General features: G+C 37.9%; 2 protein-coding genes and 3 long non-coding RNA genes across 9 annotated transcripts in view; all 5 read right to left on the bottom strand.

The window, feature by feature from the left end:
• Nucleotides 1-31,025: 31,025 nt before the first annotated feature.
• On the bottom strand, nt 31,026-69,882 carry LOC127519138 (uncharacterized). 3 transcript variants are annotated; one of them, XM_051906634.1, is made up of 6 exons: nt 69,732-69,882; nt 63,014-63,325; nt 62,581-62,883; nt 62,070-62,381; nt 61,626-61,907; nt 31,026-31,605 (listed from the first exon to the last, which is right to left on the bottom strand). In XM_051906634.1, the coding sequence occupies exons 1-6, from the start codon at nt 69,775-69,777 to the stop codon at nt 31,454-31,456; spliced, it is 1,407 nt and encodes a 468-aa protein (XP_051762594.1). In that variant the 5' UTR covers nt 69,778-69,882; the 3' UTR covers nt 31,026-31,453. The 3 variants fall into 3 exon arrangements, with proteins under 3 accessions (XP_051762594.1, XP_051762593.1, XP_051762595.1); XM_051906633.1 differs by lacking the exon at nt 31,026-31,605 and adding an exon at nt 60,931-61,536 and having other exon boundaries at nt 69,732-69,881; XM_051906635.1 differs by lacking the exons at nt 31,026-31,605; nt 69,732-69,882 and adding exons at nt 60,931-61,536; nt 68,097-68,536.
• On the bottom strand, nt 54,579-55,963 carry LOC127519144 (uncharacterized). Its single transcript, XR_007931737.1, has 2 exons — nt 55,154-55,963; nt 54,579-55,060 (listed from the first exon to the last, which is right to left on the bottom strand). It is a non-coding gene; the product is annotated as an uncharacterized LOC127519144 (long non-coding RNA).
• A 14,298-nt stretch (nt 69,883-84,180) lies between the features above and the next one.
• Nucleotides 84,181-87,115, bottom strand: LOC127519142 (hepatocyte cell adhesion molecule-like; the record flags this gene model as incomplete). Its single annotated transcript, XM_051906638.1, has 4 exons — nt 84,181-84,448; nt 84,737-84,963; nt 85,063-85,341; nt 86,716-87,115. Coding segments are annotated over 3 exons (897 nt in total), but the record flags the coding sequence as incomplete, so codon positions are not given.
• A 1,807-nt stretch (nt 87,116-88,922) lies between these two features.
• Nucleotides 88,923-90,112, bottom strand: LOC127519143 (uncharacterized). Its single transcript, XR_007931736.1, has 3 exons — nt 90,009-90,112; nt 89,574-89,897; nt 88,923-89,381 (listed from the first exon to the last, which is right to left on the bottom strand). It is a non-coding gene; the product is annotated as an uncharacterized LOC127519143 (long non-coding RNA).
• A 24,042-nt stretch (nt 90,113-114,154) lies between these two features.
• LOC127519304 (uncharacterized) overlaps nt 114,155-119,034 on the bottom strand; it is a 37,062-nt gene continuing 32,182 nt past the window's right edge. For all 3 annotated transcript variants that reach the window (XR_007931775.1, XR_007931773.1, XR_007931774.1), the window contains one exon: nt 114,155-118,189. This is a non-coding gene — a long non-coding RNA (uncharacterized LOC127519304). The remainder of the gene's footprint in view (nt 118,190-119,034) is intronic.

The raw sequence follows: 119,034 nt of genomic DNA, 5'->3' as shown, positions 1-119,034 counted from the left end.
CACTCATCATTTTTGCTTGTGTTGCTACAACAAAATTCATAAGTCAGAGTTAATGGAACATACAGTATCCTGTAAATGTAAATGTTCGTTTAGATAAATTTGAATTTGGTTACCTGAGGTTTAGTCTTGGGAAAAATCGATGAATCTTTTGGTGTTTTCTTCTGGAGAAACTGATGTAAGACTGATGCTGGACTGTCTAGACCAAAAGAGAGCTACTCTTTGAGAAAACAAAAGAAATTAACATTTGAACTCTCTCTTGCAAAACTAGCATCCCCATCCGAGAGGCAATCACACCGAGTCAATCACACCTCAGCATTGCCTTAATCTACATTTCCTTTCCTTCACCCCCTCTTCCCCCATCTCTTCTCTCTACATGCAGAGATGACTTGAAATTCACCCCAAATCTATATGGTATTATACATGTTCGGTATCATTTGAAATGTCTCAGTGCGACTGGTACAAAGGTCTCATTCCCACAGAAGTAAACCAGAAGGTAATAAAGGTTTTAAGATTTTAAAAGGTGTAAACTACTCAGTCTAGGACCCTGATTAATGCAAATTCCCATTGTGATTTCATGTTTCCATTTGAAAGAAGTTTCTGTCTTGGTCTGAGTATTTAAAGAGATGTTGCAGAAGGCTCAGGGTGCGATTCTGTAATCAGATCAGCCCACATTGCTGAGTGTCCTTCCTAGTGTCCTTGTATTTTCCTAATGTCAGGTATGCATCTTTTACTCTGTTTCTGAGCATCTGATGTTTTGTATTGATCATCTTTGAATTGATTATGTAATTGGCATTATACATTTACCTGACTAATAAATTGTTATATTTTACTTTATTCTGACGTACTCTGAAATTACTGACTCTAGTAGATTATAAATCCATAATCCCAATAGTAACGGACTAAAGTACAGTTTAGGTGGAGCAGTGGGGCACACCAGCTGATATTTTAGAGCTCAGACTAACACATTGGCATTAGTTATGTATACTTAGACTGTGTAGGCTAATAATGGTTCAGAACCATTTCCGTTCAGAACAACATAGTGTTGTTGGACCAATCTGAATAGGGTGAGCCTCAACCTCTGATTATTGTAATATTATTCTAACTAAGTGTACGGGGGAAACCACGGCATGATTATATAAAGTTACCATTAGAAAGGTTAGATTGGTCAGCTTGGTTCTATGGTAATGTCATGACCTCTGGTTAGATAGTCTTGCTTTAATTCAGTGTGTTCAGATCTATGGGGACTAAATAACATACTTTTAGAAATAAGCAAGCATGGTGCGGCGTCTAAAAGTATTAGTCATCGCAAGACTGACGAGTTTGTGTATATGAGATCGTATACCTGGCCGGATCGAGACTCAAAGCGTTATGAGAATCCGAATAAACGAGTACAGTAAGAGTAAAGAGTTAAATAGAATAATCAAATGTAGAGCTAAATTATTATACAAATGACCAATAATAAGTTGACATTCTAAACTAAATTCGAGGTCATAATAAAATGGAGTCAGATAAAAGTTTACTTGGAATTAAACTACTTTGCCACACTGAAAAGACCAAACGCGCAAGAAACCTTCCCCGTCCTGTGGGAAACCGCCATTGGTCCGATTGGGCGGGCTTTACACTGAGAAGTGTAGAGACCAGGAAACAACTTTAATATTCTAACTGTGATGGTAACAAGGATTGGAGAAAATACACTGAAAACATTCAAAATTTTAGTGAAGCAACGTCTCCAACGAGACATTAAAGCCTGTGAAGCGCCGAGCGCCTCCTGCTGGATGAACCGTCGAGAGGAGAAACATTCGCAGCGCTTCCACAGTTACTAACATCTACTAACTTACTACATCTGTCAGAACTATTTTTACACTTATAACACTGTTTGTGTGATATTGCCTTCGCATTACATTACAAAAAAGTTGTAAACAATGCTGTGAGTGTTTCTGAGGGAGTGCCGGTTAATTTGACATCTCTCTTCTGACTGCCGTAATCAATCTCTCTATATTTTGTTCCTCTTTTTGAAAGTCGTGGAAACGATATCGTGAGTTTTGTGTTTTGCTGTTTTATCAAATGAAAACATATAAAAAAAATACCTGCTGTATCTCCCGTTCACACTAGAAATTTACCGACGGATATACTTCCGCTTCTGAGAAAACCGGAAATGGGACAACGAACTCAGTGATTTCAGATTATTTCAAACAAGATGTTAATTTTTTTTTTTTTTAAACGTAATATTAATCTATAAAGAAAAAATAGGCAGTACATTAATAAAAATACTAAAGAGTAAACAAATGACAAATTAATATTAAATTTAAAAAAATTAAAAAATGTTTCAGAAGAAAAAGAGTAATGGTCTTAACAATAATGTATATTTACAAATGATGTTTTAATAATGTGAAGCTGTTTCACTCTGCTGAAAATTAAAATAGACATAAAGTGAGTATTCCTCCAGGGGGAATAAAACATGGATGAGGGCAGGCAGATACATATGGACATAAAAAGCATGTTATTACTAAATAATTAAAGCGTTCTTTGATAATCTACAGTATTTATCATTCAGGATCACAGAAAAACTCATTAAAGATCACTTAGAGGAAATATTAATGAGAAAAATCAGATTATATTTGAAACAGTAATAGATTATAAAGGCAGATGCAGTTGTTGTGGTCAGAAACAGAAGCACAGAGAGTTTGATCATTGTTGAGCTGAAACACGAAATGTGAAACAAATGACCAAATGAAAGACTAATTAAACACAACACATGAAAAGAAAGAGCATCAATAATTTCAAAAGTGATATTAAATAAGTAGTTTGTTTTATAAATATTTAAATAATTATTTGTGTAAAAATACTAAGCAGGCAGCACAAATGACACTGTAATTGTGATTCACCAGAGACAGTAACACTGAATCTGTATCTGATCTCTGTGCTTCTGCTAATGGTCACTTCATAAAGTCCAGAATCTGTGATTCTGATGTTTGTGATGGTCAGAGATCCAGTTTGATTGTCCAGCTTCAGTCTGTCTCTGAGTCTCCCATCAAGATCATCATCATATACAGTGATGTGCTGTATCATGAATACAGTTGAGTGTAACAACACCCTTCAGCTGTGGTTTAATCGCAGTGCAACACAGCTAGAGCACCATATTACTTACATGAAGTTATAACTTATATATATAACTATAACTATATACTACTATAGTATTCGTGCAGGGGGCGCTCGATATAATAAATGTAATAAAACATGGAGAGACTCTTGAACCTCAGAGTGAGAAAACTTTATTGATAAAGACAAGCAAATACATATGGACAGCAGTAGTAGTAAAGTGAGATCTGTGTGTTAGAGTTCAAATATAAACAATAAAGCCTTTTGAATTGGATTTTTTAAAATATATCTCTAATAGAGAGAGCGAAAGCTTAAACAATCATCAGTATTTATTATGAAAAAACACTAGAAGAACAAAAAACACACTTGAAGAACCTTTAAAGTTCAGCGTTTTGCTTTAGATTTCAATACTTCCTGAAAAAGATGAACACATAAAGCCACAAATAAGTAAATTTTTACTTATTACTTTAAGTTTACTTTTTAAATCATTGATCTTGCGCTGCAATGACTGACAGCTGCTGTGATTACAAAGGGAAAGAGCGGTGCTCGCTTTCTGTGTCATTCATTCACAAGAAAAGTTATTGTTTTTCATAAGATTTTGTAAGTACTTCATACTTCACATTGACAAAATGTATTTTTAAACCTAGTATGTTTAATATTTAGTCAAAAACGAAATTAGGTGAAAAACGATCAGAGGAAATGGCTGATATATGCGCAAATAAATGCTACTCTGCCGCCACCTGCTGGTTAAAGTGGTAATTATTGTCTTTTTTATTTTCAAATAAGTGTTTTCTATCAAATGTTGAATTTCCTACATTTCGAAATGTTCTGTTTTACAATGGGGACAATCTCAGAAGGATGAACAAATAATGTTTGTGGTTGTTACGTATCCGGCGCTTGCTGGTTCCTGCTACTCCCCACCAGAGGTCGCCGGTTCACCATTTCAGTGCACACACAGTTATACATCACTCTGGACTATTTTCCCATCAGTGGACCCTTTATAAGCTGCACCCAGAAACACACACAGGGCTGAGTATTGTTTAGTCGTATGTTTTCCATGTTAATCCTTGTGCCTAGCCTTGCCTTGTTTTTGACCCTGGACTGTTTATTCCTTGTTTGATGATCGTTTGCTGCCTGCCTTGACCATTGCCTGTGACTTCGATTACTCTTCTGCCTTGCCCTTATGTTTCTGTTTGCTGGTGTTTGACCCATTGTCAGAACAGAACGCACCAAGCTCCGATGACCACGGAGCTTGGCCCATCTTTATTACCAGCATGTACTGTTTTAAAGATTACTAGCCCTGTGCTTTATGCCTCTTCCTGCCCTGTAATTGCCACGCCTGAGCCCTCAGCTAAGATGGCTGCCATTCCTGAACCTAGTCAATTCACAGTTGATCTTCCTGAGTCAATTCACAGTTGATCTTCCTGAACCTAGTCACCGCTGATCTCTGATCAGGCAAGAAGTAGGACCGGTGCCAATATCAGATCAACTTGCCAGCGTGTGTCCGAAAAGTAAGATAATATATGTTTGTTTCCTTTGGTTACTCTTTTAGTGATCGATATAACCCTCTAATCTCATCATAATTGTAATATATTCGTTAGTTAGTTGGACTCGTGCTATTGAGTTGTTCGTGAGAACTGTTTTTGTGTTTTTCGGATGGAAGGGATGTCTTTTTCATTGAAGGAGTAGAGGAGCTTGATAGCACCACCCTGTCTGCCACAGAGGAGATTGAAGCAAGGTGTAGTAGATGGGTGAAAAAAATACAACAACATTGCATGAACAATGTTACTTATCGCTATTATAAAGAGTGCCTTATGAGGTTGTTTGCAACATGTTGGTTTATTTTAGCAGCTCATCAGAGCAGTGTGAAATGTGTAGAGACACTGATGAGCCAGACTACAGTCCACATATTTGTGTTCGGTACGTCTGTCTCTTTTCTGCATGTTCATGACCAGGGCTTAAAAACGAAAAAAAAAAAAAAATTTCAATCGTTTCACTCCGAGCAGAATCGGTATTTTAACGTTTCTGTTCCAGCATTCCTTCTGTATTATAAACGCTCCGAAAACCGGTTTGTTTAGAAAAAATAATGGTTAATAACGTTATTTTTTAAACTTTTTTGTTTGTTTACTTGCATGTAGCCTACATAACAACAACAACAACAACAATAATAATAATAATAATAATAATAATAATAATTAAAGCTGCAAGCAGCATTTACCGGGGTTCAAGCATTTAAGGCCTTTAAGAACATATGCATAAGAAGATATTAAGTTTCATTTAGCAAGCATGTAACCACTTAATTCATAGAATGAACATCTATGCAATGTGCTTAAACACAGAGAAAGAAAAGACTTACACAATGATATTTGATACATACTAAGCATGCTTACACACACACAGACACACATATTTTCTTGTAGATTCAGTATTTAAATACATGATGGGTAACAATGTTTTCTGTAAATCTTAGTATAACACCATTTTCAGGTTTCATTTTACTCATCATGTGGCACAACCGTCAAAACTAATACTCGAAAGGAGCTGATGTGATGGATTTACGATTTTACCAAAAAAGTGATAGTAAATGTTAAAATAGTGATTTTATATAGTCTAAATATGAATTATAGAACATATTAGTGAGTACTTTGACAAAATGACTTTTAAACAGCAGGTGTCAGCAGAGGACCACTTATTGGCTCTCTTTCATTTTAAGTGTTCTGTGTTTCAAGTATATTTTCCATGTTAACTCCATTAATTTAATATGCTTACACACAAATTTTGTTGCATATATGGATATTTGAGATCAATGATTAGGTAAGAAAATGCTTAATCCAGGTTTCCCCTTTAAATATCATCATTTTTAAGTCTAAATGTAATTGTAATGTTATATTATTGCAAAAACATACAAAAAAATGAAGTGGTAAACCTTGACAAAATGTGATTTGTAATGTTATTATAAGGATTTATATAGTTTAAAAGGGATTTTAAATGACAAAACCTTGACAACTTGAAAGCTTGAACTATATTAGGGGTCTTCTACTGCCATCTGGTGACACAAAATGACAGTTTCAGGCAATTTACAGAGGCAAAATATGGTTTTTAAAGGTTTTGTGACAGTTACAGCGCCATCTATTGCCCGACCTCCACCATTTTTTTTTTTTTTTTTTTTGGGTGTCCTCAGAGTGTCCATACATATGTGTGCCAATTTTGGTGAAAATATCTGATTTAGTTTTGAAGTTATAGACACTTATATATATGAAAGTATAAAAAATGACCCATGAAAGACTTTGATTGGATTTTTTTGTCATTTCCTATCAAAATTTTGACATTTGGGCTTAAACATGTGGTAAACCAACTTAGGTTCCGTGTTTCCTACGTTGGTTTCGTTCCGATCGGACTAACGGTTTCGAAGATATTCGCAAAAGTTTTTTAAGCGCTAAATCACAACGTAGCACAAACCATAAGACGAAACCTACCATGTTTGGTATCGCTGGACTCGGCAAGGATTCAGGAGTCTAAAGACGTGACTCCCGTGAAAATAAGTCAACCACATCCAAAGTTATATATATTTTCATCTAAAACCATTAAAAACATATGTTTTTTAAAAGTTTTTTCACAATTATAGCACCACCTATGGTCCGATCTACACAAAAATTGGTGTGCTTCTTTAGAGTCATATGCTGCATGTGCTCACCTATTTTCGTGAAGTTCTGAGTTTTTGTTTAGGTTTTATAGGCTTTTGGGTATATTTAGCCACACCCATTGTCTAAATGACCCAGTTATAGTGACCCAGCTGGTAAAGTTCAACCTTTTTTTTGATAATTATTGATCTAGAGAATCCATAGAATTTCCTACACTGGTTTCGTTCCGATTGGGCGAAAAACCTAGGACTAGTTCGCAAAAGTAGCTTTTTCACATATTCGCAAATAATTAATGAACGATTTGATTGACAGCATTGGTTCTTGAGGCAAAGTTGTTCAGCATGAGGAGATCTATCAAATGATATGCATATTTTGTGGTTTTGTGAAACACCACGTGATTACCGAGGCGTACAACCTGTAGCGCCAACTTGTGGCCGATTTCTTTCAAAATTCTTACAGACCTCTAGGACCATGAGTCGAACATGCCCATCGAGTTTCGTTACGATCGGCCTCCGTTAACCTTGTCTAATAGGTGCTTAAATTTCATTGGCCGATGGCGGCCATGTTTTTTGAGATACGCCAATGTCCTCATAGATTATCATGCCCCCTTGGACCAAGACACTGCATGCCAAATTTCAAGTCAATCGGACTAACGGTTGCGTAGTTAAAGCTGTTTTCATGTTTTTTTTCAAGTTATTGCGCCACCTAGTGTCTAATCGACACTATTTTTTTTTGGGTCATACTTTGTCAACCTCTCCTCGTTTTTTGTACTATCATCTGACAAAGTTTCAAGTCTCTAGGCCTTATGGTTTGGGCTGCACAATCAGTTTTACGGCAGAAGAAAAATAATAATAATAAAAATCAGTACAATAACAATAGGGTTTCAGCACTTTGTGCTTGAACCCCTAATAATAATACATACAGCATTTTATTTATTAAAATACAAAGAGTATTTGCCGTCTTAGCCAATAGGCCTACAATTATCTTTTATAACAAGATTCTGTCCAAATGTAGGCTAAACCTATTAAACGAAAGGAAAAACTATCAGCGGTTTATAATGTATTTTTTCAAGATATTTTAAAACGTTTGCTGCATGGTTAAAAATACCGACGCTATTCCTGAGAGGAAAAAAGATATGTCGCAGGCCTATACGTCGCATTTTATTATTACATTTAGAAATAATGTTGGTAAATCAGTAAATAAAATGTTTACAAATAACCTATAGGCTATATAATATATAATATAATTATAATGTTTGTAAATTATGAACAAAACTGCCCTATTTTATTTTACCACAAAACCTCTAAAGTTAACAGTAGGCCTATACAGGCTAAATAAACGTCAAGCCAAAATGAATTAAAAAAAATTCTCTTTTCTTTTTTAACGCCATTCCAGCTTCTATTGCTATGCAAGGCAAGAAAAAGGTTTATTCATTAGAAATAAAACTAAATAAGATGCTAAACGAATTAATTTAAAGTGAACCGGAAGCCTACCTTTCTCATTCGGCACTGTTTCCATTTTCGAGATGAATGCTAAACTATTATTTTATTATGTAGCCTAAGCTTTGTACTTCACTCGCATTATCGACATCATCCTTCACATTGAGCAGTGTAACGTTTTATATGTTTGGTTTATTGTATTTTATTTTAATTATTTAACAGGCTGCGATATCAAGTAAGCAATGCAAGAATTATGTACGCACGCGTGAGGCGCCAGCGCGACCACTGGAATTGTTTTTCCTTCAGTAAACTGTAGGCTACTCCGTAATTTATGGTCATACAGGTAAAAGCAAGACACAATTCATACATTTACAAAAGACACTTAAATAACGAAAACAAGCAGAATGTCTGTTTCCTTTCCTAGATCTTTGGAGTGCGCCACAATGAACCACTTTCGTCTTGTTAATCTGTAGACCTAATTATATAGTGAAATATCACGTAGCCTATAGGCCTATATTCCCTTTTATTGTATATATGTTATGTTTTATTCTGTTTTCTCCATTCACAGAAGCGCTGCATGTGAGTGATGTGACGTTGTGTGAACTGTGAACTCATGTTCTACGTATCCTGCAATTTTCATTGGTTTCAAAACGCAAAACAAGCTGCATATTGGCCTACTTGACATTCATTTTCACTTAAATGTAGGCCTAATGCTTGACGGTTGATGACATATATCATCGGAAAAACTAATGCCAGGGCATTGCCATTGTGACTTACCTAACCTATGATGACTTGACAGCTGGGTTGAGCGCGTCAGCGTGGGCATTTCACTCACGTTAGATGCGTCAGTGTCACATTTGCATAGGCTGTATTTGAATTAGTGATTGGTTGACTGCCAAATCAAAATATTAAATAGAATGAAAAATAAAGTTATTAACCGGTTACACCCTGATCAGGCTTGCGTTTCCACTGCCAACAGTACCCTTATTGATAGGCGTGGTGTAGCCGGAAAGTAGTGATAGACATCATTCTCGCGCGAAAAAGAAAACGACACGGTAAACAACAATGGATACAGTAGATCTTGTTCTTGCTTCTCGGCTTGAGGCTGTCTGTCACAAGAAGAAGACAAGCTTTGCTTGCTGCACACCAACATTTGGCGTTTCAGAATACCAAGTACGCAAAGTTCAGACGTCCATGCAGCAGTGCGGAGAAGCGGAGGAGAAAACCCGCGTGATTTAAAAACTGTTTTATTGTGTCATGAAATGCAGTTTTAAAAGTTTTTTAGGCGAGAATGTAGTTGTGTAAAGCTCAAATCTGTGGTTTATTTATAAAGATAGCACCTATTTAAAATTTTGATCTGACGTTGTCGGAGTTGTGAGATCCAGGTGACCACCAGGCGCTCAGTGCTAATGTACCCAGCCGAGAACAGCTGTACCTCAGCTAGTCCTTCTGACATTTGATGCTGGCTCAGATGTCTCTGTAGTGGTTAAAAACGAGATATCATTCCTCTTGTGAATAACGGGCAATCTTTGGTCTCATGAATTTATAATTTCTTCCCGGGCATCAGAACATGACACATAGACTAAGAGAGAACATGAGGAGCAAGGGAAGCATGACACAAGCAAGCAACATGAATAAAACTACAAAATTAAAAGACAAGAACCATGACACCCAAAACAAGACATTACAGATCCCCCCCTAAGGGCTGCTCCCGACGCCCAACATTAACCAAAACAAGGCATTAAGTCCAGGAGGGTGGTGGAGCGGAGGCGGTCTTGGGGGAGGGTTGGTGGGCCAGGCCAGTGCAGGGGGACAGGACCTGGACCGCGGGCATGACAATGGCGGGCCTGGGTCAAGGAGTAGAGGCGGACCAGGTCCGTGGAGCATGGGCGGACCTGGGCCGTGGGAGAACCTGGGCCGTGGAGCGTGGGAGGACCTGGGCCGTGGAGCGTGGGAGGACCTGGGCCGTGGAGCGTGGGAGGACCTGGGCCGTGGAGCGTGGGAGGACCTGGGCCGTGGAGCGTGGGAGGACCTGGGCCGTGGAGCGTGGGAGGACCTGGGCCGTGGAGCGTGGGAGGACCTGGGCCATGGAGCGTGGGAGGACCTGGGCCTTGGAGCGTGGGGGACCTGGGCCTTGGAGCGTGGGAGACCTGGGCCTTGGAGCGTGGGCGGACTTGGACTTTGGAGCGTGGGCGGACCTGGGCTGTGGAGCATAGGGTCCCGGTGCACTGGAGGACCTGGGCCGTGGTGCAGAGGTGCAGCTGCAGGAGCTTGGTACCTATAGGCCCCCCCCAAAAAATCTCCAGGGGAAACTTGGGCAGACATGATGTGAGGGGGCTCTGGCATGGCAGCCGTGGCGTGACAAGGCTCTGGCGTGGCAGGTGTGGCAGCCATGGCATGACGAGGCTCAGGTGTGGCGCGTCCCCTCTGGACGCTGGTCAGGGGCTGGAGCCGATGTGTGTGCAGCCCACACACATGAAATGGCTGTGGCCATAATGGTCAGCGCTGCATTATCAGGAGACTCTGGAGTGGCAGCCATCTTGGGGCAAGACTCTGGAGTGGTGGTGCCGTGAAGCTCTGTATTAATAATGTAAATCTGTATGTGGCAAAGCGCTGAAACTGCTCAAATACACATGAAGTTAGTATTCCTGCAGAGGGCGCTTGACATAATAAATGTAATAAAACATGGATAGGCTCTTGAAGCTCAGAGTGAGAAAACTTTATTGATAAAGCCAAGCAAATACATATGGCAAATGAACAGCAGTAGTAAAGTGATATCTGTGTGCCTCTTTATTAATTTGTTTGATGTTTCTGAGGGAAACATAAACAATAAAGCCTTTCAAACTGGATTTTAAAAAAATCTGACACTAAAAAGTGCGAAGAGAGAGCTCGTGTTTTCATGCGTTCGTGTTCAGCCAGTAAAAGAGCTTCAGTATTAGAGACGTCTGATCTGAACAACATTAAAACTACAAGACATGTGCATGTTAAAGGGATAGTTCACCCAAAAATGATTTTTTTTTTTGCTTACCCCCAGGGCATCCAAGATGTAGGTGACTTTGTTTCTTCAGTAGAACACAAATGATGATTTTTAACTCCAATCGTTGCCGTCTGTCAGTCGTATAATGCATTGAAACGGTAAGATCATCTATAAGAGTCAAAAAAAAACATGCACAGACAAATCCAAATTAAATCGTTTCATGTCTTAGGACATCAATGTGTCGTCACGAGCCTCAGGGTTTAATTTAGATTTGTCTGTGCATGTTTTTTTTACTCTCATAGATTTTGTTACCACTGACATGCATTATACGGCTGACAGACCGCAACGGTTGGAGTTAAAAATCTTCATTTGTGTTCTACTGAAGAAACAAAGTCATCTACATCTTGGATGCCCTGGAGGTAAGCAGATAAACATCAAATTTTCATTTTTGGGTGAACTATCCCTTTAAAGTTCTTTAAAGCCCCATTAATATGAAAGATTAGATTGAAAAAAAAGAAGATTGTAAAAAAAAAAAAAAAAAAAGTATCTAAAAAAGTAAGGCAATGTAAAAATTGATGAATCATGGTATTTATCATAACACTCACTTTTGAAACTTTGAGCAGACATGTGAATGTTACTTTTTTCTCTCAAATAATGTTTTACGGTGAAAACGAGTTGATAAATGAACATCAATACCAGCTTATGAATATATGAAGCCATTACAAATAATTGCTTTAATAAATGATAAACAAAAATAGTTATGGAAGAAATTACATTATAATTTAGATTTGTGACAAGAGAATACGTGCTTGATGTTGTTCAGCTCTTCTGGATCTGATGTCATAAACCAGAAGAATGACAGAAGTCACGCCCACCAGAGCAGAGAGGACCAATCGGATCACAGCTTCAGTAGGACCACAACAGTGAACAGAGTCTGAGGAATAAAAAACATGAGATCAGCTTAGTCAATAAACGCTAATATCAAGAATATCTGAATGACAGGAGAAATGATCGCTACTCACCATAGACAGAAACTCTGAAAGCTTTTAATGATCGTTTTGCTCCGATTATCAGAAGCACATAATCTCCAGCATGTTCAGTTGTGATGTCTGTGATGGTCAGAGATCCAGTTTGATTGTCCAGCTTCAGTCTGTCTCTGAATCTCCCATCAAGAACATCATCATATACAGTGATTCTGTCCGCCTGTTTATTGATTTCAGCAATTAAAATGCTTTCATTTCCAAACCTCCACTGAATCAGATCATCATCCTTTATTTCAGTAAGATCAGAGTTTAGAGTGACTGAATCTCCCTCCAGCACTGATATTTCAACTGCATCACTAAACACACACAGAACAAATGGACACAGGGTTTATCACAGATTAATACTGTTAAATAACTGACTGTTTATGAAAGAAAAGTTTGAAACTAAAATTTGAAATTAATAATATAAAACAAAAGAACAACAACAACAAAAAAGCGAAATAGAACAAAAGAATCAAAATAGTGTGTGGATTCAGGGCCTGGTTGCAACAAAGTCCTTAAGTTAAGAAAACCCTTAGTTATAAGGTTAAGGGTAGTCTTACTGAAATATAGGTTGCAAAAAAAAAACAAAAAAACTTAAGGGTCTGTTAAAGGTCATCATTGAGTATTTTCCCTTAATTGCTTAAGTGTTCTATAAGTTCTGATATGGGGTTGCAACAAAGTCCTTAGTGACCATTTCACCCTCAAAAAAAATTAAGGGATCAAAACATGTCTATTAAGTCATCTGCTGAACTCAAATATAATGGATGATTTCATGTTAATCGAGAAGGAGGGGGTACCGAGGCACATTTTATTGATCAAAATAAAGTTAATAAATAATAAGAGTATGATATCATTTGAAACAATGTGTATAAAAAAGTTATTTAAAAATAAAATTAGGGCTTTTCACACTTGAAACAGTTAACCATGGTTCATTCTAAACCCCAGGTTAACAGAATCCTGGGTTATTTTGCTTCACTTGTCTTAATTTACCTGGGGTTGACAATTCTGCGTATTCATACGGTTAAGTTTCACACTGTACATACCTAAACACTGGGTATATTTGCAGTGTCAGTGTCACTGATTGGATGAATGCCAGACATGACGTGTTTACATGAATGTGCATCTCATATTATACTGTATTATTATACTGTATACAGATGTGGACAAAATTGTTGGTACTCTTGATAAATATGATCAAAGATGACTGTAAAAATAAATCTGCATTGTTTATCCTTTTGATCTTTAATTCATAAAATTTGTGAAAATCTAACCCTTTATTGAAGGAAAAAAATTGCAAGTGGGGGGAAAATCACATTATGAAATAAATGTTTTTCTCCAAAACACGTTGGCCACAATTATTGGCACCAATTCTATTTGCAACTGAGTCTTCACCTATAATGCCTGATGAGTTTGGAGAACACCTGACAAGAGATCAGAGACCATTCATGCAGAATCTCTCCAGATCCTTCAGATTCCAGATCCATGTTGGAGCTTCTTCTCTTCAGTTCACTCCACTCATTTTCTATCGGCTTCAGGTCAGGGGACTGGGACGGCCATGGCAGAAGCTTCATTTTGTGCTCAGTGACACATTTTTGTGTTGGTTTTGATGTTTGTTTTGCATCATTGTCCTGATGGAAGATCCAACCACGGCCCATTATTGGATTTCTAGCAGAAGCGGTCAGGTTTTGAATTTTTTTTTTTTTTTTATCTGTTGGTATTTGATAGAATCCATGATGCCATGTATTTGAACAAGATGGTTCCAGGACCTCCAGCAGAAAAATAGGCCCACAACATTAAAGATCCAGCAGTATATTTAACCGTGGGCATGGGGTACTTTTTATCCATGTGTGCACCAAACCCATCTGGTGGGTTTGCTGCCAAAAAGCTCTTTTTTTAGTTTCATCTGACCATAGAAACCCTCCCGAACAACTTGTGGGGATGTAGGTGTTGTTTGATCATTTTTTTAGGCTTTCTGAGACTCAAGACTCAACTAATCTCTACAATTCTCCAGCTGTGATCCTTGGAGAGTCTTTGGCCACTCAAACTTTCCTCCTCACCCCACATCAGAATGATTTAGACACACGTCCTCTACAGGCAGATTTGTAACATCTTTAGTTAATTTGAACTTCTTAATTATTGCCCTGATAGTGGAAATGGGGATTTTCAATGCTTTAGCTATTTTTTTATAGCCATAAATCTATTTTGTGAAGCTCAACAATCTTTTGCTGCACATCAGAACTATATTCTTTGGTTTTACTCATTGTGATGAATGATTAAGGGAATTTGGCCTTTGTGTTTCCTCATGTTTATACTCCTGTGGAACAGGAAGTCATGGCTGGACAATTTCATGTTCATGATCACCCTGGTGTGCTAAAATTTTTTTTAAATATGAATGGGAATATACTTGTAACGAGGCGGGACTCAGGGTAAGATCCATTTGCAAGCTTTTATTAAAGCAGAGTTCGTAATCAAACAGGCAAGGGTCAAACATTGGCAAACAGGTACAGCAGGGACAAGGCAGAATCGTGGTCGTGGAACAGGCAGATATCAATCACAAAACCAGGAAACAATAAACAGTCCAAAGGCAGGCAGCAGAGAATCGTAGACGGGGAAAAGACTAGATCAAAACAGGCAGACAGACAAAATAAATAACACTCAGAATTGATACAGGAGTAAACAAGACCTCGCAAAGTGTGTGTGGATGTGAGTGGCTTAAATAGTCCAGGTAATGAGCTGCAGCTGGGTCTGGTGATTATTGATTGGTGGAGTGAGTGCAGGTGATAGGCAGGGAGGATTGTGGGAAATGAAGTCTGTGAACGACTGGAACTGTGACAATACTACAGAGATATTTTAAAAAATTCTAGGGGTGCCAATAATTGAGGCCAATGTGTTTTAGAGAAAAACATTTATTTCATAATGTGATTTTCCGCCCACTTTCAATTATTTTCCTTCAATGAAAGGTTAGATTTTTGCTAATTTTATGAATTAAAGATCAAAAGGATAAACAATGCAGATTTATTTTTACAGTCATCTTTGATCGTATTTATCAAGAGTACCAACAATTTTGTCCATGTCTGTATATAGCTGCCTTTACTATAACATTTATCCTGAATGGACTTTTCAGACTATAACCCTCTGGAGTCTGAGGCTGTTTTGGGGCCCTGGAGAAGTTTTGACATGCCCTGACATTTGTGCTTCTTTCAGTTGTTCATAAACATATTAATGGAAAAGGTGTCATTACACTGTATTCAGCATGAACTAGTCTACCATAATATGTGAGCAACATGTATGTACATGTTTGTATTTTTGAAGGAATAACGTTTATTACGCCAAAAAACTAATGTTATATATCTGTTCACAAGACTTCTGGGTATTGGAGGTTGTAGACTAGAGTTTTTGCTTCAAAATTATGTAAAAATTATCCTGCCTACTCGTTCATATAAAACAATATATAAATTTAAATTTTGTAAGACACTTTTTGTCAAGAAACACAGTATGTATGGAAGCGTGAATCTTCATGAATAATGCTGTGATTCACACCTGAGAAGACAAAGACCCGCATAATGACCTGCATAATGACCCGCATAATGAGCCCTTTCAGTCAGGTAGGCTATGTGAAAAACCCTCTGTGATCACGCTGATAACAGGATTAATGTCCACTCTTGACAAAAACAAACAAACAAACAAAAAAAACCCCATGATTTTTGTGATCTCATGCATGCGCGTATTATTGCACGTCATGAGAAGAAAATTTTGTATAGGCCTATGTTAACAGTACCAGTCAAAAGATTGAACGCATTACTAATGTTTTTAAAAGAAGTCTTAAGTCTCTAACCAAATAATGGTTTTCTATTTTAATATACTTTAAAATATAATGTATTTCTGTGATGCAAAGCGTCTGAACATTCCTACCTCTATGGCATTTCATGTAGGCTACTACATTTGTTGTCAAACTATACAGATCTAAGACTCAAGCTTCACATTTTGACCTCTGTTTTACTCTTAAAATCTTATATTGACCGTCATTTCTTAATATGCTTAAAAGCATGCACATCTGGAGAAATATTGATGGATTCTCATATGTTTATATCAATTTTCTATACAGAGGAGTAATATTTATTCAATATTTATTGTCATCACTATGAGCGCTGAATACTGTGTTTTCAATTCATACTTGCAGCCGCTCTGTGCACCTTTAGTCCACAAATGTCTCAGTAAAGAACAGGCATACCATGTGACATTCCAGGAACTAACAGAGGCTTCCAGAGATCGCTAACCATGGCTATAACATGCAGATAGACACTTTTGAAGATAATAAATACACGATTGTGACGATGTATACATGTATTGCCTCAGAATTTGCGTCTGAATAGCGCTCGCTCTGTGGGCGTGGCCGCATTAGCGGATAATGAGCTGACTCACGGACGTCTGACATGGCTCTCTTTTCATACAGATTACATAAACAGAGAATTTTTGTTTTCGATTTGACTTTTTTGATTTTGACACAATTTAAAACCTGACATTTCAACATTTTTTTAGACATAAGTCTAATTTTTTTGTGATTAGTATTCACTAAGTTACACTTCATTTTCTGAGAACTATCAGATTGGACTTCGTTCAGAGGGAGACGACAGATCACACATCATGTTAGTTTTCTTACTCTGAGTGTACACAAATAAAAGAAGTTATTTCACAGATTAAAATGGTGTATAACTCTTAATTGTATGTGCAAAATTGACAGAGTATTTTTAGTCTCTTTCACTCTGGTAAGAAAAAGCAAGGTGCTATCGACTCCAAAGTGTTAAAGATAAGAGTGAATGTCTCACAGTAAATTCTCTGTGTCAAATCAACACCGGTCAGTGTTCATATGGGAATCACCAGCATGGTGTTAAAGTAACACTGCAGCAGTGTTAGAGTTAATTGGGTACTTAAGTAGTTAATTGTGTGATAATTGTTTGATTATTGAAGACACCTGATGATAACAAGCAGAATCACTGAAGGAAAGAGAAACACAAAAACAACAACTGACCTCCAGCCACAGCCTTAGACGAAATCAACTGAAAAGACATTAAATGTCTCTTACAAACCAGACTGACTTTATTTCTGTAATTCGTCTACAGTTTTTTTGAAGAATGAACAGGATTAGAATGTTGATGTTTTATTGAAAATATTTGATCATCATTATTGTGATCAGTGTTTCCTTTAGTTGGGCAGTTACTCTTGGTTTTTATGTTAAGTTTGTGGTCTTTGTAATAGTGTTTTCAGAAGCACATAATTACAAAGAAGACCATAAACAAAAGCAGTCATGTGACATGGTTTACACCATCAAGAAGAAAGTTGGTTGTCTAGTTCCATCTGAAAGTGGTTATTCTTTATTAGTAAGCCATTTTCACCAACAGTACTTTCATGCCACAGATCAAGAGAGAGAGAGAGAGATTTAATGTCTTTTCAGTTGATTTCATCTAAGGCTGTGGCTGGAAATCAGTTGTTGTAGTTGTTTCTCTTTCCTTCAGTGATTGTGCTCGTCATCATCAGGTGTCTTCAATAATCGAACAATCATCACTTAATTAACCACTTAAGTATCTAATTAATTCTAACACTTCGTTACTTTTAACACCCTGCAGGTGGTTCCCAAAATGAATACAGACCGGTGTTGATTTAACACAGAGGAATTTACTGTGCTCTTTTTCACTCCAATTGTCATATTTTCTGCTACCATTTGACATTTTTTAAAAAGTGGTGTTAGCCCCTCAGCTAATAAGTGTGAAACGTTCCTTTCCCTGGGGTTAAAAGCGGTGTTTAGAACAATGATAACCCAGGGTTAAGCACAGTGTGAAAAGCCCTATTAAATAGAACATATGAACAGTTTTGATTTCTTATTTGTCATCACTTCCAGTGTGTGCTTGACAGCACATTTCTTGAATTGTTATTTTTGTTATCTGTTATCTTGCATGCTTAAGTTCAAGGTGGCAGTCCAAAACAGTCTAATCACCATACAGGCAGGTTAAAAATACACTTCAAGAATGAACAAAGTGGCGTTGATGAGTTTGAATTTTGGAAAATAGATATTATGCCGTTTTGTGGCATACTTTTTGCTCTAAAAAAAACAAAATAAACTCGTTAATGAAAACAAATGTCTAGGCATCGCGCAGTGCTGGGTGCACTGCGCGATGCCTAGACATTTGTTTTCTTCAACGAGTTTGTCAATGAGTACATTAACAATGATTCAAGACAAATCTAATGTAGCCTTATGTAATGTAAAATTATGTAAGTGACGCTCTGTGGCGCAGCAGCCTTAACGCAGCTTCTGGTGTGCGCCACCGGTACACTTGCACTCAGAAAACAATTTGCTTGGATTCTAGGATGTTTGTGCTTTTCAGGGCACTTTGTGCCTTTGATAATCTCCATAACTAAAATACTGTAGTAAAGCTGTACAACTGCAGTAAAGGTTAAACATGTTTAAAATCAGTGGTCTGTTATGTTCTGTTTAGTGTTCATGGAAAAATACTTAGTATAAACACTTGGGTAAGGGTGACGGTTTAGACGTTTGTTGCAACACTCTTGAAGAAATCCCTTGCTATAGGGATTTTCTCCCCCTAAGGGATACTCTTAAGGGTTTTCATGCAACTGGGCCCTAGTGATTAAATAATAAAACAGTTAAAACTAATATTTAACTCACCATAGACAGCAAGAATGAAAATTATATTCATATATTTGTTCTCTACTTTATAAAATCCATCATGTTCAGTTGTGATGTCTGTGATGGTCAGAGATCCAGTTTGTTTGTCCAGCTTCAGTCTGTCTCTGAATCTCCCATCAAGAACATCATCATATACAGTGATTCTGTTGGCTGTTACATTGATTTCAGCTATTAACGTTTTTTCAATCCAAAACTTCCACTGAATCACATCACCATCCATTATTTCAGTAAGATTAGAGTTTAGAGTGACTGAATCTCCCTCCGTCACTATCACTGACTTCAGTTCTGTAACACCAAACGCACCTGAAGAACAAAATTTTTCACAGATTAAAGCTTTAAAATCACTTGATGTTGGTTTGACGAAGCTTCACCAAAATTAATCATTTAAATGTGAAGTAAAAAAATTCGGAGCAGCGCAAAGACAAATGATAATAAAAAAAAGTCTAAATGTTCTTTGCTCACATGGATGAGGCTTCATTCATTTCAAATTAAAATAATAAGGGGGATGTGTAAGATTCAAACCTATGGGAAGCTCTCAAAGCTGTCATTAGAGGCCAGGTTATAACATACCAATCAGAATTGAAAAAGTGGAGAGGCAAAAGGCTTTCTGAGATAGAGAAAGAGTTGTCAGCTAGAGCAACAGTTTAAACTCACGTCTTCCAGTTCAACTCTGACTAGTATTATGGAATTGAAATATGAATATAATACCCCATTATCTACTCAAATAAGCTAAGCCAGTAGAAATAATGTATATCAGGAATTCTATCAGGAATTGGAGACGTATTGAATATTACTAAATTCCTTTGTTCTCTTAGACTCTCTAAAATCAGTAAGGACACGAGAGAAAGCTTAAATTCAGACATCACACTGGAAGAAGTTCTTACAGCTATCAGAAATTTTCCCAATGGTAAAACGGTTGGCCCAGATGGCTTTTGCATTGAATTTTATAAAGCTTTTTCTGACCAAATTGCCCCCTTGTGTAACGTTATGTGGCCACAGGCAGAAGAAAGCAGGAGAAGCAGGTTTCCAAAATACTCAAAAGGTTTAATAATAACTCAAAAGGTAGGCAATACACATCCAAAACATAAGTGACAGGACAAAGAGTGAACAAACCAAGGAGTACTTATACAACTACTAATGAGGGAACTAATGAAATGATAAACAAGACACACCCGAAATGAGGACACTAATCATTTAAGTAACTATGACAACAAACTAATGGCAGGAAAACTAAACAAAGGAGGACTCGGGGACTGGAGCAGAGTCTGGACTCTGGTCAGGGGCTGAAGCCATCACTGGACTCTGGTCAGGGGCTGAAGCCATCACTGGACTCTGGTCAGGGGCTGAAGCCATCACTGGACTCTGGTCAGGGGCTGAAGCCATCACTGGACTCTGGTCAGGGGCTGAAGTCATCACTGGAGCAGATTCAGGGGCTGGCGAAGACACTGGAGTGGACCAAATGGCTGGAACCATCTCAGGGCTCGAGGACATCCCCTCATACTCCACCAGAATGCCTAAGGGCACAAGTGTGGTGGCCCTAATGGCAGAGGACTCAGGAGTGGCAGCGGCCATCTTGACTAAGGGCTCAGGCATGGCGGCGGCCATCTTGCGACGAGGCTCAGGCATGGCGGCGGCCATCTTGCGACGAGGCTCAGGCATGGCGGCGGCCATCTTGCGACGAGGCTCAGGCATGGCGGCGGCCATCTTGCGACGAGGCTCAGGCATGGCGGGGGCCATCTTGGGACGAGGCTCAGGGATGGGGGCCATCTTGGGACGAGGCTCAGTTTAATCACTGGACTGAAGACTTGGGGATTTGCCAGAGGACAGAAATGGACGGATCCATTGGAGGGGCATGTGGAGGGAACTGGCTTTGGATGAGCTGCTGACGCCATGTGTGTCCTCGATGGGGCTGGATGAGGAAGATATTCTTTTTCTTTAACTTCAACTTCAGAATTAGAACCATTTAAATAGATAATAAGATTAATACACTCGACTAGAGAGAAATAACAAGCAGGTTCGCTATAGCAAATAGTATCCTCATCCAGACCCAAGCAAAAACACACAACGAGAGAGGCGTCAGGCCAGCTCACCCGATGGGAGAGCTCGAGAAACTCCTCCACATACCTCTCCAAAGGACGACCACTCTGCCTCAGTCCCCACAGGCAGTCCTCAGCCAGGATCATATTGTTCAGTTTAGGTCCTGTCATCTGTAACGGTATGTGACCACAGGCAGAAAAAAGCAAGAGAAGCAGGTTTCCAAAAAACTCAAAAGGTTTATACAAGATCTAATGAGGGAACTAATGAGATAATAAACAAGACACACCTGAAACGAGGACACTAATCAAATAAGTAACTATGACAACAAACTAATGGCGGGAAAACTAAACAAAGGAGGACATGTGACAATATAGACCCATTTCCCTTCTTGGTAGTGTTATTAAAGGGGTGGTTCATTCTGATTTCACTTTTTTAGGGTGTAATGTTACTGCTTGAGCATAAACAGTATCTGCAAAGTTACAGCGCTGAAAGTTCAATGCAAATGGAGATATTGTCTTTTAAAGTTATAGTAGTTTAATGCCTACTGGTTTGGACTACAACAAGCTTCTTCCCGGGTTGGTGACATCATAAACCCTGCAATTAACATAAACACTGCCCCCGGGAACACGCAACAAAGTGGGCGAGGCCATGTTGCACACATACAAGTCTTCTGTGTTTGGGCTTCCTAGGGACGCTGGACTTCGGGAACAATGTTTAAAATTTATGTTTAATTCTATTATAATGCTAATTTAGCTGTCTGTGCTGCACGTTTTATGGAAGACAGCTTCCAGAATCTACACGAGTTCAATGCTGGATTTGCACAAAGGCTATTACTGAAAGATGGAGCAGTACGCACTTCAAAAGCAGAAGCTGCTGTTTATGGGCCCCAACCTGTAAGCATGTTTTATTGTTTATAAAGTTATATAGATTCTGGGAGGTAAACAAAGACCAACGTGGTTTGGCTTCGCTAGCCAGTTAGCTAAATTCTATTTCATACTTCTCCAACAAACGCCTACAAACACCAACAAACTTCTATGTAATCACTCCAGTGAACTTCTGTTGGTGTTTGTTGGCATTTCTGTAATCAGTGTACAGCAATGTTTCATTACGGCTTTTATGTTGTGTTTACCCACGTGCTCGTTCATGTTATAAATTAAATGATACCTTTACAAAAATGCTACTACTCAGTCATGTATTCAGCTACAGTAAAGCTTTAATCAGGATAACACCATATATCAAAAGCTAACATAAACAGCAGTAACATTTACAAGTGACAGCATATCGAAACACTTTGACACAAATACAAACAAAAAAATATACCATTAATAAACATTCTTTAAATGCAGTGCTTGCAGGGGTTCTGCATGACCCTCTTCATTACTGCTATCTGGGTCTGATTCAGGCTCAAATTGATATGGCAATATTTGTGCCATTATTTACATTTCCACCGAAGCACACACACTACTATTGCCCGTAATGGTAAGGGGCACGGCGTTTCCGGACAACGTGAATCGTGACAACGTGTTCTGGACAGCGAATCACAATACACTGGGCCAGCTAACCAATCTGAGCCATTACATATTTCTGAGGGAGGGGCTTCATAGAACCAGGAACTTAACAGAGCATTTTTAGGAGAAGAGAAACAGCGTTGTAGAATAAAGCCAAAATATATGAAAAATACAGAGTTTTTTTTTTTTTTCAAACGAAGCATTAGACATGTTAAACTGCACCCCATTAACACAATCAAGCCTAGAAAAAAAAAACAGTGAACCACCCCTTTAAGGTATTTACTAAAATTTTAGCAAATAGGTTAAGTATGTATTAGTTCAATAATACACAAAGATCAAACAGGCTTCATTTCCGGGAGATTTTCTTTTCATAATGTACACAGTCTTATGAACACTGATATGAATACAGAAACAAAGGAAAATATGATCAAATAGCCATTTTAGCCCTGGATGCCCATTAGGCATTCGACAGGGTAGAACAAAAAGTATATATTAAGTACCATAGAAGAATTTGGTCTGGGACTTCGTGCTGTTGTACCTTTGCCCCTCCTTTTCAGTTCTCACAAACAATAATAGATCACCTTCAACGTGGTACCCGCCAGGGCTGCCCATTGAGTCCTTTACTTTTTGCTATCGCTATGGAACCTTTAGCAATAAGTATAAGAAATCATCCACATATATCTCCTGTCATAACGGGGTATGTAGAACATCAGATTTCTTTATATGCGGAACGATGTTCTTCTTTTTCTCTCAGAGCCAGAAAGATTCTTGCCCTTCCTGTTTGATCTTAGAGAGTTTGGTGGATACACAGTATCTGGATACACAGTTAACTGTCATAAGAGTGAATTTATGCAATTGATAATATAGATTCAGGTTTTATTAATAATCTTCCTTTTAAAACTGTAAGTAAATTAAAATATCTTGGTATCACTGTCCCCAGACATTACAAACGTTTCCATGAAACAAATTATAAAGTCATGACAGATAAACTGAAGAAAGATATGGAGACTTTGAGAGTAGCTACTCCCATTAACAATGATTGGTCATGTTAATGCAATCAAAATGCAATCTTTTTATTTTTTTAAAAAACACTTGATACTGTGATTGTGCCGTTTATCTGGGGATATCTAAAGTGCATATTTGTAAAACAAAAGAGGTAGGAGGCCTAGGCCTTCCATGTTTTCAGCATTACTATTGGGCAGCCAATGTAAGGGCATTAATGTATTGGCAGATTGCATGTTTCAAGAAATCGAATGATACCATTCCTGGTTGGCTCACTATTGAGCGGGATATTCAGGAATCCTCCCTTCTCCCTGCTCTACTTTTTGCACAAAACAAATCTGTTGGAATATTTAAGAAATGTAACCCTGTTGATATAAATTCTCTTAAGATTTGGTATCAATTTAGAAAGATCTTTAAACTCCCTCAGACATGCTCTCTTACCCCTATAGCTTGCATAATGCATTTCCTCCCTCACAGTCGGATAGAACCTTTTTATCATGGAAAGAAAAAGGATTTATATATAGACAATGTATTTGCTTCTTTCGCTCAGCTTAGACAAAAGTTTGGGCTACCTTCCTCTCACTTTTTCAAATAATTTTGAGGGGGAATAAACTGATAATCAAATCAACGAGAAATCATAGAAACAAACTCTCAAATTAAAACAAGTGCAAAAAATTCCTTACCTTTAATTCTCTCTAACTAAATTAACCAGTAATTTATTACGTGGTACCAGAATGGAAACAACAGAAGGCATAAAAACACATTTAAAACTTACCAACCAGATGCCACAAACAGAACAAAACAGTGTGGAACATCTTCAACACTTTCAGTCCACAAATATGTAAAGATAAACTCTTCAAAACTGGTTCAGTAATGAAATGACAGATGCGCTGATATGAAGCTGCTGTGTAGTAGCCGTGTGAAAATCCACTTTCATCCAAACTAACATCTTTACGTGTTCTTTTTTTTTTTTTTTGCTCATTAATTCGCCCTCAGAACATTGTCACTTTGAGCTCCAGTAGGCCACAGCATCCTGTAGGTCAATGATGTAATTTTCGACATAAATAAACTGACCCATAACATGGTAAAAATGTCTTAAAGCAACAGTTTCATCTTGTCATGAGATCCTACGGGTGTTTGGCTCTGCTCTCTTCTGTAACTGTCTTCAGGTTGTTCCTTGTTCATTTTTTATCAGATGTCTCAATTTTTTCTTGGACTGATTTCAGAGTTTCTCTAATGGCTTTACAGAGCAGGAACAGATCGCCTGCTATAACTGTGTGTATAAAAGTGTTCTCTGATATTTTCATATGATTAATATTCAACAGCTACGGATTGAGACACTGCTGTTATGCTCTAAATGCTTACTTTGTTCCAAGTGAAATCGCATTAGTCCTTACAGCTATGAGTATTCAATACTCAAATCCACGACAGCTGATAAAGTTTCTGTAAGCTTAGAGGAAGTTTTCAGTCATAATGGTCTGACCCTTACCATCAGATCAGACTGTGGCCTACAGTTCATGTCTGCTCACTTCTGTGAGGCAAATGTCATTCCCGTGGTCTAATGGTTAGCGAGTCTGACTGGTAACCCAAAAGTTGCTGGTTCAATTCCAGCACTGGCAGGAAATGACTGAGGTTCCCTTGAGCAAGACACCCAACCCCCATTCGCTCTCCGGGCACGTCTAATACAACACCCAGGTCTTTAACTGTCGAGGATGGAGTAACAGTACATCTTTCTAAATGCAGATTGTAGTCTGAAAGATTCTGTGTACAGGTTTTTGGCCCAATAAGTAATACTTCAGTCTTATCTGAATTTAATAGAAGAAAATTACTAGTCATCCAATGTTTTACTTCTTTAACACACTCTGTCAGATTGGATAATTTAGAGTTTTCATCTGGTTGTGTTGAAATATATAACTGAGTATCATCGGCATAGCAGTGGAAACTAATTCCATGTCTTCTTATAATATTACTAAGTGGCAGCGTGTATATTGAAAATAGCAGAGGACCTAACACAGATCCTTGCGGCACTCCGTAATGTACTATCGTTGTCTTAGAGTATGGGTTACCATACTTGGCCTTCACATGACAATTTCACTTTCATGTGAAGACAACACCAAAATAGGCAAAGGCAAATGCTGAGGTAATGCATCCATATTAAAACATTTACTAGCCACTCAGGCAGAGTGGCTAGACTGGAAACATGGCATATACAGATCTTTTGACAACAATACTACTGGGAAAAGCCCTGCTGCAATGCTACTCCAACAGGAAAATCAGGGGAAGGTTAAGTTATCTATTGCCCCCCTCGGAGGATCCCCGGCCACCTGGTTGACAGCCACTGCTCCAAATACTTACTTTGCATACGAGTGAACACCACATTATCGAGACAGTCATACAAAAACAAGACTGACTTCAGAGTTATCAGAGGTATTTAGTTACGACATGCATAGCTGATATATAAAATTGGATGACCAATAATTTCCTACTACTAAATTCAGAAAAAACAGAGATTCTAATTATTCGACCAAAAACTTCTTCTCGTAATAACCTAGAATACTGTCTAACACTTGATGGCTGCTCTGTTAAGTCTTCGTCATCAGTTAGGAACCTGGGTGTGCTCTTTGATTCCAATCTCTCATTTGAAAGCCACATTTCTAGCATTTGTAAAACGACATATGCTCTCAATGAAACTTGCAGAACAGTTAGTTCATGTGTTCATGACCTCAAGGCTAGATTACTGTAACGCTTTACTAGGTGGTTGCCCTACTCGCTTAATAAACAAACTCCAGCTGGTCCAAAATGCAGCAGCTAGAGTTCTTACTAGAACCAGGAATTATGACCATATTAGCCCAGTTCTGTCAACACTGCATTGGCTCCCTATTAAACATCGTATAGATTTTAAAATCTTGCTAATCACTTACAAAACACAAAGCTCCCCAGTATCTGAGCGAGCTCTTAACACATTATAGTCCTTCACATCTATTGCGATCTCAGAATTCAGGCCAACTAATAATACCTAATATCAAAATCAATCACAGGCGGTAGATCCTTCTCCTGTTTGGCACCTAAACTCTGGCAAAATCTTCCTAGCATTGTTTGGTAAGCAGACACACTCTGTCAGTTTAAATCTAGACTATAAACTATGGAGTTAATATTGTGCCATAATTAAACAAACAAATCCAGCATTTTGCAAACAAACACGATCTGCTTTCCAAAGGAAAACTCGACTTGCAAGCAAACAGAAAGTGATGTGCAAATACAAAGGTCAGTTTGAGCGAAAACGCAAATAACAAATTATTAGTGAGTAACAAATATATGTATTGAGTTTTACAAATATAAATAAATGAGCCTACATCTTATTTCACAAACAAATACAAACCATACTACAAATGGCATGTAACCTTTGAACAAATACCAAATCTAGTTCATACAAACGCACACCTGTCTGTTACGACTGTAAGACTCTTGCCTTTTTATGAGATCTCTCGGCTTCATTTTCTCATAAATGCAGCTGAGCAACTTCCTCTTCCAAAACAGCAGATGGCGCGTTGCTATGGGTCAATTTACGCTAGTCTCCCGAGAGAAGCCCCAAAACGTGCGTTTATAATAATAGTAATAATAAAAATAAACTTTGTTTTATAGCGCCTTTAAAAGTCGCATCTCAAAGCACTTTACAAGTACATACAAATAAAATACAATGGAATAGAGGAAATAAAAGATAGAAACATACATCAAAACACATTTCAAGACATATATAGTTAAAACAAAATAATCACATATAGAAAATAAGTTTACAAGGAGTTTACAGCTGACATACATGAGTTGTGAACAGGTGAGTTGGGCGTTTCTCAATACCAAGTTCGCAAAGTTCGGTAATTCTACATTATCTGCAAAATGCAACAGCAGCAATCTTGATAACATCACTCGGCTCGCTCTGGCTACTCCGGTTATCTCTGTATGTATAACCGCCAGCAACATGTTATACAAAACATGTTATAAAACACCAATCTGCCTCTTTTCATTTTCATTTAAACATATTAATATTAGCCATACAAATTTGATTCAGGCAACGCTTACATTGATTATCTTCACTGCATGTACAGTACCGGTCAAAAGTTTGTAAACATTAAGGTTTATTTAATGTTTTTAAAGTAGTCTCTTAATCTCACCAAGGCTGTATTTATTTGATCAAAGCCCTGAAGTGTCAGCAGAGATTGAGTCAACTAGATCATCCCCTGTTAAGGCCTCATCGACACGACAGCCAGTAGCACAGATCCCCAACAAACCGTCCCATACCGGCGTGATGAAGACGATCTTCAACCAGATGGAACTGGATTAAATATTTTGACTGTTGCGATCCCAATCGGATTTATGACCTGTAATGCTGCCTGAATCATAATCATGCACTGTTCGCTGTTGGCCAGAGGAGAACTGGCCCCCGACTGAGCCTGGTTTCTCCCAAGGTTTTTTTTTTCTCCATTTTTATCACCTGTCTGTCATCTGATGTCACCTGATGGGTGACATCACTGTTTTCTCCAGTGCTGATATATAGATAAATTAACTAATTGACTGACACCATTTTCTTTAAGAGCTGCTGTGCAGCTAAAAAATATATACCAGTTATCACTGTAAAGCTGCTTTTACACAATCTGCATTGTAAAAAGCGCTATATAAATGTGATAAAGGTGACTCGACTTGACATGTGTGAGTGTTCACAAGAGCATCATGACGCATGCGTTTTTTGTTTATGCTATCTTTGTTGCATGAACACTAGTGATATTACGCTCTGTGCCGAGGCTTCGGAGCGTGTGTCGAGAAATCCCTGAAGCTTTCGGTGAAGCGCATTTCGAGGCTTGTATCGCTTTAGTCCAATGACGTCATTGATGACGTCCGAAGCCTCGCTTCCGCCTGACTGGTTCAGGAAGCGGTTTGAATCTTGGCGCAACATTTTGACAGATATATAAACCCATGGGATCCCCTCAAAATGTGTGGTTTTATAATAATAATATCGCCCCTCCTGCCTATTATGACCAAAGAATTGATTTTCACACATTTGATTTCAAATCAAATTCATTCATTTCAAGCCAATACGTTTATTGCACAGTTATGTTATACAATCATTATATATCACCAGAAAATACACATTTTATTCATATAAATAGATTAGTCTAGTGGAAATTGATTTTTTCTTCACTGTTATTTCTAAGCCTTAACTGGCGCAAAATACAGTGTATCATATCACATCAGGTCATTTGCTTGTTTTACACTCTTTGACCAACAGGTGGTGTTGTGAGCAAATGAAGCCTCGAGAAATTAACCCTTTTGTGAACCACTTGGCTGAAAAGCTTCAATGCTTCATGAGGCTTCATCTCGCCACCACTAGTGAACACGCTTTGGATAATATTATTTTGTAAATAAAGTGGTAAATTATGTTTTTTTTGCGCAAACCAAGCACTCACTTCGCTTCATAAAATTGAGAGTGGTAGTTGCGTTGGATCTCTATGGAAGGACAAAAATCTCTCAGACTTCATCAAAAATATCTTAATTTGTGTTCTGAAGATGAACGAAGGTCTTACAGATGTAGAACGACATGAGGGTGAGTAATTAATGACAGAATTTTCATTTTTTGGGTGAACTAACCCTTTAAATGGACCTGCACTCCCTCCCGTTACGTCACTTCCAGTTTGGCATTTTTCAGACGCGGAAGTAAAATTTTCTCACAAAAATGACTCCAGAAGCCTCAGTAGCATATTTATATTATATAGCATAAGTAAATTATAAAGAAAATCTAGTTCCTACATTATTTTTCTATACATTGACTCACTGGGGGCTCTAACCTGCAGTATGCTCTTTAAAGACTTTGTCATTGCATGTTGGAGGAAATGGAGAACCAATATGTTGTGTTTATTTCACTGTGTCCTCAAAAGTATATTATCACGTGTCCCAAATCAGTATTTTCTCAGTTACAGGAAGTTGTTTGTTTATTATTGTGGATAGAGAAAAAAAAAAAAAAACTCCATGAGCTTAATAATTATGTAAACATTTACAAATAATGTTTAAAATAATGGTTTAATAATGTAAAGCTTAAATGACGCTGCTGAAATGGTTAAATACAGATACATTTAGTATTCCTGCAGGGGGCGCTGGACATAATAAATGTAATAAAACATGGAGAGACTCTTGAAGTTCAGAGTGAAAAAACTTTATTGATAAAGACAAGCAAATACATATGGACAGCAGTAGTGGTAAAAGTGAGTGTCTTATATGAGGCAGAAATATAAACAATAAAGACTTTAAAATTGGATTTTTAAAAATCTGACAGTGAACAATAGAGCACAAGCTCAAATAATCATCAGTATTGTGAAGAAAACAGTAGAAGAGCAAAAACCACACTTGAAGAGCCTTTAAATTTTGGCATTCTGCTTTACATTTCAGTACTTCCTGAAAAAGATCAACTTAAATGAATAAACCTCACAAATATTTATATGCAGAAACAGTTTGTGAGAAACGACATGATCAATGAGATACCTGATGTGTGGATATGTGCTTGATGTTTTTCAGCTCTTCTGGAGCTCAGACAATAAACACTAATATCAAGAATATCTGAGGGACAGGAGAAATGATCTCCACTCACCATAGACAGAAACTCTGAAAGCTTTTAATGATCGTTTTGCTCTCATTATCATTAGCACATAATCTCCAGCATGTTCAGGTGTGGTGTTTGTGATGGTCAGAGATCCAGTTTGATTGTCCAGCTTCAGTCTGTCTCTGAATCTCCCATCAAGAACATCATCATATACAGTGACATTGTCAACCTGTTTATTAATTTCAGCTATTAAAGTGACTCCACGTCCAAACCACCACAAAATCTCATCACCTTCCATTATTCCAGTAAGATCAGAGTTTAGAGTGACTGAATCTCCCTTCTTCACTGATATTGAAAACGTTTAGTCACTATTATGGTGATCATTGTTCCTTTAGTTGGGCAGTTTGACTTGGTTTTTTATGTTTGTGGTCTTTGTAGTGTTTACCAAAACACATAATTTGTTGCTAATGAAGCCAGAAACAAAATCGATCAGGTGATATAGTTGTTGTCGTCATGAAGGTGTGAGTCATGAGTTTACTGTAAAAAATTATACTCATCGAAAAGAAAGGAATGTATCAAGTAAACCAGTGATTGTGTGAAGTATTTTACAAAGATTTAGACAATTTAAGTTAATCTGCGTTTTTTAGTTTTAATGAGGATTTTCTGGTTTTAAAGTAAATTCCAGCAAACATGCACACATGGGGGTGAACAGGGTGAACTATCCCTTTAATGTGCATTATTCAGTAATACATAATGTATATGTGGTTTGCTTCAGAAAATCTTGCAGAGATACAAAAATAATGTAATAACTAAAAAAACATTATTTTAGTGGTAAAGGAAGAATGACCTTAATAATAAAGTAAACATTTAGAAATAATGGTTAAAATAATATAATGTTTTATAGCTAGTGTAGTGATAAAATAGTTAAAATAGGGTTAGTATTCCTGCAGGGGGCGCTCGACATAATAAATGTAATAAAACATGGAGAGACTCTTAACTTCAGAGTGAAAAAACTTTATTGATAAAGGCAAGAAAATACAAATGACAAATGAACAGCAGTAGTAAAGTGAGATCTGTGTGTTTTATCTGAGAGAAATGTGTCGTGTTTAATCAGTAAAAGAGCTTCAGTATTAGAGACGTCTGATCTGAACAAAAACACTACAAGACATGTGAGACTTTAAGTGTGATTGGAAGACATTTTTAAAGTCCCCAATCAAATATGAATGACTAGATTGTTAAAAAAAAACAGTATTTACAATGACAAACACTTTGAGCACTAATGAGTTAATGAGCAAAAATCTGTTTGTTTGTTCTCAAATTACATTCTAGGGTGGAAATTAGCCAGCTAAAATAAACATACAGTAAACACCAGCATATAAAGCCATTACAAATATATTAAGATTAATAAATGACAAAAAATAGTATGAGAAATGACACCATTAGGTTTCTGATGTGTGAATATGTGCTTGATGTTGTTCAGCTCTTCTGGATCTGATGTCATAAACCAGAAGAATGACAGTAGCCACGCCCACCAGAGCAGAGAGGACCAATCGGATCACAGCTTCAGTAGGACCACAACAGTGGACGGAGTCTGAGGAATAAAAACATCAAACTGAGATCAGCTCAGTAATATCAGCGCTAACATCAACTAATATCAGTATGAGTCAGTGTTTATATAATCTATCATCTCAAACTCTGAAATTATTCAACAATTAATAAATATGTACATACTTGGTGAAAACAACCATATTTGACAGACATATCAAATGGTCTCTACTCACCAGAGACAGAAACTCTGAATGCTTTTAATGAGAATCTGCATGAAATCGCCATCAGTACTTTATAATCTCCAGCATGTTTAGTTGTGATGTTTGTGATGGTCAGAGATCCAGTTTGATTATCCAGCTTCAGTCTGTCTCTGAATCTCCCATCAAGAACATCATCATATACAGTGATTCTGTCGACCCATTTTTCGATTTCAGCTATTAAAGTGTTTTCATTTCCAAACCTCCACTGAATCACATCATCATCCTTCATTTCAGTAGGATGATAGTTTAGAGTGACTGAATCTCCCTCCTTCACTGATATTTCATCTGAATCACAAACAGAGAACAAACAGAAACAGAGTTTGTAGCAGAGAGAGATTTTTAAAAAAACGTCTCGGGTTACTGGTGTAACCCTTGTTCCCTGAGTAAGGGAACGAGACGCTACTTCGAATGACGTGATGGGAACCCTCTGCGTGATTGCGTCGTGAAGCACTTCTGTATCCAACCAATGATGAGACGAGACGTCAGAGGCGGGTGACGTCACGGACCAGGAAACTATAAAGCATACCCAGAACAAAGAACGCTAGCTTCTGAATTATGGCTGAAGCAAGACGCTCCCAGGTACGCTGGGGGTACGGCAACGTGACGTAGCGTCTCGTTCCCTTACTCAGGGAACAAGGGTTACACCAGTAACCCGAGACGTTCCCTTTCGTGGGAACTATCGACGCTACGTCGAATGACGTGATGGGAACGCTGTCCCAACTACGCCGTATCACCGAGTGCCTGTCTGTGATCTTGTAGACAGAACCGAGGAACCCGGAGTAGAGCTCATGTCTAGGTTGTAAAACCTGATGAATGTGTGCTGGGACGACCAACCAGCTGCATCACATATATCATTCAATGATACTCCTGACATTAATGCCTTGGAGGCCGCCATACCCCTGGTGGAGTGAGCATGGACATCTAGAGGACATGGCTGTCCGGCCGCTTCATAGGCAAGTGAGATGGCCTCGACCACCCACTTACTCATCCTCTGCTTAGAAGCTGGGCCCCCTTTCTTAGGGGACCCATAACATACGAACAGCTGGTCTGTTTTTCGCCACAGGGCAGCTCTGTGGACATATGTATCTAAGGCCCTGACGGAGCAAAGCAGATTGCGTTTCTCCTGATCCGAATCTACAAAAGGAGGAGGACAAAAAGCCTGGAGCACAATAGGACCCGGGACGTTGGTGGGGACCTTTGGCACGTAGCCAGGTCTAGTGTGTAGGAAAGCCTTAACCATACCAGGCGCAAATTCCAGACACGAAGGAGCAACTGACAGTGCTTGTAAATCTCCTATTCTTTTAAGAGACGAGATTGCCAGAAGAAATATCGTTTTTAGAGTGAGGAATTTCTCTGACACCTCTTCTAGTGGTTCGAAGGGAGCCTCAGCTAACCCCTCTAGCACTATAGCCAAGTCCCAGGCTGGAGTTCTTGTGCGCACTGCAGGCCTCAGCCTCAGCGTGCCACGAAGGAAGCGTATGACAAGAGGGTCTCGACCCACCGAGCAACCCCCTACCGGAGCATGATAAGCCGAGATAGCTGCTACGTAAACCTTCAATGTTGAAGTAGATAATCCTTCCGAGAATTTTTCTTGAAGGAACTGAAGCACAAGGCTAACAGATGACTGGACAGGGTCCGTATTTCGTTGGCTACACCAAGTAGAAAACAACTTCTATTTATATGCATATAGCTTCCTTGTGGAGGGAGCTCTGGAGTGAAGGATGGTCTCCACAGCCTCGGTTGGGAGACCAGCCTCTATGAGCCTTGCCCCCTCAGAGGCCAGGCCCACAGTTTCCATAGTTCTGGGCGGGGATGGAGTATTGTGCCGCCCGCCTGAGACAGGAGATCCTGCCTGAGAGGAAGCTCCAATGGAGAGCCGTCTAACAGGGACATTAGGTCCGCAAACCATATCCTGGTCGGCCAGTACGGAGCCACCAGTATAAGGCTGACCCCTTCCTGGTGTACTTTTTCCAGAACTCGGCCACGTCTGTAGCATAGCGTCCAGCCCCAGAGGTGCTGGGTACGTTAGGGAGTACCACAGTGGACACTGGGTTGACTCTCCCGAAGCAAATAGGTCTACTTCCGCTTGACCGAATCTTTTCCAGATGAGCTCCACCACCTCGGTGTGGAGTCTCCATTCCCCGGGCGTCGGCGCCTGCCTCGACAGGGCGTCCGCTCCCACATTTTGATGCCCTGGAATATACGCTGCTTTCAATGAGAGGAGCTTTCCCTGGGCCCACAGGAGGATCCGACGGGCCAAGTTGCAAAGTCGGCGAGACCGCAGACCCCCCTGATGGTTGATATATGAGACCACCGTCGTGTTGTCCGTGCGGACCAACACGTGATGGTCCCTCAGGTCTGGGAGGAAGTGTTTCAATGCAAGAAAGTACCGCCATCATCTCCAGCCGATTTATGTGCCAGGAGAGCTGATGGTCCTCCCATAAACCCTGAGCCGAGCGACCACTCATGCTCGCCCCCCAGCCCGTGAGGGAAGCATCCGTCGTAAGCATTACACGACGACGAGAAGTCCCCAGCACAGGTCCCTGGGACAGGAACCAAGGCTTTTTCCACATGACCAGAGCACGAAGGCATCGCCGCGTGACTTTGATCGTGCGATAAGGATTTCCCCTCGGAGAAAACCCCTTGGTCCTGAGCCACCACTGTAAGGGTCTCATGTGCAGAAGGCCAAAAGTTACCACGTTGGACGCAGCTGCCATAAGACCCAACAGTCTCTGAAACTGTTTTACAGTGAGTGACTGGCCTAACTTCACCCCTTTCACGGCCCCGAGAATGGAACTCACACGAGCAGGGGATAGATATGACATAAAGATAGGCCGAAGGGAAGAACCTTGTATTGGTAAGCTTCGCCCCCGAAAGCAAACCTGAGGAACTTCCTGTGATGAGGATGGATGGATACATGAAAGTATGCATCTTTCAGGTCTATCGCCACAAACCAGTCCTCGGACCTGATCTGTGGGATAATCTGTTTGAGTGTAAGCATTTTGAACTTTAACTTTCGTACAGATCGATTTAGCACACGTAAATCTATGATCGGACGTAACCCTCCATCCTTCTTTGGAACAATGAAGTAGCGGCTGTAAAACCCTGACAGCTTGCTGGGAGGAGGAACCCTTTCTCTAGCTCCTTTTTGCAAGAGTGTCATAACCTCTTGTTCCATAATCAGAGACTGCTCTGGGGTCACCACTGTTGGAAGAACCCCGTTGAACCCGGGCGGCCGAGAGCCAAACTGTATTTTGTAACCCTGTTCTACAATGAGCAGCACCCATTTCGAAATGTTCGGGAGACGTTTCCATTCTTCCATAAATTCTACTAAGGGAACCAGTCTCTCGAGACTGGCCTCTGATGTTTTTTGAGCACTTGGCTCGTTGGTCTGACACGGCGCACCGGCAGACAAACGAATCAAGTGATGACCGACCCTCCTCGGAGGATCAGGTGGAGGCCGCTGCGCCCTGACGCACACTGGGTGGCAGGGTTGGCAGAACGGCCCCCTGAGGGCGCCGAAGGGGAACAGGTACCAGATTTTTTAATACCCGAACCCCTCCGGGAGGGGCTGCCCTCGTAAGTCCCGGACAGCTGCCGTCAGGACTTCTTTTTTTGAAGCCTTCCGGGAAATAATGACGGTCCTCAGATCCGCCCTACCCCCGGAAGACTTCGCCTGTGCTGGCCGCCCCGGTCCCCAAGCTCTCTGCGGGGGAGCACGGGTGGCCACACTGGCCTTCTGTTGCGCTCTGTGCGCCGAGGAGCCGGCTATCGGCTGAGGCTGCTCCCGCTCAGCAGCCCCAGGGGGATGAATACGGCAGGGAAGGAATCTCTGGAAGGCCGCTGATTGTTTATGTGTCTCCTGGAACCTATCGACGACAGATGACACTGCGTCGCCGAATAGGCCCACAGGAGACAGCGGCGCATCCATGAGGATGTTCTTATCTTTCTCCTTCATGTCTGACAAATTGAGCCATAAGTGCCTCTCTGTGGCCACCAAGGCTGCCATAGAGCGGCCAGTTGATTTGGCCGTCTCCTTGGTGGCCCGGAGAGCTAGATCTGTCGCCCTCCTGAGCTCCTGTATGGACTCAAATGTCGCTTCCCCGCTTTCATCTATTTCCCCCAGCAGATCAGCCTGGTAAGCTTGCAGAATGGACATTGTATGAAGGCAAGCTGCAGCCTGACCTGCTGCCGAATAAGCCTTGCCCACCAAGCCCGATGTTGTCTTTAATGGCTTAGTGGGCAATGTCGGGGTCTTAAGGGACGATGCAGACTCAGGCGAGAGATAGCTCGCGAGCGTCTCTTCGACCCGAGGCATCGCCCCATAGCCATGGTGTTTCAGCCCCACGATGTTACTATATGTGGATGTTTGGGGGGCTGAACACACGATATTGCACAGGTCTATTCCACGACCTCGACACCTCGGTGTGGAGGTCGGGAAAGAACGGCAGACCCCGACACTGGGGTAGTGACTGTGCGGGGAGAAAGCGCTCATCAAGCTTGCTTTTTGGTTTCGTTTCGCTTCTCTCCGCGGGCCAGTCTATTTTTAGCTTATCGACTGCCCTGGTTACTAGCTCCAGCAGCTCCTCATAAGCTGGAGACGAGGATGGCGGGTCCTCATCTCCAGCCTCGACGCTCACCACGTCAGCCTCCTCAGAGGAAGATATGTTAAGCGTTGGTGTCTCCCTCCGGGGGGAAGAAACCGCAGCGCGTGCTTCCACCGCCAAAGGAGAGACACTGGGTCTGGCAGGTAAGGGGAGAGATAAGGCAGAGCCCGTCTCTCCCCCCTCTACCAGATCCATTTGTGATCCCCACGAATGCAGCCTCCGCTGTGCCTCAGCAGCAGCGGGACCTGATCCACGGGGAACACTCGCCGCGGCACCCTCCTCAAAGAGCGCGCGGCGTGATCTTAATACTCTGAGAGTGAGCCGCTCGCAGTGTACACAGACAGCCCCCTCGAGAGCTGCCTGTGCATGCTCGACTCCCAGGCAAACAACACACATCTCGTGTGTGTCCCCACCCGAGATGAATCGCGTGCAGGGAGGCACACACTTGATGAACTGCTGCTTGTTTATTTTTTCCGCCATTATATATATATATATATATATATATATATATATCGTGTCTTGTAAGTGCTTTTGAAACTCTTGTCCTCAGACGAAGAGATCACTGTGAGCAGAAAACGGGACAGACAACACTAAATAAGACACACAAGATACAGAGAGCGCTTGCTGAAGACAACAGAAGCTAGCGTTCTTTGTTCTGGGTATGCTTTATAGTTTCCTGGTCCGTGACGTCACCCGCCTCTGACGTCTCGTCTCATCATTGGTTGGATACAGAAGTGCTTCACGACGCAATCACGCAGAGGGTTCCCATCACGTCATTCAACGTAGCGTCGATAGTTCCCACGAAAGGGAACTTTATGATTGCTTTTAAAAGTAAGTAGATTGATATATTTAAATTTCAAATAAATAATATTGTAACAAAGCGGGACTCAGGGTTGGATCCATTTGCAAGCTTTTATTAAACAGAGTTCGTAGTCAGACAGGCAATGGCAGAACAACAGCAGACAGGTATGGCAGAGAGCAGGCAGAATAGTAGTCGAGGAACAGGCAATGGGTCAGGGCTGGCAGATAACAATCATAAATCCCAAAACAGAGCTAATAGTCCAAAGGGCAGGCAGCAGAGAATCGTACATGGGGAACAGACAGGATAAGTGGCGGACAGACAAGATAACGCTCAGAATTGCTACAAGAGTAAACAAGACCTCGCAAAGTGTATGTGGATGTGAGTGACTTAAATAGTCCAGGTAATGCGTGCAGCTGGTTGTGGTGATTACTGATGGGTGGAGTGAGTGCAGGTGATTGGCAGGGAGGATTATGGGAACTGGAGTCTGGGAATGACTGGAACATGACAAATATCATAAAACAAAAACAGATAAAAAAGAAGCAAAATGGTGTTTGGATTAATAATCATATCTGGTGATTAAAACATAAAATGGTGAAACAAATATTTAACTCACCCAAGACAGCGAGAAAGAACTCAGTGTTCATAATGTTGGTCTCTTTTTTATAATCTCCAGCATGTTCAGTTGTGATGTCTTTGATGGTCAGAGATCCAGTTTGTTTGTCCAGCTTCAGTCTGTCTCTGAATCTCCCATCAAGAACATCATCATATACAGCGATTCTGTCGTCCCGTTTATTGATTTCAGCTATTAAAGTGTTTTCATTTCCAAACCTCCACCAAATCCAATCATCATTCTTCATTTCATTACGATCAGAGTTTAGAGTGACTGAATCTCCCTCCTTCACTGTCACTGGCTTCACTGATCCCGATACCAAAAACACACAAAGAAGAAACACAAACAGGGATCGTCACAGATTAACGTTTAATGATTTACTACCTTAAATAGTTTAAAAATAAGGAATATTATAAAACAACAAAAGAAACAAAATTATGAATTAATTCATTTAAATTTTGTCATTAAAAACAGGTTAAACATTTTTTTTTTAACCTCACCATAGATATCAACATAGAACTTATTCTTTCTCACACTGTTGATCTCTAGAGTATAATCTCCAGCATGTTCAGTTCTGATGTCTGTGATGGTCAGAGATCCAGTTTGTTTGTCCAGCTTCAGTCTGTCTCTGAATCTCCCATCAAGAACATCATCATATACAGCGATTCTGTCGTCCCGTTTATTGATTTCAGCTATTACAGTGTTTTCATTTCCAAACCTCCACTGAATCACATCATCATCCATTATTTCAGTAAGATCAGAGTTTAGAGTGACTGAATCTCCCTCCCACACTGACACTGACTCCTCTTCATCACCAAACACACCTGAAGAACAGAGTTTTCACAGATTAAAGCTTTAAATCACTTGATATTCATTTGCTGAAGATTCACTAAAATACCTCTAATCATTTAAACGTGAAGTGAATAATATTCTGCAGCAGTACAAAGACAAAAGATGATAGATGATGAGAGAGATATATTTATTTACAGAACAATAACTAAATAAAAAGACATTTCTACTTCAATGTTGTAATAAGCTCTAGGTTGAATTTACTGTTGCTCTAGTCCTTTTCCTCAACACTAGGGGTGGTATGTTCCTCAGGTATGAGGGTGAGGGTGTTTCATTTAAGTGTGTGCAAAATGTTTGGATTATTTCATTTGAATTTTCATTGCCTGGAACTGTTTAAACCTGTGGATTACATACAAAATTTCCATGGAGGTTACTTGTTTGTACTCACTATGTACAGGTGCTGGTCATATAATTAGAATATTATCAAAAAGTTGATTTAATTCACTAATTCCATTCAAAAAGTGAAACTTGTATATTATATTCATTCATTACACACAGACTGATATATTTTAAATGTTTATTTCTTTTAATTTTGATGATTATAACTGACGACTAAGGAAAATCCCAAATTCAGTATCTCAGAAAATTAGAATATTGTGAAAAGGTTCAATATTGAAGACACCTGGTGCCACACTCTAATCAGCTAATTAACTCAAAACACCTGCAAAGGCCTTTAAATGGTCTCTCAGTCTAGTTCTGTAGGCTACACAATCATGGGGAAGACTGCTGACTTGACAGCTGTCCAAAAGACGACCATTGACACCTTGCACAAGGAGGGCAAGACACAAAAGGTCATTGCAAAAGAGGCTGGCTGTTCACAGAGCTCTGTGTCCAAGCACATTAATAGAGAGGCGAAGGGAAGGATAAGATGTGGTAGAAAAAAAGTGTACAAGCAATAGGGATAACCGCACCCTGGAGAGGATTGTGAAACAAAATCCATTCAAAAATGTGGGGGAGATTCACAAAGAGTGGACTGCAGCTGGAGTCAGTGCTTCAAGAACCACTACGCACAGACGTATGCAAGACATGGGTTTCAGCTGTCGCATTCCTTGTGTCAAGCCACTCTTGAACAACAGACAGCGTCAGAAGCGTCTCGCCTGGGCTAAAGACAAAAAGGACTGGACTGCTGCTGAGTGGTCCAAAGTTATGTTCTCTGATGAAAGTAAATTTTGCATTTCCTTTGGAAATCAGGGTCCCAGAGTCTGGAGGAAGAGAGGAGAGGCACACAATCCATGTTGCTTGAGGTCCAGTGTAAAGTTTCCACAGTCAGTGATGGTTTGGGGTGCCATGTCATCTGCTGGTGTTGGTCCACTGTGTTTTTTGAGGTCCAAGGTCAACGCAGCCGTATACCAGGAAGTTTTAGAGCACTTCATGCTTCCTGCTGCTGACCAACTTTATGGAGATGCAGATTTCATTTTCCAACAGGACTTGGCACCTGCACACAGTGCCAAAGCTACCAGTACCTGGTTTAAGGACCATGGTATCCCTGTTCTTAATTGGCCAGCAAACTCGCCTGACCTTAACCCCATAGAAAATCTATGGGGTATTGTGAAGAGGAAGATGCGATTATGCCAGACCCAACAATGCAGAAGAACTGAAGGCCACTATCAGAGCAACCTGGGCTCTTATAACACCTGAGCAGTGCCACAGACTGATCGACTCCATGCCACACCGCATTGCTGCAGTAATTCAGGCAAAAGGAGCCCCAACTAAGTATTGAGTGCTGTACATGCTCATACTTTTCAGTTGGCCAAGATTTCTAAAAATCCTTTCTTTGCATTGGTCTTAAGTAATATTCTAATTTTCTGAGATACTGAATTTTGGATTTTCCTTAGTTGTCAGTTATAATCATCAAAATTAAAAGAAATAAACATTTGAAATATATCAGTCTGTGTGTAATGAATGAATATAATATACAAGTTTCACTTTTTGAATGGAATTAGTGAAATAAATCAACTTTTTGATAATATTCTAATTATATGACCAGCACCTGTATTGGTCTTAAAAGCTCAGCGGATTGTATCCCACATTTTATTGTGTTTTTCTTCAAACTGAAGAACAAAAACCATTCAAATTATGTTGTGTGAAAGCTGTGTGTGCTTCCTGGAGTTTTGGATATGGTGTTTTTGCCCCTGCTAGTTAATTTATTGCATGTATACTCATTCTTTAGTTAATATTTCCTCATAACATTTCTAAATGGCGGCTGACCCTGCAGAGACTGGAAGTGAATATCTCACAGAGCCTAATTATAGTTCAGACACATTTACTGTGTATCAGGAACTCTAAGAGACCTGATTTAAGCAGTCTTTATCTGTAGTCTGATGCTGATGAGGCTAGGGAGGTTGAAGAAGTGCTTTACTATCACCTCCTCCACTCCTGAAGATGATGATCCTTCTGGCCAATAGAGTTAAATATCTGGAAACCAGAACGAGTGAAGTAGAATGAAATCTGAGCGCCCATTTTGATACGTTTGAAACCTAGGTGCTGGATAATTTGAACGCTCATCAAAACCACATTAGTTCTTTAGAAGTTCAAGTCAAGGCTTGTGAGAGATCTTTAAAACAAAGAGAGGAAGCAGTAATTACCAGTGATAGGAATAACGGCGTTATAAATAAATGGCGTTACTTTTTTCAGTAACGAGTAATCAAACAAATTACTTCCCAACCCCAACTGTTACAATGCAGTTACCATAGTGAGCTCACTGAAGCGGTTTTCATCCAAGTAGGCTCTCTCTCAGCCTTAGAACCTGCAAAGTTTTTTCTCTGGTATGGGTGTTGGACTAGTGTTGTTCATTTAAGCCATTTATATTAATTTGATTTCTTAAAGACCCCCTGTGGTGAAAATCAAGTTTTTAATGTTGTTTATATGTCCATGTAGTGTTTTTAATATGCTTTTAGGCAAACCATGTGCAAATTCATAAGTCAGCAGTGTTTTGCAGGGTTTATGGTGTCACCAAACCGGTCGTTTTTGTAGGCATTAAACTTCCATAATTTTAATAGACAATATCTCCATTTGCATTGAACTTTCAGCGCTGTAACTTTGCAGATACTGTTTATGCTCAAGCAGCAACATTACACCCTAACTAAAGTTAAAAAAGTGAAATCAGAATGAACCACCCCTTTAAAACTGCAGTAAACCAAAAACCCTGCGGTTTGAAATCGTGGGTGTTTGTGACATCACAGACTACATTGTAACCAATCACAACAACGTGCCGGCAGGCTTTAGCATATCATTAACCATGAGCACTCTGAAGCTGGAAAGTCTTGAGAGAAGCCAAGTTATCCCGGTAAATTTTCTGTTGATATGAACAATTTTGTAGATTTAGCAATATAGCGAGTCTATTATGATGTTATGATGAACTATAAGCCTTTCTCCACTGACGTTGATAGTTAGAAGGCAGCTGTCTGACTATCAGATGAAGAACAGGAACATGGTTTGTGTAACATTAGCAACACATTATTAGCTGTTTGATAATGTAGTCAAGCAAAAGGCTAATCATATTAATTCATATTAATGAATGACAGAACCGTCGCAAGGGCTGTGCCAAGTGTACGAGTGTATGCTAAGTAAAGTGACAGCTGACTTGAAGTAGGCTAAAGCCAATAAAGTTCATGTTTTTGTCCTTCGAAATATTTTAATAAAATATAAAACATAGCTAAAACAATATTGCTTTGAGCGTGTGCGTGTGACCGTGATTCGTATGCATATTCAGTCCATTATAAATTTTAGCCTACCTGATAAGTTCAAGTAAATACGATGGAAGTCAGTGCTTATTCAAGGATGTGCATTTGTTTCATGTACAGAGAAGGCACGGGCGCCTGCAGGATTTCATCTGAATGTGTTTTTAAATCTGAAAACTAAAAGCAATGAAATTGTCAAACATCCATTGTTCACAGCGGAAAACGGCTGAGCGAGTGGAGGCAGGGCTAATTTGCATATTCATTGCTCAGTGTATATTAAATGAGACAAGGGTGTACAAGCTATTTTAAGGCATGAAGAAATTTTTTTCACTTGAATTTTTTTTAAATATATCATATTGGTGATCAATGATGAGTTTTAAGGGAATAAATAATTTACTACAGGGGGACTTTAAATACTGGAGAGAAAATCATAATAATGAGTGTTTACATAATATAGGCTATAAGGCTACAAGCGCATGCATAAAGCTTGCCATAAAGAACCGGCAAAAGTAATGATTACGAATGTGACAAAAACAGCAAGGAGGCATTTTAATTGTTTATTAATAAAGTAATGTTTTCTGAATCAGTGTTGGCTGTAAAGATGAAGTTGACATTGCTGACTCTCAACATCTCTGTGGACACGCTTAGAGAGAAAATGCACATTTCATTCAGATAGGTAGCCTATTTCTTTTCGTTTTGAATTATTTTGTTTAAAAGTAGTCAAGCTTTCTATAGATATATTTCTCATCTCTGTGAGGCAAGCAGCTGCTGAGTTTCGGTTCATTTAGCCTGTAAGACAACGCTCCAGTTCACGTGCAAGTGATCGCGCCGGCGCCATGATTATATTGTCATGATTATATTTTCTGCTGTATTTTCTTCTTATTTATTACAATCCAGGTAATTGGTTGATGAAACATTGATTAAATAGATACAATTTTTACAAAACGAAATTCACTTTAAAGAAAGGCTTTCTACAAAACTTAATGAAGTGGTCAAAATCATGTGTGACCCACTCCATGTCTCCTGATATATTACGCATCTTATGATGTATCCTCTTACTCATGCTGTTCACTTTTCATAATTAAATAGATGAATTTAAAACATAACATTAAACAAATAATAATTTATTTTTAGACATATTTAATATTGGGGGCATCCAAGTTAATTGACATTTAATTTTTTTCTTTTTTTAAGTAACGCAATACAGTGGGGATCGAAAGTTTGGGCACCCCAGGTAAAAATTTGTATTCATGTGCATAAAGAAGCCAAGAAAAGATGGAAAAATCTCCAAAAGGCATCAAATTACAGATTAGACATCTTATAATATTTCAAAAAAGTTAGATTTTATTTCCATCATTTACACTTTCAAAATAACAGAAAACAAAAAAACGGTGTCTGCAAAAGTTTGGGCACCCTGCAGAGTTTATACCTTGTACTGCCCCCTTTGGCAAGTATCACAGCTTGTAAACGCTTTTTGTAGCCAGCCAAGAGTCTTTCGATTCTTGTTTGAGGTATCTTCGCCCATTCTTCCTTACAAAAGTCTTCCAGTTCTTTGAGATTTCTGGGCTATCTGTCACGCACTGCTCTTTTAAGGTCTATCCATAGATTTTCAATTATGTTGAGGTCAGGAGATTGTGAAGGCCATGGCAAAACCTTCAGTTTACGCCTCTTGATGTAATCCACTGTGGATTTTGAGGTGTGTTTAGGATCATTGTCCATTTGTAGAAGCCATCCTCTCTTTTACTTCAGCTTTTTCACAGATGGCATCAAGTTAGCGTCCAAAATTTTCTGAAATTTTATTGAATGCATTTTTCCTTCTACTCGTGAAATGTTCCCTGTGCCACTGGTTGCAATTCAACCCCAAAGCATGATTGATCCACCGCCATGCTTAACAGTTGGACAGAGGTTCTTTTCATTAAATTCTGTGCCCTTTCTTCTCCAAACGTACCTTTGCTCATTGCGGCCAAAAAGTTCTATTTTAACCTCATTGGTCCACAGAACTTGTTTCCAAATTGCATCAGGCTTGTCTATATGTTCATTTGCAAACTTCAAACGCTGATTTTTGTGGTGAGGACGTAGAAGAGGTTTTCTTCTGATGACTCTTCCATGAAGACCATATTTGTACAAGTATCTCTTTATAGTGGAATAGTGTACCACAACTCCAGTGTCTGCCAGATCTTTCTGGAGGGATCGTGCAGTCAAACGTGGGTTTTGACTTGCTTTTCTCACAATCCTGTGAGCTGTTCTGTCTGATATTTTTCTTGGTCTTCCAGATCTTGCTTTAACTTCCACTGTTCCTGATGACTGCCATTTCTTAATTACATTCCGATCAGAGGATATTGGCATCTGAAAACGCTTTGCTATCTTCTTATAGCCTTCTCCTGCTTTGTGAGCGTCAACTATTTTCAGTTTCAGTTCCCTTTCGAGGGAACTCGCACTGCGTCCCGAAAGGGGCGCTATGGGAACGCCCTCAGCGTGAATGCGTCTGATGCACGTGTGTCAACTAGTCCAATGGCGAGAGTGAACGTCACTGGTGGGTGACGTCACGACCAGGAAAGGATAAATACACATCCGGAAAGACCGGCTTCAGCTTTTTGTGCCTCAGCAAAGCGCTCTGTGTGAAACTGTCTCTGTCTATTTATTGTTGTTTGTCCTCAAGCATTATATATTTCTAGACAGGAGTTTATTGGCGAGCAAATAGCAACTCGAGTCGTGTGTGCTTCCCTGCTCTCGCTACTATACGAGTGGGGATACACGCGATTCATGTGTTGTTTGTTTGAGAGCAGAGCATACATGTCAGCTCTTGTATTGGGATCTGACGGTGTTCATTCATAAATTTCCCGATGTGATGCACTATCGAGATTTTTTAGCTCTGCTCCACTTGGCTTTTTTCTTGAGGGAATAAAGTCTTGAGCAATAAAGAATCTAGTGGCACGGATCGCGCCGAGGCGATGCGTAGATTTCGTGTCTGCAAACTGCAATAAAGATTCTAGTGGCTCTGATCTCGTGTTTGCCGAGGCAACGCGTAGATTAGGGTGTGCAGACGGCAGTTATAAATATTCAACCAATCATTCAGACCGTGTACACTTGTCTGGTGATTCATTGATGCATTTAATTTGAGGAGTTAAATGGGATATTGCCTGGTTTTTAAAAGCTATATGTCTGCACTAATAACTCTTTATTTGATGTGTGTATGGCCTATATGCATACTATATTTAGCATTTCTTTCAGACAGTATTAACTTGTCTGATAGATCATTTGCTGCATTTAATTTTTCAGGAATTAAATGGACAGTTGGCTGTAATTTAATTTTGAGAAATTAAAATAATACATATTTATCTGACTTTAAGTAGTTAGATTCATGTATTAGTTCAGCCTTTCATGTAGATCCTGACGCCAGTGGTGTTAGGCTTCTTAGGGCAGCCCCCTGCGGGGTGGAGCGGTGTACACCTCAGTATACGGTGCCCGTGCCACTTCGTTGCCCTCAGGGGACCGATCTGCTAACCCCATCACTCTCGGTGCTTTGGGGCGCAGCGGTTTCCAGCAAGCTTTGATTCAGCGCTCACATGACGTTGCATCAGGCTCGCACCCTCTGAATGGAATCTAAGGGCAGCCCCATACGGGATAGAGCGGTGTACACCTCAATATACGGTGCCCGCTCAACTTCATTGTCTGTACGGGGCCGTTCTACCAACCCTGGCACCCTTGGTGTTTCAGGGCGCAGCAGTTTCCAGCAAGCTATGACTCAGCGTTCACACGACGCTGCGTCAGGTTCGCACCCTCTGAGGAGGGTCGAAAAGCAGTCAAATGGGTTGTTTCCTGCCAGTGTATTTCAGGTCACCAAAGTGGCTGCTCTAGGTATACCAGAGACCAGCTTTGAGAGGCTGGTTCCCTTTTGTGGATTTTCTGGCAGAGTTGAGGCTTCTGCCAAATTTATCTCACTGGGCAGGCTCTGGTGATGGAACAGAAAGTAAACTCTTTTGCAAAAGGAGCTACAAAATGGGTTCCTCCTCCCAGCAGAGAGTTAGGGTTTTTAGGGCCGCTACTATTTTGTTCCAAAGAAGGATGGAGGGTTGCGTCCTATATTAGATCTTAATCATTTGAATCGTTCAGTCAGGAGACTTGGGTTCAAAATGTTGACGCTAAACCAGATCCGAGGACTGATTTGTCATGATAGTTCTAAAGGATGCATACTTCCATGTCTCTATCCTTCCACAGCATAGGAAGTTCCTCAGGTTTGCTTTCAGAGGCAAAGTATACCAATATTAGGTTCTTCCATTCGGTCTAGCTCTATCACCCCACACGTTCATGAAATGCGTAGATGCAGCTTTGGCCTTGCTCAGGCTGCAGGGCATACGCATTCTGAACTGATTAGATGACTGGCTAATATTAGCGCAGTCAGAACAGATGGTCAGTTCGACATCGAGATGTCGTTCTTACTCATATAAAAATTGGGGTTGTGGCTGAACGCCAAGAAGAGTGTGCTTTCTCCATTACAGAGAACCACCTTCCTGGGCATGGTATGGATTCAGTGACGCTGCGGGCCGTTCTGTCGCCCACTCGTATTTCTGCAATCTTTTCAGTCACACAGGAGATATATCTAGGCCAGTCACTCACTGTAAAACAGTTTTCTAAAACTGTTGGGTCTGGTGGCAGCTGCGTCCAATGGTGATACCTTTTGGCCTGCTGTTCATGAGACCCTTACAGTAGTGGCTCAGGACCAAGGGTTGTCCCTGAGGGGGAACCCACTTCGTATGATCAAGATCACACGGCAGTGTCTCCGCGCCTTGGTTATATGGAAGAAAAGTTGGTTCCTGTCCCAGGGCCCTGTGTTAGGAGCTTAATATCATTGAGTCACTCTCATGATAGATGTTTCTCTCACAGGCTGGGGAGTGGTAATGGAAGGCCGCTCAGCTCAAGGGCTGTGGAGGAGTCATCTTTCGTGGCACATAATTGCCTGGAGATGATGGCAGTGTTCAATGCATTGAAGTTCTTCCTCCCAGACCTGAGAGGTCATCGAGCTGTCTGGACAGACAATGCATCGATGGTTTCTTGTATAAATCAACAGGGGGGTCTGCGCTCGCGCCCACTATCTGGCACACCAGATCCTCCTGTGGTCCCTGGGAAAGATGCTCTCTGTGAGAACAATCTTATTCCAGGGACCTAGAATATAGGAGCAGACGTCCTGTCGAGACAGGGGCTGAGGCCAGGGGAATGGAGACTTCACCCCAAAGTGGTGAAGCTTATATGGGAGATTTATAGCCACGTGGAAGTGGATCTTTCGCGTCTCAGGATACGGCGCACTGTCCACTGTGGTTATCCCTTACACATCCAGTTCCTCTTGGACTGGATGCCATGGTACAGACATGGCCGGGGCCATGTCTGTATATTTTTCCCCCAATTGTTCTGCTCCCAGGAGTTCTGGACAAAATTCGCCGGGAAGGAATAAGTCTGTTAGTAGCACCTTACTGGCCAAGTCTGATATGGTTCTTGGAACTTGTGTTTCTCCTTGACGGCTCTCCCTCGGAGATTCTGATCAGGAGAGACCTTCTATCTCAGGTGAAGGGTTTGATTTTTCACCCCGCCCAGAAGTATTGAACCTGTGGGTTTGGCCCCTGAGGGGGCCCAACTCATAGTATCTGGTCTCTCAACCGAGGTTGTGGAAACCATACTTTACTCTAGAACTCCAGCCACAAGGAAACTATCCTCGTATTTCTGCATTCCATGTCCCTGTGGATGGTATAATTGTGGGGTATAACCCTTTGAGGTATCATTTCCTTCGTGGCACTCTGAGGCTGAGGCCTGCAGCATGCTCTAGGGTTCCTGCTTGGGTTCTCCCCTAAAAAGGGCCTAAAGGTCTCCTACTCTATCTGTATCCCCTACGTGCCTTGAGTGTGCACCAGGGATGGTCAAGTGTTCCTTTACCCTACCGGGTTATATACCTAAGGTTCTGACCAATATTCCACGGCCTATAGTGCTGCAAGCTTTCTGTCCTCTGTTCTCAGATCCAGACCAGGAAAAGTTGAATCTTGTGTGTCCAGTGTGAGCACTGGACACCTAATGTCCACAGAGCTGCCCTGTGGAGGACTTCAGATCAACTGTTTGTTTTGGACCGCGCTATAAGGGGTCTCCCTGCGTCCATGGTTAGCAAGTGGATAGTTGAGACTGTCACTTGCGTATGAGGTCTCTGGTCAGCAGTATCCACTGTCTGTCAGAGCTCACTCTTCTAGGAGTATGGTGGCTTCCACGGCCTTGTTGTTGGGGGTTTTCCTCAAGGAAGTCTGTGATGTGGTGGGCTGATCCTCGCCACTCACGTTGTGAGATGATATATCTCGACCTGGACGCAGCTCCAGGCTCATCAGTGCTCTCGTCTTAGTGTGCCACAGTTTCACACGGACAGGCATTTTGGAATTATGGCGTTTTGGGATATCGTTCCCATAGCGCCCCTTTCGGGACGCAGTGCGAGTTCCCTCGAAAGGGAACATCTCAGGTTATGACTATAACCATGGTTCCCTGAGAGAGGGAACGAGACACTGCGTCGCGTTGCCATACTCCCTGCATTCCTGTGATCGATTTGCTTCGGCAATTTAAGCTGAAGCCGGTCTTTCCGGATGTGTATTTATCCTTTCCTGGTCGTGACGTCACCCACCAGTGACGTTCACTCTCACCATTGGACTAGTTGACACATGTGCATCAGACGCATTCACGCTGAGGGCGTTCCCATAGCGCCCCTTTCGGGACGCAGTGTCTCGTTCCCTCTCTCAGGGAACCATGGTTATAGTCATAACCTGAGACATTTTCTAGACAACTGCTTAGAAGAACCCATGGTGCTGATTGTTGGGGCACGGTCAGATGAGTCTGGGCATTTAAAACCTTTGAGATTGACATCACCTGGTCTTTCCAGACGATGATTGAGAACAATCCATGACACTGTCAGGTCTCAGCTTTCCAAAGGGGGCGGTGCATGCTATAAACTCTGCAGGGTGCCCAAACTTTTGCAGACGCCATTTTTTTGTTTTCTGTTATTTTGAAAGTGTAAATGATGGAAATAAAATCTAACTTTTTTTGACATATTATAAGAATGTCTAATCTGTAATTTGATGCCTTTTGGAGATTTTTCCATCTTTTCTTGGCTTCTTTATGCACATTAATACAAATTTTTACCTGGGGTGCCCAAACTTTCGATCTCCACTATAGTTACTTTCCCTGGTAATTAGTTACTTTTATAATGATGTAACTCAGTTACTATTTGTGAGAAGTAACTAGTAAGTATAACTAATTACTTTTTTAAAGTAACTTGCCCAACACTGGTAATTACAGAGGATGAATGAATGTCAGAGAATAAAACAGATCTTAGAGGAGAGCATTTGAGATTTGGGCTGGGCAGTTATGGATTGTCTTAAGTGGAGAGATGTTACGGTAACACTTTACAATACTGGTGCACTAATATGCATTAATTCATGCTTAACTAATGCACAGATAATCATGTGTTAATGCATGACTCATGAAGAACTAAACCATTAATTAATGATTACTCATCAGCAACTTATAAAGAGTCTATAATAGATTAAGTAATATATGAATTGCTATTAATTAAATTTGTCAATGTATTAATTCCTTAATAACATATTTTATTAACTAATAGTGTAAGTTAATGTGTTAATTACCACAATGGGTTGAAGCCATGTATTTCAACTTCTAATAGTCTGCTTTAATTAATCATTAGCTAATGATTTGCAAATGCATCATTATGTTACAGTGGAATCACGGTTGTAGATAGTTGGAAATTGAAATCCATGGCTTAGTGTAGATGTCAAAACCATATTGACATATTACTTAACAATTAGTTAATAGTCATGTGCCTCAACAAGTAAAGCCAGAACATAATGATATACATTTTCAACTCATTAGTTAATGATTAATTAAAGCAGACAACTGGAAGTTGAAGTATATGGCAGAGAAATGGCTGAGAAACTCATGCAAGCTCTCGCAGCCCTGGATTCTGCTGATGAGTGTTTTCTGGGCAAAACCACTAAAATCACTGTTGGACCTGACAGGTACAGATCTTGTTGATAGGAAATATGCTGTTAATACCACTTGGTAAAACTTGCTTTTGAGAAAGACTTGAGGAAGAAATGCACAATTGATGTTCAATTCAGTGAAATGCTGATGCTTCCAACTGACTATAAGTTTTACTTTTTTTATTATATATGGATATATCTTTATGCACCCACTGTGGTTCTTTTCTGTGTCTTCAGTGGATTTTGTTGTGCGCTGTATAGTAGTTGTTTCCAGGATTACTGTACATGTTGGGGGATTTTCTTGTATAAAAATTGTATATAAATAAGTTTGGATTTTTCTGTCAGTTTGCGTTCACCCACCCTTAGAATTTGAATTCCCCCCTTTCAGTACTGTCCTGTAACAGTGAATGTTAATCCTCTCTCATTTAACGAGTCATTTATTACATGGTACCAGAACAGAAGCAACTGAATCCATTAAAACATGTTTAAAACTCACCATCCAGACGCCAGAAACACAAACAGAATAAAACAATCCAAAACATCTTCAACGGTTTCAGTCCACAAATATGAAAAGAGAAACTCTTCAAAACTGCTTCAGTAATAAAATGACAGATGCGCTGATGTGAAGCTGCTCTGTAGTAAAATATGAAACTCCAACATCATCTAAAATAACTGCACATCTTTAAGTGTTAATCATGTGACCATCTTGCACATTCTTTCTTTCTGATAATGTCACTATGAGCTCCAGTAGACCTCAACTTCCTGTAGATCAATGACATCAATTTCAACAGAAATAAACATTATAAAAGTGTCTTTTGTAGTGTTGAGAGTTTTTTTTTTTTTTATAACGGTTCCAGCAAACTTTTCAGTGTTTTACTGTATTGAAATAGTGAAATGGTTTCTGAACGATTTGTTTTGGTTATACTATTGTCAGTTGATCATTTTTATATTTGTTTATTTTGTGGAATAAAAGAAAAATGTGTATTTTTATTTATAATTAATATTTTAAGTTATCTTGTGAGTGACATCGGTAACGGACTGTTCGTGCCTGCTCTCTCAGAACAGCCTGTGACTGGAGAGAGTCAGGTATTTAGTGCTCCTCATTTAACAGCAAAAATATGCTTTATTAAATTAAACTTTGAGTTTATATTGATCACAGAAGTGTATATATATTATGTATATATGTATGTATATACTGTATGTATGTATGTATGTATGTATATGTATGTATGTATATATGTATGTATATATGTGTCACGAATACGGCTCCCGCGGCTCCTCCTCCCGGCCGCCGGAGGGAGCCATCACCTGAGTTCTGAGTCACTTCCTTTTGGACTACGTTACCCATAGGCCCTCATTCCTGGGACTGATTGCACACACCCGCATTGCATCACACTCACACTATTTAAGACGCACACACGCATCCATGCACTGCGAAGTCTTGATTTGCCCCGGTGATCACTACTGAGCGTTTTCTTGTGGACTGTTACCTTGCTATCGATTGGACTGTTTATCATTTGTGAACCTCTGCCGCCTGCCTTGAACCTTGCCTGTTTCCTGGATTACGTTTGTTTGCCGCCTGCCCTGAACTCTGCCTGTTGTAAGTTTCTGTTTGTCTGCCGCCTGCCTCGACTCAAGCCTGTCCCTGTTACTGCTACTGTCTTGCCCTTGTCTGCCTTGTGCTTTGTTGTCACAATAAAGAAACTGCAAATGGATCCTCACGCTGTCAGCCCTTCATTACAATATGTATGTATATATGTATGAGGCACTGGCGCGATCACTTGTTTTTTTTTCCTTAAACAGCAGTAGGCTAACAATACTCCGTCTTTTATGGTCACAGATAAAACATCATCATTGGAAACTTTACAAATAAAAAAAAAAACATCTGTGACATCATTTCTATCAAGAATCCTTTTGGAATTGGATCGTGAGGTGCCTAAAGATTCCCACCCCTAGTTAAAATACATATTTTGGCTGTAATTTAACTAAGGTCTACTAAAATGTAATTCCACATTTTTTTCTCATATCGCAATATAATATCGATATGTCTGGACATTGGGAAATTTGGGAATTTTAGCTCATATCGCCCACCACTAGTTGGCGCTAAACTCTGCAGGACAGTTGCACCCTACATGGCCCAGTTTGGACACCCCTGGTCTAAACTGTCTGGTGCGTTCAATATAAATGCACTAAGCGTGTACACTGACAGCTTATCAACTTTAGAGGGAAAAACTGATATAGCAGCCACATACACATAAGGGCGTACATCCAGACGCTCTTGTAGAAAAGAGAAAATGACTAAAATCGGGCAGCTGACAAGGTTGTGGCACTTTGAGCTGCACCAAATCTTGAAGACTTTCCATGTATGAGCACAGAGACATCTAGTAGATGAAGCTCTCACTTTGGAAGAAGTTCTCCGCACTTTCTGTGACAGTGTTGCTGAGAGGCAGAAGTGAGCAGCAACGGCTTCCTCAACTGGGGTAATCTTGGACTCTTGAAGAGATCCAGGCAAACCCCAGTATTGAGAAGTGGTGAACTCAAGATGTGGGCACGAGCCGAATACTAGACATGCCACATCTTGTTAACTTCATCGTGCACCTCCAGGAAGAATGGGGTGGGCCCCTTGACAGCAACCAAGCTGGACAAACCATTCATCGAGCCTACTGAACTCGCTCAGCAGGAGGAGCCCATTCCAAGTTGAACTCTTGGGCTGCTTTGGAAAAATGGTGCGCAAAAGCTCGTTGTCAATGTGGCCAGAGGAATTGCCAATTGGAAGCAGAGTCCTCAAGATGGATGACCAACCAATCCTGACATTCCGCCACCACTGTTGGCATGGCATTGTCACACTTCTCTTTCTGGCCATGAATGAGACAAGGTCACAAGCTTGTGATGGGGATTGGAAACCTGACTAAGCAAAGGCCACTGGAAAGGACCTGTCAGGGAAGCGTGAGGAACTCTACCATTGAGCCGGTGATGGCTCATCTATTGAAGCAGTGGGGGAAGAGGTGGCTGGAAAGAGGCCGATTGAGGGCTATCTGAGTCCACACGCTCATAGAGTCACAATGAGAGCAGTTGGGCTCCTCAGTGGCTGTTTCTATGTGCATGGGACCCAGGCAAACAACACACATATCGTGGTCATCTGGGGACTCTATGGGTCCCATGCAGGTGATACAAAGCTTGAAGCTTATCCTGGCTTAACCTTATTCCACTCAAGGGAATCCTTCTTGGAGTAGTCTACTTTTTGCAAAGACTCAATAGCAAACGAGAGGCACACTTGAGTGACATTGGCCATTGCAGGGCAACAGCATTAAGCCAATCAGGATTCAGTATTCTCAAGAGGAAGGTATTTCCCCATAGTATTTATCCAGGGGGCACTCAATGTCGTACATGTAATAAAACTTGTAAGAAAGACTTTTGAACCTCAGAGTAAGAAAACATTATTAATAGGGGGAAGCAAATAAGTGAGATCTGCATGTCTTATCTGAACAATAAAGCCTCAACAAAACTTCAAACTTACAGATGTCTGATCTGAACACCATTATCCAGCGCTGACTGAACGATAACACTCAAAAGACAAACAAGGTATTTTATGTGTGTTTAAGGCCCCCAATCAAATATGAAAGATTAAATTGTTCTCAAATCATCTTTTAGGGTGGTTATGAGACACAGATAAAAGAAAATCAAAATTACCAGTTGCTTCTGCTCAGTTCAGATCAACTCCATGCAGCTTTGATAAACTGACAGACACTAGAAGATCCTTTAAAGTACAACGTGTTGCTTAAAACATCAAACTGATATCAGCTCAGTCAATAAACGCTAATATCAGCACTGACCCAGACAGCAACATAGTGTGGCCCAGATCCGACCCACATCTGGAATATGTGGACTATACACACAAGAGCAAAGTGGGCTTTTAAGTCATCTTAACCTAGTTATTCCAATGGCAAATATTTTCATAACAACATGAGCCAACTGGAATGAAGAAAGTGAGCAACATGACTGATATTTAAAATGGTGCGCAAGTGCTGCTTTCTTTACAGTTTGGTTAACAGCTCTTCACCATGAAGAAAAGTGGTTTAATCACAGTGCAGCACAGCTAGAGCACCATATTACTTACATAAAGTTAGCATTCCTGCAGGGGGCGCTCGATATAATAAACGTAATAAAACATGGAGAGACTCTTGAAACTCTGAGAAAGCTTTATTGATAAAGACAAGCAAATACATATAGACAACAGAGTAGTGAAGCGAGATCTGTGTTAGAGTTTAAATATAAACAATAAAGCCTTTTGAAATGGATTTTTAAAAATACATCACTGAAAGAGAGAGCACAAGCTTAAACAATCATCAGTATTTATTATGAAAAAACACTAGAAGAACAAATAACATTTCAAGAACCTTTAAAGTTCAGCGTTTTGCTTTAGATTTCAATACTTCCTGAAAAAGATGAACACATAAAGCCACAAATAAGTAAATCTCATAAGTTATATATTTCAAGTCAGTTTGTGAGAAATGACACCATCAATGAGGTACATGATGTGTGAATATGTGCTTGATGTTGTTCAGCTCTTCTGGATCTGAAACCAGAAGAATGACAGTAGCCACGCCCACCAGAGCAGAGAGGACCAATCGGATCACAGCTTCAGCAGGACCACAACAGTGGACGGAGTCTGAGGAATAAAAACATCAATCTAAGATCAGCTCAGACAATAAACACTAATATCAAGAATATCTGAAGGACAGGAGAAATGATCTCTACTCACCATAGACAGAAGCTCTGAAAGTTTTTAATAAAGGTTTTGCTCTCGTTATCAGTAGCACATAATCTCCAGTATGTTCAGTTGTGATGTTTGTGATGGTCAGAGATCCAGTTTGATTGTCCAGCTTCAGTCTGTCTCTGAATCTCCCATCAAGAACATCATCATATAAAGTGAATCTGTCGGCCGTTACATTGATTTCAGCTATTAAAGTGTTTCCAAACCTCCACTGAATCACATCAACATCCTTCATTTCATTAAGATCAGAGTTTAAAGTGACTGAATCTCCCTCCTTCAGTGATATTTTAACTGTATCACCACAAAAAAAAAAAAAAAAAAAAAAAAAAAAAAACGAAACAGTGCACAGATTAATATTTATAAATAACTTTAAGATTTTTATGAAAGTAAATTCTCTGAAATTTATTCTTATAAAACAACAGAAAAAAAAAAAGTTTTTGTGGGTTAAAATTTTAACTGCTGATAAAAAATAAAACAAGTGAAACAAATATTAAAAATCACCAAAGACAAGGAGAATAAAACTCTTCTTCACACTGTTGATCTGCAGTTTATAATCTCCAGCATGTTCAGTTGTGATGTCTGTGATGGTCAGAGATCCAGTTTGTTTGTCCAGCTTCAGTCTGTCTCTGAATCTCCCATCAAGAACATCATCATATACAGTGATTCTGTCGACCCGTTTATTGATTTCAGCTATTAAAGTGTTTCCAAACCTCCACTGAATCACATCATCATCCATTATTTCAATAAGATCAGAGTTTCCTCCCACACTGTACTGTAACACCAAACACACCTGAAGAACAGAGTTTTCACAGATTAAAGCTTTAAAATCACTTGATGTTGATCTGATGAAGCTTCACTAAAATACCTCTAATCATTTAAGTGTGAAGTGAATAATATTCTGCAGCAGTACAAAGACTGAAAATGATACATTAAAAGAGAAATAAACTCATATAGAACAATAACTAATTAAAAAGAAACTTTTACTTTAATGTTTAACGTCACACTAAAACTAATGCGGTTGAGTATCTGAGCTTCATATTTAAATTATTTTATTTAATCAATCCCTAATAAATGGTAGTAGACCTGAATTCACACTTGATCTGACAGTAAAATCACAGTTATTTACCAGTAATTTATTACATGGTACCAGAACAGAAACAACTAAAGCCATAAAAACATGTTTAAAACTCACCAGTGAGACGCCAGAAACACAAACAGAGCAAAACTAATTTGAGAAACATTTTCTTCAATGCTTTCAGTCCATAAATATGAAAAGAAACTCTTCAAAACTTCTTCAGTAATAAAATAACAGATGCGCTGATGTGAAGCTGCTCTGTAGTAAAATGATATGAAACTCCTCCAACATCTAAAATAACCACACATCTATAAGTGGTAATCCATATTGACCATCTAGCTCTTTTTTTTTAGCTGGTTAATTAAAGCTCTGAACATTGTCACGAAGAGCTCCAGTAGACCTCAACTTCCAGTAGATCAATGACATAATTTTCAACAGAAATAAACTGACCCAATACATGTTAAAAATGTCTTAAAGCAACAGTTCCTGTGAGTGTTTGGCTCTGCTCTCTCCTCTAACTGTCTTCAAATGTCTCATTTGTTTCTCCTCTCAGACTGATTTCAGAGTTTCTCTAATAGAGTATACATCAGAGATGACGTGTTTTTGTAGGCCAACCCGGAAGTTAGCGGCGCACGGGTTACCTCGATCAAAAGCCTATGCATTTCTCCCATACACTTTTGGAAAATCGCAAAAAATAAGCTCTGTGTTTAACAAAGGGTTATGACACTTACACGTGTTGTCTATCAAGATAATCTTTACAAGTTAACACAACATTTATACATTTTGAAGCCTAAATAAAGTCGTCAGATATAAAAAGCTAACAGTAGGCTATAAACGGACTACAGCACACCATGGTCGTGTCACGTCACCACCACCAAGCTTCCTCAAACTTTATTTAAAAAACAACTTTATTTAAAAAAACATGCTCGCTGATTATGATCTGTGCTGTGTATGAATACTTATCCACTTTTTCATGAGAAATTCTGTCCATTCGTTTTATCCAAAAATGTTAGAAAATAATTTTATGTGTGCCTCTCTGAGATATTTTGTTAATAATGTTTTATTTGTTTATTATTTTGTTAGTTTATATAAACCTTAATATTATTTTCTTTGTGTTTAAAAATTCTTATGCTCGATCATTGTGCCCCAAATAAACCTTAAAGATTATCTTTCACTGTATTATGTTTGATTGTATACTGTGTATACTGTATACTGTGTTTGCATACCATTGCATCCTATTTGGCACCTAAACTCTGGAACAATCTTCCTAGCATTGTTCGGGAAGCAGACACACTCTGTCAGTTTAAATCTAGACTAAAAACGCATCTCTTTAACCTGGCATACACGTAATACATTACCAATTTATATTTTCAAATCCGTTAAAGGATTATTAGGCTGCATAAATTAGGTCAGCCGGAACCGGGAACACTTCCTATAACACCTGATGTACTCGTTACATCAGAAGAAGAATGGCATCTACGCTAATATTAGTCTTTCTGTTTATCCCGAGGTTCACCGTAGTCAACCGGATCCGGGCCGTATCCAGGTGAGACCAAGGACCTCCACCTTGACACGACCACAACGCAGCCCTGACGTATCAGCAGAGATTGAGTCAACTAGATCATCCCCTGTGAAGGCCTCATCGACATGACCGCCACGACACAGTTCCTCAACAACCATCCATACCGGCGTGATGAATACGATCCTCAATTGGATGGAACTGAAATAAATACTTTTAATGTTGCGATCCTATTGGACTTATGATAGCAACCTGAATTGTAACAAAGCACTGTTGGCCAGAGGAGAACTGGCACCCCGACTAAGCCTGGTTTCTCCCAAGGTTTTTTTCTCCATTTTAAAACAAATTTGCCACTTGTCTGCCACCTGATGTCACCTGATGGAGTTTGGGTTCCTTGCCGCTGTCGCCTTTGGCTTGCTTAGTTGGGGACACTTGACATTTGACTTGACATTTGATATTCAACAGTGCTTTGATCTGCCTGCATTGACACTATTCTTTAAGAGCTGCTGTGCAGCCAAATAATGTACCAGTTATCAATGTAAAGCTGCTTTGACACAATCTACATTGTAAAAAGCGCTATATAAATAAAGGTGACTTGACTTGACTTGACTTGACATTTGCCAAGGAAAAAAACACCATCTCAGAAGCACTAGCTATGGCCATATCAATTTCAAGTAACAGGTAAAACGTCTAAGAACGTGAGACTGAAACACGGGCTAGTGAGTGTGATTTCCTGTTTGTCATGATGACGTCTAAAGTCCCCGCCAGAGTAAGTAGTCCCTTTTAGCAATTTGTTAGCAACCGCCGTTTTTAAAACACAATAAAGGTGTAAAAAAAAATCACAAGCGGGTTATAACTGGTGTTTTATGTCATAGATCAAAACGTGAAAATATTTAGAGGCTTTGTTAACCACAGACCTTATTTCAGGCGATTCAGCAAAAACCCATTCAAAAAACCCATAGACTTTAGGGTGATGGAACCGGAAGTCCTAAAATGCTGTTCCGAGTGAAATCGCATTAGTTCTTGCAGCTATGAATATGCAATACTCAAATCCACTACAGCTGATAAAGTTTCTGTAAGCTTGGAGGAAGTTTTCAGTCATCATGTCTGACCCTTACCATCAGATCAGACTGTGGCCTGCAGTTCACGTCCGCTCAGTTTCAACAGTTCTGTGAGGCAAATGTCATTCTACATGTGAAGACAACACCAAAACGGGCAAAGGTAAATGCTAAAGTGATGCATCCATTTTAAAATACTTTCCAACAGGAAAATCAGGGAGAAGCTGCCAGATTTTACCATACCGTTCAATGACCAGGAGACAAAAGATCACAATGCTGAGCAAAAGACAGAGCAAAACTTTACTCTGATCAGAGGTTTAACTCTTTCAAAATCTGTGTTTACAATATAAAAGTAACGCAAGGTTTGTGAAGGAACCCTTTATCATTCAGGATCACAATAAACTCATTAAAGATCACTTAGAGGAAATATAAATGAGAAAACAAATCAGATTATATTTGAAACAGTAATAGATTATAAAGGCAGATGCAGTTGTTGTGGTCAGAAACAGAAGCACAGAGAGTTTGATCATTGTTGAGCTGAAACACGTGTACGTCACCGCCGTCATCTCAGATTCCTGTCAGACACACAAACACAAGAGAAGAAAATTAACTTGATGTTACAAAAGCCTGAAAAATAACACAAGACAGAAATTCATCATGAGGATTGATAATGCACTGGACCTGAGCATCATTATAATAGTCGAATGAGCAGATTGAGTATAATGGGATATAAATCAGTGAGTATTATGACAGAGACCAGATTAATAAATACACAAATTTAGCATGATTACACTGTCAGAGGAAAAACAAAAATGACCAAATGAAAGACTAATTAAACACAACACGTGAAAAGAAAGTGCATCAATAATGACAGTGTAATTGTGATTCACCAGAGACAGTAACACTGAATCTGTATCTGAGTCTGTGATGGTCAGAGATCCAGTTTGATGATCCAGTTTCAGTCTGTCTCTGAATCTCCCATCAAGAACATCATAATCTCGCTGAGCTCTCTATTGAGTGAAGCTATGAGTGATTTGTTCAGTACAAACCTCCACAATATCAGATCATCTGTCTGTATTTCAGTAAGATCAGAGTTTAGAGTGATTGAATCTCCCTCCATCACTGACACTGACTTCACTTCATCTGAATCAGCAAACACTCATGAAGAACAAACAGAACAAGCTTCTCTAGTTCAACTTTTTTTTTCAAACACTTTTCTAAATATTATTCAACATGTGAATCATTGATGTAACATCGTCCATCACAGTATTTCTTGTCTGTAACTTCTCTAAGCGTTTCTGTATTTTCCTGAGCTTGAAAACATGAGAGAATAGAGATAAATGAGGATGAATGAAGATATTCAAGCAGACGAGGAAGAAACATCAAGAGGAACCTAATCTGATCAAAAGCATGTGAAGGAAAATTTATATAATCACAGCTAAAATTCCTTTTCCTTACAGGTTTAACCACCACTCGTGGGAATTGAGTTAATGAGATACTTAAGTGATTAATTGAGTGATGATTGTGTGATTATTGAAGACACCTGATGATAACGAGCAGAATCACTGAAGGAAAGAGAAACACCAGAACTACAACTGACTTCCAGCCTTAAAACCAACTAAAAAAACATTAAATTTCTCTTATTACAAACCAGACTGACTTTATTTCTGTCATTCGTCTACAGTTCTTTTTGAAAATTAACAGAAGATTAGGTGTAGTATGTTTTGTTTAAAACGTTTAGTCGCTATTATGGTGATCAGTGTTTCCAGTTTTCTGGTTTTAAAGTAAATCCCAGCAAACATGCAAATGTGGGGGTGAACCGGGTGAACTATCCCTTTAATGTGCATGATTCAGTAATACATAATGTCTATGTGGTTTGCTTCAGAAAAGGTACAAAAATAATTTAATAACAAAAAAAAAAAAATAAAAAAAATATTATTTTAGGGGTAAAGGAAAAATGACCTTAATAATATTGTAAACATTTAGAAATAATGGTTAAAATAATATAATGTTTTATATATAGTGTAGTGATAAAATAGTTAAAATAGGGTTAGTATTCCTGCAGGGGGCGCTCGACATAATAAATGTAATAAAACATGGAGAGACTCTTAACTTCAGAGTGAAAAAACTTTATTGATAAAGGCAAGAAAATGCAAATGACAAATGAACAGCAGTAGTAAAGTGAGATCTGTGTGTTTTATCTGAGAGAAATGTCGTGTTTAATCAGTAAAAGAGCTTCAGTATTAGAGACGTCTGATCTGAACAAAAACACTACAAGACGTGAAACTTTAAGTGTGATTGGAAGACATTTTTAAAGTCCCCAATTAAATATAAATGACTAGATTGTTAAAACAAACAAACAAAAAAAAAAAACCAGTATTTACAATGACAAACACTTTGAGCACTAATGAGTTAATGAGCAAAAATCTGTTTGTTTGTTCTCAAATTACATTCTAGGGTGGAAATTAGCCAGCTAAAATAAACATACAGTAAACACCAGCATATAAAGCCATTACAAATATATTAAGATTAATAAATGACAAAAAATAGTATGAGAAATGACACCATTAGGTTTCTGATGTGTGAATATGTGCTTGATGTTGTTCAGCTCTTCTGGATCTGATGTCATAAACCAGAAGAATGACAGTAGCCACGCCCACCAGAGCAGAGAGGACCAATCGGATCACAGCTTCAGTAGGACCACAACAGTGAACGGATTCTGAGGAATAAAAACATCAAACTGAGATCAGCTCAGTCAATAAACACTAATATCAGCACTGCCATCAACTAATATCAGCACTGCCGTACCTGAACATGCGTGACAGAGGTTAGTGATGTTGAGATGTTGAGTCTGGTTGCTGATGGGATTGTTGATCACACAGCTGTAGGTGTTTTCATCCTGATATTCCACCTCCAGAGGTAGAGAGAGACTGCTGAGATTACACGCGCTGATGCTGGACAATAACCTGTCTCCTTTGTACCAGGAGAGAGTCACAAGACTCACATTCACAGCTGAACACACCAATGAACATGATGATGATGATGATGATGAAGAACATTCTCTGCTGATGACAGGAACAGGCAGACGAGCTGAAAAACGTGACAGAAAAAAAATAAATAAGAACAAATCTAATCAACAGTGTGTTGAGTCAGTGTTTATGTGATCTATCATCTCAAACATTAAATGATTCAATATTTAATAAAAATGTAAATAGTTGGAACAAAAGGATAGAACAAATGATCTCTACTCACCATAGACAGAAACTCTGAATGCTTTTAATGATAATCTGTCTGAAACCCTCATCTGTAGTTTATAAACTCCAGTATGTTCAGTTCTGGTGTCTGTGATGGTCAGAGATCCAGTTTGTTTGTCCAGCTTCAGTCTGTCTCTGAATCTCCCATCAAAAACATCATCATATACAGCGATTCTGCCAAATCGTTTATTGATTACAGCTATTACAGTTTTCTCATTTTTAAACCTCCACCGAATCCAATCATAATGTTTCATTTCAGTAAGATCAGAGTTTAGAGTGACTGAATCTCCCTCCTTCACTGATATTTCATCTGTATCACCAAACAGAGAACAAACAGAAACAGAGTTTGTAGCAGAGAGAGATTTTAAATAACTTTATGATTGCTTTTAAAAGTAAATAATTTGATATATTTAAATTTCAATTAAATAATATAAACAAAAACAGACAGAAAAGAAGCAAAATGTTGTTTGGATTAAAACATAAAATGGTGAAACAAATATTTAACTCACTAAAGACAACAAGAAAGAACTCAGTGGTCCAAAACTTGGTCTTTCGTTCATAAAGTCCAGTATGTTCATCTGTGGTGTTTGTGATGGTCAGAGATCCAGTTTGATTGTCCAGCTTCAGTCTGTCTCTGAATCTCCCACCAAGAACATCATCATATACAGCGATTCTGTCAAACTCTTTATTGATTTGAGCTATTATAGTGTTTTCAAACCTCCACTGAATCCAATCATAACGTTTCATTTCAGTAAGATCAGAGTTTAGAGTGACTGAATCTCCCTTCAACACAAACACTGGCGTCATTGATACTGAAGAAACAGAAGAAACACAAACAGATTAATACTGAGATATCACTTCACAATGTTTTACTACATCAAATAGTTTAAAATTTAAATTTTGCCATTAAAAAACAGGTTAAACAATTTTTTTTAACCTCACCAGGCATATTGACATGGAAATTTTCCTTTCTCACACCGTTGATCTCTAGTGTATAATCTCCAAGATTTTCAGTTGTGATGTCTGTGATGGTCAGAGATCCAGTTTGTTTGTCCAGCTTCAGTCTGTCTCTGAATCTCCCATCAAGAACATCATCATATACAGCGATTCTGTCGGCCGTTACATTGATTTCAGCTATTAAAGTGTTTTCCTTTCCAAACCTCCACTGAATCACATTATCATCCATCATAATAAAATAAGAGTTTAGAGTGACTGCATCTCCCTCCTTCAATGTCCCACCCTGCAACAGCAATCCTGCAAAAACAAAAAAGTGATTCTGTCGACCCATTTATTGATTTCGGCTATTAAAATGTGTTTTCATTTCCAAACCTCCACTGAATCATATCATCTATCATTTCAGTAAGTTCAGAGTTTAGAGTGACTGAATCTCACTTCAACACAAACACTGACTTCACCAAACACATCTGAAGAACAGTTTTCACAGATTAAAGCTTTAAAATCACTTGATGTTCGTTTGCTGAAGCTTCACTAAAACACTTCTAATCATTTAAATGTGAAGTGAATAATATTCTGCAGCAGTACAAAGGCAAAAAAGGAAAAAAAGGTTTTTCCTTTTTTGTTTAAAATGTTCACAAACTTGCTTACCATGTCGTCAACAATCTGATACTCCGATTCTCAAATATGTGTGAGTCTGTTTTGGCGTTTTAAAATCTTTTTAAATGATCTTTATCTTGATCTATAATGCGAGATGGGCGCCACCATCTTAGTTTGCGCCGCAGTTCGCAGAATCCTGTCAGTCGGATTTAATGAAATACGTGCCAAGTAAGTGGCTGGTGAACTGAAGAATAATAGAATAAACTTTATAGTTCCCTTTCAATACTTCACTCATACTGCGTATGGGGAAAAAATCATTTTTCCTCGACACTGAAGCCTTTTTCAATAATGCGGTGTAACTGCACGGCCATTGGTTCAATCTGGGAAACTTTTTGAACCAATTTCGCCGTCCACATTTGTCAGATTCTTTATCTTGGACATTCCGGTGTTGCACGCTCAGGTCCTTTCAGCTTGATTTGACGGCCTCTACGTAGCCCGTCGGTCATGCTTGTTATCTTATGGGAGCCAGCTCCCTTTTAGCATGTGTAACATGAGGGTACGACGGCTTTTGCCTCCCTATTTATCCCCTGGGCCCCTCCGGTGCCCAAGATAGGTTCAGTCGTTCCCTCCCATGGCATGGCGTGATTATATTCATTCCCCATACGCAGTATGAGTGAAGTATCGTACGTAACCTCGGTTCCCTGAGATATGGAACGAATACTGCGTATGCTGCTGTGCCATGGAGCTGTATGACTCAGTGTCGTCGCTTTAGTCAATTGACCTGAAATCCTATGGCAAAATGCTCGCTTATATAGCCAGATGCCCCGTCCATTTTGGCAGGCTTTGGCGCGCTGCATCGCCATAAGCTCACGCAGCTCCACCACGCCGTCATTGGTTCAAAAAGTTTTCCAGTTTGAACCAATGGCCGTGCAGTTATACTGCGTTATTGAAAAAGGCTTCAGTGTCGAGGAAAAAGGAATTTTCCCCCATACGCAATACTAGTTCCGTTTCTCAGGGAACCGAGGTTACGTATGTAACCGAGTATGTTACTTAGGCCCACTATGTGTGTCTGATATGAATAAACGTTGTCAAATTATATTTGAATGGATTGTTATTGTGGTAACACTTTAGAATACTGATCCTTCATTAATGAATAACTACACTGGAACAAATGATTAATGTATTATTAATACTCTAGTTATTACTATTAACTAGCAATAAACTCTGATTAATGAATTAGTAAGTAATAGTGCTCAATTAAAGGTGGTAGTTCACTATTAGCTAATCAGTAACTACTATTTTTTCATACCTCCTAGAGAACTACTAAGAACTACTATATACAGGTTCATAATTAATGTGAATAATGCATAATGTATAATTAATTCTGAAGTGAAGATCATGGTAACCCACTAGTAATGACTGAAGTATTACCAAATCCTTTAGAAGCAATTACTAATTATTTGGATCAGTATTCTAAAGTGACTACTGAAGTCAGGAAGGAATTACTGTACAAAACTGTACCAAAATGTACAAAAACCTCAAAAGTTTATAGTGACTTCAGTAGTTACTAGATAGTAATTCCTTCTGAAGGATTTGGTAATACTTCAGTCATTACTAGTGGGTTACCATGATCTTCACTTTAGAATTTATTATACATTATGTATCATTGATGTTAATTATGAACCTGTCTATAGTAGTTTTTAGTGGTTCTCTGGGAGGTATGAAACAAAAACAGTTACTGATTAGTTAATAGTGAACTACCACATTCGAATAAGCACTGTTACTTACTAATTGATTAATCAGAGTTTCTTGTTAGTTAATAGTAGTTACTAGAGTGTTAATAATGCATTACTCAGTTGTTCCGGTGTAGTTATTCATTAACGAAGGATCAGTATTCTAAAGTGTTACTGTTATTGCTGCTTCCACTCATGTCTGACATCAGTGTGTATTTTACAAACTCTGAATGTATTGTTTTACTGGTGCTTATATGTATTTAAATGCCTGAAACCTTAAAAAAAAAAAAATATATATATATATATATTATGTGGCTGAAAACACTGCATAGTTATGATATATGACAAGCGCTGAGCAGCCAAAGTGTGAAAGCACAGGCAGTTAAGGCAGGAACACACCAAGCCGACGGTCGGCCGTCGGGCAGTTTTTGTTCGTCAACCTAGTTTTCTCAGTCTGTTCCGCAACGTCGACTGAGGTTGGTCCTCGTTGGCTTTTTTTCGGCCGAATCAACATGTTGGCGTTGGAGCTCGTCCGTCTGTTGGGCCATCTGATCATTCTGATTGGCTGTTCAGCTACTGTCACCTGCTGGTACGGAAAGGCATTTCATCTTACGCAGGCGCAGAATGGATGTGCTACTTAGCCGTCAGCTGTCAAGCGTTGGTTTGGTGTGTCAGGTCAACTTTGGACCCAGACGCTGCCGACGTGAGCCAACCCCAGAGTCTGCTTTCGTCGCCACTAGTTCGTCGGCGTTGGTTTGGTGTGTTCCTGCCTTTATGTGACATTACTGAACATTCTAAATCCCATATGTGGGACTGTACCGCTCAAGAGGTTAAGTGTGTGCCAAATGATTGGATTATTTAATTTGGATTTTCCTTGCCTGGAACTGTTTAAACCTGTGGATTACATACAAACTTTACATGGAGGTTACTTGTTTGTACTTACTATATATTGGTATCAAAAGCTCAACGGATGGTATCCCACATTTTTAATGCTTGCATGCTTGCTTGCTTCACAATACCTACATAACTTCTGATGATTTGGCTGTGCAGCTCCACGATGTTAATACTGCCTTGCCTTGAACATGAGCTGGTATATGCAAAAGTTGGGGGCGTAAATAATAGTGATCCCGACTGTTACATGACAGTCGGTGTTATGTTGGGATTCGCCCTTTTTTCCGTGGTGTTTTTCATGCATGAGATTTACATATGAAGGAGGAAACAATGGTGTTTGAGGCTCACGGTATGTCATTTTCATGTACAGAACTTATTATTCAACTATGCCAAGGTAAATTCAATTTTCAATTCTATGGCACCTTTAAAAAGAGTTATAAACGCAATATATCCTGAAAAGGTACTCATGCTGACTGGCACACTGACAAAGTGCATGCACAGAAACCTGCCTTTCTCAGAAGGCGATCGCGAATTAGGGACATTCTCGATGTTAAAGTGTTATTAAGCACAATAAGTAGGGGTGGGTGATAAACAGGTAGACACAATTAACCGGTATAAATTTGTCAGCTGGTAGAGATTTTGGACTATCGTCTCTGTCGCGGTTAGGCTCACGCGAGGCTGCTATGCTGCGTGGTCACAAAAGCTTATCATTTGCGTGAGTTTTTAAGCATTGTGGTTTAAAAACAGGTGGTTTTAAACTGTTAAAGCGCAATTAGCAGCAAAAGACAACTTATTTTAGCATATGCGCACGCTCTCTGAGAGACGCGCGACATGAAGCCGCTGCTCAAAGAGCGCGTGAGGATTGAATTGAGTGCTTTTTGCTGCCTAATTGGACTCGAACGGTTAAATACACACACCTATGTGTCAAAGTGACCATTTATTTGCAAGTAAACAGAGCCATTTATGTCTTAAGTGAAGGTACAGTTGAGAAAGACAAGGCTCAAGTATAATAGATCTGTGCAGTCAGTCTTAAAGGGACAGCATCCAAATTTACCTGCTGTCATTATTAAAGGGGTGGTTCATTGTGATTTCACTTTTTTAACTTTAGTTAGTGTGTAATGTTGAGATATTGTCTTTTAAAGTTATGGCAGTTTAATGCCTACAATTACGACCGGTTTGGACTACAACAAGCCTCTTTCCGGGTTGGTGACATCACCAACCCTGCAATTAACATAAACCCTGCCCCCAGGAACACGCAACAAAGTTAGCGAGGCCATGCCGTGCAGTATTATGGAAGTGGAAGAGTTGTCTACACCGGACGCGTGCGGCGCGATGCGACGAGTCAAAAGATAATAGAACCCATTAAAATCAGTGATATTGTCTACACTGGATGTGGCGCTGAAGACAGCTTCCAGAATCACGAGTTCAATGCTGGATTTGCACCAAGGCTATTACTGAAAGATTACAGAGAGTTCCCACTTTAAAAGCAGAAGCTGCTGTTTATGGGCCAAAAACTTTTGTTTTATTGTTTGTCCATGTCTTTTAAATGTATAGTTTTGTTGCTATTTTTTGGTTGCATCAAGGGCGTAAACAAAGACTTCGATAGCCAGTTAGTTAAATTCTCCAACAAACGCCAACAAACGTCTATGTTCATAGACAAACAGTTGTTCATGCTATAAATTAAACAATACCTTTACAAAAATTCTACTACTCAGTCATGTATTCAGCTACAGTAAAGCTTTAATCAGGATAAAACCGTATATTGAAAGCTAACATAAACAGCAGTGACATTTACAAGTGACAGCATATCTAAACACTTTGACACATGTACAAAAGGAAATACTTACCATTCAGAAACATCCTTTAAAAGATGTGCTTGTAGAGGTTCTGCTTGACCCCCTTCATCATTACTGCTATCTGGGTCTGATTTGGGCTCAATATGATACAGCAATATTGATGCCATTTTTTACATTTCCACTGAAGCACGTGTAACAAATAATGGTAAGGGGCGTGGCGTTTCCGGACGCTTCAGCGAATCACAATACACTGGGCCAGCTAACCAATCTGAGCACATTGCGTATTTCAGAGGGAGTGGTATCATAGAACCAGGAAGTCAAACCAGCCGTTCAAATGACAATGGAGACAGTGGTGTAGAATAAAGGTAAAATATATGAAAAATATGGTGTGTTTTTTTTTAAAAACGAAGCATTAAGAAACTGTGCCGCATAAACACAATCAAGCCTAGAAATAAAACAGTGAACCACCCCTTTAATGCTAATCAAACAACAAAAAAGAGAGAAAATCTCGCTTTTGTAACTTAAATAAGAATAAATGTATGTTTAATTCACACAGTAAAGACTATGCATTGTTTTTTTCATACATTTGGTAACTTTATACATTTTATGTAATATTCCTAGTGCTTGAAGTTTTTCAGGTAGGTCTATTTCAATTTTGTCTTTGTTCTATTGTAGTTTTTCTTTACTCTTTCTTTATCACTGTTTACTGGTCTTCAGTAAGCTTGAGAGTTTTTTAAGTTAGTATTAATTTTTAAATGATATAGACAATGGTGATATGAATTATGAAATTTCATGAAAACCTTATTTAAAGCAAAAATAACTATATTGTGATATATATCGTTATCGTGATATAAAATTACTCATATTGTGATTTTGGTCATATATCACTAACAGCTAGCGAGAATTAGTTGCAATCTGGTCCCAACCGACATCAAACCAAACAAAAGACAACCTACGATGATTGAGAACTTGAAGCATTTCTCTGTTGAGGAAACCATAAGACAACATGAACACAATGATGAGACTTCATCATCTTTATTTCAGCGCGGTTGAGGCTGTGAGCGGAGAAATGGCTGCACGGTTTGGAGACTAACAATAAACCCTGGACTCTGCTGATGAGTGTTTTCTGGACAAAACCAAACTAAAATCACTGTTGGACCTGACAGTTATATGAATACACTGTTAATACCACTTGATAAAACTTGCTTTTGAGAAAGACTTGAGAAAAAAAATGCACAAATGAGTGGAAAGAACATGTACTGTGGAAGTTCGATTCAGTGAAATGTCGACGCTCTTAACTCTACTGACTAGTTTTACTATTTATTTTTTATTTTTTTAATTATATATGGATATACAGTATCTGTATGCACCCACTGTGGTTCTTTTCTGTGTCTTCAGTGGATTTTGTAAGTGTTGTTGTGCGCTATATAGCGATTGTTTTCAGGATTACTGTACATGTTGGGGGGATTTTCTTGTGTAAACACTGTATATAAATAAGTTTGTCACCTCTTGAGTTTGGATTTTTCTGTCAGTTTGCATTTGTCCACCCTTAGAATTGAATGAATTCCCCCCTTTCAGTACTGTCCTGTAACAGTGAATGTTAATCCTCTCTCATTTAACCAGTCATTTATTACATGGTACCAGAACAGAAGCAACTGAATCCATTAAAACATGTTTAAAACTCACCATCCAGACGCCAGAAACACGAACAGAATAAAACAATCCAAAACATCTTCAACGGTTTCAGTCCACAAATATGAAAAGACGAACTCTTCAAAACTGCTTCAGTAATACAATGATGCACTGATGTGAAGCTGCTCTGTAGTAACGTGTTGTGAAATTGCAACATCATCTAAAATAACCACACATTAATCATGTGACCATCTACCACTTTCTTTCTGATAATTCACTCTGAATGTTGTAACGTTTGAGCTTCACACACACACAAAAAAATAGCTCTTTGGCTGAACATGATTCAATCATGCACAGTGGTTCCACGTGACTGAAACAAGTAAAACCAAATATAATCAATCATGTACAACTAGAATCAATGGTGTTCATTTAACTTGAATGAATGGTTTTATTTTAACTTAAATAAATGGTTTTCATTTAAATTGACATTCAAATAATCATACAATTAATGCTTCCTGTTTAATCCTGTCATGTAACAAACTAAAACAAACTTTTCTTTACACATGTGATGTTCTGTGTTGGCAGTTCAGACGTGATACTGATTTCATCCAAAGCTCTACCATAACGGTTGCTTTATTATTAAAGCATACAAAAACACTTTATTTCAACATTTACTCTCCCAATTCAACCCCTTTGCAAAGCATGATGGGAAGTGAAAGTCCTGTTTGATTGGGTTACTTGATTTAAAAGTTATTTCAAAATGAAAACATCAAGTTAAGTCAAAGAGTAACTGTTTCAAATCAATTTAACATGAAGCAATCACATTTGAACCAGAAACCTGATAAAATGGTGTTAAATCTAAATAAATTGTTTAAATAAAGTGAACACCTTCAAAAAAATCGTTTTTTTTTTTTGTTTGTTTGTTTGTTTGAGGCCTCAAATTCTTATAGATCAAAAGTCTTGTTTTCAACAGAAATAAATGTGTCAAAAGTGTCTTAAAGAACAGTTTCATCTTGTCATGAGATCCTGTGAGTGTTTTGGCTCTGCTCTCTTCTGTCGTGTTCACACTTAAAAAATAAGGCAGATTGAATAAATGGTATGCGTATTTAGCATGCTGTCCAAGGAGAGGGCTACGAGCTCGGTATTTGGCCTTTTATTTTGGTAAAAAAAAGTTGTGTCGGCTCAATTGTGCTCGTTCTTGCAAAAGAAATGATATCTATGAAAAATTTCAGTCAGGATTTAGGCCTCATCATAGCACAGAAACGGCGCTTGTTAAAATTACAAATGACTTCTAGCTTCTGACCAAGGCTGTATCTCGTGTTACGTGATCTCACTGCTGCGTTCAACACTATAGACCATAAAAAATACTCTTACATTGGTATACAAGGACAGGCATTAATGTGGTTTAGATCGTACCTATCAGACCGTTGCAATTTTGTATATTTAAACAGGGAAAAATCTAAGATAACATCAATAAATTATGGAGTGCCACAAGGCTCTATGTTAGGTCCTCTGCTATTTTCAATATATATGCTGCCACTTGGTAATATTATAAGAAGACATGGAATTAGTTTCCACTGATGATACTCAGTTATATATTTCAACACGACCAGATGAAATCTCTAAATTATCCAAATTGACAGAGTGTGTTAAAGATATAAAACATTGGATGACCAGTAATTTTCTTCTGTTAAATTCAGATAAGACTGAAGTATTACTTATTGGACCAAAAACCTGTACACAGAATCTCTTAGACTACAATTTGCATTTAGAAGGATGTACTGTTACTCCATCCTCGACAGTTAAAGACCTGGGTGTTGTATTAGACAGCAACTTCTCCTTTGAAAATCATATTTCATATGTTACAAACACAGCCTATTTCCACCTCAGAAACATTGCTAAGATACGGAATATGTTATCTGTTTCTGATGCAGAGAAGTTAGTTCATGCATTCATGACGTCTAGACTAGATTACTGTAATGCATTACTAGCTGGTTGTCCTGCTTTCTCAATAAACAAGCTACAATTAGTACAAAATGCAGCTGCTAGAGTTCTTACCAGGTCAAGAAAATATGATCATATAACACCAATTTTATCATCTCTACACTGGTTACCTATTAAGTTCCATATCGATTATAAAGTATTGCTACTGACCTATAAGGCTCTAAATGGTTTAGCTCCCGTGTATTTATCGCCCTACAACCCATCACGCTCTTTAAGATCACAAAACTCTGGACTTCTGGTTGCACCTAGGATAGCTAAGTCCTCTAAAGGAGGGAGAGCGTTTTCACATTTGGCTCCTAAACTCTGGAATAGCCTTCCTGATAATGTTTGGGGCTCAGACTCGCTCACCCAGTTTAAATCTAGATTAAAGACACATCTCTTTAGCCAAGCGTTCACATAATGAATCTCATATCAGATCAATTGCACATGACTATCTTTGCTTAATGTTATGAACAGCAGCTACACAAATTATAATCAATTTGCTTTTCTGTTTTATCTTGGGACGCCCGTCCTGAGATGACTAGAGAGTACATCAGCTTCAGTTTGGATCCAGCCTCTTCAGACTTCAGATGATCACCACCCCTGAAGAGATGACCCCGACCTCTGCAAGGACGTCAGATGACACAAACCGGGGATCAACATGCACCATTCCAAATTTTGCTATATTTCCTAATCATTTTTAATCATTTTATGTGTCAGTAAATCAAACCAGTGACTAAATGCTCAACTTCACCTTGTTTCTCTTACTAGGATGAGAATTATATAGTTTAATCACTGTTTAAATAACATTAAGAAAGCGATCAAAGAACTCTATTCGATCCCTTTGCAATCGTTGGAGCTGTCAATCAAACAGCGCATGCTGGAGGGTAGGAAAAATGCCTTTTATTTCTAAATTATGATGTAAAAAGAATACTAAAATTATAAGTGCACCGCAGGAAAACAATAAAACAATGCAGTTCATGACCCCTTTATTGCTGTTGGCTGTTTGAACTTCACATTCATTTTACTTTGTACAAACAATCCCTAATGATGACGTTTTTAACTTTAAAACTCACCAACGAGACGGCACAAACACAAACAGAACAAAACAGTGTGAAACTTCTTCAACACTTTCAGGCCGCAAATATGAAAAGACAAACTCTTCAAAACTGCTTCAGTAATAAAATGACAGATGCGCTGATGTGAAGCTGCTGAAGTATTGTGAAACTCTACAATTAGTCACGTCATCTTTAACAGTTTTGATGTGTTTTACTGATTATTTCACATCATCTGAACCCACAGCATCCTGTAGATCTGATCGATAGTCTTATTTTCACTAGTGCTTCATTCGGACTAGAGAAGGTAAAAATGTCTTAAAGCCGTCATCTCTTGTCATGAAATCCTGAGAGTCTCTCTCCCTATAACCATCTTCAGTTTGTTCATTAATTATCAAATGTCTGAAACACGCCTGCAGAACAGAGTCAGTCACATATTAAAAATGTATAAAATCACTCAATGTCGGTTTGATGAAGCTCCACTTAAATTTGAAGTGAATAATATTCTGCAGCAGAACAGAGATGATAAAAAGAGAAATAGATCTATCTGTCTATCCATCTACAGTTGCAAGAAAAAGTATGTGAACCACTTGCAGAATCTGTGAAAATGTGGAAAATTTTAACAAAATAAGAGAGATCATACAAAATGCATGTTATTTTTTATTTAGTACTGTCCTGAGTGAGATATTTTACATAAAAGATGTTTGCATATAATCCATAAGACAAAAAAATAGCTGAATTTATTAAAATGACGCAGTTCAAAAGTTTGTGAACCATTGATTCTTAATACTGTGTGTGGTTACCTGATGATCTACGACTGTTTTTTTGTTTTGTGATGTTGTTCATGAGTCTCTTGTTTGTTCTGAGCAGTTAAACTGAGCTCTGTTCTTCAGAAAAATCCTCCAGGTCCCAAAAAATCTTCAGATTTCCAGCATCTTTTGCATATTTGAACCCTTTCCAGCAGTGACTGAATGATTTTGAGATCCATCTTTTCACACTGAGGACAACTGAGGGACTCAAACACAACTATTAAAAAAGGTTCAAACATTCACTGATGCTCCAGAAGGAAACACGACGCATTAAGAGTTGGGGGGTGAAAACTTTTGAACAGGATGAAGAGGTCCAAATTTTTCTTATTTCGCTTGAATATCATTTTTTTTTTTTCATTTAGTACTGCCCTTCGGAAGCAACAGAAGATACTTACATGTTTCCTGGAAGACAAATTAAATACAATTTACATTGATCTTCAAATTCTGAATGTTTTCACCCCCGACTCTTAATGCGTCGTGTTTCCTTCTGGAGCATCAGTGAATGTTTGAACCTTTTTTAATAGTTGTGTTTGAGTCCCTCAGTTGTCCTCAGTGTGAAAAGATGGATCTCAAAATCATTCAGTCACTGTTGTAAAGGGTTCAAATATGCAAAAAATGGTGGAAAACTGAAGAATCTGCAGGACCTGGAGGATTTTTCTGAAGAACAGAGCTCAGTTTAACTGCTCAGAACAAACAAGAGACTCATGAACAACCATCACAAAACATAAAAACAGTCGTAGATCATCCAGGTAACCACACACAGTGTTAAGAATCAATGGTTCACAAACTTATGAATGGGGTTATTTTAATAAATTCAGCTTTTTTTTTGTCTTATGGATTATATGTAAACATCTTTTATGTAAAATATCTTACTCAGGACAGTACGAAATAAAAAATAACATGCATTTTGTATGATCTCTCTTATTTTGTTAAAATTATTAACATTTTCACAGATTCTGCAAGTGGTTCACATACTTTTTCTTGCAACTGTATCTAGTTGAATCTCCCTCAACATGATTCAAGCTACATCTTAGATTCTGAAACACAACTGGACTGTGATATTTATCTGGTTAAGTGTGAATCTTCCTACAACATCAGTTAGTTTCCATTCGCACGTCCATCTGCTTTAACATCACCAAGATCAACAAGCTTCTGCTGATCTTACATTTTCAAATGAATTCCGGTCCTGAATGAAAACTAACAGAAGAGTGAACTATATCTGTATCTACTGTTATTAAGTCCTGTGAGCTGTCAATCATATTTGACTGTTGATGGATTCACTGTGTGGAGTGGAAGATTGTGAGCTTCTTATTAGCAGGAGAGAAATTGAAGAAATGCTTCAGCCACAAACTACTGACACGAGCATCAACCACAAACATTCAGCAGAAGCTGTTTATCCACCGACAGATCAATCCACACACACTGATGTTTGTACAGATAAAATAAAAGAGAAAAACCTCAAAACCCAGTAAATTACACTCATCATTTTTGCTTGTGTTGCTACAACAAAATTCATAAGTCAGAGTTAATGGAACATACAATATCCTGTGAATGTAAATGTTCATTTAGAGAAATTACCTGTGAGGTCAAAAAATGATGTCTTTTCTTCTGGAGAAACTGAGAAGTGTAGAGACCTGGATCAGTGTTTTTTTTTGAAGTTATGATGAGCTTATACAACAACTTTAATATTCTAACTGTGATGGTAAAAAGGATTGGAAAAAATACACAAAAAAAAATTAAAAATTTTAGTGAAGCAACATCTCCAACGAGACATAAAAGCCTGTGAAGCGCCGAGCGCCTCCTGCTGAATGAACCGTCGAGAGGAGAAACATTCAAAGACTGTGATAATGCACTTCCACAGTTACTAACATCTACTAACTTACTACCAGAGGTGGGAGTAAGTCACACATGTGCAAGTCACAAGTCTTAACCCTCAAGTCCAAGTCAATTTTTGTGAGAATCAAGCAATTCAAGTCAAGTCGTAGCTTGGGTCAAACAAGACACTGGCAAGTCATACAAATGTTTGATGATTTAACTGAATTTGTATTAAAATAAGTTAAAACTACAGTAGTTATGGACTATGGTAGTTTTATTTGCAAAAAATAAATAAATAAATAAAAAAGAAATAAATGAATGTGTGTACGTGTGTATGAGTGAAAAGTGTATTCTTTGCATGTGGTTATGTTTGCAAATTTGATTTTTTCTTTTTATTTGTGTGTGTGTGTGTGTGTGTGAGTGTGAGTGTGAGTGTGAGTGTGTGTGTGTGTGTGTGTGTGTGTGTGTGTGTGTGTGAGTGAGTGAGTGAGAGAGAGAGAGAGAGAGAGAGAGAGAGAGAGAGAGGTGATTTGATTGAGTGTGATTCATTAATATTTGTGAGTGGATGTGTGTGCGCGTGTGTGAGTGAAAAGTGTATTGTTTGTTTGCAAGTTTGCAAAAAAAAAAAAAAGCATGTTATACTAAATAATTAAAGCATTCTTTGATAATCTACAGTATTTATCATTCAGGATCACAATGAACTCATTAAAGATCACTTAGAGGAAATATAAATGAGAAAAATCAGATTATATTTGAAACAGTAATAGATTATAAAGGCAGATGCAGTTGTTGTGGTCAGAAACAGAAGCACAGAGAGTTTGATCATTGTTGAGCTGAAACACGTGTACGTCACCGCCGTCATCTCAGATTCCTGTCAGACACACAAACACAAGAGAAGAAAATAAACTTGATGTTACAAAAGCCTGAAAAATAACACAAGACAGAAATTCATCATGAGGATTGATAATGCACTGGACCTGAGCATCATTATAATAGTCGAATGAGCAGATTGAGTATAATGGGATATAAATCAGTGAGTATTATGACAGAGACCAGATTAATAAATACACAAATTTAGCATGATTACACTGTCAGAAGAAAAAACAAAAATTACCAAATGAAAGACTAATTAAACACAACACGTGAAAAGAAAGTGCATCAATAATGACAGTGTAATTGTGATTCACCAGAGACAGTAACACTGAATCTGTATCGGAGTCTGTGATGGTCAGAGATCCAGTTTGATGATCCAGTTTCAGTCTGTCTCTGAATCTCCCATCAAGAACATCATAATCTCGCTGAGCTCTCTATTGAGTGAAGCTATGAGTGATTTGTTCAGTACAAACCTCCACAATATCAGATCATCTGTCTGTATTTCAGTAAGATCAGAGTTTAGTGTGATCGAATCCATCACTGACACTGACTTCACTTCATCTGAATCAGCAAACACTCATGAAGAACAAACAGAACAAGCTTCTCTAGTTCAACTTTTTTTTCAAACTCTTTTCTAAATATTATTCAACATGTGAATCATTAATGTAACATCATCCATCACAGTATTTCTTGTCTGTAACTTCTCTAAGCGTTTCTGTATTTTCCTGAGCTTGAAAACATGAGAGAATAGAGATAAATGAGGATGAATGAAGATATTCAAGCAAACGAGGAAGAAACATCGAGAGGAACCTAATCTGATCAAAAGCATGTGAAGGAAAATGTATATAATCACAGCTAAAATTCCTTTTCCTTACAGGTTTAACCACCACTCGTGGGAATTGAGTTAATTAGATACTTAAGTGATTAATTGAGTGATGATTGTTTGATTATTGAAGACACCTGATGATAACGAGCAGAATCACTGAAGGAAAGAGAAACACCAGAACTACGACTGACTTCCAGCCTTACAAACCAGACTGACTTTATTTCTGTCATTCAAATTTACAGAGGTTTAGGTGTAGTATGTTTTGTTGAAAACATTTAGTCACTATCTAGACATTTAGACATCCCTCTTGACATCTAGAGAAGTGTGAAGAGTATCTCGCCATCCAACCGTTAAGCAGTGGGAGGCCCTTTTAATCTCAAAAGTGAAAGTGCCCTTTCCATAAATTACAAAACAGCCAAAATGCAGCTGCTAAACTTCTTACTGGTATTTCACTACAAAATACTTCACACAGAAAATAATTCAATCAGAGGAAGAGCTTTGGTCCCAGCCCGAAATCAAACCGAACAAGAGACATCGCACAATGAGTGAGAACTTGGAGAATTACTCTGTTGAAGAAGCAGTAGGACAACATGAACACAATGATGAGACTTCATCATCTTTATTTCAGTGCGGTTGAGGCTGTGAGCGGAGAAATGGCTGCACGGTTTGGAGACTAACAATAAACACATGCAAACTCTCGCAGCCCTGGATTCTGCTGATGAGTGTTTTCTGGACAAAACCACTAAAATCACTGTTGGACCTGACAGGTACAGATCTTGTTGATAGCAAATACGCTGTTAATAACACTTGATAAAACTTGCTTTTGAGAAAGAAATGCACAAATGAGTGGAAAGAACATGTACTGCGGAAGTTCGATTCAGTAAAATGCTGATGCTTCCAACTGACTATAAGTTTTACTTTTTTTATTATATATGGATATATCTTTATGCACCTGCTGTGGTTCTTTTCTGTGTCTTCAGTGGATTTTGTAAGTGTTGTTGTGCGCTGTATAGTAGTAGTTTCCAGGATTACTGTACATGTTGTATAACCATTGTATAAACATTGTATATAAATAAGTTTGTCACCTCCTGAGTTTGGATTTTTTGCGTTCACCCACCCTTAGAATTTGAATTACCCCCTTTCAGTACTGTCCTGTAACAGTGAATTTTAATCCTCTCTGACTAATTTAACCAGTCATTTATGAAATGGTACCAGAACAGAAGCAACTGAATCCATTAAAACATATTTAAAACTCACCATCCAGATGCCAGAAACACAAACAATCCAAAACATCATCAACGGTTTTGGTCCACAAATATGAAAAAAGAAACTCTTCAAAACTGCTTCTGTAATAAAAAGACAGATGCGCTGATGTGAAGCTGCTCTGTAGTAAAATGATGTGAAACTCCACCCTCTGCTAAATAACTGCAAATCTGCCATTAATGCATGTGACCATCTAGCACAGGGGTGGCGAACGTTGGTCCTGGAGAGCCACAGTCCTGCAGAGTTTAGCTCCAACCCTAATCAAACACACCTAAACAAGCTAATCAAGGACTGTATTCTGCAGGACTGTGGCTTTCCAGGACCGGAGTTCGCCATCCCTGATCTAGCACATCATTAATTCACGCTCTGAACTTTGTCACTTTGAGCTCAAGTGGGCCTTAACTTTCAGTTGGTCAATGACATCATTTTAAACAGAAATAAACTGACCCATAACATGTTAAAATGTCTTAAAGCAACAGTTTCATCTTGTCATGAGATCCTGTGAGTGTTTGGCTCTGCTCTCTTCTGTAACTGTCTTCAGGTCCTTTGTTGTTCATTTCTTACCAAATGTCTCAATTGTTTCTCCTCTCAGACTGATTTCAGAGTTTCTCTAATGGCTTTATGGAGCAAGAACAGATTGAAGAGTTCTCTGATGTAAAAAGATGATTAATATTCAACCTCCATGGATTCCAACGTTCCACATAAACACCACAAAGCGAGATTCTGCCTTATCAAATCACACAAAAACAAGGTGAGGTTGTGTAATTTGAGAGACTACATGCAGTCTAGCAGAGGCTCGCATACTGTTGATTGACACTCAACATTAATACAATATGAAGTTCATGGGAATGTTGCTTTCACAAAAATAGCCCGACCACTGAAAGGGTTCATGCTGTGGTCGAGGCCAGAAAACAAGAGAAAAACAGAAGTTGGCTTAAGCTGGAACCCTGGCACAGCAAAATCCCCAGAATTAAATCAGCTCTGCTCAGAGAACATTTTGTCCCTCTCTAAATAGTGTTAAAGTAACCCTGAAGCAGAGTTAAAGTTAATGACATAATTAAGTAATTAATTAAGTGGTGATTGAGCATTAGTGATAAACACCTGCTGTTAACAAGCAGAATCACTGAAGGAAAGAGAAACACAATAGCAACTAACTTCAGCCACAGCCTTATATGAAATCATCTGAAGATAAAAAATTAAATCTCTCAAGATCTAATTAAACAACTCCACAAACAGCATTACCAGCTTCGCTTATTACAAACCAGATTGACTTTATTTTCACACGTCTACAGAAGTCCTTATTGAGAATTAACAGAGGTTTAGATGTTGTTTTTATCAGATGTTGTAAAGCACTTTAGTCTCGTGTAGACTGATGGCAGAAGGTCTGGACCTGTATTTATCAAGCATCTGAGAATTACTCACAAGAACACTGCTAAGAATTGACTTAAGAGTAAAAAATTCTTGGCTCAAAGCTGCGCTTAAAAGTTAGTTATCAAGCATCTCAGTCATAATTTAAGTGGTGTAGGACTAAATCTTAAGTTTCAGTCTTAGAGTTGATTCACGACACTTTGCTGTGCCACAAACAGGATTTTGGATGATGACATAATTTCCTTATTTAAGAATATTCTCAGATAAATTCACATTGAATGGTGACATTCCTAAGAGGAGTTTACATTTAACAGCACATCTGACAATAAAGATTTTTTCAAGAGAATACATTATGATATACACATTGGAAATGAAAGATAAACACATTTTCCACCATGTGATTCCTAAAGAAAACCGAACTGGCGGGAGGAAGAAGCACTACTGCTTGCTGAATTAGTCAAACAAGTTCAGCCCAAAATTAACCAGTGCTGACAAATATGATGCCTGCTCGATTAACTGCTCGTCGTCAAACATTTCAAAAACATTCTTGCTCCCCTGAAAGATTTGCACGTCTCTGTCTCCTCAGTGCCATCACAAGCCCCTACTGCCAACTCCTAAACACTTGAGAGACCTCTTGAGCTGTTTTAAATAACTGGGAGAGTAAGAGTGATTCTTAGCTTTAAGAAATTTGATAACTTGCTTTTATACTTAAGTTTGAAAGTAGGAGTAAATTTCATGAATTCTCAGCATTTAAGACTAAAATGGCACTTTGTGAAACTTGATGTTTAGGGGTGTGAAAATGTCAATAACAAATGTCAATTAATAACAGACCAGCCTACATCTAAATTATTAATTCAAGAAAGTTGTGCAAGTTTACTGCAACAATGGAGCAATGAATTTCACATATTTTTGAAAATCCAGCGTTCAGCTGATCCTGGTAAGTGCTTGTAAACATGACCACGTTCTTCTTCCACAAGAGGGTTTAGCGTCACGGCATTTGTTTCCAGGCGGACTGTTAAAGAACACAACACACACGTTTCCCGGACATCCTGTGTAGTTCAACCAACCAGATAACGACTTCGAAGTGTTTCCAGATAAGTGTGCCATATGCATCAGATGTTCAGCCAACGGTCCGTGGGCGTGACTTCTGAGGCTGAGACTATAAAGCACTGAGGTCAGCGCTTTAAAGTGAGCAGATGTTAACAGCTTTTATATGATGATATAGTCATTGTGAGATGGTCTGATTGTATCCAAAGCGACTAATCATGTTTTGTCATTTATACATTTTGGTTTTGCATTACCAACCCTGTAAAACTAAAGCATGAGAAGAAAGTATTGCAGCAAACAGTTATCATGAATGATTTTAAAACCATGTACTGCATAAAACATTTTGAACTACTGTATTACTTCGACACACACAGACATCAAGAATCAGCATATGCAACTCAACAATAGTGATAAAAAAAAAAAAAATAAAAATAAAAAAAAACGCTGCAATGCATGCTGGGTATCAACATATACAAAACTCCCATCATGCACTGCAGTACATATAATTATTGTTACCACTGTTGAGGATTGAATGATAAGTTTTCAAGCCTGAGCGGTAATGGTTGTTCATTTTCAGCATCAAAGCATTACAGTGGCAACTGTTTAATGGATTATTATTTTATTTTTTTTATTTATTTTTTTATTTTTTTTGCAATTTTTGTAATAGCCAAATCTTATTCAAGAAACCAAGTCAAGTTGCCTTTATTTATATAGCGCTTTTTACAATGCAGATTGTGTCAAAGCAGCTTCACAGTGATAACTGGCAAATATTTTTTGCTGCACAGCAGCTCTAGAAGAAAATGGTGTCATTGTCATTGTCCAGCCTAAGTAAATTCAGTATTGATTCAATCCTTTGTAAAAAAAAAAAAAAAAAAAAAAGTTATTAATTTAGTTAATTCATTTATACATCTGCTCTGGAGAAAAGAGTGATGTCATCGTCCAGCTCAGTTCAGTTCATATACAATTGTGTCAATGCAGGCAGGTCAAAAACATTGTTGAATATCAAGTAACCCCAACTAAGCAAGCCAAAAGGCGACAGCAGCAAGGAACCCAAACTCCAACAGGTGACAAAAATGGAAAAAAAAAAAACCTTGGGAGAAACCAGGCTCAGTTCATAAGTCAGATTGGGATCGCAACAGTCAAAATATTTAATCCAGTTCCATTTAGTTGAAGATAAGATTCATCATGCCGGTATGGACGGTTTGTTGAGGAGCTGTGCCACTGGCTGTCGTGTCGATGAGGCCTTCACAGGGGATGATCTTGTTGACTCAATCTCTGCTGACACTTCAGAGCTGCATTGTTGTCGTGTCTAGGTGCAGGTCCTCGATTTCACCTGCATACGGCCCGGATCCGGCTGACTATGATAAACCTCGGGATAAACAGAGAGACTAATATTAGCGTAGATGCCATTCTTCTTCCGATGTAACGAGTACATCTGGTGTTATAGGAAGTGTTCCCAGGTTTCCGGCTGACCTAATTTATGCAGCCTAACAATCCTTTAATGGATGTGAAAATATAAATTGATAATATGTTATGTGTATGCCAGGTTAAAGAGATGCAATTTTAGTCTGGATTTAAACTGACAGAGTGTGTCTGCTGGTCATACTTCCTGTTTCTAGTAAGAACTCTTGCTGCTGTGTTTTGGACCAGCTGGAGTTTGTTTATTAAGCGAGCAGGGCAACCACCCAGTACAGCATTACAGTAATCTAGCCTTGAGGTCATGAACGCATGAACTAACTGTTCCACATTTGTCGATATGTCATAGTTTAGATATATTTTTAAGATGGAAGAATGCGGTTTTACAGATGCTAGAAACATGGCCTTCAAATGAAAGATTGGTATCAAAGAGCACACCCAGGTTCCTAACTGATGACGAAGACTTAACAGAGCAGCCATCAAGTGTTAGACAGTATTCTAAGTTATTACGTGCAGAGGTTTTGGTCCAATAATTAGAATCTCTGTTTTTTCAAAATTAAGTAGTAGGAAATTACTAGTCATCCATTTTTTTTTTATATCAGCTATGCATTCTGTTAATTTTGTGAATTGGTAAGCTTTGTCAGGGCGTGAAGAAATATAGAGCTGAGTATCATCAGCGTAACAGTGAAAATTAACGCCATGCTTCCTAATGATATCTCCCAAGGGTAGCATGTACAGAGTGAAAAGCAATGGTCCTAGTACTGAGCCTTGCGGTACTCCATACTGAACTTGTGTATCCAGAGTACTCCCCCCATATTCCTGGCTGTGGTACATACAAGCCAAGAGTGAGGAGATGGGGTGGTGTAGAGATGCTGAAACCTGTCGAGGAAAGTTGGTGAGTCGACTGTGTGTGTATGTGTGTGTGTATATATATACATAGGCTTCCTCTCATGCTGATTGGATAGATGTGGTAATTGCTGATGACGAGTTGATTGGATAGATCATTTGAACGTGTTCCTTCCCGAACTTTGTTAATGAAACATCATTTAATTGTGATTTGACAGTTAGTCTTGAGTGGGACATGCATTGTTTTTCTACTGTCACTCTGAGCTAAAGCTTTAAATTTAAATTATGAAGGACTTTTGGGCTTGATAGACACCAAACAGAATCTTTGAAGTAAAGTGTGGTCTCCTGCCATGGATGTGAACTTACAAGGTTAAATAAAGAACTAGTTGTTGCAATAAGTACTGTACAGTGTTTCCTTTACTCTTTACTTTAAAAACTATGTCTATAAAGGGTAGTATTTTATGTATTTGAGGTCTGAGATGTGGAAACGGTGAAGAGAGGGAGGCCACCAGTTTGCAATTTAGTTCAGTATTGCCGTCTAATCAGCCAATATTGTCTTAAATAGCCTGCATAGCATCTTTTATAACATGAGATTTTGACCAAATGCTGATTTTGGTAAAATGTTGCAACAATATGTTATTTTTATTTTATTCATGAAAAATGACAGTTTTGGACATATAAGGTAATAAAACAATTTTAAAAATCCCTTAAAGTAACTACAAATGAGCATGTAAAGCAAATATCTTTTTAAAAAATTCTGTGCGAAGCATGTTCTCACTTTTTTTCCCCCCTTATCCGTTTGCATCCCTGCTGAAAACATGCTGATTCAGCCTGACACACTAGGTGGTGTTGTTGATCCTCAGATAAGACAAATCAGATTTAAAGACGTAATCGTTGTCTGTTGTGTTTAAATATTTATTTCACTGTGTTCTCAAAGTATATTATCACGTGTCCCACACGTGTATTTTCTCAAGTTAAAGGAGAAGCTACAGGAAGTTGTTTGTTTATTATTGTGGAGAGAAAAACAAAAAAGAAACTCAATGAGCTAATAATGTAAACATTTACAAATAATGTTTTGATAATGTAAAGCTTTATATGGGGCGTATTGCTGAAATGGTTAAAATACACAAAAAGTATTCCTCCAGGGGGCGCTCGACATAATAAATGTAATAAAGCATGGAAAAACTCTTGAACCTCAGAGAGAGAAAACTTTATTGATAAAGGCATTAATCCAGTTTGAGCAAAGCAATATTTATCAGTATCACAAACTTATCAAAAATCACTTATAGGAAATATAAATGACAAAACAACAAACACCTACAATTATATTTGGCACAGTAATAGAGCATAAAAGCTAGATGCAGTTATTGTGATCATCAATACATGATTTGGGAGGAAACAGAACCACAGAGAGTTTGATCTTTGTTCTGCGGTGAAACACAAGTAAATATCCTCCGTCACGTCAGATTCCTGTAAGACAAACACAAATTAATAAAAGTATTCCTATTAAATAAATGCCAGAAGTTTGTGGCAAATTCATCAGGAGGATTGATAATAACAGTGACCATAAATAAAACCAAGCAACATGATTGACTGTTGAAACCACAAAACATGTTCCACACATAATATACAGCACACTGCCAAATATGTGCAATGAGTTTGTGAAGCAGTATGCAGTATGCAATCATACACATTTTAAACTGTAATATACTATTGCAATGTGCAATGGAGTTACTTTGAACTGTACATGACACTTACACGTTGTTTTTACAGACGTGAGAGCTGTAGATTCACTTGACCTGCATCTCTGTGTTTCCTGCAGATACACAACGTCCCAATTACAACCACAATCAGCAGAGATCCAGCGGCAGCAGCAGAAATCAGCACCATTTCCAGAGATGCTGAGACTGGAGGACGTGAAGGAGGAAGTGCAGTAAGATATAAAGTGGGATGTAATGGAGTCTGTGGGTCTGGTGCTGTAACAGCTAAAGACAGACAGTCATTAGTGTGAGTGAACATGTCAGTCTGAACTACAGCAAAATACAGAGATCAGCTCGGTGATGAACTTCAGTGTGTTGACGAACCTGGACATGGTTGACAGAGCTCACTGATGTCCAGGTATTTCATTTGGTAGCTGATGGGATTGTTGATCACACAGCTGTAGGTGTTTTTATCCTGATATTCCACCTCCAGACTTAGAAAGAGACTGATGCTGAGATCATATGCATTGATGCTATACAATACACTGTTTCCTTTGTACCAGGAGAGAGTCACATGACTCACACTCACAGCTGAACACACCAATGAACATGATGATGATGATGAAGAACAGTCTCTGCTGATGACAGGAACAGGCAGACGAGCTGAAAACATGAGAAAATAAATGAACAGTAACAGTAATTAAGAGTCTGTTTCATCGGTCAGTGTTTGAATGTTTTGAGTGTTTAATGCTTCATTTTAATTGATCTGTCAAGATGACGAGACGATCAAGATTTATACGCCAATATGATGAGACAAATGATGTGTGTATGAAATTTCCTGTGAAACTGATTAAGGGTTTATCAATGTGTACTTGGGTAAAAACATGGTTTGGAAAATGGATTTTTACTCACTCTCTCATTAAAGTGGACCTATAATGCCCTTTTCGCAAGATGTAATATAAGTCTCTGGTGTCTCCAGAATGTGTCTGTGAAGTTTCAGCTCAAAATCCCCCACAGATCATTTATTATAGCTTGTCAAATTTGCCCCTATTTGGGTGTGAGCAAAAACACGCCGTTTTTGTGTGTGTCCCTTTAAATGCAAATGAGCTTTCCAGAAGAGGGCGGAGCTTTAACAGTTCACGCTTCGGTCGCTCAACAACAACAAAGCTGGAGAATCTCACGCAGCCAAAATGAGGATTGTCAGTAACGGTGTTCAGCCTTACATTGTTCAAACCGGAGTCGACACTGATGGAGAGACTCAGGAAGAAGTTACAACTTTTAGACGTTTCTGAATGGTTAGTGGATAAATTTATGTAGTTGCTGTGGAGTTGATTCAACTCATCGACTAGCATGTGCCGTCATGTTAATCTTTTGTGTTGAATTGACCCTCGTTTGTGAAGCAGTCCGGTGTAAAATGACGGCATGGTAACAACACTCTACTACAACAACTCTTCCTCTTCTCTAAAGCAGCCCAACATGGCCTCACCCCCTTTGTTGTGTGTTCTTGAGGGCGGGGTTTATGTAAATTTTAGGGTTTGTGATGTCACCAACCCAGGAAGAAGCTTGTTGTAGTCCTTAAACAGAGAATTCTGTAAGAGAAAATCTCTCCCTTTGCATTGAACTTTGAGCATCGTAACTCTGCGATGTTGTTTATGATCAAACAGCAACATTACACACTAACTAAAGTTAAAAAAGTGAAATCATAATCAACCACCCCTTGAATATTAAGTTGTTATTATTATCAGAAAGTTACATACTGTAGCTTTACCACTTCTAATGTCACAGTGATGCTATTAACACGCCATTCACCGCGGCTCCATTAACTGATATAGAATGTGACCCACATTAAGGATGTTTAAAAAATACTTCATCTGATGCTGATGATGTGATATTTTGTCTTCGCACTGAGCATTTTTGTCATTTTTATAGTCTCTCAATAATTGTTTTTAAAGATAATTTTCAAACAAATTACATTGTATATAGGCTTTTCTGATGCTTTTTCTTTGAGCAGCACAAATGACTGTAATTGTGACTCACCATAGACAGTAACACTGAATCTGTATTTAGTCTCTGAGATGCTGTTGTTGATGGTCAGTTCATAAAACCCAGAGTCTGTGGTTCTGATGTTTGTGATGGTCAGAGATCCAGTCTGATGATCCAGCTTCAGTCTGTCTCCAAATTCCCCATCAGGACCATCAAGTATTCCTTTGGTTGCTCTTGTACTGGTGATTCTAGCCATGAGAGACCTGTCAGTTCCAAATGTCCATGTTATCAGATCATCTGTCTGTATTTCAGTAAGACCAGAGTTTAGAGTGACTGAATCTCCCTCCTTCACTGACTTCAGTTCATCTGAATCACCAAACACATGAAGAACAAACACAAGAAGATTAAGATTTTCAAATAAGTAAATATCTAGTAATAATAAGTAAATATCTTGTCAAATGTACATTTGAATGGAATAAAATCCAAAACAATCACATGAACACAACAGAAGCAAACTGGCGTGTGCATTAATAATTTCATCTTTGTGGTGATTCTGAATAAAACTCTGATTTAGTGATGCAGGAACTGAAGTTGGTTTGAGGCTGCTCTGTAGTAAAGTCATGTGAAACTCTACTGTCGTTCAAAATAACTGCACATCTATAAGCGTTAATGCATGTGAACATCCAGCTCTTTTCTTGCTCATTTCACAACATGTTAACTTGACCGCTTTGAGGTGCAGCTTCCTGTTCTGTTCAGTGTTGTTGTTTTCAGCAGAAATAATCTGATAATAATCCGGTACTTCCGCCTGCGTGACCTTTCCAACATGATTACGTAATGTGTGGCGCATCACAGAGCAGTGCAAGACGAACATTTGTGGTTAAAAAGTATATAATTTTTATTTTCTTTAGAAAACGAGCGATGGTTTCTCTAGATAAGACTCTTATTCCTCGTCTGGGATCGTGTAGAGCTCTTTGAAGCTGCACTGAAACTGACATTTGGACCTTCAACCCGTTGAAGTCCACTATGGAGAAAAATCCTGGAATGTTTTCCTCAAAAACCTTAATTTCATTTCAACTGAAGAAAGAAAGACATAAACATCTTGGATGACTAATCCTTTAAAAGTGTCTTAAAGCAACAGATTCATCTTGTCATGAGATCCTGTGAGTGTTTGGCTCTGCTCTCTTCTGTAACTGTCTTCAGGTCACTTCTTGTTCATTTCTAATCAAATCTCTCAACTGTTTCTCCTCTCAGACTGATTTCAGAGTTTCTTTAATGGCTTTATGGAGCAGGAACAGATCGCCTGCTGTAAGTGTGTGTAGAAAAGTCGGTAACACTTTAGTATAGGGAACACGTATTCACTATTAACTATGACTTTTCCCTAAATAAACTCCTAATTTACTGCTTATTAAGGTAGTTGTTAAGTTTAGGTATTGGGTAGGATTAAGAATGTAGAATAAGGTCATACAGAATAAGGCATTAATATGTGCTTTATAAGTACTAATAAACAGCCAATATTCTATTAATATTCATGCTAATAAGCAACTAGTTAAAAGACCCTAAAATAAAGTGTTACCGAAAAGTCTTCTCCAATATTTTCATATTTTTAATATTTAAACTGCTACGGATTACTGCTGCGCTGCTATAAATGCTTAATTAAACACAGCATTAGCAAGACGGTCACACAAAAACAAGGTGAGACTGTGCAATAATTTGTCACATGGCTTAGACGAGCTGCTAAAGACTGTGACTATTGTGTAGACAAATATAATCAGTTATGAGATGTAGTTTTGAGCAAATTCTTAGATACAAGGCAGGCAAATAAAGCATATTCGGGGCTGATACCCAATTCCAGCTCTAGATGAACTCCTTCAAGGTACCAAGGGCTCTATTATGTTCAGTAATCTTGATTTGAAATGGGTTTCCATCAACTGGAACCTACAGCACAGTCCAGAGGAATCACAACATTTGCTGTACATAATGATACACGTCGACACGAGAAAGTGTGTCATCGATCAGTGAGCAAAATCAACATGAAGTCACATCAGCACTCGCAGGTATTGAGGGAGTGGAGAATATCTGTGATGATAATATTATACTTGCTCCAAACCAAGAGACACTTGATCAGAGTCTACATGCGGGTCTAGCGGAGGATTGACACTCAAATAATACAATGCAAACAACAGGAGAGTCTATATTAGTTGTAGTTGATTATCACATCAATTATTTTAAGTATGAGATACTCAAGTGATACACAGCTTGAGGACCAATTTCTGGTAGAACAAGACAAGACCAACAAACTTACAACTCCATTCAGCCAAGATCCAGACACTATTGTTTCCACATAAACATCAATAACCATTAATATCAAGAATATTTGAAGGACAGGACCAATTATTTCCACTCACCATAGACAGAAACACTGTATAATTTTAGTGACGGGTTTGCTCCTTTAATCATTACTGAATAATATTCAGAATCTTCAGTTTTGATGTTTGTGATGGTCAGTGATCCAGTTTGTTTGTCCAGCTTCAGTCTGTCTCTGAATCTCCCATCAAGAACATCATCATATACAGTGATTCTGTCGTCCCGTTTATTGATTTCAGCTATTACAGTGATTTCACCTAAAAACGTCCACACAATCTGATAATTATCCATTATTTCAGTATGACCAGATTCTAGAGTGATTGAATCTCCCTCCTTCACTGACACTGGCTTCACTTCTGTATCATCAAACACACATGGAGAACAAAAAGAAACAGTGTTTGTTACAGATCAAGACTTTTAAATTACTTTATGATTGTTTCTGAAAGTAAAAAATGTAAAAATTCAAATATGAAGTGAACAATATCATAAAACAATAGAACGGATTACAATCGAATCTTGCATTTGGTGGAGACAAATATTTAACTCACCAAAGACAAAGAGAGTGAAAATTATGCTAATGTGGTTTATCGGTAGTAAATAATGTCCAGAATCTTCAGTTGTGACGTCTGTGATATTCAGAGATCCAGTTTGATTGTCCAGCTTCAGTCTGTCTCTGAATCTCCCATCAAGAACATCATCATATACAGTGATTCTGTCGGCCGTGACATTGATTTCAGCTATTAAAGTGTTTTCAATCAAAAACCACCACAGAATCACATCATTATCCATTAATTCAGTAAGATTGGAGTTTAGAGTGACTGAATCTCCCTCCTTCACTGTCACATAATTCATTTCACCAACACCAAACACACCTGAAGAACAGAGTTTATCAGAGATTAAAGCTTCAAAATAACTTTATCCTAACATGGTACCAGAACAGAAGCAACTGAAGCCCAAAAAAAAAAAACACATTTAAAACTCACCATCCAGATGCCACAAACACAAACAGAGCAAAACTAATTTAAAAAACATTTTCTTCATCGTTCACTGAAAAGCTCTCGACAGTGATGCTTATATTGTCTGAAACTGACACTGTGTGAGTTTGTGGTCTTTCCTTAACAAGGCTGAACCTCCGTCACAGTTCATTCGCACACGACCATTTCTTTTAACACAGGAAGTCATAAAAATGATAAATCTTCTTATATATTTCAAAGTTAACACCGGTGAAGTTCATCAGTGATGCATGATAATATCTTGTTGGACTTCTGAGTCTTTATCGACTGTTAATGGATTAATTTTATTTAACTGTAAATATGATTCATATGGAGCAAAAGTTAAAATGTTTGTTTCATATTAGAAGCAGAGAAAATGAAGAAACGCTTCACCCGCAAACCACTGGATTTATACAACTAATAACAGACACGATAATGCAGCTGTTTGTCTACCAAAAGTTCAAACCACATTAGATGTTGATAAATCAGACCACAACAGGTTTCACTTTGACTCACAAACTGAGCTGCTCACGCTACATTCAGTGAATGACTTAGCATTTTTTGTCAGTGTTGCTGCAAAAAGTAAGTGAATGTGAACACAGTGAATGTTAAATGAATAAATCTTATTAACTCAGTTGTGATGGAATAATTACTTTATAATTGTAATTTGTTGGAATCTTACACACATGCTGTACAGTTATTCTGAGCCGGGCATTAATTTGAGTGGTGACATGCTATTATGAGAGTGGCTTGATGCAGCGCAGGAGATGCAGATAACTTGATCTTGACTTTAATTAAATTTAAAATAAAACTTTAATTAATGTTGTCACATAGGGTGCCCTAAAGTGGGACACTGCCTAATGTGGGACACCTAAGGTTTAGTGTTTGTAGGTCCTGCATAAATACATGAATGTCAGTGAAACTATGGGTTATCTGAAGCTGTGGTGCCATGTGATCAAATGTCCAGTCATATATGAGACTGTAGCAATCAACAAAAAGAGTAGAGTTAGAGACATAGAGTTTTGACAAACTTGATATTAAGGAGTATAAATTAATTTTAAACAAAAAAAATCATGCTACTTTTTGGCCTAATGTGCTTATGAAATGTATGTCCATCAAAAATATTATAACTTTGTATGTATAAACTATATATTTCATGTTTTTATCAGATTTCCTAGTGTCCCACTTTAGGAAATGTGGTTTCAAAAAGTGGGACAGTACTTCAGTCAGTCAATAATGTGTGGTGGGGCATGGTTTGTGGGACAAAAATGGTTATTTACAGTGTTATGCAATAATAGAATGATTGTGTGTGTTTGTTGTTTAGTAAAATAGAAAACATTAGGCCAAATCTTAAACATTTATGGAGTTCACAACATTTTTATGAATTGTGACTCGAGGTTAAATCTAGCCTAAAGTTTGTTCAAGGTTTTTTTTTTTTCTCCAGGTTGCAAGATTTTATATTTTGCCTTCAGATAAGCCTAGGCTATGCCTGTTGTGGTTGCATGTGTTTGTTGTTAAGTAAAATGAACAAGAGAACAGTGAGGAATTCTGACTGTGCATTTAACTCTTTTCTATATATATAACATAACATAGCCTATGAAAATAGTTGCCTAATGTCTTTACAATAAATGCATCAAAACTATCATATTGTATTATTTGTCTGATGATGTTCAATTATCAATCAATCCATCCATAACCAAGAGAATTACTAACTTAAGAAGATTTTACTGTTCTGCATGAATCGGCCTTTTAACATAGACTTTGGCCTTTTCATAGACCTTTTATTATTATGATTATGATCATTATCATTATTATTATTATCATCATCATCATAGATTTTGGCCTTTTATCATAGACGTTTCAGTGTCCCACATTAGGAAGCACCAGATTGTTTTAGACGACTTGCACTAAGAGCACTAATATGTCTATAATTTCTTTTATGAATGTGTTATCTGCATTTTCTCTTTTGATTTGATTAGGAGATATCCGGGGTTTTTAAAATGGTATTGTGTGTGAATTTAATGTTTTGGCTACAAATCGCAATATGTCACAGAAGTCTGAAATGCAAAAAATGTCCCACATTAGGACAATTCACCCTAACAAATCTGCTTCAAAGATAAAATTAAATGAATTGCGAATTACAACACTGATATAAAAATGTAATGCCTGTACAAATACTAGAAATCGTGTATATTGTGAATCTAAATAATTGGAAATCATCTTAAAAACATAAATAAATAGTGCACTTTTCATTTATCTATTATAATAAACATGACCAAAATACTGTATGTTGGTTGGTTAATTGCTAAGAAAATAAAAAATTTGAAGTCATGAGATCGGAATGCAACGCATCCCATCATGCATCAGCAGAACTGAACACATGATCGATCCTCAAGATCGCGGCCTGTTTCGATCACACATCCTCCATCTGCAACACAATCACAATCAGATACTCCAGAGACACACGTAAAAATCAGAACTGGAGTCAAGACAAACTTTGATGTTGGCTTGAGAAAGCCTGGCCAGAAAGTTGGAAGTAGTTTAAAAAACTTAAATATTAATAGATTGCTATATGGTTGCTGGGGTGTTTATTATAAGGAGTACCTGAGCTGACTGTACAAACACCATCTGATTGTTTATTCTCCTCAGAGACGTTTGTGCTTCCAGGACAAACGCACAGTCGTTGGTGCGTTCAGCCCAGAGCTTCAGATCTCCAGAGCAGAACATGTTAAAGAGCGACCAGCACTTTGAAAACATCTCAAGCGCCGGCGGCTCCTGCTGAGCTGTCCACTTCAGTGTTTGTAAATTCAAGGTTACCGCTCGAATGGACGAGGAGTCTGTGACTAATCATAGTCGGGCTGCCCCGGGCGACTCTCAAATAAAAAGCTTGACATTTGGGTCCTTGAATGCGACATTGTGAATTGGATCAAACTAGTCGTGGGTCCTGGACACCAGAACAGAGCTGCAGGACGAGGGCTGGAAGGCGTTCATTTACCCATATGCTCTCGCTCACCTTCTGCCCCTGACGTCCACATAATCCACATGAATTCCACCTGATCACTGAATCAATTAAAGGTGATTTCACACTAGAGCTGTTGGTTTGGTTTATTTTGGTTAGTGTGTGTTTGGTTAGTCCACTGGACCAGAGTTATTTTGTGTTGTAAACTATCCCCTGCGAAGGCTCATTTCCGTTTCCTTTTCCTATGTATAGATAAAATGTTATCAAAATTATTCAAGTTCGCATAGATCCGCGGACACAACTAATTTTTCTGTATTATGCGGACCAGACAGTAATTTGGCAATATCACTTTTTAAAAAAAGACCAAGCTTCTGCGCACACACACACTCAAACACGCAAACCTATAGACTAAACACATAAATGAACGGCAAGAATGCATTTGAAGGTATTTGGTTTTCAGTAGGAAAGGTGCCCCTAAAGTAATAATTGACAATTTTTACAACGGAAGTGATTCAATCAAAAATCAACTTTAGCTCGATAATAATTTTCCTATTGTCACTGTGAAGCTGCTTTGAAACAATATGTATTGTGAAAAGAGCTATATAAATGAAGATGACTTGACTATTAACTAGATGAGTAAAGTTTGTGAACTCTGAAATGGGCTTAACAAAGCCTTGTGTGAAAGTTTGAAATTACTTAAAAGCACATCGCTAGCATGAATTACACTGTAAAAAAAATTCTGTAGTTTTTACAAAATAATTTTGGCAGCTGCGGTTGCCAGAATAATTTTGTAAAAAATACAGGAAAACTGTAAACACATTTACAGAACAAAATGCACATTTTACAGTATAAAACTGTATTTTAAGAAAATTTGAATGTAAACCAATAAATTCAACAATGCACACTACTACTAAAATCTGTTTTTTACCTTTAATACATACTGACAACTACCATAATAATGCAGGTGGTAAAAGAGAAAGCCACATGAAGAATCAGAGTTCATCACGAGTAGCTTTTCCACGAGCTGAAATATAGACTAATATAAGAAGGTGCACAGAGTCATTCATGCAAACGCAAAACATCATCATGGTAACCCACAATACTTAAATAATGCAATAAACATTCATTAAACAACAGAAGATGTAACATAAAACCCTAATGTACATAACTGATAACAAAAACTATTAAGAAACATGATTATTTAAACAAAATTCTTTCAAATGTGGAGTGTCACACAGGGAATTGTGGGAACATCAGTTTACAGATTTTGACTGTAAATTATACATTGATTTTGTTTTTTTTTACGTATGTAAATTGTCAAATTTACAGCATTTTACTGTGAAAATTGCATAAATGTCTGGTTAGAGCTTTTACAGTTTTTTTTAGCGTTTTTACAATATTTTACCATTAAAATCACATTCATTTTTTACAGTGTAGCATGTTGTCGCCATGATTAACATGTTGCAGGCCTTGATCACTATCAACACATTTGAGCCTTCCAAATGGCCCTTGTAGCAAGAGAGAGGGGGTTGAAACAGTAAAGCAAATGTCTTTGTTCATTTTAAAATATCTTTTAGATATTTTCAATCTTACAAGTTCATACATCCAACCAAAACTTTATTATATCAGGGAAAAACAATCACAGCCATTTTTATTGGCTTTACACAAATCACAAACATCAATGTACCATTTGTCCAAACACAACAAACAAAACTCTGGAATTTGTCATATTATCAAATGCACATGGTATGATTTCAATTAGCCCCAAACTGATATCTGCTTGATTAATAATACACACAACACAGGAAATGCAGTTTTCACAAATGTTTACGCATTTATCACAATTGCATTATGTAATAGGGAAAATATAAAAGGGAAAGTATACATAGAGCAAGAAAATATGAAGTGTAAGAGGTGTAAGTGTAAATTTGGTGGTGTGTGTAGAGAAAGGGGTGTAATGAGAAGGAAAGGAAGAGTAGAACATATAGAAGGAGATCATATACGAGGAGAGAGGAGGAAGTAATAAAGGATATGAGAAGAGCTGACTATGGTGGAGGACACTGGTGTAGTGGAAAGAGAAATTGTGAAAATGGACAGAAATGGGTTTTTTTATAAGAAATTCAAGATGAAATACTTTGGCATAATGTTATGTTTGAATATACATATAAACAAATTTTATAAATATCTGTAGTTTTAAAGCAGTTGAGATAATTGAAAAACTTTTGCACAGCAATTTGTATATTCTCAAATGTCAGGATGGCACAACTGCAAATATTTTATTATAAGCTGACAAGGTGATAACGTTAAACCTGATACTGTAATGCAACATTCAGAGGATCTCTGATCATCGTGGCCGAGTGAAAAGGGTTGTAGATATCTCTTAAATACTGATTAAAAACAGCTGATTTTGAGTATGGGTATGTATATGTATATTCACAAATATTTGGTTGTACCACCTGACAAAAAAGTAAAAAAAGGAAGAATTTAAACACTTTGAAATGTTACGTAACAACTGAAACTTGTTTAATCACATTGTTCATGACTCAAAAATATGCATTACATCAGTTTTAAAAAGATGTTTTAAAAAATACCTTTTTTGAAGCTTTATTTGCTCAGTGACCCATATAACAAAACCTGCTGGAGAAACATTACAGTAAATGTGTATTTTTGTTAGTGTATTTGCTGAAAGTGTTCTAAAATCATTAGAGAAACACTTGTAGTTTTGATGTTAGTATTTACATTTTTTTAAATGCAATTCTAGAAAAAATGAAGTGCTTTATTTTGCAGTAAAGTTGAACTGTTTGGCTAAGGTAAGAGTGTGTTAAATGTTTTGAAGGCAGTTACATTACTTTAGAGAAATGTGTAAAATCGAATGAGAAAAACTGTAAGTTGTTGATAGCACGTTCCTAGCATGATTTAACACATTGCTAGCATGTTTTAGCATGTTGTCTTAGGATAGTCTTTAAGCTTTGCTAGTGAAGGACAACTTAAATACTGAATAAGTTTTATTGTACAAAAGTCTTGACCCCCTCAATAAAAGTCTATGGGACTTTTTGTAGATTTGATCGTCCGTTTAACAAAAATCATAAGTCGGATCTGTAAGAAAAGAAAAGAGAAGTCTGAAGGTCTGAGCTGAGTTTGGTGGTTATAGCTTTAAAGCTCTAGGAGGAGATACTGTTTAAAATTTATTTAATTACTTTTTTTATTATTATTACTACTATAGTTTTTATTAATATGTTGATTTAGCTTTCGTTTATATATTTTCAGAGTCATTTTAGTTTAATTTTTAGTAATTTTGTTATGTCCTTTTTATTGGTTTTTATTTTAAAAAAACTAGCAAAAATGTTTTAAATGATTCATTGGCATCTTGTTTTCACTATTGCATCTGCAATCTGTTTTCTGGTTCCCAAATAACACAGTTTGTTTCCATGCACTGATCTCAGATTCTGAAAGTTCTGTTTATATGAACCCGAAACTTTGTGATTCAGATATTCGTTTAGATGTTTAGATATTTCATGCATCTACAAAACTCCTTTCAGTCAGATTGAGCTCAGCTGGATTGATTGAGGTCAGGTCAGCTTTATTTCTACAGCGCTTTATCCAATAAAGATTGTTTCAAAGCAGCTTCACAGTAATAAACAGGAAAATAACAGCATCAATGATGCAAACCTCATCAAATATGAGCTGAATTGTAAATTGTCAGCTGATGTGTGTGTTTCAGTTCTGATGAGGAGATGATGAAGTTCATGCAGCTGATGAACTCTATCTGGAACATCTGCGGACGTGATGTCCTCACCGCTTTCGATCCGTCATGCATCTGTGATCTCGGAGGTAAGACGCTTCACTGATGATCTGGAGACGAAAAAATCACATCATCAGCAAACCATCTGCTATGTTTAAAAATCTATATCTTTTGGAATACACAGATAATTTGGAGTGGAGAAAGTTAACTAGTCATGCTAAACAGACCTCTAGTTTTATACATGCAAACCTTTTAGTAAACCAGAGCCAAAGAGATGATGCTGTAACATCAGGGATCTGTATCACAGACACTTACAGGCAGTTCTGAGGATAAAAATGGCCAAGAATCCACAAGATGGAGCTGTGGAGCTGATTCTGTGTCAGTGTCAGATTCTGATTTCACACTGGATATTGAGAAGCATTACAAAGAAGTTCTTAAAATCAAATATTGCAATTTATTAGTACCATATTTAAATACTGTGGACTACAATTGCACAAAATTCATAAACAACAGTGATGCACCATGTATTACTGTTCAAACGTTTGGGGTCGGTAAGATTTGTTAATGTTTTTGAAATAAATCTCACCAATGCTGCATTTATTTGATCAAAAATACAGTAAAAATTGTGAAAAAAAAAAAAAAAAAAAAAAAAAATTCCAATGTAAATCAGCTGTTTTCTATGTGAATATATAGTAAAGTGTAATTTATTCCTGTGATCAAAGCTGAATTTTCAGCATCATTACTCCAGTCTTCAGTGTCACATGATCCTTCAGAAATCATTCTGATTATTATCAATGTTGTGGGATGTGATGCATTTCTTTACTGTCAGTTTTGATAAATTTAATGCATCCTTGCTGAATAAAACTATTATAATAAAATATTACTAACCCCAAAATTGACCACCAAAGTTGTTTTATTATTTGCATTTAACATGGTTTTTCCATGCCGTCTGTGAATATATACTTAAACATTTGTTATGAAGACATCAGTTCTCAAATATAGAAACAAAAAGCATGTTTTTTTACAGAACGATCCAATCTAACATGTGCATGATGATCCATGTGTGTGTTGAAATGTCACGCCAGCTTTCCTCTGCTTCCACGAAGTGCCTTGAAAGTGTTCCCTTCAATTATTCACGAGACGAGGTCTCTGTCGGTTTTAATCGCTTTCAATTTGCTCGGACAGGATTGAGTTGTAGAGGTGTGCGGCCTTATATGTGGAGCGGGAGGAAGCCTTGAGGGAATCATCAGGCCGACACCTGTAGAGGACTGGTGTTGTTGGACTAATGATGACAAGACAGCATTAACATGTCGAGTGTTTGTCGAGCGCTAATGAGGCGGTGAGATTTAGCTCGACGCAGACGAGACTCACAGCGCAGCTGCTCCATCTGCGTGCCACTAAAACACACGTCACTTAGTTTATCTCTGGGAATTTGACGTGACATTCGTACAGGAAAATGAGTTTCTTCTGCAGTATTTCTGTCTTGTTTTCCAGCACAAATATCTAAACATTCTTAAATCAAGATACATTTACTGGAGAAGCAAAATTACTCAAGATATTAAAGGGTGAGTTCACCCAGAAATGACATTTCTGTCATTAATTACTCGGCCTCATGTCATTCTAAACCCGTAAGACCTTTGTTCATCTTCATTTTTGGTGAAATCTGAGAGGTTTCTGAACCACACATAGGCAGTATTGTCATTGCACTTTTCAGGGTCCAGAAAGGTAGTAAAGACATCATAAAAATAATCCATGTGACTGCAGTGGTTCAACCTTAATGTTATGCAGTGATGAGAATACTTTTTGCGCGCAAAAACAAAAATGACCTTTTTTTATTTCAATGAAATGAATGTACTATACTTAGTTTGATAATGCCTTTTATTTAATATTTTGTGTTTTTAGGGGATTTTATGGTACTGATTTATTCAGTCGTTACAATCTGTGTATTCACTTTTTGAGCACCTGAAAATGAAATTCAATTTAAATTGTCATAAATCTTGAATGCTTTGGAGCACAGACTGAAGTTTAGTCTGTTTTTAACCCTCTGGTGTTCTTCAGTTATTTTTGAATGAAAAATGTTTTGTTTTTTTAGAATTTTTTACTTTATCTGAATGATATGAAACTTGGTTTTGGCACTTATGTGAAATTAATGGACATGATTCGAAAAGGTAAAATGGTCCTGAAAAAAATAGTCACACTTGTATTGTTCACGGTCAAAAATGAGCACATTGGAAATTAATGAGAGACGAATTTCATCTAGTGGAAGCGTTTGGTACTGCACCCAAACAAAATCTGACTGAAAGCTCATTTTTTGAGATATCAACCTCAAATTTGGAACTTGTTTAGATTTATGGCTTTGATTTTCTTGCAGTTTTAGAGTAAAACGTGTTTTGGAAATATATAGATTTCATATAAAAATATCAAAAATAGTTTTTTGCGCATTTTTCATAACAATAAATGTTTCAATGTTCACTTTAAAAAAAAAAAAAAAAAAAAAGTGAGAAAATCAAAGCCATGAATCTAAACAAGTTGTGTTCCAAATTTGAGGTTGATATCTCAAAAAATGAGCTTTCAGTCAGATTTTGTTTGGGTGCAGTACCAAACGCTTCCACTAGATTAAATTCATTTCCCATTTATTTCCAATGCGCTGATTTTTGATGGCGAGGAGCACAAGTGTTACAGTTTTTTCAGGACCATTTAAACTTTTCAAATCATGTCCATGATTTTTTTCACATAGCAAGTGCCAAAGCCTTTACCAAGTTTTGTATCATTCTGGTGAAGTAAAAAAAAAAAAACGAAGCGTTAAATTTTTCGGTTAAAACTCCAAACGGAAAATAACTGAAGAATGTTATTTGTACTGGAAAACAAGACAATAATACGTAGGAAGATTTTTTAAAGTGATATAGTGGAAAAGTTTTTAAAAAGTTCTTTACACTAAGAAAAAAGATTCTTTTAAGATTCTTTGGGGAACCAAAACTGATCCTTGTTGCATCATTGTAAAAAAAAACAACAACAAAAAACACCATTTGCAACCATTATTTTTAGAGTGAAGATAATAAATAAAGGCAGAAAATTAGTTTCACTGTGAACTATCCCTTTAAAATGTCAGGATAAAAGTTTCTCAGTAAGGACAATGCACCATCTTGTCCTGAAACATGCTTGCGACTCTTCCCGAGCGGTCGGACATGTGCGGTAGCCGGAGGGTCCAGATGGTTGCGGGTGACATAACTCAAGAATATTAATGTGTGGCCTGAGGTGTTGAACCTAACGTAACGTTTGTTCCTCGCTCTCTTTCTATCAGGCTTTAGCTGTGTGCTGGCCAAACAGTGTGTATCGGCCTACCCCAAATCAACCGTGACCATCTTTGCCCTTCCGAAGGTTGTGAGAACATCCCGGCAGCACTTTGCGTCAGATCAAGACGAGCGGATCTCCTTCTGTGAAGGTACGCGCGAGTGTGTGTGTGTGAGTGTGTGTGTGTGTGTAAAGCATTGGCTGCTCTCTGTGAGGTTAATGTCATAGATGGGCACTTAAGATAATGGGTATTATAACACGCATGCAGTTTGTATCTCACAATTGCGAGAAAATAAGTCAGAATTGTGAGGAAAAAAAAGTCGCAATTTCCTTTTTTATTTTTTATTTTTTATTTCATGGCAGAAACAAGCTTCCATACGATTCTCCCACGATTCTGAACAGACAACTAAACAAAATAACATGTAATTTGCTAAATGCTCTGACAAAATGTTAATTGTGGCAGTCTATTAAAAAGAGTTGAAGTAATTCTTTAAAAAAAAATCGTGTTGAATGAATGATTCAATGACTCACTCAAATACTTGTTTCATTACTGAATGAATCTCTTGAATGAACGATTCAATGAGAAACATATTTTAACAGTCACTTGTTGCCACCTACTGGTGAAATGATGTAATTTAAAACAATCTTTATTTTAAGTACTAAGTTATTTTCAAAAGGTGATTTACTCTATTTTAGCTACTGTAGACATCAGTGTTTATATCCGAACTATAAACTTTTATCCAGTACTTCTGTGATAATCTGAATTATTGTAAGACAGAAATAGTGATACAGTGTGGTTGAAAAGACCGTTTCATATCTTTACGTGACAACGGCTCTCTCTGGATCAGTAGATCTGAACGATCTGACTCGTGTGCTATAATCCAGATCCTCTAAATCTAAAACTTTTTTTGTCAGCTGAAACCCCTGGCTTAGATGTAAAATGTTTCTGAGATTTTAAGTTAATATTTCAATAATTTAACACCACATTTGCATGTTCGCAGGTCTCTGACATCGGTTAATGGTCACATGACATGCAAGTAAACATAAAAAATCTAATATTTTTCAAGTTTGAAGTGTTAGATTCTTTTAAGATTAAAATTCTTACTTGAAATGAAGAAATGAAGTCTTTCTTTCTGACAATAATCAAAACGAAGAGAATTTATGTTTAAAACAAGAACAAATATCTGACCCCAGTGGCAGATATTTGGTCTTGTTTTAAGTAAAAAATCATTAAATAAATACATTTTTCACAAACCAAGACTTAATATCTTCAGTCATTTTGCTTCTCCAGTAAATTTGATTTAGGAATGTTTAGATATTTGTGCTGGAAAACATGAGGACGGATTACCTCAAAATGTATGTTCGTATGCAAGTTCGAGGGACTTTATTTAAATTAAATACATACACCTCTTTAGCTATTGTCAGGTGTCAGTGATTGTCATAGGTTGCCGACCCCTGCGTTAGTTGATAGTATGTTCCTACAGCTCTTTCTGATACGTTTTGTGTGTCTCTGACAGGTGACTTCTTTAAGGACGCTCTCCCGCAGGCGGATCTCTACATTCTGGCCCGGATTCTGCATGACTGGACTGACCAGCGGAGTGTGGAGCTGCTGGTGAAGATTTACCAGTCCTGTAGACCAGGTACAAACACACAGACTCAAGCACAGCCTCTTTAATCTCAGAATAACAGTAGAGAGAAGTGAAAATCAATGAAAATCCCCTTCAATATAGACCTCCGAAAACATGTGCTCGGATTTTTAAAATGTCTCTTCTGCTCACCAAGGCTGCATTTATTTGATCAAAAATACAGTAAAAACAGTGAAATATTATTCCAATATAAATCAGCTGTTTTCTATGTGAATATATAGTAAAGTGTAATTTATTCCTGTGATCAAAGCTGAATTTTCAGCATCATTACTCCAGTCTTCAGTGTCACATGATCCTTCAGAAATCATTCTAATATGATGATTTGATGATCAAGAAACATTAATGATTATTATTAATGTTGAAAACAGTTGTGCTGCTTCAGATTTTTGTGGAAACAGTGATTCATTTTATTTTTCGGGATTCTTTGATGAATAGAAAGTTCAAAAGAACAGCATTTTTTGAAATAGAATCTTTTGTAATATTATAAATGTCTCAAAAATGTCATTTTTGATCAATTTAATGCATCCTTGCTGAATAAAAATATAAAATTAAAAATGCCTTTACTTTAATTGTTGATTCATTTATTGCGTCCTTGCTGAATAAAATTATTCATTTTTTATTTTAAAAAATTAAAATCTGACTGACCTCAAATTTTTAAATGGTAATATAATTGTGTTTGTTTCATTATTTTTGGATAAACCTCACACTGTATATCTGTATTTATTCTTATACTTACTAATAGTTCATTTACTCCATTAGCAGTGCATCATGGGATGAGTAGTTCATTGCCTCATTAAAGAAATTGTGCGTTGCTTCAAATGGGATGCCATATTGTGATTCATCTGTAGCTGGTTGGTTTAGTTTGTACATCAGAACTAAATATGCTGAAGAATTTCTGTGGAGGAAATGAACTGGAGAAATGAGTCTGCAGCAAAGGCTTCTGGGAAAGTGTCTGTTTACTGTTCTGTTGTACACACCTGTTCAGCTGTTGACATGTGTGAAAGTCTGAAGCACAGTGTGTGTGTGTGTGTGTGTGTGTGTGTGTGTGTTAATGTCTGAAGGGCTGCTGCTTCTTGACTCTATAAAAAAGATGAGCAAATGTCAACAAAACACTCGTCACAAACTCCCGCCTCTGAGCGTTTCATCCTGCTAAACAACACCAGCACAAACCGCCAGAAGCTCATTATATAATTTATCCGCTCACAACAATATGAGGCTTTCACCTTAAATTCACCCTCTTAAAGGGACAGTTCACCACAAAGATGTGTCACCATTTACTCAGGGTGGGGAAATATGACAGAATTTAGATTTTGTGGTCAATTAATCCATTAAATTACAGTAGCGGACACCTCCTTTAGGGGACATCCTCATTTGTAAAAATGGTATAAAAATAAAATAAATATTTATTTATTGTAAAAATGTAAAAGTTAGGGTAAATCTGATTATAGCATTTGTAAATACACTTCCCGTTTTTCGATCTAATGGATGAAATAAGCTCATGCTATTTTCATTTCTCATTTTCAACTACCTCTGGAAGTGGTCAAAAGTGGACAAGCTCAAAATGTTTTACACCCCATTTACACCTGTATTTAGTGTTGTCTACTTGTGATCCGACTGACCAAAACACATCTTAATACCAGGTGGAAACAGGGCTTTGGAGTGCTTTTTTGACCCACTTAAGTACATTATGTAATTTCATAATTAATTTATATTATCTTTGAAATATGGTTAAAGTGTACTGTCAAATGTACTGACAAGCATTTATGGTAAACTAAAATATACTTTAATGTCATTTCTAATGAATCTTTTAAATATTTGAGATTGCAACTTCATTACAAATTTGTAGTTCAGTACATATAAAGTGTGTGTGCGTGTGTGTGTTTGTGTGTGTGTGGAGTAGCAGCTGTAACCAGTCTCAGACATGAGTGAGTCTGACAAGGAAAGCGCGCACACACACACACACACACACCCTTGTTTAAACTACTCTGTGGGGTCCAAATGACCCCACTAAGATAGTAAGATAAGGAATTTACGACATTGTGAGGTCCTTTAATCAGAAAAATCATATATAAGAATGTTTGACAAAATCTTAAAAGTCACTATAGTATGGCCCTTCCCTATATATATATATATATACATATATATATATATATATATATATATATATATATATATATAATTAAAATTTTCAATTAATTCAATTAATTTTAGTCACTACAAAAGATTCATGTGATTCTGCCTTTGAATTTGGGTGAAATTTATTCATTATAATCAGCCCTTAAAATGCTGCCTATGTAGGGTTGGAATGTGCTTCTGATTTGATTGTTTGAGATATTTTTGTCATAATTGATAGCCTGACAAGTTTTTGAACTTCTAATCAAAGGTGATTATGAATAAAAGTGCTGTGAGTAATGATGACCTTCCTGCAGGAGGCGTTTTAAAAAAGGAAACAAAACAAGCAGCTTTTGACGTGTTTTTGAAGCGGGATGAAATAACAGACGTGTGTCTGGATCACATGAGAGTCATGATGATGTCTGTGTGTCTGCAGGGGAATGACGTCCAGTCACTGAGTCCAGTAAAACGCCACATGTGATGGTGTTTGTGACACGCTTTATTAGCACAACAGAGCTTTTTATTTGATACTGGATTTAATATCCGACATCCCTCGTCTTTCATAAAGAACTCTTTGTGGTGCTGTAACTGGAGTTTTGTTTACATTCTACCAGTTCTATGCTATCAAAGATGATTTTTCATTACTATTTCAGTTTTTCTACTTTTAAATTTCGCATTTGATTGAAATGTGTTACTTTGTAATTATTTGTGAAATTTACTATACGATTGTTTCAAAATAACCAGATTTTTTTCAGTGTACTCGAATAATAATAGCAAAAATTGTTCTTTCTAGTGTCACTTCTGAAATCATCAAGGTTATTATCATTAACTAAAAGTAAATCCATTAAAGAAAAAACATTTTCATTACATGAAATAAAATATTTTAAAAATTAAACTTATTTCAACTAGTTGCAAAGCAAAATGTCTTATAAAGTTGAAGTACTAAAACGAAATAAACAAACAAATAAATAAATACTATATAGACAATTAAAACAGCAAAATTACTAAATCTTCAACCAAAATTAAAGTGAAAACAGAAAATCTATCTATCTATCTGTTAGTATCATTAAAAAAGAAATAAAATCTAACTCAAAATATTAACACGAACTATAATAGCATAGTATTTGTTAATATTTTGAGTTTGATTTTATTTTCTGTTTTCACTTTAATTTTAGTTGAAGTGTAAGTACTAAAATAACTAAACTAAATAAACTAAAATTAATAAATAGTAAAAGTAAAACCATTAAAAAACATTTTTGTTACTTGAAATATATATATATATATATATATATATATATATATATATATATATATATATATATATATATAAATACAATACTATATAAGACAAAAACACGGCAAAATTACTAAAATTAAAGAGAAAACAAAATATAAAAATAAAATCTACTTCTGAATATTGAAAAATGCTATAATAGTATATCAATGATACTAAAATAACACTGATGTATAATTTGCACCTTTCTGTCAAGGGTAAATTACGCATGTACTGTAGTTTCTGTAATGTACTGTGTACTAAAAAAAAAAACAGAGAAATATCAGATTTCTTCCACATATACAGTATTAAAAGTGATTTTTCTTGTTCACACTGTCGTCCTGAAATCATGTTTCAGGTCAGATTTGGGCCACGTTCATTCACACATTCAGCAGTTAGTGAATCTCTCTATTGCTGAAATAAAATACTCTGGAACTTCTTAATTCTACTCCTCTCTTCAGCGTTAGTCTTTCTAGGGACGCGTGTCTCTCTGCAGCTGTTAGCTGATAATCTGAGGCTCGTGAGAGACGCTTTCCGATGAGAGCATCTCCTCCAGTCGAAAGGTTAATTTATTGCATCCGGCCTGAGCGTTTCAAATGCGAGGCTGATGCTCTTACATCTCATCCTTTTGCATAAAGATGACCCAAAATACTCCCTCTTTTGTTACCGATGACAGCCTAAAGATTAATGATGTGGGTGGGATGGATTTACGCTTCTTAAAGGATTCAGAGAAAGTGCATGGATGTGTTTGAGATGGAGAACAGCTCACTAGTACTAGTATACACTGCATACTGACTAGTATTTGGAAAATAGTATGTGAAACAACAATAAATGTTTCATACTTTGTCACATGACCTTATCATTTTACCTTTCATTATTTCAAATGAATCAGCAGTTGTTGACTCATCGATTCTCGTATATGACAACAATTGACTTTTTATTTCTTCTTGGGAATTCAAGGAGAACTTGGAAAAACACTGATAACTCCAGTGGGAGCAGCAGAATTGTCATCAGGTTGAGGCTTTTATTTTGAGCAAGTCAAACACTTTAAGTTCTGTGGAAGCCTATAAATGATTCAGAGTTTCTGTAACCTTGAACTTCCTGATCCACATGAAATGGAGGAAATAGAGCAGGTGTGTGTGAGAATAAATGATTCACTATTTCAGCGGCTCTGACCAGAGAAGAAGAGAAAGAAAGAGAAACAGAGAAGGAAGTAGAGCTTTTCTACAGGTAGATGATGAGTTTAATTCATCAGATGAATAAAGACTAACCAGAGCACAAGTATATTCTGCCTTTCGGAGACCCTCTGCACTGCATAGTATGTTGCAACAATCCTTATCCTTATATATTAAAAAAAAAAAAAAATCATTTTTTGGGAAGGGTTGTGATTCCAGTTTGTTTTATTATGCAATACATAGGCATTCATTTTATATTTCAAGCATGTTGTTTGTGCACTTAATGTCATAAACATCATACAGTAGTGAAATAGGTAATAATTAGTCAAGACATCACAATAACTTTTGATCAAGCATCACCGCCTGGGTCCTGAGGGGAACTCGATTTCTCATGACAGTGGATTTAGGCATGGGGAGGGCGGCATCTTGAAAGGAATGTATGATTGGGTTGTTACCTCTTATTTGCACATGCCACATATCATGTCACCGTGGTGTGGGCCAGTGAACTTGTTCGACACTTGGACTCGGAGTGTGTGCCTGAAGAAGTACTTTCACTCAAAGTAAGGAGGAGCGGGGTTGGTTTACTTCACCTTACAGAAGTTCTAAATCAACACAAATTGAAATAATAGATAAGAAAAAAGCAATTAAAAAAAATATAATAATAAAATAAGGATAGTTTGCTGCCATCTACTGGAAAACAAACACTTTTAAAATTAAAATAGCATGAATTTTCAACTACAGCCACTAGATGGCAGCAGAGGATTAGTCAATGGCTCACATACCATTTTCAAGTTTTTCATTTAGATTTATATCATTATTATAACATCAATTTAATATTTTAGCAATTGTTTTTTTGTACTGAAGTACAATTTTTTACAGTCATTACAGTCAAACCTGAACACGGGGTTATGTTATATGTGTGTGTGTGTCTTTTCATTTGTTCTCCATTGTGGATGTGTGAAGGTGTCAATCGGTTGCTGTTTGTGTTCTGCATTGTAGTTTGTTTTTTGTTTTTTTGACAAATTATGTAGGGTGGGGCTGAGGGGTGGTTCACCCAGGATGCTATAAGAACTAGAACTGCCACTGCTGATGGCAGATATTTTTTGTGGAACATTCCTGTTCGAGTCTCTGCGCTTCAGGCTCTTTCCTCATGTTCTGAGCCGACCGAACAATTCCACAGAATTTGTCTTTTGTATTGAATTGATGTGCTGAGCAATTGATGGAGTGTCTCAGCTGTGGCTTGTGGACGCCTCGGGTGGTTGGGATGTTAGTATCGTCATGTCACAGGTCCAGACACGTCACGACTGAAGCAGCTGAGACACAAATGTACCTCCATCTGGAGAATACAGGAGCACAAACTCATTAGGAACGTCAATCTACAGACTTTCATCCATCATTATGTAGTTTCGTAAGATTCTGGTTTATTCACCCAGAAAAAACTAAATAAAATAAAATTGTTTACTCAAACAAATATCAAGTAAAATTTAGCTATAAAGCACTTTTCACAATAAGCATTGTTTCAAAGCAGCTTTACAGAAATCATGACATTAATGAACTTTATAAACTAATGAACTAATAAAACTGAACTTTCTTATAGATCCAACTTTATTTATAGAGCTGGGAGATAATATAGTTGTGTTTTGTGACAAAATAAAAAATCAGGCAGTCGAGATTTGCTATAATATATATTGCTTTAGGTGAGTTTACTGTATGCATTGCAGATAAAGTTGGATATATGTCAAACTTAATATATAGTGTTTGTGATAATATAGTTACATTTTTCTGACAATATAAATCATGCACATAAAAAGTCAAAATGATGACAATTAAAGTTGAAATTGACATAAGTTGAAATTATGACAGCAAAATCATGGCATAATAAGTCAATTATGCCATGATTGGTGAAAAGATTGATGAAAAGTCAAAATTATGATTTAAGTCATAATTATGACACTTATTCAAAATGCCAAATTGATATTAAGTCATAATTTTGACTGACTTTTTAATGTGATAATTTTGACTTTTTTGTGCAATGTGAATGATTTATATTGTCGCACAAATTTAATTATATTATCGCATAACTCTATTAAGTTTAACCTATATTCAACTTTATTATGACATACAAATTTGAAATTGACATACTAAATCAAAATTATTACTTAAAAATGTATGACTTAAGTCGAAATGATGACATGCAAATATGAAATTGACATACCTAAGCGAAATTATGACTTAAGTCTAAATTATGACAAAATTACAAAATTATAAAGTAAAAATTATTATAAAAGATACGACATAAGTTGCAATTGACATACTAAAGTGAAACTTTAAGTGAAAATTATGACACAAAAAGTCAAAATTATTACTTAAAAATTCAAAATTATGACATATAAAAAAGTTGAAATTGACAAACTAAACCGAAATTATGGCTTAAAAAGTCAAAATTACGACAAAAAAAGTCAAAATTATTACTTAAAAACTAAAAAGTCATACGATGACTTGTTGAAGTTGAAACTGACCAAATGTTGAAAATTAAAGTCATAATTATAACAGTCATAATTTCTACTTTTTAATCTCATAATTGGTGTGTCATAATTATGACATTTTATGTCATAATTAAGATTTACCAAAGCATGATTTTTTTTTTTCTTATGTGGCAGAAATGGGCTTCCATAGCAGTGATGGAAACTGAGCTAATATCCATAACTCAGCAGCAGGCAGATGATGTGATGAGCTCCTCTGTGCGTTTAGATGGGCTGACGCTGAGAAGAGATCCACATATAATCCACAACTTAAATACATCTGCACATGCTTTAAGATGACGAATAGAGCCGCAAAACACGTGCTGGGAGTGTGTGTGTGGAAGTTTTATCAGCTGTTTCTCATTTATTATACGGAGAACTGTAAAGGCCTGTTCATTTCTGAAGGATCATGTGACACTGAAGACTGTATGAGCGTAATGATGCTGAAAATTCAGCTTTGATCACAGGAATAAATTACACTTTACTATATATTCACATAGAAAACAGCTGTTTTAAATTCTAATAATATTTCGCAATTTTTACTGCATTTTTTATTTTAAATAAATCTGAATTATTCCAAACATTTGACCATACAGACATGACGGCTTTACTTGAACCAGTCATCACTGCAGGTAATAACAGCTAAAGATGATCTGCATGTGCCTGAGTTAAAGAATCACAGAAATCCATTCAGTCAGATCATATTGTGTGACATTCATCTGAACTCCATTAGTCATGCGCTGATGCTCATGCTGCATTTATTGCATGCTTGATTACGACTGTAATTAACCTGCCTGTGTGAAAACCCTCATTCAGTGTGTCTGAATACTAAACGGGAAGCTTCTAGTCAGCTGAACACGTTTGACGTTCTTCTGTGTTTCTCATTATTATTTCAGCAAATGAATCTTCAGATTAGTGATGGTGACCAGAAAACTGAAGCAAAAACAGTTTATGAATTCTACATCTCAATCTTGAATAGGCTCATATGTAAAGGTTTAATGTTTTTACCACATTTTTTGTTTTTCATTGCGTGACTTTTGGTAAATAGTATCAAATTTAATTCGGATCGGTTTGATCGCACCCATATATTTAACCTGTAAAAGCAAAACAACAGCGAATTGCTTTTAGAGAAACTGAGCGATATTCTGTCTTCCAGTCATCATCATCTGAGTTTTGGATGAAACATCAGACAGTCTCTCACAGCATGAGACATAAATAACGTCAGACAGACACAGTGAGCCGTCGGCGTCGACCTGCAACCAAAAACACACACAGAGAGTGAATCTGTGACACGCCGAAGCCTGGAGGTCACAGGAATGACATTTACAGGCACTTCAGCGGCTCACGGCATCAGCCCGAGGCCTGCAAACGCTGTCAGAATGATCAACCACACCCCAATATATCTTATTTAGAGAAAAAGCAAGACCTTTTGGACTTAAAGCCATAGTTCAGACCAATGTAGTAAAAACAATATACTAACTAAAAAGAAATTACAAACCTGTATGTCTTTGTTTCTCCTGTGAAACATAAATGTTGTTAGTCAGAATGTTGATGATGATTTATATAGTCAATCTCCAAAAATGAGCTTCAGCAAGAACCAATGAGGTTCATTCTCGTGTTACGCAGCACGTTTGAGCTTCCGCAAGAACCAATGAGGTTCATTCTCATGTTACGCAGCACGTTTGAGCTTCAGCAAGAACCAATGAGGTTCATTCTCATGTTACGCAGCACGTTTGAGCTTCTACAAGAACCAATGAGGTTCATTCTCGTGTTACGCAGCACGTTTGAGCTTCAGCAAGAACCAATGAGGTTCATTCTCATGTTACGCAGCACGTTTGAGCTTTCTCCAGAACCAATGAGGTTCATTCTCGTGTTACGCAGCACGTTTGAGCTTCAGCAAGAACCAATGAGGTTCATTCTCGTGTTACGCAGCACGTTTGAGCTTCAGCAAGAACCAATGAGGTTCATTCTCGTGTTACGCAGCACGTTTGAGCTTCTACAAGAACCAATGAGGTTCATTCTCGTGTTACGCAGCACATTTGAGCTTCAGCAAGAACCAATGAGGTTCATTCTCGTGTTACGCAGCACGTTTGAGCTTCAGCAAGAACCAATGAGGTTCATTCTCGTGTTACGCAGCACGTTTGAGCTTCAGCAAGAACCAATGAGGTTCATTCTCGTGTTACGCAGCACGTTTGAGCTTCAGCAAGAACCAATGAGGTTCATTCTCGTGTTACGCAGCACGTTTGAGCTTCTACAAGAACCAATGAGGTTCATTCTCATGTTACGCAGCACGTTTGAGCTTCCTCAAGAACCAATGAGGTTCATTCTCGTGTTACGCAGCACGTTTGAGCTTCAGCAAGAACCAATGAGGTTCATTCTCGTGTTACGCAGCACGTTTGAGCTTCACAAGAACCAATGAGGTTCATTCTCGTGTTACGCAGCACGTTTGAGCTTCAGCAAGAACCAATGAGGTTCATTCTCGTGTTACCAGCACGTTTGAGCTTCAGCAAGAACCAATGAGGTTCATTCTCGTGTTACGCAGCACGTTTGAGCTTCACAAGAACCAATGAGGTTCATTCTCGTGTTACGCAGCACGTTTGAGCTTCACAAGAACCAATGAGGTTCATTCTCGTGTTACGCAGCACGTTTGAGCTTCACAAGAACCAATGAGGTTCATTCTCGTGTTACGCAGCACGTTTGAGCTCCACAAGAACCAATGAGGTTCATTCTCGTGTTACGCAGCACGTTTGAGCTTCAGCAAGAACCAATGAGGTTCATTCTCGTGTTACGCAGCACGTTTGAGCTTCACAAGAACCAATGAGGTTCATTCTCGTGTTACGCAGCACGTTTGAGCTTCAGCAAGAACCAATGAGGTTCATTCTCGTGTTACGCAGCACGTTTGAGCTTCACAAGAACCAATGAGGTTCATTCTCGTGTTACGCAGCACGTTTGAGCTTCACAAGAACCAATGAGGTTCATTCTCGTGTTACGCAGCACGTTTGAGCTTCAGCAAGAACCAATGAGGTTCATTCTCGTGTTACGCAGCACGTTTGAGCTTCACAAGAACCAATGAGGTTCATTCTCGTGTTACGCAGCACGTTTGAGCTCCACAAGAACCAATGAGGTTCATTCTCGTGTTACGCAGCACGTTCGAGCTTCAGCAAGAACCAATGAGGTTCATTCTCGTGTTACGCAGCACGTTTGAGCTTCACAAGAACCAATGAGGTTCATTCTCGTGTTACGCAGCACGTTTGAGCTTCACAAGAACCAATGAGGTTCATTCTCGTGTTACGCATCACGTTTGAGCTTCCTCAAGAACCAATGAGGTTCATTCTCGTGTTACGCAGTACATTTGAGCTTCACAAGAACCAATGAGGTTCATTCTCGTGTTACGCAGCACGTTTGAGCTTCACAAGAACCAATGAGGTTCATTCTCGTGTTACGCATCACGTTTGAGCTTCACAAGAACCAATGAGGTTCATTCTCGTGTTACGCAGTACATTTGAACTCCCTCAAGAACCAATGAGGTTCATTCTCGTGTTACGCAGCACGTTTGAGCTTCACAAGAACCAATGAGGTTCATTCTCGTGTTACGCATCACGTTTGAGCTTCACAAGAACCATTGAGGTTCATTCTCGTGTTACGCAGCACGTTTGAGCTTCAGCAAGAACCAATGAGGTTCATTCTCGTGTTACGCAGCACGTTTGAGCTTCCGCAAGAGCCAATGAGGTTCATTCTCGTGTTACGCAGCACGTTTGAGCTTCCGCAAGAACCAATGAGGTTCATTCTCGTGTTACGCAGCACGTTTGAGCTTCCGCAAGAGCCAATGAGGTTCATTCTCATGTTACGCAGCACGTTTGAGCTTCACAAAAACCAATGAGGTTCATTCTCGTGTTACGCATCACGTTTGAGCTTCAGCAAGAACCAATGAGGTTCATTCTCGTGTTACGCAGCACGTTTGAGCTTCACAAGAACCAATGAGGTTCATTCTCGTGTTACGCAGCACGTTTGAGCTCCACAAGAACCAATGAGGTTCATTCTCGTGTTACGCAGCACGTTTGAGCTTCACAAGAACCAATGAGGTTCATTCTCGTGTTACGCAGCACGTTTGAGCTTCAGCAAGAACCAATGAGGTTCATTCTCGTGTTACGCAGCACGTTTGAGCTTCACAAGAACCAATGAGGTTCATTCTCGTGTTACGCAGCACGTTTGAGCTCCACAAGAACCAATGAGGTTCATTCTCGTGTTACGCAGCACGTTCGAGCTTCAGCAAGAACCAATGAGGTTCATTCTCGTGTTACGCAGTACATTTGAGCTTCACAAGAACCAATGAGGTTCATTCTCGTGTTACGCAGCACGTTTGAGCTTCACAAGAACCAATGAGGTTCATTCTCGTGTTACGCATCACGTTTGAGCTTCTCAAGAACCAATGAGGTTCATTCTCGTGTTACGCAGTACATTTGAACTTCCTCAAGAACCAATGAGGTTCATTCTCGTGTTACGCAGCACGTTTGAGCTTCACAAGAACCAATGAGGTTCATTCTCGTGTTACGCAGCACGTTTGAGCTTCAGCAAGAACCAATGAGGTTCATTCTCGTGTTACGCAGCACGTTTGAGCTTCCGCAAGAGCCAATGAGGTTCATTCTCGTGTTACGCAGCACGTTTGAGCTTCCGCAAGAACCAATGAGGTTCATTCTCGTGTTACGCAGCACGTTTGAGCTTCCGCAAGAGCCAATGAGGTTCATTCTCATGTTACGCAGCACGTTTGAGCTTCACAAAAACCAATGAGGTTCATTCTCGTGTTACGCATCACGTTTGAGCTTCAGCAAGAACCAATGAGGTTCATTCTCGTGTTACGCAGCACGTTTGAGTTTCCGCAAGAGCCAATGAGGTTCATTCTCGTGTTACGCAGCACGTTTGAGCTTCCTCAGCAAAATTAGGACTAAACCGTTCAATTCATATGCATGACTTTCAAAGTAGTCAAAGTGTTAGTTGCGTAGCTGTCAATGGAGGGACATAAATATCTCAGATTTCATTTATAATATCTTCATTTGTGTTCCAAAGACGAACGAAAGCCTTACAGGTTTGGAACAACATGAGGTTGAGTAATTAATGACAAAATCTTTTCCTGTTTTTTCTCTCTGGGCAACTGAACATTTCAACTTTGCGTTACAAGCGTCACTGCTTCATTACTCCCATGCAGATGCGTGTCTCCATCACACACTGTTTGTGTAGATCAAGTCAAATGTTATTTTCAGCAGTTTCTGCAGTTGGAAACATGATAAACTCGCTCGAGTGTAGCAGGTTCAATAGTCTTCCCAAAATAGACGGCTGATAAAATGCTGAGTTTGGTTCAGTATCACCGATTGAGCGTCTGAAGCCTCGAGGCGGCAACAAATATAAAGAGGACAAGCTTCTTAAAGAAACAGTACGTGTCTTTATTAATATTATTGCAAATGTTTATATGGAATATTCAGACAGGATGATTGAGGCTTCACTTTTTCATCACAGAGAAAAAACAACAACAAGTGTTGGCATATTTACCAGTTATTGCATGTGAATTGGCTCAGAGAAAGAGGCTCATGGGTAATAATGACTGAAGTATACAAAACAAAGCACATTAAATGACTTATGTAAGAAAAACATTGAACATGTTCATAGTCGCAGTGACAACATAAATTTGTTTATGCCATAATTCAGAGACGATGCATAATTCTTATAAAGGTTTATTTAGAGTAAAATGTTGTGAGTCTCATATTTGTTAGCTTTGGTAAAATATTCCAGAAAGTCACATATGGATCCATAAAATTATGCATTTGATGTTTAAACACTGAACAGTTAGATTTCATACCCCATGCTGTTTTATTGCAGGAAATGGTGAACATAAAACCTACAAATCACATGGATTTTATGATTTCAATTCATGTCTTTCTTCCATTCTGCATGAACTCATTTTAATAACAGCAAATGTCAAGTACATGAAGAAAGTGTACAGGTGAATCTCACAAAAAAACATGGCAAAATCCAAAGAAAAGGGAATATAAAAAAATGAATTCTGCTTTAAGATATTTTAATGAAGCACATTTCCCTGTACCATTTACTGTAATGCAAAAAGTATTTTTCATTATTAAAGACAGCAAAACAAATACCATTATGAGGTTTAAATGCTTTACAATCCAAGAAAATGTGCTTAAGTATATATATATATATATATATATACACACACACACGTTATATATATATATATATATATATATATATATATATATATATATATATATATATATATGGTAAAAACAAAAAAAGTAATAAAATATATAATAATAATCATAGTTCCAAAAATAGGCTTCAATTGATTCACTTTTCTTTCTTTTTTTTTCTTTTTTGGATTAAATATGATCTGGATTGTGAGATTAACCTGTGCAATTTCACATTGTCACCTGCATTCAAAATCATATTTGCTAAAGTGCATTTCAGAAGCATTTAGATTTTTAAACCTCTTATTGTTTAGTGCAAGTTGTTTTAATCTTAACAGTTTCTGAAACGTGAACATAAACCTCATGACTTCAGCACTTCATGAACAAATGAAACGTGAACACGACACACGTGACACTGACATCATCGGTACAGAATATTCAATAACACCTACATTAATATCACACACAAGGCCTGAATCAAAGAGTTAATATTTAAAGCATGGATTCTTAAAAAAACATTCATACAACACAATGAGTCTACAGCACGCTGATTCATTATTATTATTTTAGGCAAATTTATGAAAGAATATTTAGCTTCCGAGATTCACCTGGTTTCTTTCAGTTTCTTAGATTTTCATACAAACATCGACACTGAGACAGAATGAGCTTGGGCTTGGAAGGACACAAAATCCTCATAATTTTCAGTGAGAAATATAACTTTGCATCCTGCACCATTATAAAAAGCTGTACATTTCTTTTTGACGCCACTGAAGATCATGTGTGTAATACAATAAAAATCCTTTGGATATGTGCTTAACAGCTTCTGCGTTTCACAGTCATTCTCATCTCGTCTTTCTCAATGAAATGAAGCATTTGTACAGACATCATGGATTATTCGAAGGATTCGTCTCTTGGATTGAAGACGAGATCGTCAATAATGCAGCTTCACTAATCACAGCTTCATATTCTTTGATATGATTCACAGAAAATCATACCTTTCTTTCTATAAATATGAAGGGACTTTCATAAAAGAATAAGCTGTTCTGAACATGAAAACGTGGTGAAAAGAATGTTTTCATCTTTAAGCTGTTATTAAAACGAATCCTGAATCCTGATTGGATGAGCCTGTTGAATGGGTTGTCAGTCAAATGCAGATGTTTTAATGCAAGTTTCTGTAGTCGCAGTAATAAACTACAGTACTTGGTGGAAGAACTGATTACTCCAATTATTAATATTAATAACTATCAACTGAACATTGGTGCATTTGATCACATTGGCGTTTTATAAAAGCACACAAGGTTGTGAAGTACAGTGATTAAAGTCTAAATGAGATGCTGTTTTAATTAAACCACAACGAAAGACGGTTTAGAGGCGAGTTATTACTTTTTGATGAAAGATTACTAAGACAAACATTTACTTGAGAGAACCTGAATGATGAATCATTCACAATAAGACCATGTATGTAAGTAAACGAGTCGATTGTGATGATGAATAGAGGTTTAGGTCGTATTGGTTAATTAAGTGGCAGTACAAAAACAGACTCTTTCTGCTCGTCACTGGAAACATCTTGAGTTTATGTGAACAGAAAAAAACTACAGTGACTGATCCAGATGAGAACTTAAACAAATGACAAACATCAGAAGCACTCTTAGAAGAAAAGGTTCTATTTAGAACCTTAAAAGGTTCCGTCAGGCGTTTCATATAAGGGTTCCCATCACGCACTCCGAAAAATAAAGGTTCTTTATTGGCATCGATGGTTCCATCCCTGGAAACTTTCCATTGCACAAAAGGTTCTTTAAGTGGAAAAAGGTTTTTGAGATTATCAAAAGAACTAAGAATTTTTAAGAACTGTTCAGTGAAACGTTCTTTGTGGATATAAAAATGGTTCTTCTATTTCATCTATCAAAACCCCCTTTTTGCAACCTTCATGTTTAAGAGTGTGGGATCATCTTATGGATTTAGTGGTAACATTTTAATTAAAGCCTTTCATGCATTATAAAACTATTTTTAATGCATTAATTATGTCTTGTAATGCACCTTATTATGCATTGTATGATCTCATGACTAACTGTAACCACAGTTATTATGCATTATATTACCTTTAGAAAGTATAATGCATCAGGGTGCCACTTTCAAAATGCGGGCATTTGAATGCGCGTTTTACTTTTGATTTTGCAATCGCATGTACTCTGTGAATAGGGAGCGGCAGTGCTGAGCACGCATTCCACAAGATAAGTCATTTGTCCGACGCTTCAGGCTCTGTTGTGCAACGAATCCTCTGCCATGGTCTTGTCAGTCATCTCGTCACTCTCGTCACGTGATCAGTGAACTCTGATTCCTGCTGCACTACGTACAGAGCTGCAGCTCGTGTTGGAGGAGCTGGATGGGATTGAAGCGACCGTTATTCAAATGAATTAAACTAAAAAGCAAAATGACAGTGGAGGCGTAATGTAAACGTAGCGGTGGCATATTCTATCCTAATTTCACCTTCACACTTCGTCATGACAGATTTTCATATCTCGTCATATTTTAATCTCATGAAATCTTGTCACACCCATAGTAAATACAAATATTTATGTAAAGATATAATGCATTATAAATACTTTTATAATGCATTATACATAAAGGCTTTAAGTAAAGTGTTACAGTATTATGCAATCGTTTAAGACATTTCTCCTTATATAGAACCTTTCTGGCATAAAGTGTTCTTTAAAACTGATTAAAGAACCCTAGAGTTCTATATAAAACTCACTGAACCTTTCCTTCTAAGAGTGTGGGACGCTCCGGACACAGTTGCAGCAGATTAAATCGGAAGCAATGACAGAAACACACTCACAGTGTGGGAAGGACGTTCACAGCGATCCTTCCAAGAGCGTCGAGCCCTTCAGAAGAACAACAAATAATCATGACGTGACTCTTCATTAGTCACAGTTCTTCGGTATGAGATTGTCAACACTTGGAAGGAATCGACTGACTCAGAGTGTAATGAATGGTTCATTTGTGACGGCATCTGAGCAGCTTCCACCTTCAGTTGAACCAGTTTACAAAAGTGAAGCGACCACATTGTGTGTCATATGAGAGAAACAGCGAGTCCCGGAGGCGCAGCAGATCGCAGGTCTTTCTCCAGAGTCCAGCCTGAAGATCTTGATGGAGAGAAGCTGCTGAGGACCGAATCTGATGACCTTCAGACACGACACATCCACCAACTCCTTCCAGCTCTGGAGAAACAGCAGCAGCGGCACCTTCAGCTGGAGTCTGGAGATGAAACATGACCTTCATCAGTCTCATGCTGCATTATGACTGTTTACCACATAAGAGAATATAAATATATTATTATTATTATTTATTGTTATTGTTATTATTATTCACACATGGGCTCATCATAATAAATTGGCCTTTTATAATACTAATATTTCATTATTATTATTATCATTCACACATGGGGTTAATAATAAAATTGCCATTTATTAAATTTAATAATAATTTATTATTCACATGGGTTCATAACAATAAATGTGCCTTTTATTATAATAATAATCATAATATTTTATTATTATTATTCACACATGGTTTAATAATAATAAAGTTGCCCTTTTTAATAATAATAAACCATTATTATTCTTATTCTTACATGGGCTTAGTAATATTAAACCCTATATTTATAATATAAATATTATACTAAAAATAATTATAAGATAATAAAAATTATAATAATAATTATTATTATTATTTTAGCATTATTGCAAATAATAGTACATTTCCTACATTCATGAATTAATGACTTTAAAAAAATTCATTTGGATATGATTATTATTATTGGGAACATTCTTATTTATTTTGTAATTATTTTAATATTTTGTTTGTGAAAATGACAGACTGAAGGCCTGTGTGTTATTTTAGTATCAGTGAGATACTATTATAGTTTTTATTAATACATTGAATCATTTTTTATTTTATTATTTTCCATTTTCATTTTAGATTTAGTTAAAGTTTTAGTAATTTTGTCATGTGTTTTTGTCCTTTTTAACGTGAGTGTGTGTGTGTGTGTGTGTGTGTGTGTGTGTGTATATATATATATATATATATATATATATATAAAC

The sequence above is a fragment of the Ctenopharyngodon idella genome, chromosome 9, assembly GCF_019924925.1.
Source record: "Ctenopharyngodon idella isolate HZGC_01 chromosome 9, HZGC01, whole genome shotgun sequence".
Taxonomy (NCBI): domain Eukaryota; kingdom Metazoa; phylum Chordata; class Actinopteri; order Cypriniformes; family Xenocyprididae; genus Ctenopharyngodon; species Ctenopharyngodon idella.
Note: the sequence above shows the minus strand (reverse complement) of the source record. Positions and strands in the feature narration are given on the sequence as shown.

What these genes read in the sequence shown, in the direction of transcription:
- LOC127519138 (XM_051906634.1), bottom strand. Translation starts at nt 69,777, where the DNA reads ATGTTTTGGATTGTTTTATTCTGTTCGTGTTTCTGGCGTCTGGATG. An exon ending in GTTCTTTCTTGTTGTCTTTA is followed by an intron (nt 62,382 to 62,580) that starts GTGAGTTAAATA and finishes TTGGTGATACAG; the next exon opens with ATGAAATATCAGTGAAGGAG. An exon ending in CCTCTGTCACGCATGTTCAG is followed by an intron (nt 31,606 to 61,625) that starts GTACGGCAGTGC and finishes TTTATTCCTCAG; the next exon opens with ACTCCGTCCACTGTTGTGGT.